This window comes from Ixodes scapularis, unplaced genomic scaffold, assembly GCF_016920785.2.
Source record: "Ixodes scapularis isolate PalLabHiFi unplaced genomic scaffold, ASM1692078v2 PGA_scaffold4__175_contigs__length_147842914, whole genome shotgun sequence".
NCBI lineage: Eukaryota > Metazoa > Arthropoda > Arachnida > Ixodida > Ixodidae > Ixodes > Ixodes scapularis.
Window position 1 is genome coordinate 113561837 of NW_024609879.1, and position 119205 is coordinate 113681041.

The window sequence follows — 119205 nt, forward strand, 5'->3', positions numbered from 1 at the left end:
GTCAATCGTTATCATGCGCGTTAGGAGCGCCATGCTGACGATAATTGCTTTCTAAAATCAGTTGACTCACAAAGTTGTTTTTTGTGCGCAGCCCTTAGGCGCCCGCTTCCGGGTTTCGCAACGTCGGTGTCGGAGTCGGCGTAGCCGCCCCGCTAAATTTAGCGGGAAATTGAATTGGTGTTGAGGTCACGTGGCGTCGGTTTTTTCCGCAAAATTTAGGGAGGTGATAACGTCAGACGGCTTTGCGTCACGTCCCCCATGAAGAAATTCAGTTTCTCCACTAGATTTAGCGGGGGAATTAACGCCACATGACCTCAACACCAATCTGAATTGTATGGAGGAGGAGGGGCGTACCCTCCCCTCCGCCCCCCTCCCCTCCTCCTCCTCAAGAGCTGCCCTCTAATTTCGCGTTAGTGAGATTTGCAAACCCCTTTCATTTCTTTTTTACTCGGGCTTTATAAAACAACTGGGTAGCTCGGCAATAGCTCAAGAAATGCGTATAAGAACACCTTAGCTTCGCCAGCATTTTAGTGCGCAGCTCTTAGGCGCCCGTTTCCGGAGTGAGCGGCGTCAGCGTCGCCCTTCGCCGTCGCCGTCGACGTAACCGCGCTAAATTTAGCGGAAAAACTGACGTCACGTGACATCAAGAGCAATCCAATTACCCGCTGAATTTAGCGGGGAAAAAGACATCTCATGTCATGGTATCACGTCCCCTATGAACAAATTCAGTTTCTGCGCTAGATTTAGCGAGAAACTTGACGTCACGTGACCACAACACCAAATCAGTTTCCCCGCTAAACTTAGCGGGGAAAATAATGTCACATGATTGGGTGTCACGTCACCTATGAAAAAATTCAACTTCTCCGCTGGATGTAGCTTGAATATTGGCGTCACGTGAACTCAACAGCAATTCGATTCCCCACTAAATTTAGCTGGGAATTGAATTGATGTTTAAGCGACGTGACGTTAATTTTTCAGATAAATTTAGTGGGAGGAGGGGAGCGTATGCAGGAGGAGGATGGAAAGGTACGAAGGAGGAAAGGAGCCTGGAAGTAGGAGGATGAGGAATAGGGGAAAGAAGGAAAGGAGGGGAGACAAGGATGGAAAGAGGAGGGGGGAGGAGGAGGTGCATACCCTCGCCTCCTCCTCCTCAAGAGCTGCGGTCTAATTTCGTATTGTAGATATTTGTAAACGTAGTTTACGCTGTAAAAGTGTTTCCACCCAAGAATATTCTTTTTTATTTTCGCCGTAATCTAAATATCTGCATATAATGCTTATCAAGCAATTGTTTTATTTTCTTTTGTTTAAATGAAAGAGCATTTCTATTTGACTCGTCCTTTTAGCCCGAACGTTTGGAAAAGCTGGGTCTAGAATGCAACATCTTTCCTTTTGTGCTTTAAAAACTAATTTAGTTTCTAATGTCTCATAACTGATCTAACTTAATATTAAATCGCCAACATATGTGCGGACGAAATTAGCGTCCGCTCCGACCACTAGCCAGGTCGTCGAGCCTATACTGCAGGCTTGGTCGTGGTGGGTCTCTCTTTCCTCCCCCGTCGCATTTGATACCTTTGGCCAGGGTCCGTGCTAGCTGGTGCCAAAAGCCAATGGCATGTGCTTTCCACGTGAACCGTGGTTGTTGACGAGGAACCCCCCGTCAGCGTGATGTAGCCGAATTCATCACAAAACTACTACTTTCACGCGAGCGCATCAAAAGACAGATCGAAGCAGTGAGAACTCTTTACAACTTTATTTTGTCAAAAGTTTTGCTGCAAGAAAAAAAAACAATTGTGGTACCTCTAAAAAAATTAGACCACCACTAGACATTTAAAGGCCTTCACAATACCCTTCATATCGACAATTTTCCTTGCACAACACTGCACAGTGTAGTTTCTTGCGGTCGGCGATCATTGACTGGATCCCAACGAATCCGGATTACGAAGTTTTTTAACGAGGGCGGTGAGGGGCCGTTCCAGGTTCTCGATTCTTTCTTGCAGCCCCTTCAAACGAATTGGCAAATGTGAATCATCAGTACCTCGCACTTATACTCTCAGAACAGAACGTAAGAGCGCAGGTGAGCTGGTGTATACTGAATATTTTGAGGCAACCCGAGACTGAGAAAAGGCGAAAGTTGACACCGAGAGAAGTAGAAATGCTATATAAAAGCTATTTCTCGAAAAGCGGGACAAATCGTTACTGCTGCGAAAAGTACGCACCGCACAGAACGATAAGTTTGTCTTATTGGTGTCTACCAAATGGCCTTTTCGGGAAAATGAATAGCGTTTCGTATAGCAAGGTTGTCATTACATTGAAGTAATAAACCTTTTATGGGCAAATTTGAAAGTATTTATTGAATTAGAAACTTTGTAGGCACCATCAGAAACAACTAACGGCTAACTCTATAGAGCGAACCAAGACACGAATTTCGCCCGGCCGCGTTCGCTCGCATATGGTTCGAAATAGTGTCCGTCGCGTCGCGCGCTGAGCTAACGCTCCGCCAGGTGAAGTTCGCCGGTTCTTCGCCGCATATTCGATGCAGGACCATATGGCATGGAAAGCATTTTACAGCATTCGAAAAAACACTCAGTTTGTAAGCGTTTAAATGTTAATTTTTTTCAAATGATATTTATTAAGACATTTCCGGAACAGCGGTCCTGGTCCACTACGGCCAAAGCCAACTTAAGGATCAAAGCGTATTCTTCTCTTGTCATTCGAACAGCACAGCGTTTTAGTTCGCCGACTCGCACCACACTTCTCTCTCTACAAGAGAAATAGACGATAAGATAGTTGCGCGATTGTGTCACGGGTAGCAGAACCTCAGGCGTGAACATGCACTCCGACAGAAAACCGAAACCCAGAAATGCGTTCAAAATGAGTAAAGCATGCTGATTTCGTGGTTTTCGATGATGCAAGGAAAGATTATAAATGGAACCATTACGTGAAATTTAGTATTTAAATAGTTTATTACTGGAATTTTATGAAGAATTTAATTATACCAGACGTTCTTAGGTTCTTTCTAGATATGCCTCTCGGCAAACACCAACGTGAAAAAAGGCTTTCAGTGCAATGCGTACTTTTCGCGGATGCAATTTGGCCAACGGCTCGCGGAACGCCTTGTATACGAGTGCACTAGATACACCGCTAACCGCCTATACAAGGAGCACAACAGAAAAAAAATCATGAGCTATTCCACTCTGTAAAGGTGGATGACCACTGACCAGCGATGCTGTTTAGCACACGACACAGACGTGGCACAGTATCTTGAACAAAGGTACGAACACATTTACTCCCTTGATCGGTGGTCGTCGTGACGAAATGTACGCACACACATGTTGAGGACTATCGCCGCCCCGAGAAGCCGGAGGAAAATAGACACGTGCGACGGGACCGCCACCAGGCGGAAGGAAAGGAAACTAGGCACGCAAGAGTTTGGAACGACAACAAACAGAGGCCGGTACGAGCCCTGAGTTTTAGAGCGCAGCTCTTAGGGGCCCGTTCCCGGCTTGAGCGGCGTCGGCGTCACCGTCGGCGTCGCCGTTGGCGTCGCCGTTGGCGTCGCCGTCGGCGTCGGCGTCGCCGTAACCAAGGTCATCCCAAGGTCACGTGGCCCCCAAGGTCATCCCAAGGTCACGTGACCCCCAAGGTCACCCCAAGGTCACGTGACCCAGTCACGTGACCCCCTGAAGTCACGTGACCCCCCCCCCGAAGTCACGTGACACCCCCAGGTCACGTGACCACCCCCAAGGTCACGTGACCCCCGCCGAGGTCACGTGACCTCACCGATGACGTCATCGGCATCCGCATCCTCATCGTTATCATCACTGATGACGATGACGATGCGGATGCCGGTGACGTCACTGATGACGTCATCAGTGATGATGACGATGACGATGCGGATGCCGGTGAGGTCATCAGTGACGTCACTGATGACGTCATCAGTGATGATGACGATGACGATGCGGATGCCGGTGATGTCATCAGTGACGATGACGTCATCGTCATCGCCGGTGATGACGATGACGATGACGAGACCCCCGCCGAGGTCACGTGGCCGGGGGTGTCACGTGACTTCGGGGGGGCATCCGCATCGTCATCGTCATCATCACAGATGACGTCATCAGTGACATCACTGATGACGTCATCAGTGATGATGACGATGACGATGCGGATACCGGCGAGGTCATCAGTGACGTCACATGACGTCATCAGTGATGATGACGATGACGATGCGGATGCCGGTGACGTCATCAGTGACGATGACGTCATCGGGGAGGTCACGTGACCTCGGCGGGGGTCACGTGGCCTGGGGGTGTCACGTGACTTCGGGGGGCATCCGCATCGTCATCATCACAGATGACGTCATCAGTGACGTCACTGATGACGTCACCGACATCTGCATCGTCATCGTCATCATCGCTGATGACGTCGTCGGAGTCCGCATCGTCATCGTCACTGATGACGTCATCAGTGACGTCACTGATGACATCATCGGCATGGTCACGTGACTCCCCAAGGTCATGTGACCCCCCCAGGTCACTTCACCCCCCAGTACCCTTCCCTCCTCCTCCTCAAGAGCTGCGCTCTAATTCGTTGTTACAGGGAGTTGTAAACGGCTTTCATTTTTTTCTTTCTTCCGACACTCATGCATTTCGAATGGGAAATAAAATTTTTGTAGCATATAATATATTGTTAAGTATTAAATATGATGGATGAATAAATATTTGTTGACGCACACGAAAGATTCACGGAAGCCTAACCATAAAGAGCTTCGCTGTAAAAAAAAAAAAAAAACGTATACTCACAAGGATCACTTGATTAAGAAGTGCATTGTGTGGGTCCTTCTCGTGTTCCTGCATATCTTTCCTTGGAGCCTTAAAACGGTTGTTGAAAAAAGCTTGTTATAGGAGCAATATCTAGTGGTTACGGATTAGCAATATAAAAATCGCAAAGGATATGAAAATGAAATTTGTCGTTGAAAAAATTTCCGGAGAACCACCATCCCATTTTTTTATACACACACAGCTTAACAAAGTCGCTTGGTTTCCCTAGACAGAGTATTTAAAACTTGCGTGAGTTTAGAAGGAACTCCGTCAAGCGACAACAGACTGCTTTTTTCTCTCCCTCCCCCTCTCCCCTGGAAAATAAAGTTCAAGTTGAAGTTCAATTTATTTGCAAGCCATAAGATGTTTCTCCTTTATTATAGATAGGCGCGTTGCCCCATTTGGGCCCGACAACTGACATATGCTTCGTTAACAACGAGCATTTTTGAGGTGCCGACAACCAAAAAACACTATATTTAGCCATATGCTTTCTCGCTAGCAAGGTATATTAGTCTAAATATTTTTCACATATTTGTCGGGGTTTAAGGAAAGTACGAGCGCTTATCTTCAAACGTATAAACTGAAGGCAAAATGAATGACTAAAAAGAAATAGAGTTGTTGGAAATGAATGACAAGAAATCTTTTATATATGCATATACGTGTCTTAATCCAGCTAAAGTATTGGCACTATAACATACGTTTATGTTGTGAAACACAATATACTCACTTTCTCGTTGCATCCAAACGCTTTAAAAGCACATCCAATCAAAGCCTGTTCACAGGTTTCAAGGTGCTCGTTTTTCTGCGAGATCATAATTAACGAAGTTTAGCTATTAGCAGGCTTAACAGCGACATCTACAGCGCGCCACATAACAAAGTGCCGGAGATTTTTTCACCGCAAAAATCAATCGTCGAATGCCCAGTGTCCGCCCAAATGAAATGTAGCGCTAGCGGTCCGTACCAGGCTCCGGTTTCAGAACTAACCATTATCTTATCCAAAAGTAAAGTGATTTTCTGAACCTTTCAATGGGAAAATGGTGCTTATTCTCCATAGTTTGCGCCATTCAGGTCCATGCATTCGCGAAATCGCAAATATATGGTTGTGCTACTCGAAAAAATACGTGGACAGGAAGATATACACGACCTTTCGGGCGGACGCCTTTCTTGAAGAAGGGCGTCCGCCCGAAAAGTCGTTTATACCTTCCTGTCCACGTATTTTTTCGAGTAGCACAACCATATATTTGCGATTTTGTGTTTAAGCTCGTTGTGCTCGGCAGCGCCCCCATTCTCTTGGATACTTCCATGTATTCATAGGCGTTTTCGGCCACCATTTTACCGTTGTAAAGTTCCGATACATTAAACTTTTTTTTTAACTTTGGCGTCTGGTTTCGGCCGCTCGCGCTACATTTGGTCGAGAACTACGCGTTTGACGATGCGTAGTTCATTTTTTTTACTAAAAAACATGACATTTTTATCCGAAGTATTTTGTATATTTGCAATCATTTCCAAACAGGCCATAATGTACATTTTTTCTATCGCGCATTTCGCGAACACGGGCGCAAAGAAGTATGTCAGCTCTTCAAGATATGGTATATATTTATAGTATGAAGGATATTAACATTCTCGGGGGACACACTTTATAATATTGCAATTCTTCGCAAGACGCGAGGGGCTGCCACTCTCGTTTTTAAATGCTTTGGAATTTAGAAACGCGAGTGCCGGCCTCGCCTCTTCCTGAGTAGATGCCCGGTTACTCCCGTGGAGTCACAACAGATAATCGAGCAGACGCCAACGACGCGCTCTTCTCCTATAGAAGAAGTGTGGATAGCTTGATCGTCTAGCACTTTCTATAGCACGTGCTAAACGAGCAAGCTATTCAGGCTCTGAGCGTTTCCGCCAAACAATCCAATATTTCACTTCATTCCTTTTTTTTTTTCTTTTACTTCGAAGCGTTTTTTTTTTTTTTTTTTTTTTTTTAATTTGATAGGGCTGTTTACGAGGAATTCGCGGCACGGCGTGAGTTTCATCTTCGTTCTGTTATGTCTCGCTCCCGAAGTTGTGATACTGGAGTTGCCGCGGCACCCAAAACGGCGGCGAGCGATCGAATCTAGCTCGACGCTGCATCACATCCCGTCTTAATATTCATTATTATAATTGTTACTGTTATTGCTGTTATTGTTATTGTTATTGCTACTGTTAAACCAAGGTTATCAAACACGTGCTTCTTCGTATGCTTAATGCTTTTATTATGGGTTGCGGTATTCCACAAGAACTAAAAACCGCCATTGTAAGGCCCTTGTTCAAAGGTGGAGCAGCAAATCAGATTAAAGACTACCACCCGATTTCTGTGTTACCGATTCTTGCTTAAATTCTCGAAAAACGTAAGTTTCATGTTAGGTCGTCATCATCGTGGACCGAACCACGGAGTGTCTTTGGCAGCTGTCGTTACAGCGACTTTGCAGCAGCGTACCCAAGAGGCGTCCTGCGGCTACTGGAGACGTCAAGACCGTGAGTGAAGTGGACCTCCCTGATGACGCTAGACGTGTGCTCTCTTTAAGACTAAAGTTTGCCGTTGAGCCAAGGATGACTGCACCGGAATTACTTGGCCTTGTCCGGGCGGTATCTAGGTGTGCTCCGGTGGACGAGGTTGAGAGATGCATTTCCGAGGGTGTTGATGTGCTCCCTCATAACAGTCAGACAATGTCTCACGTGCCGGTTAAGCGCGTGGCCTCTATTCTGAAAGAACGGCGGTTGTCAGTCCTCGCCGCTGACAAAGATGGAGGTTTTGTTGTGTTAACGGTGGGCGAGTTTGGTAGCAAAGCCCTCGAAGCCATTTCCTCCGTGTTCACTCAGCGGCAGGATGTGTCACTGAAGAAGCTTAAAGGGGCACTGACACCCCAAAGGTCGTATTTATTTTTATTGTATAAAACGATGCAAGTTGCAGTCATAGACACGCAAAAAAAACCGCATCGCGAAAAAAAATTTTCCCGCGCGCGCCTTTTTATTTTTGGCGTTTGATTTTCCCGCCTCTCGCCTCCTGGCTTCTTTTGATCGGTGACGTCAAGAATCATAAAATTTAGAAGCTTTGTAGGCGACATCTCTATAACATTTAATTACGGCAATCCTAAAACATGTTTTTTAACGCAATTGCGAACGCACTACGGCCCTTCTTTTTGAAATACCAAAAATCGGGAGTTCGTTGTGGTGCCGTCTCCTGGATTTGTATCCTCCAACGGAAAACAGGCGACACCGCTCAAAACCGGTCCGCCGGAACGCCGCCGCTCGCTCCTTTCCCCCTCGCTTTGGGTCACCATGGCAACAGCAGGGAGTGGTGAAAGAAAGGGGACTCTCAGGTCTCCGCAATTTTTGACGTCAAGGCACCGGCGCCGATCGCGCGGGAACTTCGAATTCGGCATTTGGAAATTGTTTTTTTATTTCACGAATACTGAATTCCCAAATTTCAAATTTTGAGGGTAATGTCCCGGCATCGTTTTCAATCGTTTCGGTTAATAAAAAAAAATATGATTTTGATGTGTCAGTGCCCCTTTAAAGTAGAAGGAGATCTGTGCAATCGGTAAGAACTTGACCGTTTGGTAAACAGCATTGATAATAGCAAGAGCGGGTGCCTGCAAATTTTGTTCAGTGCTAAAACCCACACAGTAAACTGCCCGTTGAGGGTGATAGTTTCAAAGCAAGGCACATGGCAGAAGTCGATTGCTACCCTTTCTACTAGAAAAACAAAATCCTAAGCATTGACGACCCTTTTTTGATCAGGAGCTCTAACGAGGTCGTTGAATTTTTGAAGACGAACACTAACAAAGTTTTTTTAGCCTGTTCTTTTGACATCAAAGATCTGTATTATTCCTTAACCCATGACAAACTGTTAGGTTGCGTGGAAGAATGTATTAAGAGTTACGGGCTAGTTGCTTTCCATAATGAAGCTGGCATGACTGTGGAAAACGTGTTGGATTTGCTTTCATTTTATCTGAATTCGACCTTTGCGGAAAGGAATAACGATGTTTATCTCCAAAAACGAGGCATATGTATCGGTTCGTGTTTAGCGCCTATTCTGAGTTATATATTTTTAGCCCATCATGACAACGTCCTTTCGGACCGCCTGAGTGGTTTTAATCGAAGGAAAATTTTTAGGTATGTAGATGACTTTTTAGTCTTTCTTGACCACGATACGTCCCGGTTTCACTCGGTCGACTGTCTCTTGTCCACTTTTGGAGACGCCCTGCCCCCCCTCCACCTCACGCATGAGCTTCCAATAGATAACGTCATACAGTTTCTAGACCTCAAGCTAACCCTGTCGGATCATCATGTTTGTTGGACCTACCAGCCCAGGGCCAATAAGCCCCTGTTGCCGTATAAGTCATCCCATTCTAAACTCGTCCAAAGAGGGTTTGTGAAGTTGCGTTTTGTGAACGCCCTTCGCAGATCGTGTAACCATGTGACAGATTCGAGTCTGGGGAAGCAGTCAGAGCGCCTGTTATCAGCCGGTTATCCCAAGAGTGTGCTGGTGTCTGTTGTGGAAGGCATTCTCAGGGGGCTAAGTGTTCAAGATAACCCTTGTCCAGGTTTAGTCAAAGAGAAACAAGTTAAACAAAACATAGCGGTTGTCTTCTATATGCACAAAACTGCGCATAACCTAAAGAAAATAGCTAACCGAGTGAATACAAAGGTTGTTTTCTCGGCTCCGAAGAAGCTAGCCAGGTTGTGCAGATTAACGAACCCCTTTCGCGGAGGCCCCCTGTGCTGTGGCAAGAAGCATAGAAACGTGTTCGTCAGTTGCGCAGAGGGAGCCGTGTACGTGATTCAGTTGTCATGCGGTAAAAAGTACATCGGGCAAACAGGCAGATGCCTAAATGATAGGTTACGAGAGCACAATTTGAACGTTAATAACCGCCGTGACGGTCATCTTTCAGTTCATTGTCACGATTGTGGATGCAGGCCCTTGTTCAACACATGCGCGATTCTAGCCAAACACAAAGATAAGACGGTCAGGGAAATAATAGAAGCAGACTTGATAAAACAGTCTGGATAACAATGTGTCAGCGTCGCCTCCATTGACCTGTTAGACAAGGAGATAGTGTTTTCGCGAGTGACGGTGAGGCCTGGGATTGGCTGAGGTGAAGCGGTTTGAGTGTATATATGTCCCCCCCCCCTTTTTTTTTTCTTCAAAATAAACAGTTGAAGTAGCGCTCCGTGTGGTCTAGTCTGCCTTTTGTCCTCGTCTTAAGCGCCATCACGACGTCAAATTCCCAGCACCAACAAACCCAACAATCTGCATTGTTTTTTTTTTTGTTTTTTTTTTTGTTCAGGGATGTTTAGATGTATCGAAACCATATTAGCCATTCCCTCCTACTAAAGCAGATATATTGTTTTGAGCTTTGTGGTCTGTTTTTTTTTTTTTTTATTTCTTTCAAGCTACCTTACAAAATTGCTCACAACATGCAATAGCAGCAGAGTCGCAAAATTTACGAACAATCCTGAGAGCAATTCTACCTCCACAGCAGGTTAATTTGTTGATTCATGATATTCATACATATATTTTTGAAGCCAAACACTATTAATATGCAGACGATACTCTCATGGTCATGCGTCATATTAATTCCGAAGATGCTGCCCGATCAATGCAATGCGCTGCGACTACAGTCATGAAATGGTTTCAACAGAATCTTATCGCCATTAATGTAAATAAGATAAAAAAAATTTTTTTTTCATAATCCCCTTAAATACGTACGAGTGAATTTATTTATTATTTTAGATCACTCAAAATACGTATCTTGAAAATGTCTTCCTTTTGTATATGTTGAAAAAGTAAAATACTTTGGCATTGTTATTGACTGTAGTTTAACCTGGGGTATTCAACTGATATCCCTTTGTGCAAAACTGAGGAGTGCCTGTAGCCTATTATAACAGCCTTTTTCAGAACGTAATTTAATCATTCATGCGCTTGCATATAGTGTATTAACATATAGAGTTGCGGTGTTTGGACACTTTTCCGGCTACTGTAATAACGAAATGGATTGTATTTTGAAAAAAAAAAAAAAGAGTGAAAACTGATTATTATGGCTTGCAAATTCCTGGCGGTACTGTCTTGTCCTACTATTTAATATTGCCACGTCTCCGAACACTATTTATTAGAACTGTTGTCCTACGCCACTTTCGGTCAGATCATTTAAAAACCAAAAACCCTTCACTTCGTTCGCTTCGTTTTCAATATACTGACAAAATTTCCTTTGTCCGGACTCAAAACGGCAGGTCTGCACGCGAATATTATGTACCACACGTCGTTAATAATATGCGTTCTGAAATTCTGCAGGCTAACTGCCTGAGACAGCTGAAGGCAAGGATAAGATTTTATCTTCTCTAACCGTTATCCTTCCTAACGATTTTTATACCTAGGACGTGTAAACTACATATTATACTTGTCACCGTGCTTTTTTGTTTTGTCTTCCAAACTGCTTTCAACCTAGCTTTCGCACATTTCTTTGTACCGCAGCTACTGCTTTTGTTGTCGTACATCCTAGTATACAATTGTGTTCGTAACGTTTAATTGGGCGGCGTCACACATGCCTTTAATGGCCTTATTGCCCCCGCACTCTTGTATACCTTCATGATTGTTCTTGAATACAAATGAGTGACTATGGTTATGACTATTAATATTAATAATATTATTAATACCAAAAACTTATAACCTTTATTTTCCGTCAAAACAATTAATTACCGCTGCCTTGGCCACGATTCTGGTGGAATGGAAAGATTATTTTCCGAATGGAAGCTGCACCTAATGAATCGTTTCATCCGCCGAAGATGAAGTTTCAAAGTTGCACAGATAAATGTTTCTGGTACCAGCAGTAGATAAACAATTAATCCTGTCGTGCGCGAAAAAAAAAAAAGACAGTACTCTGCGCCGCTTAAACAATCTAAACATGGCCATGTCTATTCTCCCGGCGGACGGCAGAATCCGCGAAATTCTCCCGGCAGTCACACCTCCCATTGGCTGTCAGAAACTATGCGACGACTGCCGTTAAAATACCAAGTTTCTTATTGTCCCTTCATTTCGTGGAAACATGTTTCGTGGACAACGTTTTGCGGGTACAGGTTTCATGGACACGTTTCAATGACACGCGTTACTGAATACCACGCTGCAGGGACATTTCGTCGAGCGTCACTGGAGCGCGTGATAACCTACTCGGGTACACCCGTTACCGCCGCTTCGCCGTGACATTCTGCGACGGCTCATTACAGAATAAAGCTGATCTGAGCTGTCAGTGAAACGATCTGTCGATGAAACGATCTGTCGACGAAACGTCGATTTATGAACTGATGGCCACCGCCAACAGGACGCGACTGCCGGTAGAATTTTGGGGAAATTACTCTCTTTGCTGCCGGGAGAATATATACTTTCTTTTAACACCGTACTCTAAGAATCAGGCAAAACGTCCGCTTTGAGATTTATAACGCATACTTACTTCATCATCGCCTTTCAGTTCCAATTTGCAGTACTCGCAAGCAAGTTTCTTTTTTTCACACTGTTCCCTGTGCTCCTGTAATTAAATATATTGGTCAGGCTATCTAGAATAATAATATAAAGCATCAACTACAATCATCAATGTAACATTGTCTATAAAACAAAAAAAAACGAAACTAAAACATGAAATAAATGTGATTTATCCCTTGTCCGGAGTTTATTCTTTCTGTTGCCAGTCATTGTTACCAACACGCTCTTCAGTTAATGTTAACTCTAGCAGTTTATCTTAATTTATTGCGTACAAACTTAACTTTAATAAAAATTATAAATATTTCCTGCAAGTAGTTATTATTTTCATATCTTTTTACTTATTTAAAAAGTGTATAATTTATTAGTAAGCCTTATCATTCGATTCTAATAGCATAAAATATATTACAACCGAATGACGCCTCTACATTAAAAGCTTCTTTTGCCAACAGAATTTGTTTTTCGGAGAGCAATCACCCACTTAAATTGATGCGAGTCTACAATGTGTTAACATTGCATTGCGTCATCATTGACTTGGCTGTAAGAAAATATTGGGTCCTCCGCTTTACTACAAAAATGAAAGGAAAACTAAAATATTTTTTCCGGTGTAAGAAGCATTTGTGGTTAATATTTTAGACCCAAGCGCGAATGTAACATGTCAGAGACTACAATAAAATATTCCGCCGTCCTTCACGCTCCAGTTAAATTTTTTTTTACTACATATATATTTTAGCTCTCAAATGAAAAGAGTAGTCTTTTGTATCGCTTACGCCACAACATATAAACATTTAAAGAAAGTCCAAAATTACAATAAAAACCACTTCCTGAACTCAAATAAAGCCACCTATAACCATGTTGTGTTATGACAGCTTTTTGTCTGTATTTCATAGCGTGATCTAACAACCGTGTACTTTTTGACGCAGCGTAGATTGGCGCTGGGAGCACATGGAGAAACACCAAATGAGGGAGTACGGGGGAACGTGAGATGGTCGTCTTTTGAGAGCAGGGAGGCAATTAGTAAGTTGAAATTTGAACAAAGGTTGACTGAAATGAATGATACGCGGTGGGCACGAAAGATATTCTAGTATTTATACATGAAACGTTTAAACACAAAACGGACAAACCGAACCCGAAAGTTTACATTTAAAAACCTACACACAGGTGATGGGGCTGAACAGACTACGTCAGTGAAAAAGGGGGTGCGAGACAGACAGGAAAATGTGGGAGGGAAGAATGGAGAAGAAATCAGCTTTAAGAGTGTACAAGTTACGAAAGCAGGACATAAGAGAGGAAAAACTTTCACAATTCACTGGGAAGTGCTTTGCTGTTCGAGGCAAGAACGGGAGTTTTGAGGACGAGAACGTATAGGGCTAAATCTCAGGGGATATACAGATTAGGTATCGCCTGCCATAATGATAGCGAGACACTAGAGCACTTGGTTTTGAAGTACACGGTGCTTCGCCCTGTCCTACCTGAAGGGGTAACGGATTTGCCCAGGGCCCTGGGTTTTACTGGCGACGATGGAAGGGCGGAAGAGAAAAGTATTGCATTGACAAAGAGACGATTAGATGATTGGTGGAAATTATCTAGGGAAAATTGAATGACGGACAACTAACTAGCACAGCTGGGTACAGGCGGGACAGAGGAGAACTGGAACTCCCTCCTGCGTGGCTCCGGCCCAAAGTCTTAACCCTGTCTCCCAGTGAATGAGTCCGGTGCTGGGGTAAGGCCGACAAAATTTGACCAGTCGAAAATTGGTGACTCCCTCGACAAAAAAAAAAAAAGCAAGATGTTTTTTTTTTTTTTTTTGGCCCGATTTCTTGAAGGTCATCCTGGTGATATCCCACACTGCCTGGTGATAGTTAGGGGGAGAAAATTGGTTTTAAAAGGGCGGGTGGAATCACTTTTTTGTTTTGTTTTTTAGACTTCGGCTAGGTAGCGCATGCTACCGCCGGTACAGAGGCTATAGCCATTAACATCCATTCATCCGCAGAAATTGTGGTGTCTAGTATAAGTGACCAACATAATTAATAAACATTACTTATATCGCCCTCCCTTTAAAATAAGTAGAAGTTTAAACAGAGGTGTACCTTAATAAATAACATCAAGAAATATATAGACACACATTAAGATCTATTTCAACTATAGACCTTTGCAAAAGTCGACTTCTGGGCGCTGCCATCTTTGTCTGCTGGGCTGTGGAACGCCTTCTGAGCATGCGCCGTTGGTCTGGTCGATGGTATATGGGACGTTGCGGATACGTCCACAGCTCAGTGACTCAGCGTTTTTCGTCCGGGTGATAAGCGATGGAAAGCTCTATAGATGATTATTATCTGGTTATTATTAGCCCTTTTTTGGATATTGCATTAGCACGTTTTCGGTACAAACCACGAGACTATGAGAATGTTTACGGAAACCTACTACGCACAACTATTCGGTACATGGAACGCGTCTCTGACTGGACTGTTTCCCGCATAGAGTTATCATAATGTGCTCTACAGGTTCAAGTGGCGCTAGTGCGCTGACGAAAATTGAAGCAGACAGCAACCAGTTGAAATAGGACTTCCGGTAATGCATTTCTAGGGAAAAAGTGCGTTTATTTTCTCCCTGCGCTCGATCATAAGAGCAAATATCCCGAATGATTCGTACGTAGTAGGTAGCTTGGAACATTTCTCAGTAAGGCCGGCAAAATAATTGGCGAGTTTTGGCGTTTTTCGTTCAAAATCATTGCATTAAAAATGGTGCGAAAACGGCATCGCACGTGTATTTATGTGCACTCTCGGACACTGTTAGTGCGCGCGTCGGCGCTTTTCAGCATGGGGGATATACGTGTCAAATGAAAGGACATCTGGAAAAATAAGAAAGACGGCAAGAATTGCGCAGTAGCACTGGATCAGTAACTCCCTGTGCATGTACGATCAAAATAAATTGAAGGCCACGCAATAAAGTTCGATTTTCAATAAGTAAGTACCGCTTTATTCTTTCTGCTCTGTGCGAATATGCTTGTTCTACGTTCAAATCGTCACCGCCACGCTCGAAATTTTTATAACAAGTGCGTGATAAATGCTACCTGGCAGAGAAAAAATAATAAAACGAGACACCTTTCATAGCCAACGCCGTTTATTCTTTACGTTTTCAATGTTTTTAGCCGCTCGTAAAGATACTAGACGAGTTTATTTTTATATAGTGGCAAGACTGGCATTTTAGCAGTATGTAAGCGTCCCCGGAATGCTGGCGAGCCTCGAACACACTCTGTATTCCTTTCGATTGTTATTTTGCTTTGAATCGTCGCTTGTTTTTACACACCTGCTGCGGAACCCATGATTTGAACTGCAATGTAGCGAAGTGGAACATCTTTCACTGATGAGGAAAAATGCGCTAACTAAAGCAATTACAGATTTACAATGTTAATCAAGGTACATACTATTTGGTCCCACCCAAATAACCAAAGTGTTGCGGGTTATTTTCCGGTGAAGAGACAAAATGCACGCGTTTTCCCATAGGAATGCACAGGAGCGCCGCAAAAGTAGACCGGTTGCTGTCTGCTTCAATTTGCATTACGGAAGTCGCATAGACACTAGCTCCGGTTGAAACTTTAGCGTACATTATAATAACTCAATGGTTTCTCGCGTCCTAAAAAGCAGGCCGTCCAGTTCCGTCTGATGACGTCACGAAAGTGTTATGTTGCCGCCGGGCGCGATCCTGGCGGTGCCACAGCAGCGGTTGTGAATCTGGCAAACGCCTTTTCTACTGAAGGTCGCTTTTTACCTTGACAGTGGCACGGAAGCTTTAGCAGTCCCTGGTTGGTTCTCCACGACGGAAGCGACACTCGCCTTCGCCCGTACTTTTTGCCGTGACTTGTAGCACCAAACGCTAGGGTTGCAGCATTTATTAACATGACAATTCGTTTTTTTGTGACGTCATGAGCAACCCCCCTTCGGGGACACTTTTTATGTCAGGGCGAGATAGGACCCCAAACACACCAGTCGAACACGCTTTCCAGGTACCGTAGTAGAATCAACCGTCAGTTTATTCCTCACCTTTTCTGTAGAGTAGGCGTAGAATCCTTTGCAGCTCTCGCAGCCCACAACACGCATTGGACACTCGGAGGCGTGCTTGAACTTCTCCTTCCGTAGTACCTCGCCTTCACAGTCATCGCAGACCACTGGCTTCTCGGGGCATTCTTGATCATGTTCCTTCAAATTACGATAAAAATTATAACACAAGCTAAGTACTACCTGCCCTATTTTTCCATGCATGCCGGACTATGGTTAGAAACTATACATATAAAATCGATTTATTAATGAGAAGGCCGTCTAGACTATATTTGTCTTTACTAGCGTAATTCATAATCACGCACTTTGTATTCGTCTTTGGAACTTACGTCCGATAACTGTTGTTTAATTATTTTTACAATATCGCTTTTCTTCGTTTACTCGTATGGAACGAGGTATTTTATTTTGGTAATGTACTGTAATGTATTCGGTAGAAATAGAATCGATAACAAGATGTCTTGACACGAAACCAAGTTCGATTCAGTTTTTAATGTCTTTTTCCTTGGTTGTATTCTTCAAACATAGGTATTTTCGCTTGTGGGCTGGTATACATTTCTTATGCGCACTAAAAACAGGGAACAAAATAAAAGACAGAAATAGTGTCAGCGAATATCTTTTGATCTTATCGGTTTATTCGGGATAAGATATCAAACTAAACCCATCAACAGTGCTCTCAAAAATGCAAACGTCCTTAAGACTAGGTAGTGCGTATACATATATGGGTATCTAAAAGATCGCTTCCGATTAAAAATGCCGTCAGCAACTTCCACTGACCGCAAATGTTTATTGAAGCAAAATATTCATGTTGAACAAGATAGCATCACGAACTAAGAACTGTAGGTATACTCCAAATGAAATGAATGTATGTCCAACACCTGGACAATATGCAGGGTGCTTAATTTTATTTCAAACTATTTTCTGTAAAAAGGGGATGAGAATCGCATGGTGTCCGTATCAGCACATATGTCTCGCGCTTGACGAACATTATTTGACTGAATACAAGTCACTGTAAGTCGGCTACTTAATTAATATCTGCTGATTATATTTTTCAATGTTGTTTCTATAGAGCACGCTGCAATTGCGCTATTTTTGGCAATTACTATTAGGAGCTACACCAATTGAAAAAGTTTGCTAACAGGCAATGGCGTCTGGAGTCAATACTCTGATTAGTTGTCGCGACCTCTCACCCGATTTTAAAATCGCGCCTAAAAAGAGCGCCCGAAGCTCTCCTCACACTGACGCTTAGAAGAGTCACGTAGTCATCTCAATTACGTTGTCAGTGGGGTTATTCTTTTTTTACTTGCACCAGCCTGCACCGCTGCAGAAATGTGCGAGTTATTGTACTTGTATAGTACAGCTGGCGCAGGTAAATTGAACGAGGCCACTATCTCGGTGGCGTGTCTTTGAAGAAGGGGCAGCCAACACACTGTTCAAATACTAAGAACCTGACTCATGACTACGACACTCGTCTGAGCGCCATTGTAAGCTAAGCATCGGGCGCTTTTTCTTTTTGTTTGTGCGAGTTTAAAATTAGATTTTGTTTTTTGTCTTTTCTTCTTAGTATTATCGGGATTTTTTCTTCGTCAAAACATAAATGAAAGAGAAATAAAAAATTTAAAAAAAACTCGGGTATAAGAGATACTCTGGGTATTATTTTAAGAAACAGCAGCGCAAGAGAGACAGCAAGTTCTGCACCTCTTCCCGCGTCTTAAAAACAACTTACGCTAAATTCATCATAGGACATTGCACTTTTGCAGGCCTCACAAAGAACTACTCGCTTCTGGCACTCCTCTTCTTGATGATTTTGTATTTTTTCATTGAGAACGTTGGCACCGCAGTCGGAACACTTCCTTTCGATCTTCGGACACTCAGACTTGTGTTTCTGAGAAAAGGCATACACTTGTGCATACGATGGTGATGATCATTAAAAATAAGAAATAAAAACCAGCGTAGGTCGTAAACTGAAAACAGACAAAAATATAATCATAGCGCTTTTGTTTACCATAAAAAAAATACCTTCTGCTTCTACTAATACTTTCAAAACTCCCTATAAATAGGTGGTAAAAAAAAACGCGTCGGAAAGGAACTGACAGGCGGACATCGAGGTTGCAAGAGGCACACAAATTAGCCAAATAATTACGTAATATTTACCTATTACTGTTCTTATTAATAAAAATAAAGAAAGCTTAAATTATGAACTTGCTGAGCGTCGTCGAAACCCCCTAAATAAGTTAATGGTAGCAAGACTTGAAGCACGTGAGAAGCGCGGGAAAATGCTAAAGGTAAAATTGTTGTAGCAAACGGAAGGCTGGAAAAGCGAAAACCTGGATTATTATCTCATCTACTGCGTTTTCGCATCCCCAGCCTTCCGCCTGGTGCCCTAGTGGAAACTTCAGTGCATTCTCCCGCTTGCCACCGGTTTCAAAAATTCCTAAATTAGTGAACTGACTTGAACCATGTGTATATTTGACTAATTTGAATGCTAATTAAATTTTATGTAACTATTTTGGTAAATAAGAAGTGGGTTTTTGCAATAATCCTGACGTCCACCGTGGGTGACAGTTTGTTCCCTAAGATAGTTTCTTTCTTTTCCATACCGCCCTATTTCAATGAAAATTTCAAAATATTCGCACAAACTCCCGTGATGAAAATTGAATGAACCCGCAAGGATATTAACAGATTTTTAAACATGCCGTTTATCGTACAAAGGAAAACTTGGATTCTTGTGAGGTGTTAGGCAATGCAGAGGGTAAGTTCGTCTAGTTCTTGCACAGGAGGGGTCGCGGTGATGTCAGAATGTCGAGTCCTTATTGGCAAGTTCAAAATAAGAGTGCGAAGACCTCGAGGCATCTGGCACTGAGGTCTACCCACTATCCTTTCAATCAAGGCCAATCAGAACTGGGCGTCGTGCTGACGTCACCGCAACCCCTGCGCAAGATGCAGACGACTTGCTCTCCGTATAGTCATGAGTCAGAGGGCGGCCGGTAACTGGTGAATGCCACTGATGTATCCTAAGTTTAGGTAACTTCTCTTTTGTAAAGACATTTACACGATGACTTCTCAATACTCGAAACCCCAAACAACGGGTTCACAACATTTTGTTATGTGTTATTGGCTTGTACAATATTTGGGCTTGAGCAAGAACATTTAAATAACATAAAATAATTCATTTTTCCAGTACATTTGTTGTGGCTTACACTATTGTATTATATCCCGTGAGGGGTTTCAAGTAATTCTAGATGGAAACAATCAGGTAAACGTATAGTACAAAAAGAAGTACAGTGGTGAATTTCTCTTTACGTAAACTGGTGGAGGAACATTTCATTACTACATGCTTATTTCATTACTACATGCTTATTTCATTACTACATGCTTATATCAGTCTCATTTCGCAAAACGCTATGCAATGTAGAATTTGTAAGTATATTCAGCAATAATTTATTATTTATGGAAGTAGTAAATTGTTTATATGCGTACAAGCTATTAGCAAGCATTTTCATTAGAAGCTTATAGGTTATAAAAATATGTTGCAACGAATGATGCCCATGCCTTGAAAGCTTCCTGTACCAACAGGGCGTGCTTTTGCAGAACGACCACTTGCCTAACTTTATTAGACTATAATTTATCAATATTGCATTAATTCTCCGTGAGAAAATATTGGTGCTCGTCTTTACTAGAAGTAGGTACGAGAATTAAAAGTAACCATATCGAGACACATGACAGTTTTACTCGAGCGCGAATCTAAAATGTTACAGATGAAAATCCTCACAATTCCGTCAGATTTTCTGCTCCTTGAGCAATTCACTTTAAAACTAAATATGACTCAAGATTCAGATATTAAGCCTTGTTTTTATTTTAGTACATGCCGAAACACAAAACCAATCGTAAAGATAAACAAACAATTTTAAATGTACTCCACTGTCTGACCTCGAATGAAACCACCCAGCCATTTTGTGCTCTAATAGCTTGGTTTTCTGTATTTCAGTGAGTAAAACCATAGAGTTATTATAATGTACGCCAGAGTTATAAATGGCGCTCGTGTGTTGTGGCAAATGGCACGCATAACCTTTCGGTCACGAGCGCACTTGCTCGGAGACGCGCGTGGTAATGTCGCCCTCCTTTTGAATCAGTAGGAGTTTAAAAAGAGGTGTAGCTTATTAAATAAATCCAAGAAATATATCAACTTACATTAATTTTACTTTCAACTATATTGATATTATCTGGCCTTGGGTAGCCCTTCATTTTATCTTACATTAGCGCGTTCCTGAAACAAGCGGCATGACTATGACTGTGTTTGAAGCAGTACAATAGGTACAACTACAGTTCACATGGAACGCGTCTTCGACTGGTCTGCTCAAAACGTCCTAAAAAGTGGTTTGCCTCAGAAGTCTCATGTTGTCGCCGTACGCGATTCTGGCCGAGTAACAGCAGAGGTGATGAATGTGGCAGACGCCTGTTCTACTGCAGGTCCCTCTCGAGCTTGACAAGCAACAGAAGTTTTAGCAGCCAGGAGTGGGAACTCCGCGACGGCAGCGGCACTTCAGTTCGCTCGTATGTTTTGCCGTGCCTTCTAGAACCAACCGCAACGGTCGCGAAATCCGATAACATAAAAATTTGACGTTTGTGACGTCATTTGTTGCCCTTCGGGACCACTATAATAAGTTTACATCACGCACTCTGTAGTCGTCTACAGAACTAATACCCGCACATTGTTACTTATTTTGATGCAAGTGCACTTTGTTTTTACTCATAAAGAACACAGTGTTTTGTTTCAGCGATATGTAATGATCAGATATGGAGTTTATCCCAAATATATTTAGAAAAGAAGAACCAATCGTTCCAACATGCTAATAACTTGCATTTTCTGTTTGTTTTATTCATTCAGCATCAGTAGTTTTCCTGGTGACTGGCACAAATTCGCTAGGAAAGTTTAAAAAAAAAAGTGAACTATAGGACAATTTAGCAATATTATCCAGCAGTTTCTCTTGATCTTCTCGGTAACCAAAGAGAAGGCATCATTGTACCCACCAGCAGTACTCTTCGAAGTGTAAACTACTTTAAAATTTGGCAGTATCTTAAAATATTGAACAGCGTTTTGCATTAAGGATTATTGGTGTGCGAATATTCGTCATTTTAGACTAACGAATCCAATATTACCCTATTCGGTTTGTTAATCGAATCGAGTAATAATTTTCAAAAGTTTCGAATATTTTTCGAATAATTTCCGATTAGTCGTTACAGTCGCGCCGCGAGATTCCCTTCACAAGCGTCCCACAGCGCTTCGGTACGCCTGCCATACGTGCCCGCATGATGGCAATACGTAGCCTCTTCTCCTAGACAATGATTAATATCCTCGGCAGCAGCAGTTTCTCTCTATACGTACGTTGCTGTTGCCTCGATCAGGGACCACTGTTAAGTATAACCCGCATGAAAGCGATTCGACAAGAGACGAGACAGGCGACGTCGACCCGCTTCGCTGTCGCTCGTTCAGTCGCGCGATGAGGCAAGCCGCAGCGAAGTAGTGTGAGCAAGCGACCAAGGTCATGAAGACGTTTTCTAGAAATCCAAACACCGAGCGACTCGACGAGCGACAGTGAGAAATCTCCATCACTCGCTGCTGACTCTCGTCGCTGTCGCTCGTCTTGTCTCTCGCTAAATCGCTTACATGCGGTTCAGCCTTTAGGGACCACTTTCGCACGAAAATTCTTGGGAACGCTTTCGGAAATCGTGTTGTCGAAACGTTTCAAAATTGCTTGCAACTGTACCGCCACTCTGTATCAGCGAAGTAGAAGTGGCAGAAGCAGGAAGTTGTTCGAAAAGAAAGCGCAGTAGAATATGGAAGTTTTTCGGCCGCTCCCATGCAACCGATTCAAGAAGCCACAACAACTGCTTGTCTCCAGTCTTTCCCAACACTTTCCATGGTCGTTCCACTTGTTCAGTGCTTGAAAATGTTGCTTTTTGAGGGCGCAAGTGAAACAATGTATACGTTTTCTCACGATCTTCTTAGATCAGTGAAAACAAGGTTCCTGGACGTAAGTACACTGGCACACCACGCCCTTGCCACCTTCCTTGATCCTCGATTCAAGGACATCTGCTACAACAAGGAATGAAAAGAGGATGTAGAGTTCCTAGTCAGTACATTGCTTCAGGATGTACCAGGCTCAAGCGAACTCTGATTTTATGTTCAACATCCGGGTGAATTGTGATATTATGTTTAGAATTCTAATATTTTAGTAGCTTTTAACCCTATTTAATTATATCTCGTTGAACTCTACTCATTATCGTCTAGTAGCGTCTTTACAATAATTTCAAGAAACATTTTGGAACAATAAATAAATTTTATAATCTCTTTGCTTTTCTTTAGTAGCTGTCTACTTACTATTCAGAAAGTATTCGAAAATTATTTGATTCGTAATTCGTATTCGATTTGGTGCCACAATTATTCGATTCGAATTCGATTCGGTTTCAGAAATCACTATAGCACACTCCTATTAACGATGTCGCCCACAACTTACCCTGAGCGCGTAGATTGACTGGACCAGGTTTTCAGTGTTGATCAAGTCAGCATTAAGAATAAACGATATAAATATTCGCTTCTTTGTTGTTTAGAAAGACCGCTCGGCATGCTATAATAGTGCCTTCAATAAGTTGTTGATATTCTCCAAATAAAATATAGGTACCAAACCATTAGAGCGTACTGAGTGCATCATTTGATTTTGAACGCACTTAAAACGATGCGTTACTGGGGGGTAGGTCTTAACGAAATAATCACCAGACTTGGTGCTCATTAAGCAATGAAATAACCGTCACCGTAAGTTGGTTAATTAACTAAACTATGTTGACTAATTTTGAATGGGTTCTATGGCTTACGTTGCAATTGCAGTATTCAGGACATTAATATTAGATGCCAGACAACTTAAAATAATTGAAGAATAATCGATGATTTTTTAGACATTATTTATTAGACTTTCACGACTTCTCTCCCCTTTTAAATATTGCAGACGGAAAGAGCGCCTGAAGTTTTTTTCTATGATGACGCGTAGAAGAGTAATGTAGTCATCTCAGTCGGGTTGTCACTATCTCGGAGGCCAGTACTTGGTGGATTCGCTGAGAGCACAGAGTGGATATAGTGACGCTGTGACTAAACTGTACGTTACTCGCCTAAGCGTCATTGTGGGCGCGGCTTCGGGCGTTCTTTTCGCGCGCAACCTTGAACCAGTACTTGTTTTTTTTTTCTTGGTGTTATTGGCCATCCTGCGTACGGCATAACAAAGGAATAAAAGTGAACCAGAAAAGTCTAAATACTTGGGGTCTAAAACATGTTCTGAGCAATATTTTAAGAAACAAAGCGCGCGAGAGAAAGCAAGCACTTACGCCAAGTTGAGTGCAAATCACCAGACTGTGGCACGCTTCGCAAAAAACTACTCGCTTCTGGCACTCCTTGTCCAGGCGATCTTCTAGGTTTTCGTTGAGAACTTTGACACCGCAGTCGAAACTCTCCCTTTCGATCTTCGGACACTCATACTTGTGTTCCTGGAACGAAACATACATTTATGCATAACATGGTGATGATTTATTAACTTAAAGTAAAAACAAGCTTAGGTTGCATACAAATGAAATTCAGCACTTTTGTTTACTGTCAGAAAATAATGTATAAAACTATAATGAACCATCTAGAAAATCCACACATTCACAAACATGTCGTTAATCTCTCAAAAAGGTTTAAATTATTTTATACTTTTGCGTCAAAGTCATAGGTCAGAGGGAAGGTATGTAAAAATGACCCAGATCAGTCCTATGGTAAGGTGAAATGCCTTTTATAAAGACATTTACATGGTTACTTCCCATTACTCAGAGATCCAATTATAGTGTTCGCAACGTTTTGTCCTAATCCATATAAATATCTGTATATTTGTAGCCTGTATGCCGAATCCTTTTATTAGCATATCATAATAAAATTGACCCCCATTCTTTCTGGTGTACATTATTGTGGTACTATCGGGGAAAAATGAAACGCGAACAGAGGAGCGCGTGGCTCGCGGTACAGGCTGCGCCGCCTGGAAGCGAGCCTAGGGGCGAGGGTGCGTGGCCTACTTCGATGTGTTCACGCCCCTCGATTGGCGCTCCCCCAGCTTCGGCAGTACGCCTCTCGGTGCGCTGAAAGCCGCCACCGCTATCTTTGCCTTCTCGGCGAGTGCGGCGAGCTTCTTTGCACCGCACGCGCTGAGCCAGCAAAGATAGCGGTGATAGCTTTTAGCGCACTGAGAGGCTCACTGCCGAAGCTGGGGGAGCGCCAATCGAGGGGCATGAACATATCGAAGTAGGCCACGCACCCTCGCCCCTAGGCTCGCTTCCAGGCGGCGCAGCCTGTACCGCGAGCCACGCGCTCCACTGTTCGCATTTCATTTTTCCCCGATAGTACATCCCATTCCGAATTTCAAGACATGCTAGAATGGCAACACTTCGGTAAGTGGATACCACCATTAAGACTGCAGGTTAATCTACCATACAAAGAGTGAGCGTGACTTTGTAGAGTGGATGGGCGTGTAAGAGGCTACTTTTCTTAGCATGTAGCGAACTATCATTATTAAGAACGGCGAATATTTTGCAATGCCCAGAGTTAATACCCTTCTTTATTGCCAGAAGTTAAAATTGATTTCAGTATTTGCGCATAAGATACGAGCACTAATTCTAAGGCCAAATACAAGTTTTACTTTGTATTCATAGCCACAATAAAACAAATTGCACGGGTTTATCTTTTCTATTATCCTAACATGTATTCTTAGAATATTTTCTTTCCCTAACGACGGCTGAAAGTTATATAATAAATTTTAAAATTACATAGAGACAAACATATTATCAGGTTCACGTAGATTGATAGTGGAGGTTTTACACACCCCGTTTAAGATACAACATAGACCCTCACTCTGCAGTGATATATCAGCAATAAAAATAATTTCTGTGACCTTAATTAAAAATACCTAAATTTTTATTATAAATTCGTTTCTAAATTCACTCTTACCATATAATTTGAACTTCTTAAACTTTGCATTATTTATTTTATACCTAACCATTTCCAGTGCAGGCAACGCAGTGTTTATTATGTTATTTCAACGAATGAAACTTTTGACGTTTGACGGCCGGTTTTTGGTGGTACCGTGCACCTACCTTTAGCTTGCTTTCCAGTACGTTGTTTTTACACAGGGCGAAATTGGATATTTCCGCAATAGGTTTACTTAATCGTCTGGTTGAACTGCTTTCAGCAGCGGCCTCAAAAACCGGTGAGTCTTTCCACGACGATCGAGTCTGCTGTAAAAAACGGAAAACTTCCAAACAATATTTTAAAAGTATCGTTTTGCTTTAGAATACCAATATCTAAACGTTTTTTTTAATAAAATAAAATAAACAATTTGCCTGACGCTAACTGAGTTAGTATAATTTGTTCAAAGTTTATGTTGTGCATCGAAGTTCCATTACAACATTGATGCATACACGTATCAGCGACGCATCCCTTTTCATCAATACTTTTCCTGACCTACGCAATCTTGCGACGTCATATACTACATAAAATAACTTCCATATATTACGAACAGCAACGAGTGAGGATAGAAGATTGCACAATTTAAACTCGGTCTTTCAGTTCTGGACCTAAGAATATACCATTTCGCACACACCCGCCTTCACACTATATGGTTTATAAAAAAATATATTCCTGTTGTAATAAAATCTGCGACAGCAGTGATCGTTAGTTTGATTGTGCGCGTAACCTCTAATGTAAAATGGGATAGTAATGTTTTCACTCAAATACTTGTTTATTTTATTTGTATATGCATGTGTCATTTTTTATTATAGTTATAGCTCAAAAATGTTGAGTGGAATTCAACCCCGTCAATAATAAAATTTATGTTTTCTCACACTAAACCTTCTAGGACACCTTGTGGTGGATGGTAATGCGAGGGCAAGTAAAAAATTATCCGCACTTTACATTTTATACTAAATTATAGAAATGTAGGAGTTGAACAAGTACATAATTTTTCTACATTGTCTTCTCCCTTTTTAATGCACTTTGTCTAGTGCCACTTGCTTGCGTACTTCCTCCAGGACAAATGTTTCGGTTTGTCGCCCAACCCTTTACGCGCTCCCCGCACCGATGGACGTCATGCTCCCCCTTCGTACATGCAGATTGTACGGACACTTCAAACGTCTAGATACACTCATAAAGACTATTATGTTGCAGAGCACTGTCCCCGTATTGTGTGATCAGCCACCGATAAATTTCAGCCCCTGGCACACAAAAAATTTAACCATTGCTCTTTGTTTCTCTTTAGTGCACGCTGCTAGCAGAGCGGCCATGCTTACAGTGAAACAGAAGCAAGACAAATTACGCTATCAAGGTTAAACAACAATAACGTGACCACAGTAGTATCAACTCATGCGCAGAATGCAAAATGGAAAGCCTAAATATGTGTTATGGTAAGCATAGAGTTACTATGATGTACGCCAGAGCTCAGCTGACACGTGTGTGCTGTTGCGAATTGAAGCAGGCAGCAACCAGTCAAAAACTGACTTCCGGTGATATGCTACCGGTAATGCATTTCTACGGATAAAAAGCGGGAGCGTTTTTTTTTTAGCTTTATTTTAGGAGCAAATTTTACGAATTTTTGTAAGGTAGCAAATAGAAACATTTCTAAATCATGACATTAAAGTATTGGTCAACTAATGTTTTTCTTTAGAATTCATGGCATATAATAAAGCGCTAATACAGCTTCATGCATACATGTATGTGCACTATCGGACATTGTTGTGCGAACACGGCGTCGGCGCTTTTGAACTTAAGAAATTCGCGTGCCAAACGAACAAAGGACATTTGAAAAACCTAGCGAGATGGCGATAACTACGCAGTAAATTGAAGCAGTAGCTTCCTGTGCATGAACACGATCAAAATGAAGTAAAGGCCACGTTACCGTAGTTCGATTTGCAAGAAATAAGTATGACTTTGGTATCTCTGCTTGTGCAGGAAGAATCGTTCTGTTTTCAAACCAGCACCGTGCGCCTGAAATCTAACAATAGGGAGGGCCAGAAAGCAGGAGCACGATAAAGTCTGTCATAGCGTAGAAAATAATATTTAAGAACACTTTTCATAGCCCACGTAATTTATACTTTACGTAAAAATATTTTAACCGGTAATAAAGTTGCAGGATGGTGTAGTTTTCATATAGTGGCAAGACTGCTGGCAAACCTTGAACACTTTACATTCTTTTCAACTGTTATTTTGCTTGGAATCGTCGCTCGTATTTACGCACCTGCTATGGAACACAGGTCTGAACCTTAAATATAGCGAAGTTTAACGTCATTTATTGACGAAAAAAAATACTGTAGCTAAAGCAGTTAAGCCTTTACAATGATAAAAAATGTGCATGCATTTCGGTTCGATCAAAGCAACAGAAGTGATCTATGTTATTTCCCAGCAAAGAGAAAAAACGCACGCGCGTTTTCCCATAGGAACGCACAGGAGCACCGCAAAAGTACACTGGGGTCTCTCTGGTTCAATTTGCATTCCGAATGTCTCAGACACCAGCGCCAGTGTCACCTCTTGAGTACATTATCATATCTTTATGATATTAAATGCGCGGATAATTTTGACACCCCTTCTCATTATAGTATTGACTCTGTGCTTCATAAAAGTTTCATGTATGATCAAACAGCGTGCTGATGAAGCAACTAGCAGTGCGGTTTTCCTTTTCCTGAGTGTTTATAAATTATTGAGAAATATCCTTTAAAGCTTCAAACCTAACTTTTAAAGCGTTTTACCAGTCGACTTGTTTCAATTGTTACAATTTCAAAAACACATTACTTACCTCCTCAGAAAACTGTTCAAAATCATGGTCCCAGGTCTTGCCGTCGCCAGTTTCATCAACATCCATAGTCGTGTCCTAGAAATTGCCAGTATTCCAGGTGTCATCCTTCAAGCACTACGTTGAATCAGTAAAGAAACTTCGCCTTGATACAACAAGAGGTTTGTTTCGACACGTAAGCTTTATCTGCTATGAAAATGAGCCTGCTTGTTGGGTTTGGGATGCAATCGCTGCTATTGCGATTTCTTAAAGAATGGGGTCGGTTACTTGTCAAGCCGTATCTGTGCTGCTTTTTGTGGTATTGTATCATCTACATTATGATAAATAAACACTATTTATAATATTTGGTAAGAATGTAAAGTGAAATTTGTACCGTTTTAAAAATGGTAGTCTATTTTTCATTAGGGTGCAATAAAGTAATCAGTTTTTTTTTCATACTCACAAGCACTGACGCATGTCTCATACTAAATGTTTAACTACACCTGGTGGATCAGCGAATACTTTCAAAACTTCCTAACTTTAGGGTGGGTGATATAAAAAAAACTTTGCGGGAGTGAACGATCAGCCACGGTCGACATCAGAAATATGAAAAACATACTAAGTAGCCAACTAATTACATAACATTTACTAATCGACCTTTAAATAGTGAAAATAAATATTTTGTTCTAATTGCTAAGCGTCATCGAGAACTCTAAATCAGTCAACTATTGCATGACTTCTATCACGCGGAAATCATGGGGGTCCGCCAAAGTTAGCACTTCTGCGGGAGACGCAAGGCCAGCGATCCAAAAGCGCGGATAAGAATATCATCTGCATTTTCTTATGGCCGGTGTTGCGCCTGCTGCACGAGCGGTAACTTTAAAGCACCCCCGCGCTCCCACACGTGCATACAGTCGTACTAAAACTGACTAATTTAGTGGTTTTCTACGACACTTATCAAGTATGTACTTGGAACCATGTATTTATTTTAACTAAATAAAAAGTAAATGAGTAAGTTTTAGGTAATTGGTTGGCTAATTTGTAATTTTTTCTGTAATTACTGACGGTTTCTCGTAGCTGGCATTTTGTACCCAGAGAGAGTTTATTTTTCTTGAACCACCCTATTTTTATTATTATTAGATTTTTTTTATAGTCCTGAACACCCCTTAAATCTAGAAGAAAAATCGCACCCTCAGTCTGTAGGTCCATGTTTTGTAACCATTTTTTGGTTGTAAAAAAAGGTTCACATAGTGTATATCCAATCCACTTTGAACTAGATATCCTTCTTGTGATATCTCCTCCTTTCTTCCCCCCCCCTCCCCCCCGGGTGAGGAAGCCGCCAGTTTTCTTCTGGTCAAAAGTAGTAGCCGTTATCCTGGCACTGGGCCCCCTGGGAGACAGGGTGGAGAGTTTGAACCGGAGCCATGAGGGAGGGAGTCCCAACTTTTCTTTGTCCCGGCTGTCCCCACTTGTGTTAGTTAACTGTACGTCATTCCATTCTCCGTAGATAGTTTTCACCAGTCTTAATCCCCTCTTTGTTATTAAAGTACACTTATCATCCATTCTTCCATTCCCCTCTGCAAGCATAGCGCTCCGGCTAAATTCGCCACCCCCTATGGGAGGGCGGGAGCAAGGCTTTAGCGACTCAACACCACTGGTTTCATTGTCTCGCCTTCCCCTTTGCATACGGCACTCCGCGTATTAATTTCCTCATACTTTGTCCTATATGTCCTCGTCCTCAATGCTCCTATTCTAGCGTCAAATAACAACGAGTTCCCCCGTGAATTATCACACCAATGTTTCTTCTTTGTTCGTGTTTTCGTCTCGTATACGTAGTTGAAGCTGATTTTTCTTGCATTGTTTCCTCCCACATCTCTCTCGGCTTTTTTTACATCCTTTTTTACTGTGACAATCTGTTCTGCCCCCCACTTGACTGATGGTATTTAAATTTTAGATTTCGGGTTCGGTTTATTGACATAGTGTTAAAACTTTTCATGTTCAGTTCCTTAAGTACATTTCTCGCGCATCGTGTATCCTCAATTGTGTACAGTGTTTATTCAAATTTCAACCTTCCGATCGCCCGTCTAGCCTCGAAAGATTCCCAACCCATGTTTCCCTGAACTCCTTCATTTGGTGTAGTCCCATACGCCCCCAGTGCCGGTCTGCCCAAGCTCATCTGCCTGGGGCCCTAATCTGGACCCTTGGCGGAAAAGTCAGCGAGAAATTCGGCAGCTATGATTGGCCAGCGCCAAGGTCAAGTGTGGCGTTGGCCAATCGCGGCCGCCAGATTTCTCGCTGTCGTTTTCGCCTAGCGTCCAGCTTAGGGCCCGTAGTCTCTAAGCTAGACTGTACCTCAGATTTCGTGCAAAACACCGCATTGCCAAAAAACTACCCCGGTACCGTGACTCCTCTTCATCTTCCCCTAACAACCTCATATCTTTTGTAACTACATAGTGCCCTATGATTCATAATTCCTGCATTCCTTTCCCTTTCTTTTAGCATATTTTCCTCCTGTTCTTCTAAGTATTGTTTTCACTCATTGAGCCATACTCCTAAGTATTTGTACTTCTCCAAGTGTTCAATTAAAGCGTCCTAAATTTTCAAAAGGTCCCCCTCTCCTCATTATAAACCATTATTCCCGACTTGTCGCTACTTAATTTCAGGCCTAAAGAGTGTCCTTCCTCTCCACAAATATTGATCAGCTCCTGTAGCGTATCCCTGCTACCTGCTAACAGTACAACGTGTGCGTTGAACATTCCTGGTATAACTTGGTTTACTTTTTTCCCTTTCTACATATAGGACATATTAAAACCTAAAGTGCACTTTTCTAATACCTTTTCTATTATACTCAGGTATATTACAAAAGTAGAGGTGATAGGGGACAACCCTGCCTGATTCCTCTTTTTATTTCTGCCGGTTCTGTTATTTCCGGTTCCCATGTTATAACAATCTCATTATTTGCGTATACCTGTTGTAAAAGCCTAATCAAGTCTGCATCTAAATCATACTCTCTCAGCTGTACCCAGAGCTTTTCCCGACTCACATTGTCGCACGCCCATTTAATGTCTAGAAAAAATCTCAATGATGATTTCCTTCTCATTCGTGCGACTTCTATATATTCAGTAATAATGAATAAGTTTTCATCTACTCTTCTATCTCTTCGGAACCCGTTCTGCAGCTCACCTAAAATCTTTTCGGCCCATTTTTTTTTTAGAGCAAACCTCTTAGGGGCTTGTTTCCGGCTTAAGCGGCGACACCCCCCGAGGTCACGTGACCCCCTCCCTTGAGGTCACGTGACCCCCCCCCCCCCCCCGAAGTCACGTGACACCACCCTCCCCCGAGGTCACGTGACACCTTCCCCCCGAGGTCAGGTGACCCCCCGGAGCATATTCAAGAATGAGGGGAGAAGGATGAGAACGAGGAGGGGTCTACCCTCCCCTCAATACCCTTCCCTCCTCCCCCTCAGTACCCTTCCATACTCATTCCTCCTCAAGAACGGCGCTCTAATTCGGCGTTACAGGGAGTTGTAAATGGTTTTGACTTTTTTTTACTACCTCCATCGCTGCTCGGTACAGGACCGAAGTTACTGTTATTGGGCGGTATGATGTTACGCTGTCCTTATTTCCCTTGCCTTTATAGAGCATTCACATTCTGCTTAGTCTGCGGTCATTGAGTACCTCTCCCCCACTTATTGTTTAATCAGTTGCCTATCTTAACTTTAATTTGCTTTTTGTTCCTAATGTCTTGACTAGTCTCATTCCTATGCTATCTGGGCCTGTTGCCATTTCAGCAGGTACCTTAGTTCTGCTCTATCACAATCGCTCGTGGTCGTCTCAGTTGTCTCGCTAGCGTTCTCGTCATGTGCCGTGTTGCTGTTTGTGCTCTTTCCAATTTTGTTCTGTTCAAGTTCTGCGGATGTTGCCTCGATTATTCATCTAATAAATTCCCTTGCCTCCTCGTCCTCTAGATTTATTTTTTTGTGTGTGGTCAATGAGCACTTAAACCCTTGTTTTTCTTCCCTGTGCATTACTGTACTCTCAGAACCTTTTTGCTGCATTCATATAACTTTGATTTACCTCCACCATACACTGCACTCCACCTCTATTAATCTTGGCCTGGATTAGAGCAGATGTCTCTCCTTTTCTTTCTTGAAAAGTATTCCACTTCGATGCTACCTCAGCGGGTGAGTCCCTCCTTTCCTTCGTCCATCTGTGTTCCCTTGAGGCCCCTTGTGGCCCTGCTATGGCCGCCATAAATTCACTGCCCTACCAGCTATTTGGTGTGTGCTCCCTTCTCCTTCTTCCTTTTTGTTTGATATTGAACTTATCTAACTCTTTTTTTAAAAGTGTTTACTAAATCGTCATTTGTCCATTCTCGCTCCAGTTGTCTGGATACTATAGTCTTAATTCGTTCTGATACTTCTTGTATTTGTGAATTGTTTAGGGTCAATATATACTTTTTCGTTCAAGAATTTTTTCTCTGGTTGTGCAGTTCCAAACTTTAGTTTAAGTCACTTGCTATCACTTCCTATTATTTCACAAAGATGGTAGTGCACAGAGTGTTGCCAGACGTTCGAACAATTTCTCATATGGTCTCTTTCCGTACCGGCTACTAGATGGCACAGACATTTGAAAAGTATCCATTAAAGTTCAAATGTTGTCAGTTCTTCGTTTTGACAGCGTCTTGGCATAAGGGCTCCTGTGGCCAGCCTTATGGAGTGCTATACTTAATTGCCTAGTACAAATACTTAAATTACAAGGTCACCTTAAAACAGCGAAATTTTGCGCGATGCTGAGTATGAAGTGTTTCAACCCGCAACATATCATTCTGTTTTATAGCCTACATCTCACAGGTTTTAAGCTTTAATTGCGTCCGTTTAAACTTCACTCTATACAATATAATTATATTTTGTTATAAACCACAACTAAACCTTGACGCTAATAAAAAATAAAACAAATACAAAATGCGTTTTTGCTATAAACATTTTCGAATTCGTTAGATCTTCGCAGACTTATGCCCGTTACTTGAAAAATCTTATCGATTACAATTACAGATCACCGAGCCTCAAATGTAAGGGATTACCGTCACAAATTCCCGCCATCTATTATTAGGAGTGGCGTTTGGGAAGGACGTGTGTAGCAGCTGGTCCGCGGGATTTCACTACACAAAGAAACATATTGTTCGCTGTATGTGTTCGACTCGCTTTCACTGCAAGTGTGTCAACATCGTCAGTAATGACTAGGACCTACTCATGCAAGATGGGGTGAGCCAGTAAAAGTGTGCAAAATGCATCAAGCGAATAAATGACAACGTCGAAATTCCTACGCCTAGAACTTCAACCGTAGATTTTAGAATGGATGCGGAAACGTACACGGACGACATTCCGTGTTCTACAGGTTCATTGATATCCAAGAAAGGCACTCAAACGGTGCTGGAAGCTCTTGTCGACAACTTCGCACGTCTGAAAGCGGAAAACGTATTGCTACGTGAACAAGTTCGTCGTGTCAACGATACCGTTTCTTTGTTCATGAGCCAACGCTCCACGAAAACTTTGAGTTGGTGGTTTTCATCCGTCGTCCTATGCCACTGCTGCTACAGATTTTCCCGCCTCGTGTATCACACAGCCAAGCCTACCGGGGACTCGGAAAATGGTGCCAGTTGACTCTTCGACGAAAATCATCGGTCCATCATCGTGCCTTCCCTCTGCAGCGTCTACAGCGCAACGACACTCCGTTCCGCAAAGCACCGTGGATAGTGACGGCTTCACCACCCGCCGCAAGCCCGTAAAACCATCTGTCTGAACTTCGAAAGCATCAAAAATAGCTGTGATTCAACATGATCCCTCTAGCTTACGGTGATCGGCAATTAAGGTGCCTGGAGCGCGTCTCAGACTTCTGTATTTAGCGTTCTATGCCGCCCATACGTTCAAAGTTGTTCCTAAATGGCAACAAGTGACGTCACAAAAGCCGGAGTGTCATGCTGTCGGAGGTGATGATCCTGGCGATTGGTCATAGAAATGTTGGCGAAAAGCACGAGCGAACGCGAATGTCGCTGTCGTCGCGGCGTCCCAACTTCTGGCTGCCGAAGCTTCCGTGGACTGTCAAGCTTCAGAGCGACCTTCAGCAGAACAGGCGTCTGCCGCACGCACCGCCGCTGCTGGGACACCGCCAGGATCGCGACCGGCGACAGCATGACACTTTTATGACGTCATCAGGTGAAAATCGAGGGACCAGTTTTTTGGGGCGCTGTACACACACCAGTCGGAGACGGGTTGTAGGCACCATACTTGTATCGAAAACGAGTACTGCGTCAGCATTGGGCGACGAGTCGGATCAAACCACACGCATACTGCCCGAAAAATGACGACCACCAATGTTGCTCGTGGATCTTTGAAAAAAAGAGTCTGTGTGGTCCTACGATCAAAATACAATATTGTTTGTTTCTATTTGTTGATACAAAATAATCATAAATTGCTACAATAAAATTCCAAGCAAATAAGAGCTGTTTCACACACAAAAAAGAAAAAATCGGTCCCGATTTTACAGAATTTTTGAAAAATTCATTCATTCACATGTAGGTAACATATTTTATTTTGAAAATATGTTAAATTTGCATTTAATAGAACGAACTAAGTTCTAGCTTTACGGTAAGTTCAAGGTCACTAACACACCCCAAATGGGCCAAACTTTAAAAGTTTTTCGAACTGTTCTAAATATCATCAAAAAGAGTGACTTTTTTTTAATACTTGAACAATAGCAATCTTTTTTGATTCATTATGCGTAATAAATTGATTTTAAGAGTGTCACAGAAGATTCTTAGTGCAGTATTTTCAGAAGTGTACGTCAAAATAGCGAGTGGTCAAACATATGATTCAATACAGGCAGCAGAAAACACGCGTGCAATTTGATAATTGTTCGCGAACTTTGGCACCTTTTAATTGTGACCTTTTTAAAATATTTCAATGATCAAAGTGTAAACTGATGTTTCGTGAGGTTTCTCCTCTGACAGTGGTATATGTCTTGAAAATCAAATACCTACGAAGCTTGCTGTTTTCGCGGTCTTTTATTTTAAGAATGCTGCCAAAACATATAAATATATTTAGTCAAAATTTAAAAAAATGTACTCCAAAACACTGTCTCAACTGACATGAAAACAGATATATAGCATATATAAATGGTCACCTGAGCTTTTCTGGTCCATGTAGGTACTATATCAGTTCAAATTCCAATGCACGCACAAACAAGAAAACACTTACCTCATTCTTTCTCTGTTGAACCTTTGGTTGTACAATGCTGACGTCGTACGAGTGACTCGTCAAAAGGTGGTACTGAAAAGTAATAAATTGTAACTATAACACGATCCACTTACGCAGCTGTCGCGCTGTCTACCTTGATTGAGTGTGTAAATAATAAACAAAAACAGTCCAGGCAATGTTTTTTAATATTGAGCATATGATGTCACCTTGATGCTGAAAATATATCAACGTCATATGGTGTAGTAATAGCTGAATTCGCAAGAGAGAAGCGAAGATACAAGCACACTTTCCCGACGTGCAGTGAAGTGGTTTAATTTTTGCGCTTCGTTTTTTTCAGTTGGCCTTTTGTAGGTGGCGGTACCTGCACAGGTCTTTGGCGAATGCGGCGACGGCACACGGCCGAGATAGTAACAATGCCACTGAAATTACTCCGCTACTCTTTTAAGCCTCATTGTGGGTCAAGCTTGAGCGCACTCTTTGAATCGGGAGAAAAATGCGAACACTAGTTGTATGTCTCAAAAAATAATTAACGTTTCACAAATTCTTTCGTTCGGTTTGGCCTCTTATACTAATTGCCATCATCACTGCAATTACAAAATGGCCCATAAAAGCAACACTCAAAAATGTTGATCAACGTATTATAGTTAATTTGCGTTCCGATCATGATCCTTTCCTTCGCCCATAATGTCCGCAATGAAGGCGGCGTCTACATACATGTAACCCTTTTTTTTTTTTTGTAAAATGAATTGTTTTCATTATAAACCAAAAGCACCCTGCATATCTGCCGGGTGCGTTAATCTAAAGACCTTTCGTTTTGCATGTCTATCGGATCCGTCAACACCGCGAATATGTTTCTAGTCGTATGGCCCCATTCCAGACGGCTTAAAAATAATAAAAATGGATCATAAAGAAATATGCATCTCCTCATTTTCCAAAAAGAAAAAAAAAAGCTTTGCCAAAAAGCGTTTTGATTTTTTTAATAAATACATAAATTAAAAAAAAAATTTTGGAATACTTTTTCGGGATGCTATTTATCCCTAAATCTGAATTGGCTGCCGTGAAAACGGCCAATAAACATAACGCCAAAAGCAACATTCAAATTTTCCCTCTCTCTCTATTGGGATGACGTCACATGTTATAGAACTTGCAAGTCGGCCAGACAAACAAAAAAAAAAGATATTTCTGCATGTATTTTTTGTTCCTTGCGTGGTTTTAATTACCATTCATTTCATACCATCAATATTTTCGCGAACAAGCTGTAACACCCCCGTATACCCGCAAATTACATAATGATTTCAGTGTTGCCAGTAAATCGTCTAAGCTCCTCAGATCAAATATGGTACCTTAATAACTTCGCGGAAGAAAACAATATTGTGACTTGTAATTTTGATTACTAGTTCAGATGTGTCTATTATTGTGTTAAAACTGTTAAAGCAAATCATTGAATATCAAAATTTTAGCTTTTATAAATACAAAATCTTCAGCCGAGCACCGGCTCTATACTATCTGTTTTAATAATTTGGTGTAGTCGTTTTGCAGAAGTTTCTAAGTCTCTTACGCCAAATATTAAATACATGTAGGTTTTGGTGTTTCGTACCCTCATCCAGTCCAGCATCACTTTCTCTTCACAGAAGGGGCAAAGAGCTAGCAGGTAGTTTGCCACATAGTTGATACGGGGACGAGCAGCCTCAAGCTGAAAATATTTTTTTTTTAGCTTCAGTTGGGTAGATGTTCATGTTGGGTAGATAACAAATAAAAATTAGACATGCTTTAATCCCTATAACAAAAAACGTGTGGAAGGTGTTGCAAAAACGGCACAGACAATAAAAGCTACTTGCAACGCATATTACGCTTAGAAAATACAATCAGTATGATATACCTATGTATAAAAAGGAAGAGGGCTCAAAGCAGGTAACATGGCAACTTATTACCCATTGGGGAAATTATAACAAGCGACAATGATTATTTTAAAACATTGTGCAAGCCTGTTTGTCAGACCGTTTTATTTGATAAAGCGTGCACTCCCTATTATTTTGGGGAAAAAATTAAAGTTTGAAATAATACCCTTGAGATGCAGACTGTGTTGTGAGCTATTGCATTTATTTAGTTGTATATTCATGTGTTATAAACTTTAGTAGTTAAAAAATGATTGTACAAAGCTATCATTTTACGTCCAGCTATCGATTCCTGCAGCCGCAGGAAATTTCACATCTCATAGTTGTGTCCTCCAATTACAATGTACGGCGCTCGCCTCAATCATGAAACAGTAAATGTGCTCCTAGCAAGCCCAATTAACATATTTTACAGCTGATATATTTAAAACAGAGTTAAACGCAGTGTTTCAGATGCAGGATGTGAGTTTCTAACATACGACTATATTTACCAACATATATACCAACTTATTTATAATACTTTTATTTATTTGGTTATTCGGGTTATTCTGCTGCTCCAAAAGGACATTATTGCGGGAGAGTGGTAAATGAACATGCTCGCAGGAGAAGAGTAGGAGTTTTATTTGTACTAGCTGGGTTTTTCAAAACGATGCAGTCGCATTTTTACTAAGCAAGTGTTATTCTTTAAGATATAAGATATAAAATGCGATAATTATTTATACTCCCCGAGGCCTGGCCGTCCCCCTTCATCAATTCCTATTAAAAACGCGTGTAAAACATTCTAAAATACATTATATGGGTAAATGTAGAGAGTCATCGTGCGTGGTCGCGGGAGGAGTCTAGCACTCAGCTCCGCCGGATCAGCCAAGACAGATTTTTTAGACCGCAGCTCTAAGGCGCCCCTTTCCTGGTTGAGCGGCGTCGCCGTCGCCGTAACCGCGCGTTGAATTATGGGAGGTTCCCATAATGACGTCACACATGATGTCATGGGTGACGTCACGAGGATAAAAATTTTTCCGTTAAATTTGACGGGAAAATATTTCGCTATATTTAGCGGGGAAATTTTCTGCTAAATTTAGCGGGGGAAGTTTTCCGCCAAATGTAGTGAGGAAGCTTTACCCTCGTGACGTCAACCGTGACGCCACTCAACCCGGGAAAGGTTTTCCGTTAAATTTAGCGGGAAATTTAGCGAAAATTTCCCACTGAATCGGAGGGGAGCAGGAGAGGAGGAGGGGAGGGTACAAAGGGGGGGAGCGGCACACCTTCCCCTCCTTACCCTCCCATCCTCTTCCTCAAGACCTGCACTCTAATTCGGCATTACAGAGAATTGTAACCGTCCAATTTTTTTTAAACAAATATCGGATCTTGGGGTTCATTTGTATGCTTACATTTCTTTAAAAAAATACATGTTTACTTTTGCTAGAGTGGAAAGGGGACAAATGCATTCAAGACACACACCTTCAAAATTTGCGCATTTATGAACAATATGGCGCGATAGATTATATACAGTATACAAAAACTTTATCCTCGGCACAGGACACTTTTTCTTCTGCTAAATATCAAAGAAAAGTGCTCACTTGCGCAGGGCTTGTGTTAACGCCACATTTAAGGCAGTCATAACCTTTGCAATATTGTTTGCACTCCAGGCAGAGTCGATGGTTGAGGCAATGAAGATTATATATTTCCTTTGGAATGCATTTGCAATGATCACATTCAGCCTTGTCTCGTACGTCCTGTGGAAACCTCAGGTAACATTTTTCAAACAACCAGAATCCTTTCACTTGACGATATTCTTCATGAAGACTGAAAAAGAAATTGAAGCTATTTAATATTTTTGAAGACAAACACAAAACACGTTTAAAAAAAAGTAATATCTTGATTATGTGGTCTAAAAATACATTTGAGTAACGATAGATTTTAATACACAGACGTTTCTGGAACTGTAATATTTCCATCACCGATATACTCACTCCATGGAGTGTCATAAAAATAGAGCGACAAAACGGCGCGAGTAAGAGTATTGATTTAATTTTACTTTCGTCGGTGAATTTTCGTTAGAGGAGGTGTGCGTGCGATAAAATAATCGAACAATTTCTTGAGCACCGAGTTTTGTGCAGAACAAAGTTTTCCCGCTTTCCAAAAAATGTAGACCTTACATTTAGTTCTTACGAGCCTGTGCAACCTTAGAACGTTGTAGTGTGTGCCACATAAAGGGTATATAGTTGTTTTATAAACAGACACAGACTACGTCACGCACGAGCGCGCGCTTCCTGGGGCAAGGGAATTACCACCGGCGCACCGCCACGCCAACCACGATTACACGCATCACGCCGCCGCGTCTCCTGCAAGAGCGACGGTGGTTGTCCGCAATACTTGGAGGGTCAAAATAAAATGCTGAGCGTACTTCTGAGCGTTGATTGGACCACATTGACTCGTAACGTTGATACTGCTCCGACATAAAAATGAATCAGATTATCGTGCGACTATAGACCTTTGCGAAAATCGCCTTCTGAGCGCTGCCATCTTCGTCTGCTGGGCTGTGGAACGCCTTCTGAGCATGCACTGTTCATCTGCTGTGCGGTATATTGGACGCTGCGTATGCGTCCACCTCTGTGACAGAATTGAGAGTTCTAGTATTGCATATAGAAGCAAACCGAAGTGCTGAGCGTTTGCGTTAGCGTTGTCTGCTCTAGCCTGCGCATGCGCGTCGTCGTCATTCGCCAATCCAAGACGCAGTTCGAAGCTCCGCACACGCTAAGTGTGGAACACGCAACGCTAACGCAAACGCCCAGTGCTTGCGTTTGCACGTATGCAAACGCCCAGTGCTTGCGTTTGCACGTATGCAAACGCCCAGTGCTTGCGTTTGCACGAAAAAAACGTTTCTGGACATTTTCAATTGACTCTTGGTGCGTACGCCCAATAGAATTCCACACAACTGAGGAAAACTCTAGCTTAGACCAAATTAATGAAAAGTATAACTGCATAATTCAGGCCGACATGGAAAACTCACGTGTAATTCTGGATATGACACCTAACGTACGAAAAAACGCGTTGACAATGTTATTGACATGTGTATTAAATGACAGAGAAGACTCTATATAAACTCCAAGATCACGAGTGCAATCCACCCTTTGCAATGGGGCATTGCCGAGTTGGTAACAGAAATGAAAGGGCATTAGCTTCTTAGCAAGTGACATAACAGTCTTAGCAGGATTAAGTGTCAGCCTGTTGAGACTACACCAATTACTCACTGATTTTACATAATTCATTAGTTTCACACAGTCCTCTACAGATACTATCTGCCTAAATAACTTGACGTCATCGGCGTATTGCAGGATTTCTGAATGTAGGACACATGAGCGAAGGTCGTTTATGAAAAAATTAAAAAGAATCGGCCCAAGAATGGACCCCTGGGGAACACCAGACAGGGTGACAAAAGGCCGGAAGAGATGACCAAGGATGCGTACAAAGTTCTGTCTATCGGACAAATAATTGTGAAGCAATGTACATAGTATAGTACTCATACCGTACGATTTCAGCTTTTGTGAAAGTAGCGAGTGGTCAACCAAATCAAACGCCTTAGTCATTTTGAAATATACCGTGTCAACCTGACCCCGCTGAAATACAATAGGCGAAACGAAGTTAGGAAAAGACACCAAGTTTGATTCCACTGATCTTCCGCGCACAAAACCATGTTGTGAGGGCAGGATCTTATGTTTAAAAAAGCTCGAAATATGTTCCGTAAGTACTATTTCGTAAAGCTTTGCAAATGGACATAATAATGAAATGGGTCTACAGTTTTTTGGATCGTCTGTTCTTCCTTTCTTATGTATCGGCACGGTTATCGCGTTTTTCCAAATCGAAGGAGAAGTCTAAGTCGACAATGAAAGGTTAAAAATATGCGTTAGAATGGGTGTGAAAATGGAAATACATATAAGAACAGGAACGGCCTCAGATGCCATCCTGAGCTATACCTCAAGTTGGAAAGCAAAGCAAACGAGAAGCAAACTATAGCTTACGGTTTTGGCGCGGAGAGTTCTGCGGTGTTCTGAATTATAATTTGTGGTTTCTTTTTTTTTATGGTCACACCTCACTTGGCCGTCAATTCTTAATCTTAGGACTTGAGCTAGGATCAGTGCGCAGTCTAGGGCAGATAAGACTGGCTGACGCCTCACACCGACTCACTGTACAGGCAAAATACAGTGGTGAATCATTATTTTCAAATAAATTTTTTAATACTTTAATGTATATTTGAAAGTTAAACAAGGTTCGAAACTGTGATAAAAAAATTACAAAGTTTGTTAGACTACCTTGCTTGGTTTTTATTAGTAATATTTATTTCTGTTTATTCTTGTGTTGGCAATATATTTTTTTACAAAATTGACAAAATAAAAATACATTCGTCACGTGTTCATTTAAGTTTAATTGAAACTTTGTCAACGCTCAAACCCTTTGCGTTAACTCTATTATTTGGAGTTTTGTTTGGTAGGTTTGTTCCAATTTAATAAGAAAGTCCCAAACCCACAATTATTGTTTTAAGGGTTTTATTATTGTACCGGCAGTTGGCTATACTACGCCACCAAACGCCGTTCACTTCAAGGTTGGACTCTAATAACTAAACCATTTCGTCGTTTACCCTGAGACTGGGGGGGGGGGGGGGGGTTGAAGAGCAGAAGTAACAGAAACAGACAGGTCTCAAACTCAGCTACACGTTTATTTCAACAACTTCCTTTTATATAGTTCGTTCTCGTCGTCAACAACCAATCACATACGACTTGTCCTTTGCACCGACTTGTCCTTTGTCTTCTGCTAGAACCTTTTCACTTAGAAACGTTGGGAGTGTCCGCTTCTTTTGTGATAGTGGAACCTGTAAAGTCACGGTGCAAAGGACAAGTCGTATGTGATTGGTTGTTGACGACGAGAACGAACTATATAAGAGGAAGTTGTTGAAATAAACGTGTAGCTGAGTTTGAGACCTGTCTGTTTCTGTTACTTCTGCTCTTCGAAAACCCCCCCAGTCTCAGGGTAAACGACGAAATGGTTGACTTCCACCAGCTAGCCTGTACTTTGACTCTTTTCTAATAACTACTTCGAAAACCACTGGCCGCCACGAACATATTCTTACGAGAACGATATAATAATCAGTAGTTGAACTTTATACAAGGTGTTTTTACGTCGGTCCATAATTCAAAAACGAAAAAAAACTTGCACTAGCTTTCCTTTTTTTCTTTTTTTGTAATCTTTTTGCCAAGCTGGTGGCTACGTCGACTACCGGAAAATACCCTAAAATATCTAATTAGACTTAATAACTAAACCTTTTCCATTATTTCTTTTAAATATTGATAAAAAAGTGTGTAGTAGGCGCTTAGAGGCGGGAAGTGTCATCACTGTACGGGTTTTCAAACCGAAAATGTTCAGGCAAACATCACCAGTGACATCGATCCTTTCGCCGTCCGCCGGATTCACGAGCAAAGCCAGGTGCGATAACGCCACTTTATCCCGCTTAGTTTTGTTTTGAAGATATGCAGTACAAGGATGAAACCTCTCGCCTCGAATCGCCTCCTACAAACTTGCTTCATTAGAATTAAAAAAAACCGTATACACCCTACTGATGTTGACCATCAGTTCTATAAATAATTATAGCTCCGAAAAAATAAATTCTCGATGTGAATGAAAGCATTCTAGTTAATAAGCTAATAACTCTTTTCGCCTTCTTTCTTGTGGCGCTCATGGCAACCAATGGCTACGCAGAGCTCAAGCAACAATACCCCAAGTTTATTTTCTAAATTTTTGACTTACTAATAAAATGCCGGTTATGCTACCAAAAGTATGCATATACAATCGTTACCCACCCTCATAGATCAATTCATACATCTGCCAAACAATCTCTTTACGCTGCCTCTGATTTTAACTTTCGGTTATAATCAATTTCATACCTGGTATACATAAAATTCCTGACTCGCACTAAGCACTAATTCGCGTTTATGCTACCTGAGCTCGAAAACTTGGTGCTCGAGATCGCTTTAACCTGGCAGGTCCTTTACGCTTAAAGCAGTAAAAAAATAATCACACCGTAGGTATATTCTTCAAATAATACATTAAAACACCACCGTTAAACAAATTCAAGTTGCGATGTTTTACTTGAAAAACAAACAAAGCGTGTCTGGCACACCCTCCACGAGCAACTACCGCCATAATATTCGCCGCCAGCCGGTAGCGTACAGCGAATTCCAACGCATTTACAGAAAAAGGACCACAAGTTTGGCTCAAAATACAGCTGACTTCGCCAAGATATCGAACAACCGCCCCAGTGTGTGCCTTGGGAATCACCTAAAGGCTGGGGATTTCACGTTTGAGATACAAAAGAGACAGCAGCTTACTCGGCCTGTGGCTTCCCGTCCGCCATCTTGATGTTTGCGATCCGCGAAAAAAATCCGACGGGCTCCATCGGTTCGCAGACGTATCCCGGTTCCTCGTTCAGATAACAGCCGTATTCTCGCAGCAGACCACAGTTACCCGTGGCAACGTGATAACCGTATCCGTTGGAGCTGGCGTCGCCCGGTGGTGGAAAGATTAAGGCAGAATCAAATCAGAAAGAGAGCATTTGAGAAGGAGCGTCATTCACAATGCTTCTTTTTTTGTGTTTCAAAGGGTTGTGACCACGCGCAGACTTAAAGGACGGGAGGCGGCGAGCGCTTCCCCCTAAGCTCGTCATACACCAGCATTTTTGTTTTATGTTGAAATTATTCGTTTTCGGCCACATGGCAGATATTAGGTCAACGAAACAAACTTGTGCAACGGTTCCCCCGTGACGTGATCTCTATACAACCCTCCACCACCCCGCACCCGTGCACTCTTACATGCACCTATCTGCCCGCTGTTTCGCCGATCGGACGCCTTTTGTTAGCAGACGAAGGCCTTAGGTCGCCTAAATCAAGTTCGTAATTTCGTACTCCGGACTCGGGTAAGTTCGCTCTAAAAAATGTACAATCATCGGCCACCCGCATACAAAACACTGACACGATAGGTTAAAGAACCGATTTATGCAATGCCCTCAAAGGGCTGAAGATTCCTACGACTCACCGTGTGTAACAAACCTCCAGGTTATTGGCATCTCGCAGCCTGCAAAAATGTTCCAAAAGCCGGGTGAATTCATGAATGAAAGAACACAAAGGGACGTTGCCAAGGCCACTTATGCCACGCGGTCCAAGACGGAACTTGTCGCACACTGCTGGACGACAGGACAGAGTTTCGACCTGGACAATGCGACGACGCTGGCCTGAGAACAAAGGGGGGGGCAAAGAAAATTCGTCGAGTCCTGGTTCATTCGCCGTGACCCATCGGTGTGCAACACTAACCTTGGCCCCCTGCCAGACGTTTACGGGGACGTGTGTGATAAGTAGACTGGTCGACCTCACCTCATTTGTGTCAGTGTATACTGAAGATGCCACCTGCATAGGTGGCGAAACGTCTGTACCTTTTGTTATTAATTTGTTATGTTAAGCCGGAGTAAACCTTTTCAATCATCTCGCAGCCTGACACGCCGGCTCCTTTGACGCATTTTGTTGACAGTTCGGCGATACCTCCGCTGCACGTTATACTCCGTCTCATCCTACGATGGACTAATGGCCAAAGCCACGGGCCGCCAGGTCGAATCACGTTCCACGCTATACTATGACACGCTTAACATTGATTAGGGGTGGACGAATAATGGTCCAAATCCAAAAGCGCCGCATCGTTACTACAGCTTCGACGCTGCAAATAGCCTATATGTCGTGGCTTTCTTTGCGATGTAAAATTGTTGAGTCATTCACTGCTCTTCGATTCGAACCACTGGCCACCAGTCCCCTCTTCAGTGATCCGAGACGCGGGCACCGATACGTGCATCGAAGCGAAATACCGCACAATTTTTAAGTGGCTTATGATAGACCCCTTTCGGAGTAGAGCGCCACCTGTTGCACGCAACTGCAACTAGGTCCGCCGCCATCACGCAGGGGTCCCGCCAGAACCGCCTGCATCTTACCGCCTACAACTGTACTGCTTACACTTTGAGTCCCAGTCTGCGCGCGCCGCATCAATATGCCATCGCATTGCTGCGTACCTTTGTGTACGCAGGATGGATACGTTTACGGAGACGGAAAAAAAGGTACATGTCAGGCAAGTTCTAAAGTGGTCAAAAAGAAAAACCGTGTCCTCGTGTTGTTTACAAAACTTTCGCGGGTTGGACAAGAAAACGCTTTTATCATCCGTAAGTGGAAGCATCGCATTTAGCTAGAAAGGCACGGCCGCGGTTCAGTGCGCGGCTCGCATGCGCGAGCGGCTCCCTCCTTCAGTGCCTCTTCACTGCAACCGAGGCCATTTTAGGTAATTTTTCGGCGTGTTGATGCATGATTACTTCTTCCGCAAGTTCATTTCCTTTACTCACGCCGGTAAAGAGTTTTCCAGAAAACAGACGTCGGGGTGTACAGACTAAATGCAGTGTACACCGAACCTGAAGATCACTCGAACCCGCCTTGCGATTGTGGGAACTTTTGGTGTGGTGGCCTAAACAGAGTGCCAAGGCCGTACCGCTAGACGTTTAGGGACGTTACGCTACTAATCAGTTTGGAAATTTGTGAGAATGCCGCCAAAGAGTTGGTGTTTAGAGAATGTTCAACAATTGTTTTTTTGTTCAACGGTTTTTATTCCTGAACACATTGTATGTTGTTCTTGGGTCTCCCTCTTGCTCCGGTAGCAGGAACCCTTGATGAAGAAACTTCCTGCACTGAATGGGATAAAAAAAAAAATTATACACCGGTTTTACACTCAAACAGCTGTGCATATTTCCTGCGCAAATAAAGATCAGTTCCAGCACACTTTCTTTTTTTTTTTTCTTTTTCCAATGTCGCATTTCGAGTGGGTTCAAACAAACGTGGTACGTTTACAAACGCCGTGAAATAAACCCAATACATCAGTGGTTCTGAAAAGTCTACTGTAGCTTTGTGAGCAATGCCCATAAACCGGTTAACGTCTTAGTCTTTAAAAGGTTACCCAGGAAGGAATTTAAAATGCTGCCTGCCACCAACCCGTACAACCTTTTCTGCTGCTCTGTACGATTTGCGATTGCGATTGCTTCAACACTCAAGGTTGTGACTCGTGAGGCGCGTTTTGCAGTTACTGGTATGCGGTCGTTTATTGGAGGGGTACGAAAAACGAAACGAGCGAGTTCTCGGCTTTCACCGAACGACAAGCTCACGACGGGGGCAGCGTACCGGGTCGTTCGGAGTGGCCACGCTAAAAGCTCGATTACTATGATTAGCTGTATTAAAATTATGGAATGTTACTAAAAAAAATAACCACAAAACAAGAAAGAACTTGCCTCTTCCGTGAGTAGTTAGCCTTTATCGATGCGGGGACCGCGTATGCTTCGACGAAGAAGTTGTAGCTTCTTTCCATGCACCGGTTTGTGCCTGACCGGCTCCTGTAGAACTGCTCCACCTCTCTGTCACTTATATGTGGCAGTATCGATAGATCATTAGACCAACAGGGGATCGGGAAAACACCCGCACAAGCCATAGCTCAAAACGCTACGGCGGCTACGCTGCACGCCGACCGGTCGAACAAGTCGAACCCTGCGTAATGGCAGCGATCACCCAATGTTGCTAGATGTTTTACTATTCCGGCTAAATGTTTTTCAGTGTTGCCAAAATTCCGAAAGGGGTCTATTGGATCTGGCGGTTCATAGCTTTTGCCTTTAGTCCATCGTAGGATGAGACGAAGTATAGTAAGCTAAAGAAACACCGCTTGAGCTCTCTTTCACATGAAGTCCGACCGTAGCCAAGGCTATGATCCGATGCACCCAATCAGGCTGCCCCAAAAGTGCACCTTCACGGCGTCCGTCGTGACTGTTCGTCTGCAATCCCCGGCTCAGCGAATCACGCACATAGAAAAGCGCATGATCAGACCACATTCACTATTCCTGATTGGTAGAGCCGGTGATAGAAAGCGCACAATGGCGGCGAGCGTCGTGACGTTGCACTAAATGTACCACTTGATTCGATGGATGGATGAATGGATGTTTATGGCTATACCGTTTGTAACGGGCGGTATCTTGCGCCACCTATAGCCTAAGTCGAAAAAGACAAACTGTTAACGTTAATGGCTTAGTCGAATTGTAACGTTGGCAGCAGTCGGAGTTAATGTGAAACAAAGTATGGGTTAGAAAGCCCCCTGAACTTAGAGTGTGACGTCATCGCATCACGGCCGAGTGCCGGCGCTGATCGGACGCGAGTAATGCGTTAGCGATCGGCTGACACTCGTGTCGTTGGCGTGTTACTAAAAAAGAGCAACTTAAAAAATGGTTGCCGTTTTTCTAGATAAAAACAACTCGGTACCGATTTACGTTACCTTCAAAGAAAAGGAAACGCGCTACCTACACATAGAACGTGACGCACGCAGCCTTCGTGTTACTTCGTAGGTATGAATTGAAACATTTTACTGTTTTAACGTTACGGGGATGCGTAAGCTTTATATTTCAAAACATATTATGTCCATCACGATTATAGTATAATTACCTTATCCTGTTCATGGTTCCACTTGAATACTGGTAAGAAATAGCCGGAAATAGACAAGGGGAAAACGCAAAAATTCTAATTACTTGGCGCCTAGAAACACGAAGAAATTTCGATGCCACATTTTTATCAAGTTTGGAGAAGATGCAATTAGTAACGTAACGAAGTTACCCGTTATTGAAATTAGTAACGCAAGTACGTTATCTGTTACTGTTTGTAAAACCTAACGAGTAAGTTGCTACGTCACAGGAAAAAATCAAAGTGTTACCGTTATCGCCGTTAATCGTAATGCGCTATTGCCAACATTTACTGGCACAGGTTTTTGACCAATTTGTCCACGGCCTCTTGGCGTCAGGCAGGGGCCTCATCGCCGAGTTTCCAGGGTCGTAGTGCATTGATATGTTTCTAAGTGAAGAAGGACATGTACTGTTAGCTGTAGACGGGATGTGCGGGCCACTTCCGGCAGCCATGACAGGGAGACAGAAACACTTCCTGTTCTTTTATGTTTAACTTGTGTATGGGTTGGTGTGCGACGACTCTTGTTTGACTTGCGAGCAATTCCGTAAGAAATACGCCCTTGAAATGCCCCAGTGTCATGCTTTTTAAGCTGCCGATGTCTGCCGGCAACAACACAATGCCACGAGTGAAGCTCTTTCGATTCTCTCGAGAAGAGGGACGCCGCCGACTTGCCGAGCGTGGGTGATCGCAGGACGACGGCGGCATTGGTAGAATGTGCTAGCCCGCTTCGAAGCGCTGTCGACAGATTGCAGAACGCGACAAGCGCGACAATGCGGCCGCCTCGACCGACCCTTCTCTTTACAACGATGGGCCATTACGGTTACGGCGGTTACGGCACGTACAGTGTACTCAACTCTTAAATATGACGCGGAAGCGGTGGCCGGAGAGACTGCATGCGTCATCTACCGGCTCTCTCTTGCAGCTTATGCCGCTGTTGTTTTCTAGAGTTACACTCCCAGCTCCGAAGGAATCGCCAATGCGCGACTGGGCGATTAAAAAAAAAAATGTCGTCCTTCGATTTTGTTTTTTGTTGTTTAAAAAAACGTTGCCTTTATCAGAGAAACTGCAAGATCACCGAGATATGGAGCCCCATATGGTCAATGCGTAGGTGTGACTAAGAAACAAAACGGGTGGCAAAAACAACAAATCAAACAAGTACAAATTTAAAGCGTGGGGGATAAAGAAAGTAACCAGGAGATCATGCGATAATTATAGCGGGGAGTGGCGACAATTGCAAGAATAAGAGCCGCCTTATTCTCCGTCGCATCAGTGATTTAATCGCTGGACAGCTCTGATGTAAGTTTCGGCAACCGCTCCCGGGCTTTATTTATTAGTTGAGCTCACTGTACTTATAATGCAATGTGCATGATTATCTGAAAAAGAAACCTTGGATTCCATAGCGAGGATGTCAAAACACTATAAAATTGTATATATAGAGTCTAGCGTCGTGTCAAAGGAGGCGTAATAAAAAAATTAAAAAAAAAAGCTTTCGGACGATTGTTTGCTAAAACAACGACCCAGCTTGGCGACCTCTGCTGGTGCCCGAGGGGAAACTCGGCGCATATCTTCGGTGACTCGGGTAGGTAGGTACCCAAAGCCGATGCCTTGCCGTTCACGAAGTAGTTGAAACGCTTAGAAATATGTACGTTTAAAATCGTGCTGAGGTGTATGGATCAAGCTAGTCAAATAGCTAGCGCTGAAGATGCGCCCATAATAGCTTCGGCAGATTTGTCATTTGTTCGAGAAACAAGTGAACTTTCTTTTCACCCACGGGATCATGAAGGCATGTCGATCCCGTATAAGTAAATCTTAGGAGGTACGGCAGTTAGCGCTCAACGTTGAGACCATTAAAGTACTCACCACTCAATGCGGGCCATCAAAAACAACGCAAAAAATAATAGCCAACCGGAAGAAACACACTGCCCTTGGAAGTTCCTTCATTTTTATGTTTTTGCTTACCCCCGCACACCCTGTATACTGTTGGCCAAAATGTCCGTCCAAGACTCGTTGCTGGTGCCATATACGATGACAGTTAAATGTAAGTTCAAAAAACCTATAAATTGTAAGCACTATATCACTTTGAAGCAATATCAGAGGCTGCATGCCCACCCTCGGATATTCCGGGAAAACAAAAAGCTACGACACATGCTCAGCATCGATTCCACAGCCAAGCAGACAAACATGATGGCTAGAAGATGGCGATTATTGGAATGATCTATAGTTTTGTTGAAAATTATCTAATGTAGTTAGCGAGTTTTCGACCCGCTCAAGACTAATTGAGAAGTTGCATTTTACTGTCACGTAAGACGAGGTAATTATAGCGAACACTATTTCTTCAGTGGAACTTCTTATCAAACGCTACACCAAGTGGCGAAAACTCCAACTACGGCTTGTGTGTGGAATGGGAGCTGCGATACCTTTCCCGACTTCTCTGCGGCTGACCCGAGTCGCCAAAGAGGCAGGAGAGGTAGTGCAAGTATTCTTCTGAACGCCAAGCGAAGTTCGAGCGTTCGCCGCTGCAAGAAGGCCTGCATATGTGAAGAACCCTTCTTGAAAAAAAGAAAAGTCCACTGGGCGGGTTATAAATTGCATCACGGATGCTTACCGCGCAAACGAGAAGCAAACGAATTCACACTTATGAGGTTGTCTTTACATAAGGTACTCAGTGTTTCTGAACGAAACAAGAAAAGCGCAAGCAACGTCGTGAAACCCCCAAAAATGTATAGATCTGGAAACTACTCATTTTATTTAACGCCTAAACACGTGTACTTTTGAAGACTCCTGGTTTAATCGATGCGTTCTGCCACTCACATGCAGTCAACAGAAATATGGGTGTTGGAACGCTCGGAACACAGCAGCTCGATACAGACAGAATCGGAGACAGGTACAAGTGGGGGAGTGCCTTTCATTGTTCGTCTACATCACGCAGGCCGTTCAGCAGCCGTTCCAAAGGACCAAGGTACGTCTCGACTCTTTCGTTGAGCATGTCCACTCTCCTTCGGGTGGCTGCTTCCTTTGAGATGCGACCGACTTTATCCTCTAGGCTCTGGTGAAAAAGAAGAAAAAAGAAGCTACGTAATCATATGTCATTCTTTATCCCCGCGCCATTACCATAACTTGCAATATTTAATTGAAATAAATAAATGCGCTATTTAAGCTAAAAAAAAAAGAAAGCACGGAAAGGACGACGCCTGAAGACTCCGTGGCAGGCAAGATTCTTTTCTTTTTCGTGATTATATAGGTTACTGATTTATATCGCCAGATACCCTTTGAGCGTTGAGGATTTGTTTCCCGCATACCGACCGCAAATTTTATTCTCAGTAACTTTGGAGCACGCTCCGTGAAAAAATATTTTGTATAATGGACAAACTATTTTATAGGCAAAATACTCATTCATGTCTGCATCCTTCCATCCTAAGACATATCTTTTGTCTTGTACTTTTCGAGACGCGGTACTATGCAGCAACACCTCCTCGATATCCCACCTTGAAGTTGCTCGTTTTAGTAACCATACTCGGCCTTTGTTTACTCGGATTTGTAATTTCCTCGTTTTCACTGTCGTCGCATACCGAGTTCAATAGCAATTCCTAGATCTAATGCTCGCCATGAAGCGCGAGGTTGAACTACATAAATTCGTAATTGCGTAACGAAGTAGCACACCGAAATAGAGGTCACCTAAAGAAAATAATTACTTGATAAAAAAGTGACACCCTTAGATAAAACATTGTTATTGCATGCTCGTACATGCTTCTACGTGTAAAAACAAAAACAAAAAACCGACAATCCGGTGTGTTCGTGTGCGTGTGTGTGTGAGAAAGAGAGAGGCAGAGAGAGGGGAGGGGAAATCTGGGAGCGATCCGGAGCTGACCACAAAAACGCACCCGAGTATATTCGGGGGGCGTTTTCGCAGTCCGTCATATATCGCATACCTTCATACCACCATTAGTGTTGTTTGTGCATACATAGCTTTTATCGTAAAATAAAACAAAAAGCTGAACGGGCGAAGGATGGAAGGCAAATGTTATGTCACCAATGAAGGGGAATAGTTGTCTAGATGTAATAGGGAAATAAATGGCTAATAATTAACGGGCCTTGAAGGTCACGCTGCATGATTGTAGAACAACCCTCGAGGTTCAGGTGCATATATGCCGTATCCTCCCCGCCAATCCAATCAGGACCGAGCGCGCTCCATGGAACCTTCCCGAGTTCGTCCAGCCGAGGCCCCATCGGGGCTCCAGCTCACCTGGCCCGACCAGAGCAACGCAAGGGCACCACCACGGCCTCCACTTATGTCCCCTATACTACGTTGCAGCATAAGTCCTATGCACGACCTATGCAAGGCGTGTGCGTACCGTGATCGTTTGTGGATTCCTGGCCCGCCCCAAGCGGATCACGCCGAAGCTCCTCGAGAGTCGCTGCACCTTCCGACGCGCCCGTCTTGGCGTCGCCGTACGACTGCTTTGTGCTTGTTCTGGAACGCTGCTGGACACGTTGGCTGCGATGCTGACGCGAGCTACAGACGATTGCAAGCGGGGCACCTGGCTACCGGCGTCTCTCTACTCGAGCGAGAAAGCATTCGCAATCGCGGACCTGGAAAACGTTTCTTCACGCGCATGCCGCACGTGCTTGCACGCAGGGGGCACCGGCCGGAAAGCCATGCTTGCAATGGCCTCTACTCCGTTCAACCTTGTGCTGAGGATCCAGCTAAAGCTAGAAGCGCGAACTAGCCCCGGCTACTGGCTTTGAGACGTGCCTTTCTAGTGCTAGAGCTCGTTCTGCAGAAGTGTTCAAAACCCCGATCTCGGGGTATAGCTATACGCCCTTCACCCTTAAGCTGTGTTTAGAAGTTCCGACTTTAGCGCGAGCTTTCTGGTCTTGATAACACAAGTATTAACGCGCGCGCACGCGCAACCCAAGCACTGCCGAAGCCAGCGAGCTCACGCTGAAGGCGGAGCTCCTGGTCAGCTTAACGATGAACGGAGTATGGTGCTTGTAGCTTTGAAGGGTGAACGGCCCTTTATTCAGGCATTAATGGGCAATCATGTAAAGAAGTGCCCCTCACCAGAGCTGAGGGGTCAAGGAATGTTTCGAGATGTTTTGCTTTGGAAGGTTGCATCTTACCTACTTACGTGTTTTAGTTTTGCTTTTGGCGTACAGTGTTTGACTAACATCTTTTGTACGGGTTTCTTGAAATGTTTTTATTGGTGTATTATAATGATTTGTGTGAACTAGTTGGGCCATCGGGATTCAAGTTTGAAGCGTGTCTTCCTTTATGCTATGTTAACATTTCGCGGCGACTGGCGCCTACTTTGCTTCACCGCAGTGTTCATCATGCTGAAGCCTCAAAGAGGTTGCATTACCGAGTAAATAAATTATGCTTGGGTGGCCGTGGAGGGGGTGGGTGAGGGCCCCGGCATTGTTTACTAGGTGGCATCGCCTGCACCCGCCATAACTGCGTGCGCATGAGTCTTCTTCCTAACGAATACCTGAATGTAAACGTAATTTACAGCGGCGATTTTCGGCACAGCGTGACGAACAAAACAAACATTCCTACAGGGTCTCAGGCTGTCTATTACCTTTGTAGTTTTTTCAGGCAAACTTAATGTAGTGTTCGAAGTTACGAGGTAAAATTTTTAACCTACCTGCAGCACAGTTCTGGAGACCTTAACGTCGTCTTCAAGGTCAATTCGATATTGATCCGCCTCAAGCTGAAATGAGTTTCGTAAGCACCATTACACCACATCCAATGCAAGTTGTTTTTCCGAATTGAAGGTAGCTTACAAAAAGCAGAAACTATTCAATATTATTCTAGTTAGATGCATTTCACTGTACCTGACTGTTCTCCAGTTCTTGTATTCTTTTTTCCAGCTTCGCTTTTTCATTCCTCGCTTCCTCTCGTTGAGACATCTGCAAAAAATAATAAACACTCGTATATATGCTCACTCAAGAATGTATTTCCGTCTTCCTTCAAACCTAAATAAATGTAGTAATCATAAGTTGGCTTTATCTTTATGCTATTGCGATTTCCGAATATTACCATCAGGAAAACTATGCGGAATCCCATATTCCTATATTTTCAACGCGATTTTACATCGCAATATTTCTTTATATTTACATAGCGAAGACACGGACCATCGAAGATTGCGTTCTTCGGAAATTTGGCTTAGACTTGCAAAAATGAACTGAAGAAGGTGGGATATAATCATCACAGACAGCACGTGAGATGAAAAAGAAGGAGCAGGGCTTGAGACAATTCTAGAGTATACTAGAATACAGGGTAGGGTAGTGTTGGGACCGGCGTGGCTCAGCAATGGAAGCTCGTGAGGCTGTGTGTGTAGACAACAATTCGCTGAAGCCCGTCAAGTTTGCCGAATACTGCTTCAGGCGTTCGCAAACGTTCGCAAAGTGCCTATTGCGGCGCACGCCACACGACCCTACCACCCTACCGAAAATGCACCGGTGTCGACATCTGCCGCGATCTACACCACGCTCCTAATGCGAGCCGCTCAAGTTCCGAGACTACCCCGTATTCACACTTCTGCAGTACCCACTACAAATAATCAAATTACTTGTAATCGAATATTTTTTGTGGTAATTCTGTAATAATTTGAACACACTTATTACCAAGCAATCGCAACATTAAATTTATTTATTTTGGAAATATCGAAATTACATTTAACAGTTCCCATGTTTCCCTCCCCTTTCTAAAGGCGATCTTCTTTTTAAGTTTTTATATCAATAAATGATCAAACAGAGTCTCCGATAGAAGCGTGATTTACAAAAAGATTGCTGGCTTAAGGTTAGAATATAAATTCTGTACCGTAATCCAATAATAAACAGTTTGAAAACCACGTCGACAAACCGGCAAAAACAAATATTTCGCTTTCAAAATCAAGGAATCCGAAAAGGAACGGTTACTTTTTGTAGTAACGGTGAATTACTTTATTCTTGAGCATTCAAGTAATTTATTTGATTACATTCGTAAACAAAAATATTTGTAATTTATTCATCTATACTCTTTTTTTAAACGTGTACAAGGCCGTGGGCCGTATTCTAAAACGCCGACATTTCGACCCATGGTACCCGATGGAGCCTCACAAGGCCTGAAGAGCCTCATAACCAAAATCATATCTGATATGATCGTATGTTCAAGCCTCACAGCCTCACACGAGCCTCACACGAGGCATAGAATTTGTGAATCCTTAAAGTTTATGACATGCATAAATTAATATTGCTCGCAGGTGGCACGAGCCAAACCTGCACATGAAGAATTAATTCCCACGTGCTTCAAGAAATTTCTTCTGCGTGGAAGTTTTTTTTTTATCAGGCGAAGCTAATGCGAATCACATCGAGAACGCTGCAGTGTTCAATCTCATTACACTTGCAATCGTTATTAACAACGATTCGATTGCACTGCTTTAGTATATCCAAGTTGCACATGGATTTCTAATAAAAAAATTTAACTTCATTCATGTTTACTGAAAATGTATATACATACGTTGCACCGCTCCATTTCTTTTACTTTCTGTTGAAGCTCTGAAATCGTGTCCATCGCCTTCTGTGATTGGAAACACACACAAAAAAAAAAAAAAAAAAAACTCGTTATAATCTCAGTTTAGTGGTCGTTTTATAGATTTTGCAGTAATAAAAAAAAAGTAGTGGCCTAAAGTTAAGATGGCGGGCGATCTTTTCAACCGCTAGACAGTACGATTTCGTGAGCCTTGCGGTTGAAAAAGAATTGAAAGTTTACTCGGAGATCAGGGCCACGGCGGTCAGTCCTTCGTCCACACTAGGTGATCGAAAGTTGTAAAACCACGAAGCTGCTACATCACAAAAACTTGCACGGCGTCACTGCCCTCCATATGCTATGAAAACAAAACTCAAGAAACTTGACTCAGCCAAGATGGCGGCGAACACGGTGCTACCAGAGCACCAAGCAGTTTCGCATGTCGTCTATAGGGAATATCACTGCATGTCCCGTTAATTAAATGCTATATACTTTGCCTAGTGCTTCTTCATTTAACTTCTTGTTTTCGGAGCTTCAAATTTTTCTCGAGGAAAGTTATTACATCGGAAAACGAGGATAAATAAAAACTATTATCAACGTATCTGGTAAAATATTATGTTTATTATGTTTAGCAGTAGTACAGAATCAAAATGCCCCGTCGTAGTTTACCAGAAGCGTGCTTTGATTCAATGACAGAAGAATAAAAAATGTGTTTTATATTGCACGTATTCGTTCGAGTAATTAACGTTTCATTGGTAAAATTTTTTTTGTTGTTTTTAATAGACCGTGGCCATCACCGAAACAACTAAACTAGCGCACTCTACGAAATTATGTGGCACGGGAGCATTTTTGCAGCTTTCCGAGAATAAATTTAACTGAAAAGCGTTTTGAAATAGTCTTTTTTTTATCAAAACATCTCCGCACCAGCAGCCTTTGTCCGCGATGGCCAACGCGCGAAATCAACGTGCGCCGAAACGCATTTTTCGCATGACGCAGTTAACCCGAACAATCAAAGCCAATTCTTGTATTCTCATTCGAAGAGCAGAAACGTATAGGTTGGAACTGACACCACACTTGCTTCTCTCATATACGGAAGAGGCCAGGCGGTAACTGCGAGGTCGGCTCACGGGTAGCAGAGCCCCCGGAGCAAAAGAAAGCTCCGAGAAAAAATCATAACCTATAGAATCGCGTCCAAATTGAGTGTTTTTTTAACGTCGTAAAATGCCGCCCATATAAATTATTTCCCCAAAGCGCGCTAATTTGATGGTTTTCGACGATGGCCAGAATGTTTATAATCGAGACCATACCTATCAATTTACCAGTTAAAAAGTTAATAACGAAGAAATAATTTAGTATCTACCATACTGAACGGCTTAACATAATAGACCGTTTGGCAGGCAGTAACGTGACAAATTCTTCCAGTGCGATTCGTACTTTTCGCAGATACAATTCGACCAAAGTGTAATGCCCCGCACACGAGTGCACTATATATAGTCAGTTACAGGTTAAGAAGGTAGCGGCAAATGCCCCTCAAAGGGAATTAGATATCCCTCCGCCACCTCCGCATCCAATAGCGTCCCACCGTTTCCGTGACGTCGCGGCCAACGCGTGAGGAGGGTCTTGCCTTTCAGTACATATTTGCTTTATCTTTCGACTTTGACTTAGCATTGTGGAAGCCACGAGAGGGAGATTAGAGTCCTCCCCCGCCGACGGAAACAAATACGACTTTCGGGGATTAGCTTCCCCCCGGATGGATACAAAGGCTGCTTTCAGGGGCTCGGTTCCCTCTCCGATGAATACAAAGGTCGCTTTCTTAAAGAGTGGGATCGGAGACAAGTGGGAATCCATTGAAGCGGAACAAGGAGCGTTTCCAGTGAACTCTTCTTTCGACTGCGGAGAGATTTGAAACGGGCGCATCACAGTTGTGGGAGGAGCTTCTCCATATACCTTCTTGACTTGTAACCGACTATAGAGACTCCACTAATCACCTATCCAAGGAACCCAACAGAAAAATAGCGTATACTCACAACGATCACTTGTTTAAGCAGTGCATTGTGTGGGTCGTTCTCATGTTCCTGCATTTTTTTTCTTGGGGCCTAAAAACGGTTGTTCAAAATAGCATGTAATTTGAGCAATATCTAGTTGTTACGCGTTAAGTTTATTAAAATAGCAAAGAACAGCAAAATAAAATTGGTCCCTGGAAAATTTTCCGGAGAACAGCTTCCATCCCATTTTTTATACATACCCAGCTCAACAAAGGACCTCGGTTTTCCTTTGGCATAATGTCGATATATTTTAAACAAGGCATTCAGAATTTGCGGAAGTTTAGTCTCATGAGATTATTTGCATACTATCAGGTGATTGTCCTTCTTTAAAAGGTAGACGCTTTGCCTCATACGCCCTGATAATTGATCTATACTACGTGTTTTGTTGGATAAAGCATTTTTAGTTTGCCGACAACGGAAAACCACCATATTTAGCCACATCCTTTTTTTTATAGCAAGGTATTAGTCTAAATATTTTTCGCATATTTGTCGGGGTTTATAGAAAGTCCGCGCGACCGTTTTTGGAGGTATAAACTGGAGGAAAATTGAGTGACTAAAAAAAAAGCTTGTTAAAAATGAATAAAAAAAATTATATATATATATACGTGTCTTAATCCAGCTTGATCATAGGCACTATGACACCCGTTTATGTAACTAAACACAACATACTCACTTTCTCGCTGCATCCAAACTCTTTAAAAGGACATTCAATCAAAGCGTCTTCACAGGTTTCAAGGTGCGCGTTTTTCTGCGAGATCAAAATTAACAAGGTTTAGCTATTAGCAGGCTTAACAGGCGACATTTTATCTACAGTGTGCCACAAAACAAAGTGGCAGGGATATTTTCACCACCATAAATCAAACGCCGAAAGCTCTTGTCCGGCCAAATGTAGCTCTAGCGCTCCGTACGAGGCTCCACTGCCAGAACTAAAAGTTATCTTATTCAAAAGTTACGTGATTTTCAGAACCTTTCAATGGAAAAACGGGGCTTATTCTCCTTAGCTTGCGCCATTCAGGCCCATGTATTTGTAGACGTTTTCAGCCACCATTTAACCATTGAAAATTTTCTAAAACAATTAACTTTTAACGAGAAAACGGCTCCTTCCGAAACTTTGGCTTCTGGTTCCGACCGCTAGCGGTACATTTGGACGGGAACTGAGTGGTTGACGGTGCGTAGTTTGTTTTCGTAGTAAAAAAAAACATGACTTTATTTTTTTTTTTTCTGAACCCCCTTTTCCGAATTCTAAGAAGGTTACCGTATCAACTTACAGGACTGACAGGTTTGCTAATTCATTCTTTGTCAAAACCGCGAGAAAATAGAGCGGCCTCCCGGAAGATATTGTGTCCATTGATGATAATGACGCTGTCGTTTTTCACTTGTAATAGTGTTTTCAAGAAAAAAAAAACTACAATAATGCCCACAGGGCGATATAGTTACAATGTCAACAAATAAAAATAAATATTTGCAATTATTCCAAACAGAACATATTGTGCGCTTTTTGTATCGTACATTAGGCGGACACGGTCGCAAAGAAGTCTGACAGCTCTTCACTATGTGGCAGATGTCTATAAAATGAAGGATATGAAACATCTTCGGAGACACCCTTTATAATATTGCAATTTTTTACAAAGACGCGAGAAGCTGGCACTCGCGTTTTTAAATGCTATAGCGTTCAAATACGCGACTGCCAGCCTCGTGTGTTCCTAAGTAGATGTAAGTTACTCGAGTGCCAGCCGCGTGTCTTGCTGAGGAGATGCCGAGCTGCTCCCGCGGAGTCACAACACATAATCAAGCCGACGCCAACGATCCGCTCTTCTCCTTAACACTTGTTAATGAAACGAGCAAGCTATTCAGGCTTTTAGTGTTCCCGCCAAGCACTCCAACCTTTTTCTTTTCATTTTAGTTTTCACTTGGGTGCGCCTCCTGGTAAGGGCCCTTCACGAGGAATTCGTGGCACGGCGTAAATTTTCATCTTCTCGGTTATGTTATGTCTCCCTCCCGAAGTTCTGATACTGGAGTTGCCGTGCCGTTCCAGACGGCGGCGAGGGGATCGAATCTAGCTTTAGGCAGCCTTACATCCTGCATTATTATTACTTAATATTATTATAATAATAATAATGATTATTATTATTATTTGATTTTATTTTTAGCATACAGTGCATTACGCTACGGGATTACCATTTTTGGTCACAGCCCAGGACTATAGGGCAAAAAAATTTACTCAGCCATGAAAGGAATATTTAAAAGTATTGTGCACGGTGCAGTGTCACAAACTGAAGAAGAAATGCTAACATGCTTGGAGTTGCCTTTTTTAATCCTTTACCTGTAAACACGGTTGTTCTAAAATACTTCTGGAGCAATACTTTTAAAATGCCTCGATCGCATCCAATGTAGACCCTTTCGGCATGCTGAATGGTTTGAAGTGTCTTTCGCAGAAACGAAGTACGAAAACAAAGTGCGAAATTTTTACGTTCCATTTATTTTCAACAATTTACCAGATAATATCTATACTGTAGGCTCTAAAAAATTTAAAGAATCACTCCAAGGTGTTAGGGAGAAGTTGTAACTATATTTTAGTGTGCATATGTGGAAATAACCGTCATTACCTACATTGTTCTGTGTCTGTAGCTGTGTTTGAGTTTTGAACTTCTTGTTTGTGGGGACTCTTTCAAGCATGAACTGTAGGGTGCTGTCCCACAAGCCTCTTCTGGCTTTGACAGACCCAAGTATCTGCCTTGTGAAATGTTTGTACAAATAAAAATTTATTATTATTATTATTATTATTATTATTATTATTATTACATGGTTATAAAACACATACTTCTTCATATGCTTAATGTTTTTTTTTTTATTAGTCGCGACATTTTGGAAGAATTAAAAGCCGCCATTGTGAGGCCCTTTTTCAGACGTGGAGCAGCAAATTGGATTGAAAACTGCCGCCCGATTTTTCTGTTCCCGATTATTGCACAAGTTCTAGGAAAATACATGTTCATGTTATGTCGTCATTTCTGGATGTTTATATTGACATTTCATCCAGGTCAGTTTAGTTTTCTTCAGGGGAGGGGAACACAGAAGGTGCTCGAGGACTTTGCATATTAGCTAATTTCTGTTTTAAAAAACACCATGTTAGCTGAGATTTTTTTTAATCAAAAGCAATTGATATTGTTAGCCATTCACATCTACTGAAGAAGGTTAACAGTTTTGGGTTTTTTGCCAGTTTTTTTTTTCTCTCTCCCTTCTGTCAGCCTACCTTACAAAAATAGCTTACAACTTTTAATTTCACGCGGTTAAGCTGAGCCAGTTCGGTTATTCTTACGATGGGCAAGCTGAACAAAGATATCAGGCAGAAATTGCAGCAGAGTCGCCAAGTCCACGAACAATACCGAGAGTAGTTGTACCTCATGTCGCCATTCTATATCCATTTCTGCTTAATGTTTTTGCTAATGACATTCATACATTTGTTTCTGGGGCCAAACTATCATTATGCAGACGACACGGTCATTGTCACGCGTCATATTAATTACGAACATGTTGCCCGTTCAATGCAATGCGCTGCGGGTACGGGCATGGATTGGTTTGAGCAAAGTCTTATGGACATCAATGTAAAGAACACAAAAACAATTTGTGCCTATAATCCCTTTAAATACGTGCGACTGGATTTCCCTATTCTTCTAGATCACTCAAAATGAGTATTTTGCAAATAACTTCCTTTAGTATATGTCGAAAGTGTAGAAGAACTTGTAGTTGGGCTAGTTGGTAAACGTTGGTATTCATGTTACAAGGCCCAAAAACACGGACACAAGAGAGAAAGAGACAAACAGGCGCCACTCACAACTATATTTGAAAAGTGCAGAAAGAAAGGAATACAATCCTCGTCATCTTCACCTCGTCCACGCACGCGCTTAGCCATGTGACATACGCTTATCGCCCAATTTACAAAAACTTATCAAATAATCTAACCTCGGCATTATAGAGTGCAACAGATGTGTCACTTACGCATTGTGCACCCCTTTTTCTAATGAAATACGCCTCTAATAACTCGCGCGCTTTTTGGCACTTGCCTCTGCCCAGAATCGCTGTCTCAGAAAGACGTGGCTCACACCGGCATTTGCTGCAGTGTTCAGGCAAATGTGCCCCATCATTCTTCTTTAAATTTTGCGCGTGCTCTCTTAGTCGGTCGTTCGTACACCTGCCCGTCTGTCCTACGTAGGACTTCCCACACGTAAGGGGGATTTCATAAACCACCCCCGTGGCACAATCAACATATGGCCTGGCATGTTTTGTGGTGCAGCCTGTTTCTTACCGCTGCCACCGGTGATACGAAAGCATAGTTGGCCGAGTTTGCACGGTGCTGAGAACACGAGCGGCACTCCAAAGCGGTTCGCCACCTTCTTGAGGTTGTGCGACATTCTGTGCACATACGGTACCACCTCAGGTCTCATTCGACACCGCGCCGTTTTCGCCTTTGCCGTCGTGGTATGGCCTTTTACCTTTTGAAGAATGCCTTCTACGACACTCGTCACAACCTTTTCAGGGTAGCCCGCTGACAATAGCCTTGTCACCTGGTTCTTAAAACTTGTCTTCATCCGGTGTGAGCACGACCTTTTAAGAGCCGACTCTAGGCATAGCATAGCGATACCTCTTTTTATCACCTTAGAGTGCGCAGAATCATACGGCAAGAGTTCCTTTTGGGACCGCGGGGCGTACATCCAACACGTGTGTCGTACTAAAACCTTAAAACTTAAATCTAAAAACTGTAAACTACCCTGCTTAGGCAGTTCATGGGTGAATGTTAATCCTTTCCCATTGTGTCTAAAAGCTTCTAAAACAGAGTTTATATCGTCAAGGTACGTCAAGGACGAACGTTCATTAAAAAGAATCAAAAAATCATCTACGTATCTAAACACTTTAAAAACGTTAAAATCACTGAGAGTTTTTTCAAGCGTGCAATCGATCGTTGCTAAAAAAATGTTACACAGAATGGGAGCCACGCACGACCCAATGCATATGCCTCTTTTTTGTAAAAACAGCTGGTTATCAAACGATACAAAGGTGCTATTAAGGTACGCTTCTAGTACAGTTAAAAAATTGTCAACAGTCACTCCTGCCTCGTTCTGGAAAGGAATGATGCCACTTTCATCTATATATGCCCTTATGGCCTCAAACAATTCACAGTGAGGAACCGAATAAAACAGATCCTCAATATCTATGGAAAAGGCATACCCTATGCATTGGTTATCTTTGAAGAAATCAGCCACCTCGTCAGACTTTTTCGTGACGAATGGGTCTGTCACCTGCAGGCTGTTCAACGCTTTCAAAAGATACCGACTTACATGCTGTTGCCAAGCACCTTTTTCACTCACAATGGTACGGAGTGGCACATCCGGCTTATGAGTTTTAGCGGAAAAAAAAACAAAGCTATATTACACGAAAGTGTAATATAGCTTTGTATTGTTTTCGACTGTGGTTTAACCTGAACTTTACTTACATCCCTCTTTGCAAAACGGAAAAAAGTGTTGCCTGTTATATAATAGAAAATCACTTATGCCTTTTTCAGTACGTAAAATAATCATTCATGCGCTTGCATAAAGTGTATTAAGATATGGGGTTACGGTGTTTGGACACTCTTCCGGCTACTGCTATGACAAAATTGATTCTATTAAGAAATATATCGAAAAGTACTTCCTATGGCATCAAAATCTCCGAGCGTACTGACATGTTTTCCTATTTGAAATTGCCACCTCCTCCGAGCACTATTTATTCAAACTGTTGTCCTAAGGTACTTTTGGTCAGACGATTTTAAAACCCAACACCCTTCACTTTGTTCGCTTCGACTCCAAGAGACTCAAAATTCCCATTGTGCGGACTCCACACGGCAGGTCTGCACACGAATATTATGTGCCTGATGTCTTAAACGATTTGCGTTCCTAATGATTTTTTTCTATCTAGTACGTGCCAACTATGTATTATAATTGTCATCTTGCTTTTTGTTGTTTTCCAAGCTGTTTTGAACTTTGCTTTTGTAGATTTTTTTTTTTTTGAGCGACAGTTGCTGCCTCTGTTTTCGGACATTATTTTGCAATTCACTTCCTAACTTTTAGTTCGGCGGCGTCACACAAGCCATTGTTGGCTTTGTTTGCCCTCGCAGTCTTGTACACTTTCATAGATGTTATTGAATTCAAATGACTAATATTCTTATGATTATGAATACTATTATTATTACTATTATTAATCATAATATACAAATAATATTAATAATGTTTAATATCCGTCGAGAGAGTAAATTCAAGCTGCCTTTGCCATGATTGTTGGATGAAAGGGACCATAATTTTGCGAATGGAAGGTGGTACCTAATGAATCATTTGATACACCGAAAATTAAGTTTCAAGGTTGCTTAAATAAATCATTGTCGTGCCAGTACTAGATGAACAATTAACCCTGTCGTTCGCGAACAGCAAAGTGCTTCGCGCAGCCCAAACAATCTAAACATATGGCCGGCTCTATCCTCTCGGCAGCCGGCAGAATCCCCGAAAGTCTACCGAGAATCATCTCCCATTGACTGTCTGAAATCATGTGACGGCTGCCGTTAGGATACTAACTTTCTTATCATCCCGGCATTTCGTACAAACACGTTCCGTGGACAACGTTTCATAGTTACACGTTTCATTGACACTCGCTTTTTTATTTTTATTTAAGAATACTGTCAGCCTTCACTTGAAGGCTATTACAGGAGAGGTAACAACAATATATATACAGTCATATCAAAAATTTGAACTCTATACATATGTACGTAATAGAAGAAGACTGTTATACAATTTTTAATTGAAGACAACGTGAACCATATCGCCACACTTTGTAAAAAGAAGTGAAATAGAAAAAAAGGAAAAACGCCCCTCTTATTTATTGCTGGGTAAATATCTTTTCTAAAGAAGACTCGAATTGGGACATATTTGCAGAATTAATGACATAATCTGGAAGTTGGTTCCAGTCTTCAATTGTTTGCACAAAGAATGAATATTTAAAAACGTCTATCCTACTATTATAGGGTTGGATTGTTTTGTTGTGATTTAATCTGCGCGATCGTTTATGTGTTTCATTTAAATACAGTTCAGGTTCAATGTTTAAGTGATTGTTATACAACGCAAATAAGAACTTTAGCCGCGCTATTCTCCGTCTAGTTTCTAATGATTGAAGTCCACACTGGCTAAGCATTTCAGTCACAGAGTCTGTTCGTTTGTATTTATTAAGAATGAAACGTGCAGCCTGCCTTTGAATTTTTTCTAGTCTATTGATGTCTACTTTTTGTTTGGACTCCATACAATGCTGGCGTACTCTAAAATAGGACGGATCATTGTCTTATAAGCTGTGATTTTGGCATTACTAGTTGCATGTTTTAACTTTCGTTTAAGAAAGCACAAACTTCGATAGGCAGAGGAGTAGACATTATCTATATGGGTGCGCCATTGCAAATCGTGTTAGATCACCCCACCAAGGTACTTAAAACTGTTTACAACACTCAAATTAACATTGCCTATATTATAACAAAATTTCAAAACGCTTTTTTTGTTCGTTATATGGATATATGTCCACTTACGAAAATTTATTTGCATTTGCCAGTCCTCACACCATTGCCTTAGATTTTCCAGGTTCCTATTAAGAGCTAATTGATCATTAGTATTGTTTATGACAGAGTAAAGAAGGCAATCATCTGCAAAAAGTTTTAGTTTTACTGGTTCTGCAATATGCGTAGCTATATCATTTATATATATCAAAAACAATAATGGTCCTAAGACTGAGCCCTGCGGGACTCCTGAGGTTACAGATAGAGGTGGAGATATGTTTCCATTTATCTCAACTTTTTGACTCCGATTTGACAGGTATGCTTCTATCCAGTTAACGATTTTATCACACAACCCTATCTTTTTTAATTTTAATAATAATTTTTTGTGAGGTATGCAGTCGAATGCTTTTGAAAAGTCTATACTAATTACATCGATCTGTTCCCTATTATTTACAGATAAAGAAAAATCATGAAACGTTTCAACAAGCTGCGTTACGGTTGACAAACCATTTCGAAAGCCATGCTGATGAGAGTATAACGTCTTTCGCTCCTCTAAAAAAGTAAATATATATTTTGAAATGACGTGCTCCATCACTTTACAGCAAACGCTGGTCAATGAAATAGGCCGGTAGTTTTCTATCGTAAAGCGGCTTCCTCCTTTAAACACAGGGACGACACGTGCGGATAACCAATCTTGCGGGAGTGACTCCGTTTGTAATGATTTGTCGAAGATAATTTTTAAATAAAAAGATAGCCACTCTGCATATCGCTTTAAGAATTCATTCGGTATTTTATCCGGGCCTGTTGATTTTTTTGTATCTAGTAACAATAGCTTAGCAAATATTCCGGACTGGCTTATCTCTATTTCTGGCGTACTCGTTTCAATATCAGAATGAAAGGCCTCATCGAGATTTTGTACCACGTGAGCTGAAACGACTGATTGGAAAAACACGTTAAACCGATCTGCCATTTCTGCACTGTCAGTAATGACCACATCGTTTTCAACAATCTGCTCTATCATTTCCCTCTTTCCTCTTAAGAAACGCCAGAATTTCTGAGGGGCACTTTTTATAAAGTTGTGAAGAGTCACTGAAAAGAATCTCTCTTTGGCTTGTTTCAGTGATGTTTTTAATTTAATTTTTAGAGCATTTATATGTTCTTTAAAACCTTTTCTGTGCCTTTTGATTTGACGTTTTAGATGAATAACTTCACGCGTTATCCAGGGATTTGTGCGATATGTCTTTTTAGTTTTATTGGGAACAAAGGAATTAATGCAAAAGGAAGTAGTAGTTTTAAAAAAATTCCACAGATCATCTACTGTACTTGTAATGCTTAGTTGGTCTAATGTTTCTAAGGATGTCTCTAAGTAATCTATAATACTTGTATCGTCTGCGCGAGTAAAGTCTTTAACAATTAGGGGCCTAGCAACCCTGCAATGACCCTGTCGTGGTAGTGGAATCGTAAACAAAATCATTTTATGGTCTGAAATTCCTTTTACAATTGAAATCTCGTAATCCGATATGTTTTCTGTAATAAAGACAAGGTCTAATGTTGACTGAGACTGGTCGGTGATTCTAGTGTATTCCTTGACTATTTGGGTAAGGTTGTGATTAAGCGTTATGTCAATTATTTTTTCTCCGTTAAGGATATCAATGCCACCAGCTGTCAAAAGAGCCCAATTTACATGGGGCAAATTAAAATCTCCAGTCATGATTACCTTGGTTGTATCATTTACATATTTGCACAAAAACTCATTCAAGCCCTCCAAAAATTCTACTGGTGCGTTTGGCGTTCTATAAACCACTCCGAAAAGGAACGTTCGACTGTAATAAGAAATTCGGCGCCAAACAGATTCATCACAGTCGCATTCAAGCACCACACAATCAATGTCATTTCTCAAACAAATAGCCACACCCCCGCCTCTGGTAGTTCTATCACACCTAACTAATTTATAATTGGGGGGAACAATGCAATCGCTTTCTATATTGGAGTTTAGCCATGTTTCTGTAATAGCTACCACATGGGAACTGTGGGCAAGAAACAAAATTTCTAGAGCTTCAATTTTATTAACCACACTTCGGGCGTTTAGGCTAATAACTCTCAATACAGGTGGATCGTTTTCAGCCGCCCTTGCATCGCGTCAGTTGTAGGCTGCCCCACTGGGTTGAACACGACGTCGCTGGTTTAGATTAAGATCCCACACAAATGTTTCACCATTAATCTTCAGCTTGTCATGTACAAGTGATACCTTATCGCCCTTTGCTCTGTTCGATGCCGCGCTTCCCCATAACAGTTTTCTTACTTGCACTGTTTCTTTTGCGTAGTCACTACTGATACTGAGCTTAGTTCCTTTTAGTTTTCTACAGTTTTTAAATATTTCCTCTATCTCGTTCTAGTCGAAGAACTTTATGATGACCGGTCTATTCGTTTCCTCGCGCTTACGTCCAAGTCTGTGAATTCGCTCAATCGAAGTTACTGTGATGCCGAGAGTCTCCAGGAAGACATCTTTCGTTACGGTTCGCTTCAGTTCCTCAGTGCTTTCGTTGTGTTTTTCGGATAAGCCAAATATAAGTAGATTATTTCGCCTTCCTCTATTTTCTAGGTCAATTAGCGTTCGTTACGCGTTACGCGAATTACAGGCTGGAGCGATATCTCGTCGCGCGTCACTGGAGCGCGTGATAACCTACTTGGCCCACCCGTTAACGCCGCTTCGCGATGACAGTCTGGGACGGCTCATTACAGGAAAAGCTAATCTCAGCTGTCGATGAAACGATCTGTCGAAACATTGGTTGTCGATGAAACGATTTGTCGACGAAATGTCGTTCTATGAACTGATTGCCGCCGCCAATAGAAGGTGACTGCCGATGGATTTTCAAAGAAGTTATTCTACTTGCAGCCGGGAGAATAGACACCGACTTTTAACATCATACTCTAAGAGTTCGGCAAAATGCCCGCTTTGACATTTATAACCAATACTCACTTCATCATCGCCTTTCAGTTCCAATGTGCAGTACTCGCAAGCAAGTTTCTTTATTTCACACTGCTCTTTGTGCTCCTGTAATTAGATATATAGATCAAGGCTCAGTCTATCTAGAAAAATCAACAAACACAACAACTACAATCATAAATGACACCTGGTATATGTAACAAAACCAAGAGCTTTTAACACTAGCAGTTTATCTTAATTTCTTGTGTACCAGCGTAACTTTGAAGTATTGCAGTCAAGAAACCACGTTGATGTGGAACTATTTTTTTTTACTTCTTGCTGCTTTGAAGCAGAGTTACTTGGGTACAACTTTTATTATATTAATACAAACAGATTAACATTGCATTCTCAATTACACATTTCTATCACTTTGAAACCTGCTATACATAATAGAAATCATTATTTCCAGCAAAAATTTATTCTTTATCATTTTTAATTATTTGAAGTGTATATTTATGATCAAGCATTATCATTCCTGGGTAATAACATCAAATATATTACAGCAAATGACACCTCTACATTTAAATCTTCGTTCGCCAACACGTTTTTTTTAAAGAAAAATCTATAGCTTAAGTTGATTAAAGACAATAATGTGTCAATATTGCATTTCGTCATCATTGACTAGGCTGTAAGAAAAGGTTGGTTGCTCGGCTTCACTACAAAAATAAATTAGATTTTTCTTTCTTTTTCAGATGCATGAAGTATTTGTGGTGAATATATAGGACTCAAGCGCGAATATAACAAGTCAGTGACGACAATAAAATATTCTGTCGTCCTTCACGCTCATGATGAGTTTTATTCTTTAAAAACTAAACATATCTGAGCTTTCAGATGTAGTGCGTTGTATTTTATGTGGTTCACACCACAACATTTGAAAGTTTACAGGAAGTCAAAAATTACAAATTTACTCCACTTCCTGAACTCAAAAGGAACCGCCCAACTATTTCGTGCTATTAAAGCTTTGAAGTCTATTGTATAGCGTGAAACAAAACATCTCACAAGCCTGTACTTCACGAAGCATCGTAGAAATTGTGGTGCAAAGCATCAGCGACCCCAACTGCTAACTATCCGCAGAAGTCTTTAATAAACCCGACCTATATCGCCCTCCCGTACGAATCAGTAGGAGAATGAACAAAAGTGTACCTAATTAAATAAAATAAAGAAGTATACAAACATACATTAATATATATTTTAAGTATAGATATTAATGTATGTTTGTATACCTATTTATAGCTATACAAACATAGTATCTATTTTAAGTATTACTTGGTCTTGAGTAGCCCTTTACACAATCTAACATTGTAACGTTTTCGGAACAAACGACGTGAATATAACAAAGTGTACGGCAACACTACGTACAACTATACGTGGGACACGTCTCGGACTGGAGTGTTTCTCGCTTCCTAAAAAGTAGTCCGTCCAGCTGCGCCTCATGACGTCAGAGAAGTGTCATGACGCCGGGCGCGATCCTGGCGGCGTCACAGCCTTTTCACACATTGTTCTTCTGCAGGTCGTTTTCCACCTTGACAGGGGCACTGAAGCTTCAGCAGCCAGGAGTTCGGTCTCTACGACGACATTGACGCCAGCGTTCAACTATACTTTTCGCCATGACTTGTAGCACCAAACTCCAAGATCGCCACATCCAATAATATGACACTTTTGCTTTTGTGACGTCATTTGTTATCCCTTTGGGACCACTTTTGATGTCATGGAGCGATAGAGGCCTAAACAAACCAACCGAAGACACGTTCCCGGTACCCTAGTACAATTAATCGCGAGCTTATCCCTCACCTTTTCTGAAGAGTAGGCGTAAAACCCTTCACAGTTCCCGCAGTACACAACACGCATTGGACACTCGGAGGCATGCTTGAACTTCTCCTTCCGTAGAACCTTGTCCGAACAGTCGTCGCAGTACACTAACTTCTCGGGGCATTCTTGGTCATGGTCCTTCAAATTGCGATAAAATATATTAAACATGCTAAAGACTACCTGCACTATTTTTCCATACATGCCGGACTATGGTTAGAAACTATACATATAAAATCGCCATTTTAATGACAAGGCCGTCTAGACTATATTTGTATTGAATCTTCTCAGCGACAACTTTTGTTGGCATTTCCGGTGGAAAGAGAAGGGCCCGCGCACAGCTTTAATCAGCGCTCAAAATGGGAGAGGGAACCCTTGCCTGTACCTTCCACTGCATTGCCAAGAAAAGTTGTCCCCGAATATCGCTTACTTTTTCATCACGCGCCTCCTATTCGTCCCTAGAACTTACACATGATAGCTGTTGTCTAATTATTTCTACAATGTAGCTTTTTTTTTCATTTACTCCTATGCAACGAGGTGTTTTGTTTTGGTAATGTAATGTAATGCATTCGGTAGAAATAGAATTAATCACAAGATGGTTTGACACGAAAGCACGTTCGATTGAGCTTTTAACGCATTTTCCTTTGGTTCTATTCTTCAAACATGGGTATTTTCACTGGTGAGCTGGTATACTATACATTTTTGAATCTACTAAAAACAGGGAACAAACTAAAAAATTAGAAATAGTATCAACTAATAGATTTTGTGCTTATTAGTTTATTCGATATAAGATATGATAGTATACCAATCATATCGCTGCCCGAAATGCAAATGCCTTTAAAACATAGGGGAGCATGTAATTATTAAACAGTGCTTTTTTATTAAGAATGCTGTCAACGACCTCCACTGACCGCGAACGTTGATTGTAGCATGTTTTTAATATTGAACCGGTAAGCATCACGAACAAAGATAAATATTAGTTTCGGTGACGTTTGGAAAGACTGCTTGTCATGCTATAATGATGTCTCCTAGTTAGTGTAGGTATACTTCAAATAAAATAGATATGGGCCCTGCACTATGAAAAAAGGCGGGCTGTCTATTTTTATCTCGAACTAATTAAAAAAAAAAGAATGAGTAGCGCCTGTCTGTATACTTCTTGTCCTTGTCTTTTTGTTGTGCTATTTCATATGTTTTACTAAGATGAACCAACTAGCCCAACAACGTACCCTACTAAATGAGAGTTACATGGCTGCATATCCAGCACTTATTTATGAGGCTCAAAGGACATTAATTAAGGGAATAACCGTCACTGTAAGTTGGGTAATTAACACGTGGTGAGTAACTTTCTAAATATTGGTTTTAAGGGTAACGTTGCAATTGCGTTATTGACCGAAATAACTATTAGGGGCCACGCCAATTTAAAGAGTTTGCTTACAGGCAATGGTTTTTTGAGCCGTCGATAGGTTTTTGCGATTTTTCGCCAGATTTGAAAATTGCTCCCAAAAAGAGCGCCCGAAGCTCTGCTCACAATTTATGTTTAGAAGAGTGACGTTCTCGTCTCAGGCACGTTGTCACTGGACTCGTTCGAGTTGAGTGACAACGTGGGCTCGGCGAACGTCACAGGAGCATGACGATCGCTAAGCCAATGTGGTTCTTTGTCTAGGTTGGTAGCAAAATATCTTTATGCAAAAGTGACTATCTTACAATAATAGTTGTGCCGGGCCCACAAACCTTTTTTGACATTGCTAGTGATTGTTTTAATGTATGCAAATTGAATCTTTGTGGTGATATTCAGACCAATCCGGGTCCCACGACTGAAGAAATGTTCGCGCAAATCATGGAGGGACAAAATGCTATAAAAACCGAAGTTGTAACTGTCAGAAAACAACAGAGTTCAACAGACGCTAAGGTCGATGAATTGCGTATAAAATTGTCCGATGTTGAGAAGTTACTGAAGGAACTTAGGGTGAAAACAGAGAAAATCGAGGTGCTTGAACGAACCATTTTAACCCTTAAGGATTCCCTTAGTTCCCAAAACCGTAAAATTGCCGCTCTTGAAGATCGGAGCAGTCATTCCATCTTCTTATGTATGGAATTCCGGAAACAGACAGAAACCGAGTCGCAATCAAGGAGCAAAGTGATATTTGAAGTCTTTGAGCAAAGGCTTGGGGGGAAATGTGCTTCGATTGACAAAATACATGGGCTCGGAAAAAGTAGTGGCCGAAGACCGGTTGTTCTGTTTTTTAAGTATTATATTGAAAAACAAGCTGTACTACACAATACAAAGAAATTAAACGGATCGACTATCTACATAAGGAATGACTATTCGCGATACACTTTGTCTAAACGAAGATTTCTCCGGGAAAGTGCAAAAGCCGATAACGGCAGGGAAAAGGGTATCTCTAACGACAAACTGCGAGCCGATGATGACTAGTATGTTTGGAACGATAGAAAGAACGCGCGTGTCAAACTTCCCGCTCTGTCATTGCCAAATCCACCAAATTGACAACCAGAAAACCCATCGGTTAAAAAACTTTGTGTGTTAAACTTAAATGCTCGAAGCATTGTGAACAGTGTTGAACATCTTGACTCAGTGTTGTTAACCCATGATCCCCCAATTACAGTGATTTCTGAGACATGACTGTGACCACATTGGTTATGATAGCATCTCATAAAATATTTAGGAAAGACCGCCAATCACCTGGAGGGGTTACCTCTCGCGTTAAAACAAAATGTCGATTTCGCTGTTTTTGGACCAAATAGATGAACATTATAGCTTGTGTTTGAAAGTTAGCACATAAAAGATAGCACGCTTTTATATTGTACGCTGTATACAGACCTCCTAATTCTCCTCCTGAATTTCTGCATAAATTGTGCAACCATTTATCTCACCGAAACAATAAAAAATAATTGTTTGTGACCTTAACCTACCCAATGTTGATTGGGTGAAACTGTCACCTGGCACTTGTGAAAACACTGACATTTTTGACACCATGTTTGCTTTCGACCTCTTGCAAGTTGTCAATGAGGTAACACACGAACACAGATGTAGTGGTTCTATTCTGGACCTTGTTTTTATTAGTTGAAGTGTTACAGAATATACAGTTTCGGTTGAGAAGAATATTTTTGACCACAAACTTGTTCACTTTCGTTGCTCATTAAACATCCAGTCAACCAACAAAAAAGCTAACATTAAGATTGTCAAAGATTTTTCTCGTTCTGAACATAATTCTATTATAATTCCTTTAGAAGACACTAGACAACTTTAATGACTCTGATGTTAATATTACCTGGAATAAGTTCAAACGAGCATGTAATTACTGCTTTGATACATTTGTTCCTAGTGTACGTAAACGTGTTAAGCGTTGAAACCCATGGTTTAATCTAACAATAATCCGCCTTAAACGTAGAATCAAGCGGCCCAGAAAAAAGGGGAACCGCAATAAAGCTCAAATTCCTGAACTTCAAAGTGAATTACGGACGCACGTACAACTGGCGAGACGACGTTACTTTTCATTCCCGCTCCCTGACTTCATAAAAAACGATCCAGATAAATTTTGGAGGAACCTTGGCAACAAACAAAACTCAATAAGATTAAAGTAAACGACGTTTTCATTTCCGATCAATTGTGAAATTGCTGGGCAGTTCAATAGGTACTTTCAGTCAGTCTTTTCTGCCCCTGACGTGCCTGAGTATGACGACGGCTCTTCTTTTACTGCTGACTTTATATCTTATCAAGGCATATATTCAATGGGTTTCAACCCAAATGTAAAAAAAGTCGTGCGGCTCAGATGGCATGCTGAATTCATTTTTGAACCGGTACGTAGTAATCATGGCAAAGTTTTTGACTATAATCTTTCGTGCTTCTTTTTCTTCGGGTGTGTTGCCAAATGACTGGCTTACTGCAAGTGTAATACCAGTTTTCAAAAAAGGTGACCCGTTATAACCAAGTAATTACCGACCTATTTCTCCAACGTGCAGATGTTTTAGATTCTTTGAGAACATCATTAGTAATGTTATTAGAGAACATCTATGTGAAAATAATTTACTGACCCAGTTTCAAAACGGATTTAGAAAAGGCCTTTCAACCACAACACAATTCCTAACTACCATTTACGAGTTTGCACAAATACTGGATAAGGCAGGCCAGGTAGATGTTATCTTTTTAGACTTCGGTAAAGCTTTCGACAGGGTTCCCCACGGCAAACTAATATCAAAACTGCATAATAAAGGTCTTCCTTCGCCAATCGTCAACTGGGTTCGCTCATGCTTATTAAATCGCAAACAATTCGTCGACGTAGGGGGTTGTTGTTCGGAAACGCTGGATGTAACGTCAGGAGTGCCACAGGGCAGCGTATTGGGGCCATTACTGTTTTTAATCTATGCAAATGATATTGTTGACGCAGTTGCTCCTTCGTTAAGTATAAGGTTTTTAGCGGATGACTGTGTGTTATTTAAAAGTAAAGCGTCATCATCTGATCAATGCTTGCTTAACTCGGCTCTTGGTGCGATACAAGACTGGTGCGACCTGTGGGTTATAAGGTTAAATGAGGACAAAGCCGTTTTTTTACGTATTACAAATAAATAATTCCTATTCAATTAAGGACTTCCTCATAATTGAATAGGAATTACAAATTCCTATTCGATTAAGGATTTCCTCATTTCTGAAGTTGATCAATTTAAATACCTTGGTTTTACCATCAATAAACCCCGAGTTGGTCCGATCACGTGAAAAATGTTTCCTCGGGAGCCTTCCCTAAGTTTGATCTTGTACGGTATGAACTTCAGAACGCACCCCAAACGGTAAATTGTTAGCCCACACTTCTCTCATTCGACCCAAACTCGAATATTGTTTCATAGAATGGGATTCATCAACAAAAAAATATTCCGACACTCTAGAAAAAGTTCAAAGACGCGCTGCTCGCTTTGTTTATGGTAAATTCAAACGCACCGATTCCCCATCATTATTAATCCAGACAAACAATATACCTACCCTCCAACACCGACGTAAGATTGCCCTTTAAAATTTTTACACCAACTTGCCAATTCTAAGGTTTCTCTAAATTCCTGTTCTGAATTTAGTCCACTTTCAACCAGGCAAACAAGGCACAATCACCGCTACTCTTTAACGACCTATTTCGCACGTACAAATACATTTAAGTTTTCATATTTCCCAAGAAATTGCCCCTGGAACTGTTTTAATCACCTGATTTTGCATCATCTTTGGAATCTATCCCAGTGACCCTTACCGCTTTATAGTTTCATTGTAATCTTTTGCCAATGTGTATTTTGGTAGACTTTTCAGCTTTCAGCTTTGTAGTTTCACTGTTATCTTTGTCATTGTATATTTTGATGGGTCATTGTTGTAACTTTGTGATTTACTAGATTTTGACATATGTATATTTTGTATTTCTTCTATTTCTGTGGCGCAGTTGTTCAACTATTGTTTTCTTGTTCTATGTGTAACCATTGTTTTGTGTAGTGTCATTTATCTTTACCGCCCACCCTGCTTGGACCTCGAAAGGTTTAGTGTATGCACTAAATAAACAAATAAATAAATAAATAATAAATAAATTTACCAGCATCAGCCTGCACCGGTGCAGAAAAGTGCAGATCAAAATACTTCCGGTTGTTTTCAGATGGGCTTCACTCATGGCAGTCTGCACCTAGTGCAGCTGGTGCAGATGCAGGTAAATAAAACGAACCCACTATCTCGGTGGCGCGTCCTTAGTGGAGGTGCCGAAAACGCTCTGTTGAGATTAGGAAGACATGATTGAAATGAGCACGTTACTCTTCTAGGAGACATTACTGTCAGGAATTCGGGCGCTTTTTTTTTTCCTGTGCGAATTTGAACGTTTTTTGTTTTTTTTTCTCATTGTGTCTATGTTCAGTGTTAATTGGATCTTCGCTGCATCGTACAACAGGATTAAACAAAAAGTATAGAAACACTGGGTTTAAAATATACTGTCGGTTTAAAACAGCAGCCCTAGAGAGACAGCAAGTACGGCATCTTTTTCCGCACCTTAAAAGCAACTTAGGTCACGTTCATCGTAACACATTATACTGTCGCAGGCGCCGCAAAGAACAACTCGCTTTTGGCACTCCGTGTCTAGATGACTCTGTAGGTTTTCGTAGAGAACGTTGAGACCGCAGCCGGAACACTCCCTTACCATCTTCGGAAACTGAGACTCGTGTGTCTGGTAAAAAGCCTACACTTGTGCGTAGACTGGAGTATTAAAAAATAAAATTAAAGCCGGCGTGGGTTACAAATGCGGAGCAGACAATAAAAATCACAACACTTTTGATGACTATCAGAAAAAATGAAAGCCGTTTAGAACTCCCTGTAACACCGGATTAGAGCGCAGCTCTTGAGGAGGAGGAGGAGGGGAGGGTACTGAGGGGAAGGTATATCCCTCCTCCCTCCTCCTCACCTCCTCATCCTGTGTGCTACTCTTTCCTTCAAGCGGCGTCGCTGTCGCCTCATGAGAGTCACGTGACATCACGGGGGTCACGCGACATCACCGGGGTCATGTGACCTCACGGGGGACACGACTCCTGTGAGGTCACGTGTCATTGTCGATGCCGTCATCGTCACTGATGACGTTACCAGTGAAGTCACTGCAACGTTAGATTACCTCAGTTGCGGAACTCCCGCGGAGGGGAGTACCCCCCTCACTCACTTCAACCCGCCAAGCGCCGTTCGAAGCGCCATTTATATTTTCGTTTCATAACTATGCGTTTCAAAGAGCCCAGCTGAAGCGCCAAATGGCGATCACAACGCCGCCATTTACCCTGCGACGGTCACTCGAGGAACTGCACCTAACATCTATTTTGGCTTCAATAGGCCATTTCGGAGCCGAAACAAATACAGTGGAAAGGGTTGCAGGGATGCCACCCCCGTCTCCCCAGCGGACGCGCCGCGAATTCACCCCGAAGTTAAGATGAGCCTAGGTGGGGACGCGCTACCTGAAATCACCGCTGAGGCATGGTTGCATGAAAAATATATTATTGTGCAGCAAAACCTAGCACACTAAAGATTTTAGAAAACATCACGCGCCCCCTATTTTGTACTAAACTCCAATAAAAGTTACTACAAAAAGAGTTATTTTTTTCTGTTGGTTTTTACGTTTCTCGTAACGTTGAAACGTACGTATCCTGATTCAGTTACCAAAGCAGCCGTCTGGCGGCGCGGTGAGCGACGCTTGGCGGGTCGGGGTGATTGAGGGGGGGGGGGGGGGGGGGGGGGGGGGGGGTTACTGTTCGTGCATGCGGTGTCTATGAGCAGTTCCGTAACTGATTTAATCTAATAACGTTGAGTCACTGATAATGTCATTATCACTGATGACGTCAGCAGTGATGCAGGCGTCTTATAATGCCAGACATGTACAAATTACTCAAAAAAGGTAGTTAAGTTAAGTTACTGAGTATCGACGCCAAAAGTAATTGGAGTAGAGTAGAAATTACACATTACTAATAGTAATTGAGTAAACTACAAACTACTCTAAAAAGTGGCGAGTTACTTTCAAGTTACTTTCGAAGTTACTTTTTTATATTTTTGTGGTAGCAAAATGAACAGCAGTTTTGATCAATGAAAAACCCTGAGAGCCTAAAATAAACGCAGTCTATTTATAGATTGCGTTTTTGCCAAAATAGTTTATTCGCTCGCAGAAGCAATTGACTTTCAAAGTTCTTGATAGGACAGTTTTCCCCTTTTCCTTTTAAAGACGTCCCCAGCCAAGCTAAATAGACGTTCCACCGTGGCACTGAATGGAACGGCAGCGTTGAATTTGAGAAACAGACTGTGCAAGGTCGAGTAAGCGAGTGTCGGCATCTTAGGTGTCCATGACGAAACATGTGAGGTTTGCCTTGGGTAGAGGTTTTTTTATAACAAACTTTCCTCCTTTTTTTTTTTCTTCGTCAAGTTGAGATTTTTATGACTGGCCCCTCTTTATTCCGACGTCGTTCTGAGAGTACGCTGAGCGAGTGCACCAGACCGTCAAGGGTTCAAGTCTCGCGCCACGACGATGAGATCATCCGGACGACTGCGCGTCCCGTTGTAGTGCTAGTGCTACGCTACTGTCAAAATAAATGTTTTGGTCTAGCAGAAGATGAACCGAAGTATACTTCGCCGCTGACGCCGGGTCCAACAAAAGGATCTCCCAAGGGTAACTCGCAATCCTCGCCGGCGACTACAATATTCTGACGCGCCTGACATGCCTGGCAAGTAAATCGTTTTTAACGAAGAGGAGGTCTCCCTGGCGTGAATGGTCGGAAGGACACGAAGGATTACGTGAACAAGCATCGTCGCTCGTATACAGTTGCAGCTGGAAGCGGGAACGTGCTTCCATGAACGGATTATCGCCAGGGTTTGTGCGCGGAGAAGTCCGGCTTTGCAAAGGTGTATGCGCTGACGACAAGGCGACCATGGGAACAGGCGCCCAGCTGCAAGTTCATTCCAGTGGCGCCTCCCGTGGAACCTACCGCTTGAGTCAGAACTCTCTAAAGACAGACAACAACTCTCGGAGTCTCCCTGTCTTTCACGGATGCAGCTGGAAACGCGGCGCCTGCGTGCATACGGAATTAGGTCAATACCCGACCAAGGCTTGTTAAGCATCTCTTCCTGCATTCGTGCGTGCCGTTGTTATGTTTTGGCTGGTCGTCGCCACCTTGACCCAAGGACGCCTTCCCGAACAAGGGGGCCCCTTGTCAGGGAATGCCACTTCATCTGCCGGCGTCTTATTCATTTCTGCGCTCAAACTTTCGTGATGGGCAAAATTAGCACTATATAATTTCGAAAGTAGTTAGTAATTTGAGTAGAAGTTACCTGAAAAAAGTAGTTAAATTAAACTACTAATTACCCAAATCAAATTGTAATTGAAGGTTACCAAGTTACTCAAAAAAGTAGTTAAACTACAGTAGTTTGAGTAGAGTAGTTGAACTACGTCCAAGTCTGCATAATGCACCTTGCGGTTACGCCGACGGCGTCACTGATGACGTTATCAGTGACGCTGACGATGCCGATGCCGGCATCGTCACTGAGGACGTCATTGGCATCGTCATCGTCACTGATGACGTCACCAGTGGCGTCACGCGTCCCATAATTCACCGCGCGATTACGCCGACGCCGACGCCGCTCAAGCCTGAAACGGGCGCCTAAGAGCGGCGCACCAAGAAAAATACACTGTGTTTTCGTGAATACATTCAAAAATATTTCCGAATAAAGTGGTTGAGAAGAAAAAAAATTGCAGTGGCTTAGCTTGGCTAGGCCAGGATATACGTAGCGTGAGCTTAGGTTGAGCTGGTTATTCTTAGCTTTCCTGGTTGTCTAGGATTAGATTATCATGCTTACTGCTGCTTCAATGACACACACACGGTATACGCATTACGCGACTACTTCGCGATCCGATGAGTTAAGCTTCTCCGCTCATCTGCGCCGCTGAGCAGCAATTTCGCTCTCCTTCTCCATGGCTATACCATACTGGCAAACACCCCGCTATATGTATACCCCCTGATACCTCTGCACATGCGCACAAGATGAGAGGCGCTATCGAGCGGCTCTGGTGCAGCGTCAGACTTGGCTACTGCGCAACGGAGGCGCACAGCTGGGCAAGCGGCGGCGCCAGTGCATCTGCCGCGGCTATGACGTCACTCCTCTGGAATGCGCAGACCGCCGAGGCACGCGGCGGCGGCGGCTCCGGCGCGCCAGCTGTGCAGCCGCCTCGGTGGCTCCGATGCGAGAGCACTGGCCTACGGATCCCCATGTGGCGGGTTCGAATACCGGCCGAGGTGCCCGCAATCTGACGGAGCCTTTTTGCGGAGGAGGCGCCGTGTAACCGAGCTTTCGGTTGCACGTCAAAAGATCCCCAGGTGGTCCAGATTAATCCTCAGTCATCCGCTCTGGCGTGCCAGATGCCCGTCGTTGGTTTTGCACGTAAAACCCCCGAATTCGACTTTTACGACAGCTATGCGCCGTGTGACGTCACTGCTCCTCGCGCATGCGCAGCAGGGCTCTCCAAGAGCCACGCGAAACTGCTCAACCTCGGCCAGTGTAGCTCACGCTACAAAGATCAAGTCGTAAGCAGACAGTTGCGGCGGACGCCCGGGATTGCATGCAACACACTTATTAGCAATTTAATTACCTTAAATTTACTTATTACCATAGAATTAGCAAAAATAAACATGGTTTCAATTACAAACTTGCTGCGTGTCATCGAAAGCCCCCAAATCAGTTAATTTTAGTAATACTTGAAGCACGTGGTCAGTACGGGCGTGCGCTAGAGTTACCACTCGTGTAGCAAACGGAAGGCTGGCGATGCGAAAACTTGGATGATCGTCTTATCCACCGTGCTTTTCCATCGACAGCCTTACGACTGTTGCACGAGCGGGAAATGGAGGGGAGCCCGCGAACAGCTTTAATCAGCGCTCAAAATGGGAGAGGGAACCCTTGCCTGTACCTTCCACTGCATTGCCGAGAAAAGTTGTCCCCGAATATCACTTAGTTTTTCATCACGTGCCTTGCATACGTCTTTAGAACTTACATATGAAAACTGTTTTCTAATTATTTTTACAATCTCGCTTTTCTTTTCGTTTACTCCTATGAAACGAGGTTTCTTTTTTTGTGTTGGTAATGCAATGTAATGTATTCGGTAGAAATAGAGTTTATCACAAGATGTTTTGACATGAAACCACGCTCAATTGAGTTTTTAATGTCTCTTCCTTTGGTTCTATTCTTCAAACATAGGTATTTTTGCTGGCGAGCTGGTATACATTTATGAATGCACTAAAAGCAAGGAACGAAATATAAATGATAGAGAAATAGTATCAACTAACTGATCTTGACCTTATTAGTTTATTCGAGATAAGATACCGTAGTATACCGATCATAATGCTGCCCGAAATGCAAACGTTTTTAAAGTTTAGGGGAGTATATATTTACTAAACAGTGATTTTTTTATTAAGAATGCCGTCAACAACTTTCACTGACCACAAAGGTTGATTCTAGCATGTTTCTAATATTGAACCGGTAAGCATCACCAACAAAGAAAGTAAATAGTAGTTTTGTGAACGTTTGGAAAGACTGCTCGCGACGCTATAATGACGTCTCCTAGTAAGTGTAGGTATGCGGAGGGCAAGTTCGTCTGGTTCTTGCGCAGAGGGTAGTGGTGACGTCAGAACGCCGAGCCCTGATTGGCTGATCGCGAACCCCTATCTGAGCGTCGTCTGCTCCTTTGCAACGTCGTCTGCTCGCAACGTCGTCTGCGTCTGTCTTACCTTTCCTACGACTTTCGGAAGTGCAGGTCTTTACGAGTGAGCTCGATTTCGCCTTTCAGAGAGGGCAGACCAAATAACTCGAGCGGTACGTTGTTTTTGTCTACCTTTCTTCCGTCTGTCGGAGATTCACCGCTTTTTCACCGGCGAGAACGCGGCCTTCGAAAAAGATTTGTGTGTGTCCTTAGTTCCTCTTCTTCCCCTCGCCAGGGATTATTTACGTCATTTTTGTCCGACTCGCTTGCACCTTTGCATTTTATTGAATTATAACAATAATTTCTTCTTGGTGTCAACGAGTCTACGACATAACTTCCGCGATACGTTCGACGCCGCTCGGGTAGCTCGATCGAGCTTGCTCGGATTCTCTTCCACAGATTAGCACAGGTTTTCAAACTTTTGCCACTTGGTTTTACGCCACACATACATACCATAATACGCTAACTGAAAGCAGCCTTTTAGTCGAGCGAGAAAGTTGTGACAACAAGCAGCAATCGAGCACGTTTGGGCTATGATGTGCTCTAGGCACGTAGCCAGAGGGGTGGCCCATGGGGCCCGGGCCCCCTCCGAAATCTTCCATTTTGCTGGGGACTCCTCTCCCCCCTCCCCCTCATACAACATTTTATCACGGGCGGGCCCCCTCCGAAAGAAAATCCTGGCTACGTGCCTGATGTGCTCACAGTATCGATCGCATAGCCGTATTTGTTTATTTACAGTCACTACATCGGCTGTCATTTGTCTTTAGCTGATTATTTTTGAACAACTCATTAAACGCGAGGTACCATTCACGAAACTCGTTCAACTAAACGTTTTAACATAGTGATGATAATGGTGTTTACTTCTTACCTGAGCGAGCAACCTGCCGCGGCATGCTGCTCTTGGGGCGTTGCAGCCACTGCTGTGGAAGGTCCGTCTTGCAGTCCATTTAGAGCCGCGTACAGTGCGGTAGCCACCATGTGGCTGCACTTTGCGGCCCCGCGAGGGCACTCACAGTGACTCTCGAAAATGTCACCTTTATCGGAGAGCGTCATCTTTACCGCGTAGCTACAATTCTTAAACGACTCCTGGACATTCGCAACTAGAGTGAAATCCTTCACCTCAAAAGAAAGGACGTATCCTTCAAGGTATGTCCTTTCGCCTTTTTCGAAGGCCGCGTTCTCACCGGTGAAAAAGCGGTGAATCTCTGACAGGCGCAGGAAAGGTAAAGCAGCCATCGCTTTGAATAGCCGACGTAAAGCGGACCCGCCGACGCCGTTAAAGAGTGAGAAGTCTCGCCGCACACGAAAGGAGGGAAAACGTATTTGGGAGGGAACTTGCGGACATTAACCACCCTCTCCCTCTCGGTTCTTAGCAAACAAACCTCGGCGCCCCGAGACACCTCGCCCGCGAGTCCTTCGACTTCTCTCCTTGATGCGCGTCAGCTATTGTTAGACAAAACCAACGCACCGCTCGAGTTATTTCGTGTGCCCTCTCTGAAAGCCGAAGTCGAGCTCGCTTGTAAAGACCTGCACTTCCGAAAGTCGCAGGAAAGGTAAGACAGACGCAGACGACGTTGCGAGCAGACGACGTTGCAAAGGAGCAGACGACGGGGGGGGGGGGGGGGGCGCGATCAGCCAATCAGGGCTCGGCGTTCTGACGTCACCGCTACCCCTGCGCAAGGAGCAGACGAACTTGCCCTCCGCATACTTCAAATAAAATAGATATGGGCCCAGCACTATGAACAAATGGAGGCTGTCTATTTTTATTTCGAACTGATTTCTTAAAAAAAAAAAGGATGAGAGTTACATGGCTGCATATCCAGCCAGTGGCGTTACGAGGGTCAGCAGCACAATGGGCGGTGGCCCACCGCAACAACCCCCCCCCCCCCCCCCCCCCCCCCGCTCTCGCGTGGCCCGCCGCGACTCCCCCACCCTCCGCTCTATGGCCGCCCCCCCCCCCCCCCCCCCTTGTGACGCCACTGTATCCAACACTTATTTATCAGGCACATCGGACATTAAGGCAATAGCCGTCGCTGTAAGTAGCTTTCGAAATATTAGTTTTACGGGTCACGTTGCAACTGCGTTATTGACGGAAATAACTATTAGGGGCCACGCCAATTTAAAGAGTTTGCTTACAGGCAAAGGCTTTTTGAGCCATCGATAGGTTGTAGCAATTTTTCTCCAGATCTTTAAAATTGCGCCCAAAAAGAGCGCCCGAAGCCCTGCTCACTATGACGTTTAGAAGAGTGACATTGTCCTCTCAGGCACGTTGTCACATGACTCATTCGATTCACCTGCATCAGCCTGCAGAAAAGTGCAGATCTGTGTACTTCCGGTTGTTTTCAGATGGGCTTCACCCGTGGCAGTCTGCACCGAGTGCCTCTGGTGCAGGTAAATGGAACGAACCCAGTCTCTCGGTGGCGCGTCCTTAGTGGACGTGCCGACAACACTGTTGAAATAAGGACGACATGACTGAAACGAGTACTTTACCCTTCTAGGCAACATTACGAGCAAGAACTCGGGCACTTTTTTTTTTTTTCACGCGAATAATTTTTTTTTATTCTGCTTTGCTTAGTGTTAATTGGATCTTGTGTGCATCGTACAAGAGGAATAAACAAAAAGTATAGAGACTGTGGGTTTAAAATATACTGTCGGTTTAAAACAGCAGCGCTAGAGAAACAACAAGTACTGCATCTATTTCCATACCTTAAAAGCAACTTACCATCCATTCATAGGGACACATTGTACTGTCGCAGGCGAAGCAACTAACCAATCGCTTCCGGCACATGAAGTCTAGATGAATTTGACGGTTTCTGTTCAGAACCTTGACGCCGCAGTCGGAACACTCCCTTTCCATCATCGGACACTGATACTTGTGCATCTGGGAAAAAGCATACGTTTCTGCATACATCCGTGAAGAGTATTACAAAAAAAATAAAGCCAGCGTGGGTTACAAACTGGGAACAGACAATTAAAATCTCAGCACTTTTGTCCACCATCAGGAAAAAAGAATACCAGGTATTTTTGTTAATCCTTTCAGAAATTTCTACTAATAGAGTGGTTGAGAAAGAAAAAAACTTGTAGTAAACACAGTTGCGGCGGACGTCTGGGATTGCATACAACACACATATTAGCAATATAATGATCTAATATGTACTTATTAACATTTGCATTAGTAAAAATAAACATGGTTTCCATTACAAACTTGCTGCGCGTCATCGAAAGCCCCTAAATCAGTTAATTTTAAGAACACTTGAAGCACGTGGTCAGCACGGGCGTGCGCTAGAGTTATCACTCGTGTGGCATACAGAAGGCTGGCGATGCAAAAACTTGGATGATTGTCTTATCCACTGTGTTTTCGCATCGACAGCCTTACGGCTGTTGCACGAGCGGGAATGGAGGGGAGCCCGCGCACAGCTATAATCAGCGCTCAAAATGGGAGGGGGTACCCTTGCCTGTACCTTCCACTGCATTGCCAAGAAAAGTTGCCCCCGAATATCGTTTAATTGTTCATGGCGTGCCTTGCATACGTCTTTAGAACTTACATATGATAACCATTTTCTAGTTATTTTTACAATGTCGCTTTTTTTTTTTCGTTTACTCCTATGCAACGAGGTTTTTTTTTTGTTTTTTTTTTTTTTTTGTGATGTAATGTAATGTATTCAGTAGAAATAGAATGTATCACCAGATGCTCTGACATGAAACCACGCTCGATTGAGTTTTAATGTATTTTCCACTGGTTCTATTCTTCATTATGTGGTGAAGTAATATTTATATTAGGACATTTTACCAAAGCTTGAAACCGTAGCTCGCTTAGTCGTGCTAACAAACACTTTTGGCGCTGAGGTATCGAAGCGCTCGGATGGTGGAGTGCTGTTCTCTAGACCCGACTCCAGTACAAAAAGCTGGACGATGGAAATAGAGTGTCCAGTGCTTCACCCCACTACAACGTCTACCACGGCGAGTAGGGTGTATTTTTTTTATGATTAGGAGCAAATAGGAAAACGAAATTCGAAAGCCTTTTGTGTGCGTATCGTAAACACTTCAGTGAAAGTGACTCCGTGTATGCTGTTGGTTCCAGCGTGTTCTGCGAGTGCTGGTCTCTTATTACTTCCGACTTTATTCCTTTCTTAATTTTATAAACCAGTAATCAAACATTTCCTCGGAATAACTGGCAGGAGGATGCCGTGGCTGGCTTCCGGAGTCGTTTCAATTAAATCCTTGCCTATTCACCCTATTGATGCAAAACGTGCGGGACCCCCTCGAGATTGAAGTCGGTGACATTTCAATAAGTCGGTGACACTTCAGCGTCCCAAAACGATGAGGTGTACGCCTTCTATGAATTGCTACCGTATGTCTGTTTCATTTTGCGAGCCCAAATGCCCATAATCCGTGCTGTGCTTTTCACCGAGCGATTTTAACTTTGCAAACAATTCTTAGTAAAAAGTGGATAGGACTAATGAATCAATCACCTGAATTTGCAGGGCCAACACCGGCAATTTAAAAATTTCTGAAAATTTCTGCTTTTCTTTCGAATAGGAGTCTCGATGGGACAAACTTCTTTGCCTCGTATTGGATGCGGGAGGGCAGTTGCAAACGAGCATTTGGTCGTCAGCAACTGTAGAGTCACACTTGGATAGAAGCGTCGGTATCGGCAAGCTCAATGTAACTAAAACAAGTGGGCGGCGCTTTGCAACGCAACTATGCGCGCCTCCACAGCTAAGAAGACAGCACGTCATTTACCCTGAGGATTGCAAAACCTTTTTCTACACCATCCTCCACAGAACTGAAAAAAAAACTAGAATCAGGGAGGCTGTGAATTGCCCTGACGCATGCAGTGCAAGCTGTAATGAGAAGCTCCCCTACCGAAAAATCCGGTATAACTTTTCGCTATCCCGATTATGGAAACGGAAATCTATCTGGGTTCTATCCGGATTCTATCTGGAATTTAGTTTTTCAGAGATTATTCCTTTGTCCGCAATCTGTATTTCGGGTTTCCAGAAACAAATTTCCGGTTCCATAATCCGGATAGTGAAAAGTTATACCGGATTTTTCGGTAGGGTCCAGGCTTGTTTTTGAACATTTTGAAGTTTTTTACTATAAAAAGCAACTTCAAAGCGCTGGTATTCATTAGGAGTGTCGCTCACAAAAAACGCCTTACACTTATTTAAAAAATTTATATATAAACTATTCTTAATCTGCATAGATGCGAACTAACATAGCCACTCCGTGCTCTGACTTAGCGCGTCGTCTGCACGCATTCTACCACCTCCGTCACAGGAGGGCGGCCGCGAGGTGGCGCCACTTAAACACCTCGTCACCGATATACCAATTGAAAAAGTTCGCGAAGAGGCAACGGCTTTTGCAGTCATCGATCAGTTGTCGCGATTTTTCACTCAATTTTAGAACTGCTAAAAAAAAGCGCCGGAAGCCCTACTCACACTGACACTTAGAAGAGTGACGTAATAATCTCAATTACGTTGTCACTGGGGTTATTCTTTTTTGCCCTTCACCAGCCTGCGCCGGTGCAGAAAAGTGAGAGATAATGTACTTCCTTTGTTTTCAGATAGGCTGCACCCGTAAATCGAATACGGCGGTCTGCACCGAGTGCAGGAGGTGAAGGTTATTCGAACCAGACCACTACCTCGGTGGCGCGTCCTTGTTAGAGGGGCCGACAACACACTGTTGAGATAGTGACGACATGACTGACGACTACGTCACTCGTCTGAGCATCATTGTGGGCCGTGTTTCAGGCGCTTTTTGCGTGCAATTTTGAACCAGTTTTTGTTTTTATCTCTTCTTTTTAGTATTATCTGGATCTTGTCTGCATCACAACAAGAAAAAGAGAAATAAAGAATCTTATAAACTCGGCGCTAAAGAAATACATTGGGTATTCATTAAAACAAAAAAAAGCAGCGGGGGGAGAGACATCAAATACTGCACTCTCCGAGCCTTAAAAAGCACTTACGCCGAGGTCCTCATAAATCATTATACTGTTGCAGGTGGCACAAAAAACCAATTGCTCCTGGCACTCCATGTCTTGATTATTTTGTAGGCTTTCGTTGAGAACGTTGACATCGCCGTCGGAACCCTTCCTTTCGGTCTTCGGACACTCAGACTTGTGTTTCTGGGAAGAGGAACACACTTGGGCATACACTGGTGATGATCGTAAAAAAATAACTAAAAACTAGCGTAAATTGCTAACTGGCAACAGAAAAAAAAAATCGCAGTACTTTTGCTGACCATCAAGAAAAAAATAATACCCGGTGTTCCTACTAATACTTTCGAAACTCTATAAATAGGGTGATTCAGAAAAAAAAAATTTTTGGGAACAAAATGACAGTTACAGCGGACGCCGGGTTGTAAGAGAAACACTAATTAGCGAAATAATTACGTAACATTTATTTGCTTGGGAGAAGATCGTGTTGGTTTAAGTCATGGATGAAGAAAGAATAAAACAATTAAAACAGGGACAACACAACCACATCTTTCAACTAGCAACAGACGAGTAAACTTTCAAAAGCGAGCAGCCGACTATACCCAGTAGGAGTAGGGGAGAGAAGGGGAGAGAAGGAAAGATAAGAAACGCGAAGTACAAGTCAGGGTGGTAGGGTTATCTCTGATTATAAAAATTCAACCTCAGTTTTCGTCAGCAGGAGGGAAGGGTTTGACACATTGTTTTTTGCTGTGGTAATGGCGAATGATTCTATGATTCCCCTGCCGAATCTGCTGTCATGCCCCCCCCCCCCCCCCCCCCCAGGATTTTTGTGTAATGAAAGAGGGCATGACAATGCAAACACGAACGGGCATGTATGACTATGGGATGATAAAGAATCTAGAGAGACATTAGAAACTTCGTTGTGATGTTCGCGGAGTCTGTGATTGGTGCATCTGCCGGTCTGTCCTATGTATTGATGGCCGCAGCCATCAATACCGATCCTATCTGTAATGGAAAGGATGATTTGCGGGCCTGATCGCCAGTCACCAGCCACAAAAAAGAAAGCCCGATTCGCCGTCATTCCTTACGTACACAATTCGGCCCACCGGATAAGATCCATCGCCTCAAAGTTCGGCACGAAGTTTGTCTTCTCGTGCCGCATGCGTCTTAAACAACTCTGTCAACAAGTGAACAACAACCGGTTTCCGATTGGCTGCACTGTTAAACACGAAAAGAAATCCGTTCCATGCAAAGAGAAGAAAGTTTACTCCATCCCCTTGAGCTGCGGCCTTCAATACATAGGACAGACCGGCAGATGCACCATTCACAGACTCCGCGAACATCACAACGAAGTTTCTAAGGCCTCTCTAGATTCTTAATCATCCCATAGTCATACATGCCCGTTCGTGTTTGCATTGTCATCCCCTCTTTCATGACACGAAAATCCTGGGGGGGGGGGGGGGGGCATGACAGCAGATTCGGCAGGGAAATCATAGAATCATTCGCCATGACCACAGCAAAAAAACAACGTGTCTAACCCTTCCCTCCTGCTGACGAAAACTTAGGTTGAATTTTTAAAATCCGAGATAACCCTACCACCCCGACTTGCACTTCGCGTTTCTTTTCTTTCCTTCTCTCCCCCTTCTCTCCCCTACTCCTACTGGGTAGAGTCGGCTGCTCGCTTATGAAAGTTTACTCGTCTGTTACTAGTTGAAAGATGTGGTTGTGTTGTCCCTGTTTTAATTGTTTTATTCTTTCTTCATCCATAACATTTACTTATTACCTTCTAATTAATAAAGATTAACATGGTTTCTAATATGAACTTGCTGAGTCCTACCAGAAAACCTAAATCAGTTTATTTTAAAACGACTTGAAACACGTGAGAAGAGCGGGCAAGTTCTGAAGTTTCCGTTTTTTTAGCAAACGGAAAGCTGGCGAAGCGCAAAACTAACTGTTATCTTATGTATCGAGTCTTCCCATCACCAGGCTTCCGCCTGCTGCAGGAGTTGAAACTTGAGCAATCCCCCCCCCCCCCCCCTCTTCCCGCTGCTTCCCACGTGCTTCAAGATCTCTTAAATTGACGAACTTTGGAGTTTTGTATGACGCGTAGAAAGTTTCTAATTGCAGTCATATGTTTGTTCTGACTAATTAAAAGGTTATTCAAATTTTAGTTTAATAGTTTGCTAATTAGTGTGTATTTCCAATATCCCTGATCTCTGCCTTGGGTGACAGTTTGTTCCCTAAGATAGTTTTCTTTTTCCCCAACCACCCCTTTTTTATGTAATTTTTTTTTTAATATTTGCAAAACTCCCGGTATGAACATAGAATGAAGCCGGAAAGATATCAGCACACTCTCAAACTCGCCGTTCATCGCACAAAAAAAAAACTTCGATTTTTGTGAGGAGTGGTGTAATACGGAGCGCAGGTCACGACGTCGACGCTATGATGTCAGAACTCCCAGCTCTTATTGGCTGATTGAAAATAGTGGGTATACCTCAAGGCATCTAGCATTGAGGTCATTCTAATCTAATCCAATGAGAACTCAGCGTCGTGCTGACGTCAGCACAACCCCTGCTCAGAAAGCAGATGACTTGCTCTCCGCAAAGTCATGAGTCAAAGGGCGGACAGTGCCTGAACAATGGCATCAATGAGTCCTAAAGTTAGGTGACGTCTTTTTTATAAAGGCATTTACATGACTTCTCATTACTCGAAACTTCAACCAATAGGTTCACAACATTTTGTTTTGTGCTTTTTGTTTGTACATACGTGTTTATGCGAAAAACTTTGAATAACATATCATAACAATTATTTTTGTTCTTTGTGGTATGCATTATTGTTGGTACATCCCGTGTAAAGTTTGAAGTTATTCTAGTATCAAAACAATGAGGTAGAAGTAGTGCAATTAGAAGTACGGTGGTGCAACTTTTCTTTAACACAGATGAGGGAGCATCGCATTATTGAATACTCATCAGTCTCATTTTGCGAAACGCTATACAAAATAGAATTTTTAATTATAGCCACCGGGCATTCATAATTTAATAAAGTAATAAATTATGTAGAAATGTAAAGCTATTAGCAATTAAGTATTTTCATTTTAGGCTAATAATTAATGAAAATATTACAGCGAATGATGCCTTTCGTCTAAATCTTCGTGTACCAACAGGGTGTTCTTTTTTTGAAAACGAATACTTGCTTAACTTTATTAGAATACAATGTATCAATGCTGCCTTATAGTGATACTTCAACGAAATGCGAAATACTATTCCCGCCGTGTCCAGAAATAGGCTGAATATGACCCACAATATCCGTAAATGAGAATCGCAGGTTTGTAGTTTGAGCCTCCGTGGCTGTATTTTTCGTTATAAACGGCCCCCACTATGGCAAGCGCTCGGAAAGCAGCGAGCGGAGAGCACGTGACATCCTGCGCAATCGTGATGTAGACTGTATCGGGACCAGCGAAGCTGAGGCGAGGCTGACGTCGACAGGATGTCGTAGCCGTTCCAGCCACCGATCGAAGCGGCCGAAGCACCCCATCAATCGGGCCACCGCAACTAACCGCAAACAACGTTACCCGCAAACCTGCTCTTGTACGAATTTCGAGTGACAAGTTAATCCGAGACTTGTACGGAATCCGTTACAAGGAACGAAATTTCTTGTAATCCATTCAATAATATCAGTAATTTAGTCACTGGATTATATAGTTGCTAGAGTAATTGTAAAATAATTCCCTTACATATTTACGTAACCGATTCGTTGTAATCTCTTAGATTTTTTTCACAACTCCCACCCCTTACCACGTCCTAAAAAGTGGTCCCTTTGGGCGCGATCCTGGCGGTGCCACAGCAGCAATGGTGAATCTGGCAGACGCCTGTTCTATTGCAGGTCCCTCTCGACCTTGGCCGTCAACGGAAGTTTAGCAGCCAAGAGTTGGGTCTCCACGACGACAGGGAGTCTTGCCTTCACCCGTACTTTTGTTCATGACTCGTAGGTCCAAACGCCAGGACCGCGACATCCATTAACAAGACAATTTGGCTTTTGTGACGTCATTTGTTACCCCTTCGGGAGCACTTTTGATGTATGGACGCGATAGGACGCTAAACACACATGTCGAAGATACGCTTGAGGCACCTTAGTACAACAAATCGCGAGCATTTTCCTCACCTTTTCTAAAGAGTAGGCGTAAAACGTTTCACAGTTCTCGCAGCGCACAAGACGCCATGGACATTGGAGGTTATGCTTGGTGCTCTCCTTGTTCAGCATCTCGCTCTTACAGCAGATGCAGTCAATTGGCCTCTCGAGGCATTCTTGATAATGATCCTTCATATTGTGATAAGCAATATAAAACATGTTAAAGACTACTTGCACAATGATTTTCATACACGCCGAACTGTTGTTAGAAACTGTACATATAAAATCTCCTTATTAATGGGAAGGAAGTCAAATTTATGAATATTTTATTCGATTAATAAAGGCACTTTATTCTTTCACTAATAAAGAACCCGGATTTTTGTTTCTGCGATATGTAACGACTAAAATAGAAGTTTATCAGAAATATATAGGTAAGCGAAGAAACAGTCGTTCCAGCAAGGAAACGGATTTTTTTTTTTTTTTTATCTTTCCCAAGTAGCAGAAGAGGGTGGGGCCCATGTGGGCCCTTCATAGGCCCAAGTTGCAATGGAGGCTCGGGCAGCCACTACGAAACCTACGTTTCTCCCACGTAAGCGCAGCGTGGGCATGCCCAATATGGGCTTCCCTTACAGTTCCGTGGTGGGTCCGACCTCGGATATGCGAGGGCAAAGTTGGGCACACCGTGGCCACTCCCAACCTTGGCTTCTCATGCAATACCTCCGTGGGTCCACTTCGGCTATGCGGGGTCAAAGTTAGCAAAAACGTGGGCTCCACGGGGGCACCGCGCGGGCATACCAAACTTGGGCAGACCATGCAATGCCCCTGTGGGTCCTCCTTCGGCTATTCGCGTGTCCAGCTCGTTGCTCGCCCTCCCGCGGCGGAAACGGGAAGCGCTCTAGTGAGGGTCCCCCGATTCTCCTGCTCAGCGGGCACGGCGGAGCTGCTCGCGATCATGGCTCGCGAAATGTCATTTCCGAATGCAAACAACACTCTTCACTGTCCCAACGTAGTGCTGCAGTCAGTACGGGATTTTACCTTATTAGAAAGTCTTAGCATTGCGTTTGCGTTAAAGTTGCGTGCCCCACGTTGTGCGTGCGCCTCATTGCCAGGCGCCAATCCAAGACCGCAATTTCGGGCTCCGCGCGCGCGCTAACGCAAACACACAGCGCTTGCGTTCGCTCGTATACGCAATACTAAACCTCAGAACTGTTTCACCGGCTTCCAAAGCCAACGCAACGTGCTGCAGTGAGCAGACGTGCAGGCAGGTAGGCGTTCATTCGAGTTGGAAAGTCTGAGATTGGCAAAACGACGGCGCGTAAAAATGAAAGGGACAAAATGTTATAAAAATATTGGTATATATATATATATATTAAAAATACCTTTTTTCTTTTGGGGCATTTGGCCTGGAAGGAGTTTTGGCGGCGAATTTGTAACTCTTGCCGATTGTCAAAAGTAGCGACTTTGATAGCAAAATATGTTTTACCCACAATGAATGTAATGTTACATGGATTTATCACATTAGCGAGAATGTTTCGATTGATTTTAGACTATCTTCATATTATGACTTGGCAATTAAAAATGCTGCATTTGACACCAATGATGATAATTAGCACACTTTTGATTGTCATAATTGATCGCGCGTTTACAGTTAGATCATAACAAACAAATGTTTGAAAATTGCGTATTAAAATATCTGAATTTTAATAATATTATTAATACAAATCACGGCAATGTATGCCCCAAATTAACGCCACAATCACAAAAATACGCTATTTAAACATGATAGTCTTTCCAGAGAAAGGTAGAATTGTTTTCTTTTTTCTTTTTAGCATATGAAGAACTCTGACATAGTTATCAAGAGAGGCAAACAGTCAAACACTGGATGCAATATAAAGTCCTATGCGTCACTCGTTCCTATAAAAAACACAATCACGCACACTTCAGCTGTCTGACTCGGATTCCGTCTTTGGGATGTTGTAGTGAGAACTGCGTTTATTAATTCATACTGCGGGCATATTGTAAAAATTTGATTTATTCTGTTATTCTTCTGCTAGGAATACTGTTAAAGCAATTAATCACCTAAATATCCAAAACCCATTAAAAGGCCCGCAGTTCATTATTTCACATCACAATTATCTGAGCGAGAAAAGGCAGCGAGAACGCACAAATATCAGTACAGATTTTTTTCAAAACTACAAGATTCTATGTCACCTCTAAGGTGTATGAAAGACCGTCTTTAAAGGGACACTGAAATCTCTAAAATATTTGGAAGTGCCTGAATCGAACATGTATGTCACAAAATAACGTTTTAGGAAACAACTTCTTTAACTAAATAAGTACGATTGGAGACTCATCTTGAGTTATGAACGAATTTGAAATAAGACCTATATCGAGAAATTAAATTCAAAATAGCGGTTAGTTTCGGTTTCGCTCCAGAATTAAAACCTGCCTCCTGGAGTAAGTGTTATGCCAAACATCGTTTTTGTTTTCAGGATAATTAGGTGACCTGCGCTGAAAACACCCTAGCCTCCTCGTATTACCAGAAATAATTTGTGTCACTTAGTAAAGCCAGCACACTAGACACGCTCAGCAGCGGCATTCATCTCCGACCCTCACTATAACCGACATTTTGGAAAACGAGTGGCGCCACCTATAGTTCGTTGGAGTCGCGAATACGAGGTCAAAGGTAGCATAGATGTGGGCTCCAAGGGGGCAAAGCGTGGGCACGTCAAATTGGACCTCCTCTGCAACTCCCAAAACGGCAATTTCCGCTAATATTGAAAATATTTACTGCACATTCTAGAAATTCAACATAACAGATCGGCTTAAGTTAATACCAAATCACAGAGGATCGTAATTTTAGGCGTGAGAAATATTTAGCTTACTGAAGTTTACTACTAACTTACTATTCAGTGTATGTTGACATTGTTTTACGGGGATAGAATGTTTTAAGCAGAGTACTGATTGAGAGAGTGAATCCGAAACCCGCTTGTCATATCAGCGGCCGATGAGTTAAGTTTTCACGTGCGTTCCCGTGAACCAGTTTCTTGAACGGTCCCCCGAGTTTCTTTTTGGAAGTCATGGCGGCGCCTTCCGCGCCGACGAAGGCACAATGTTTTTTCTTCAACTTTCCAAGCAATACTGCAGTCGACGCGATAATGGACACGTTCCAAGTTGCCGCCAGCCCCAAAGGCTTAAAGTACCTTTAGCACCAGGGTAGGGCGAGGATTATGGCAGCCGTCGGCAGCATGGCTGTTGCCGACCGTTTAGTAGCTCAAGGAGACTTGGTGCTTGGCAACGTGGTGGTTCCTCTGGAGCTAGTTGGCGCCCAACTCCTCCACGTGTCCGTCTACCTTTTGTTCCCTTACGTGACTCAGGAACCCGTCGTCCAAGCCCTCAGCACGTTTGGAAAAGTGAAGGGCATTTCCTATGTGACCTTCCGTGACCGCCCAGACATCGTGACCGGCACCAGGGTGATGAAGGTGGAGATGACCAAACCTATCCTCAACCTCATCAACATCCGGGGCCACCGCGTCATGGTGGACTACAGAGGACTGCGGCGAGTGTGCAGCAAGTGTGGGCAGGAGGGTCACATCGGGCCTGCCTGCAAGACCCCACGGTGTAACCAGTCTGCGGTTTTTGGCCACGCAACAGCCGGCTGCACCAACCCATGCCAGCGGTGTGGGCATGCCCACGCGACGGTGGACTGCACACAACACTAGACCTATGCCGCCGTCACGCAGTCGACAACCGCCCTGCCATTTCGCGAGGCGCCCCAGAAGGCTGCAACTATCCCCGTTGTCTCCCCGGCGTCAGAACAACCTAAGGATGACCAGAATCTGTCCATCCACCCACAAGACTCGCCCCCCCACCCCTCCCTTCTCCCTCATGGTGACCCGGTCGCTGCCCACGACTCCCAGTCGAGATAAGCGGATAGCCCAAGTCCCTATGCTGACCGCCTTTGTCGTGGTCGAGGACGACGAAGGGACTCCCGGCCAAGGGCATCCCCAACACCCCCTCGCCCGCCTCCCATCGTGTTTCGGCGACTTCTGGCATGCTGGCGTCTCTGGCCGCCGACGCCTAGGGAGGCTCAAGTGAGGGTGGGTGCAACTGCTAGATCGGCGATCACGGGACATGGACGCCATTTAATTGCTAAATTTTGCTGGGAGTCTATGGGGCAAAGGGTCGTTTTCTTTCCTAACTCAGGTCATAAAAGCCCATTAAGGTGCTTGAATAATTTACACAAGGTATAAATGATTACTTTTCCATAGCCACCAGTTTTGTTGCGATAGGTTAAGTATTTTTTTAACGCGAAAAATGGTAAATTCCGCCATCTTGGACGTTGCTGCTTGTCTGGCAACCTTGCTTTCTCCGCTCGGCGTTTGCAATTCTCGGAGCGAGAAGGAAGCGAGAGAGGCTGCGCCAAGGCGTTCGTTGCTTGCAATGGGAGGCGAGAGGAGGAAAGGCGCATGGAGCAACAGAGTTGCAACAGAGCGGGCGCCTGCTCTCGTGCAGGCAACACTGGCGCATATCCTTTCTCGAATCCTCTCCCTCATGCGCCGCCATTAAATTGCAAACGCTCTCCATGTTTTGAGTTGCGCCCACCCTCACTAGAGCCTCCCTACCGACGCCACGTCTACTGATGCGCCTGCATAGACCCGTCGAAAAGGGTTTAGGCGGTCAGACAAACAAACTTCGATATTGCCTGTTTTGTGTTTTCTGATAAAAAAAAAAAAAAATCACACACTGCTAGAATAAAACTTGAAGCAAATAAAAATGTTGTATGTGAAAAAATCGGTCCCAAATTTGCTGGATTTCGGAAACGTTTGTTTATTCAAATCTAGGTAACATTATTTTGAACATATCATATTGAATTTGGATTCAATAAAACAAACTAAGCTCTAGCTTTCCGGTGGGGTCAAGGTCATTATCATGCGTTAATTGGGTCACACCTTTGAATTTTTTCAAACTATTCTAAATTTTGTCAAAAAAATAGGTTCACTTTGTTTTAAATACTTCAAAAATATAAATCATTTTTAAGTCATTAAGCGTAATAAATTAATCTTGAGAATGTCAGAAAAGTGTCTCAGTGCAGTATATTGAGAAGTGAGAAAATGGTGAATGGTCATACATCTGGTTGCCGTCAGGTTGCAGAGGACAGGTGTGTCCCTTCGATGATTTTTGGCGAAGCATGGCACTTTTTCGGCGCAACCTATTTAAAAAAACATTACTGACGGCAACGAAAGCTGACGTTTTGTCAGTTTTCGCTTAGGTCAATGGTCAATACCTTGAAGATAAAAAAGATTCCGCCAAGCTTGCTGTTTCCGCTGTCTTTAATTTCAAGAATGCTCCCACAAAATACAGGGTGTTTTTTTTTTCTAAGCTTAACATTTGTTTAAATAAAGCCGTGAAATTTACTTATGCGGTTTGTGAAGGTGAGTTATACAGCCAGAGGGGTATTGTATAGCGGGCTAATCATAACGATCAGTCGGCTAATTAATTAAAATAGGTTAATTAACTTTTTTAAATATTGAACATAGACATATGGTTCCAATGAGAAACTTGCTGAGCGTTATCAAACACCACTAAATCAATCATCTCGAGAAAGACTGAGTGCGTTAGAAGAGTAGTAGTTCACTAAAATTACCACTCGTGAAGCAGGTACAAGGCTAGCGGTTGCGGTAAGGCGCCCGCGCGATTTTTCCGTCTCTTATCTAGTCCCAGTCTTGTACCTGCTCCACGAGTGGTAACCCCAGTGAACTGCTACACTTCTTACGCGCTCAAAACATTTCTAAAAATTACGGATTCAGTGGTTTTCGATAACGCTAAACAAGCTCCTAATTTGAACTATGTATCTCCTTTCATAATTAAAAATTTAATGAACAAATTTTAATTAATTGACCGACCTCTCGTTACGATTAGCCCGCTATACTATAGCCCCCTGGCCGTATAACTCACCTGCACAAACCTCAGAAGTATTTTTCACGTGCCCTTTTAAGCAAATCTGTTAAGCCTAAAAAAAGCACCCTGTACATTTTTAGTCAAAATTAAGATATTTACCCCAAAACTCCGTTTGAATTGAGATGAAAACAACTACAGGGTGAAACAAGGAGACGCCAGGCTCTTTAAATCGACCGGAAAATTCGGTTTCCTAACCTATCGCGCTACGACTTTGTGCAGCGTTGCCCACAGATGGTGCTTTTTTTTTTGTGTGTGTGTGAAATTTGCGAAGAGCGAACTTACCTGAGGAAAAAGTAAGGAAACAAAAAGGCTTAGCTCCTGTGGAAACGCAGTGACGCCACCGGACTGCAAACAACACGGCGCCGTTTCGCACGGGAGACAAGAGATGGCGCAACAAACGCCGCCAACGAACGAGCATACGGCGCCGAGAGCATGCCTTTTTAGCAGACGATCTTTTCGACTCAAAAGCGGCGCGCGTAGCACAGCCGGGGATAGTCGCAGAAACAAAAAAGACAGACGCGGTAACAGCAAGGAACTGCAGTTCCTTGTCTGCAAAAGGGCCGGCTCTCGGCGTCGTCTGCTCGTTCGTTGGCGGCAGTTGGCGTCGCGACCGCTTGCGCCATCTCTTGTCTCCAGTGCGAAACGGCGCCGTGTTGTTTGCAGACCAGTGGCGTCGCTGCGTTTCCATAGAAGCTGAGCCTTTTTCTTTCTTTACTTTTTCCTCAGGGTAGTTCGCAAATTTTACAAAAAAAATTCACCATTTGTGGGCAACGCTGCACAAAGTCGTAGCGCGATAGGTTAAGAAACCGAATTTTCCGATCGATTTAAAGAGCCTGGCGTCTCCTTATTTCACCCTGTATATACAGTATATATAAAAGGGCACCAGGTCCATTTGCGTACTTTATCATTTAAAATTCAAATGCGCGCACAATCAACCAAACACTCACATCATCCTTCGTCTGATGAACCTAGGGATCTAATATACTGAATTCGTCCGTGTGCATAAGGAAACGCTGCAGGTTCTAAAAAATGAGAAGTTTTAACTTAACGCGATCCACTATAACGCCTTGCTTACGGCGCTCTTTTTGGACACACTTTTTTATATCGGGCGAAAAATGCGAACAGCGATCGTATAATATCTCAAAAGTAATTCACGTGTCACAGATTCTTTTATTTGGTTTGGCCTCTAATCATAATTGCCATCAATACTGCAATTGCAAAAGGACCCGTAAAACCAATACTCACAAAGGTTAATCAGCGTGTTTTAGTTAGCGTTCCGATCATGCTTGCCTTCGCCCTTTATGCCCGCAAAGCCCCATATTCGCGTCTCCAACTAACTATAAGTGGCGCCACTCGTTCTCAAAAATGGCGGTTATAGCGAGGGTCGGAGATGCGTGCCGCCGTTGAGCCTGTCTAGTGTGCTGGCTTCACTGAGGTACACAAATTATTTCTGGTAATACTTATTATGTTATGAGCGCAGGTCACCATTTTATCCCGAAAACAAAAACTCTGTTTAGCGTAATATTTACGCAAGGATGCAAGTTTTAATTCTGGTGCGAAACCGAAACCAACCTCTATTTTGGATTTAATTCCTCGATACAGGTCTTAATTTCGGATTCTTTCATATCCCAAGAAGTGTCTCACATCGTAATTATTTAGTTAGAGAAGTTGTTCGCGGACACTTTATTTTGTGACATACATGTTCGATCCAGGCACTTCAAAATATTTTGAAGATTTCAATGTCCCTTTAAAAACCGGGTCTTTCATACAACTTAGAAATGGCATAGAACATTGTAGTTGTTGAAAAAATCGGTGATTATATTTGTGCGTTCTCGCTGCCTTTTCTCGCTCAGATAATTGTTGATGGCAAATAATAAATTGCGGGCCTTTAAATGAATTTCAAGTATTTAGATAATTAAGGCTGCGGTCCCACGGCAGCCATCTTGAACAAGGCATTAGTTCAACCAATAGATGGCGACACGCACTTGTGGGGTGGCCGAAACATTGGTTCACAGTGGGATGGCTCGAGCACCATCACGTTCCCCTCGTGGCCTTGCTCGCGCCGCTGCCAGCTGTGCTCAGCTAGCTCAAGTAGCGTGGCCCATCAAACGGATGTATGCGAGAAAGTCAGGCTGGGTATAAATTGTTCTCTGATATAGGGACATGCGGTTCGGCAGTTGTAACGGGCTTTTGCAATAAATCTTACCAAGAAGGAATCAAATGTTGATTGACGTGTCAATATTCTATCAATGAAAATTTCCTCTGCAGGAATGCACGCTCAGTAGACTCAACCTTCCTAGACACCAGTGGAAGCGGACGTCAAGTAAACTGCTTCACGATTTACGGTACTTACCTCACCATTTTAATGACGACTAAAATAACGTCACGAAATATTGTGTTTCACGGGGTCCGGAAGATGTTGTAAAGGTTGTTACATAATAGTTCCCGGAAAACAAACGCCGTTGCAATATTTTCGGAAGTACCGACACACATAATGTTGTAAGTACAGCTTAGGAAAACCATCAGAAGAAATAGGAAGACGTTTATTTGCAATGAAGACGCTAGTTATGAGCGTTCGGGAATTTATAAGTTGAAGTGATTGCTAACTATGGACATGCGAACAATGAAGACCAGTTTTGTCGGGAGATGGTGTTGCGGTGATGACCTGATATCGGACGACTCATGGCAGACGAACAAGTAAGTTTCTTCTCAGCGAATGGTAAGTGTCCAGTGTCAAGCACAACACGTGGCTACCGACGTTGTCGACGTTTCGAACACTTACCGCTTTCGACAAAAGTTCTGGTACCTGGGCTAACTTTGTGGAAAGACTCAAAGTCTTCCTTGAGTCCAACGCCATCATGAACAGTAACTGAAAACGATCCACTATTCAGTCGGTGGGTGGCGAAACTTATCCGCATCTACAGAGTCATGGTCGATGCGTGCTCTAAGTGGCTGGAAGTTTACACGATGCCTGCCACGACGTCCAAACACGTCATTGACCTTCTCTGGTCTCTTTTACCTACTTTTGCCCTACCAAAAATACTGTTCTCAAATAACGCGCAAAATTTTGCTTCAAATAAAATAAACAAGTTTTTGAAGAAACAAAAACCGGCATGGGGCATCACATTAGCGCACCATACCATCCTGCAACTAACGGGCAAGCAGAACAGATGATATGCGAAACGAAAAAAAGCCCTTTTGAAGCTTACGGAAGAAGCAGTTCAGTGAAGAATTGCCAGGTTCTTGTTCCCGCAGCACGCGACGGTCTCATCTTACGCGAAAAAAACCAGCCGAAGCAATATTCGGTGGACGAAGAGCCACACCCTTTGATCTCATAATACTGTGGCCTACGAACAAAGATCGAGAGATTCCCAGATAGAGAGTAATGCAGTATAGAGGTTTTTTGCGCGACACAGGGGAGAATTACAAGCGAGTAGACACGGACAAGTGCAAAAAACCTCTATACTGCATCATGAACCAACTAGGCCGACAACAAGCCCTAATAGAGAGTAATGGCAGTTTAATTGGTCGGACAACTCGTCTACGTGAGGAATTTCAGCGGAAGTGGGGCCTTCCAAGTAAAACTTGAGTAGAAAAGGCTGTATGTTGGTTGACCAGGAGGTGTCATCTCTCTGAATACGTTGGATAGCAATGCCCTTCAGTGTAAATATAACTAAATTACAAAACTCTCTTTGTGTATTGTGTAACTGCCCTTGTATTTGATAGTAGAAGCTATGGTGGTGGTTTGGACCTTTCACACCAGGCTCCTTTTTCTTATTTTTCGCCTCATACTCCTTTGTGGTTTAAGTATGCTTCAAGAATCTTTTGGAACGGGGACACTTTACGTCAACGAGGCCATTTGTTCCAAGTAGTCAATCAGGGAATGCTGCTAGAAATCCGTCCCTCATATTAACGAATAAGCCCCACTTCTGCACAGTGCAGTTTTCCTGTTCAACGTACAATTGTAAAGCAGCATCCTCATTGATTCTACCTTATACTGTTGCGGGTGAAGAAAGTATTTGGGTATACGATACTTGAAACAAGTCTGGCACTGTACATTGTGGTTCGACACCCACTAATGTCGTTGTCCCTATAGAGCCTCATCAATTAATAATTACCTCGTCACCTCATATTGCTCTTCATCAACAGTAAGTACAATAGGCTACCGCAATATTACAATCCAAGAATTGAAAAATTTAGTCGTTCAGTCCTTCAACAAATTTGTTATTTATACATTGTTATTACGTTACATTACCTCGAGACGATGGTTACATTACCTCGAGACATTACCTCGAGACCTGTATATAAATTAGACGCACAAGGGGGGGGGGGGGGGGGGGGGGGTCGGTGGCCGAGTGCATGGTCTAGCGCACACCAGCTCGGAGCACTTGGAGCGAAAGCTCGCGCTGCAGAACCCACCCCGCCCCTGCCCGTTTCGATCTGGAAGAGCATCGTACCGGCGCGCGGTCGTGTATCACTACTGCGTGGTGCGCGTTAAAGACCCCAGGTTTGCGGCTGTACCGCACTGGCTAAATTGTTCATCTACAGCTGAGACACCAGACGCCCACTAAGGCAGACTAACTTCCGGCTGTATAAACATACACACAACAATTTGCAATTAGACGCATGATAACAAATAACACAGCGTGCCGCCTCTTTTTTTTTTATGCCTTTTTTGTTTTAAACCAGCGCAAGCTCGTGCGTTCTTTCTTTTGAGACGGTTAGAACGGTCGCGCATAAAACCCGCGTTTCTCCCACCCGCCCGCTTCCTCCTCTCATTACGTGTATTTTGTTATAACTAAATAAGCTATAATAATGGTGTATTATTCATATTTACTTTCAGTTTCAGTCAGAGAAAAGATGTTTCGCGGGAACTAGAGCCAATAAATGAGCTGCGCTTAGAGTATTGGCACTCTCTTCCCCGACAGTGTTGTGAATGCCGCCATTTTGTTGCTTGTGCAGAGCAGGCGCAACTGCCGATCGTCATGATTCAAAAGTGCGACATCCTCAGTATTAGATTCGGTGTTAGGAGCTCATGTAATGTTGCTTTGCTTTGTCGAAAACTGTTTAAAGTGGAGGACGGAAAAGCCTTTCTTGTGATTTCAGATAAAGCTTTAAATAACTGGCAACCATGATTTTAAGCCACAATAAGGCCAGGTGTCGCTACTCTGAAGCGTAGCTTAATTAATGACACTATTCATGCTCTTGTTCAAGAGGCTTGTAATACCTGGAGGGGCCATGACGTAAGCCCCGTGGATTCCACAAGCCACTACCTTCTGACGCCTGCCTCTTCTTCATTGTTCCCGCTTGTGCCAGTAAATTAGCTGCGGTTCCGAGTAACGACACTCGGCTTAAAATTGTGGCTTAAAATCATGGTTGCCAGTTATATGGAGCTTTATCTAAAATTACAGGAAACGCTTTTCCGTCCCTCACAAATGTTTAAACAACCCGCGAAAGAGCATTTCAATATTGCATCAGCTTCCTAGCACCGCATCTAATGCTGAGGAAGTCGTACTTTTGGATCATGATGATCGGCAGTTGCGTTTGCTCTGAGCAAGACCCAAAATGGCGGCGCCCAAACCAATTTTCGGGGACTGAGTGCCGATACTTTAAAGCTAATGTAGTGACTCTAGGCATAAAGTGAACTCGGGTGTATTATTTTCCTCTTCGTCTTTATTGTTTATTGATTTCGATCATATCGAATAATGAACGCATTATTTGTCTTAGATTTATTAGCCTGACCCAGTACTTAAACCATTCATTTATCGATAGTAAATCTTCCAATCTATTTTTTTAAATGTGAAGGTAAAAAGACACGGAGATTGAAGATGATACAGACGCCAACGCCGCCCTCGGAAATGTTTTGAACACTAGAAATCAGCAGTTTGTCTGCCATCCGCCAGGTAGCGCAACAAAACAGCAAACAGTTTTGAATTGTTTTTAAAATTAGCTAAGCTCTACACCTACTAAGAAACCAAAGCAAGATCATTGTGAAAATTTAATACATCGCAATATATATCTATTCCAAACAATAAATGTTATTCAATGCCAATAAATCTGTTTGATGTCCAAAGCAGATATGCGTCAAAAACAGGCAAGTTTGAAGGGCTCCTAGAGCGTTATGACTTTGAAAATGAAAAAAAGCCATCGTCCACCTCTTGGACAACCATTGTAGCTCTAAATCTTATAAAAGATTTTATCATAGTTTAATTATTTCTTCAGCGGCATTTGAACTACCATGACTCGAAGCACAAAAAAGTGCTACGTTTGATATAACATATGTAAACAAAAAAAATTTACACAACATTAAATTTTTTTCTGCATATTACCAATTATAAGCACTACTTCTGTAGCTAATTTCATTGCCCTAGTGCTTGTTATTAAAAACATATTTGTGGTGAAAAATGTCAATTTTAGGGCAATATTTGGAGGGACGAAAAAAACAAAGTAGTGCAAATGACAAAAAAGTGAATCGTTAGATTCTGCTCCGACATCATCTTAACAAAACTGCCATATTGGAACCGTGCTATCTTTGATTGGTCGTTCATAAAACATGAACTAGCGGAGCAAGTCAGGGTCCGCGCCATCATATTCGCAAAGCTACAAATGCGCATGAACAGTAAAAACCAACACATACATAATATCAAAAGAAAGAGGATTGCATTGCCTTTCGAATGACATCAATCCCACAAAACAGTATTTAAAAGGAGATGAGTAATGGTCTGCCAAAAAGTACCTAAACGGCCACATTCAGTGGGACCATGGCCTTAATTGGTTTAATATTATTTCCAGCACAAGAAAAAGATAAATCCAATTTTAACAATATGTCCTCAAAACGTATAAATTAATAAACGCTGTTCTCACTAAAACAACCCAAATACGGAACCGGAATCAGATAGCTAAAGTTCGTGTGTTTTTTATAGCAACGCGTGACGCATAGGACTTTATATTGCATCCAGTGTTTGAATGTCTGTATCTTGATAACGATGTCAGAGCTTATTATATTCTAAGAAGAAAACAAAATTATACCTTTCTGGAAAGACTATTATAAATAAATGGCGTATTTTCGTGATCTTGGCGTTAATTTCCATGATTTGTATTAATAATAATATTAAAATTGATATATTTTAATACGTAATGTTTCAAGCTCTAATATAATTTGGTGCTTATGATCTAATTTCAAAAGCGTGAACAAACATGACAATCAAAAATGTGCTAATTATCTCACTGGTGCCAATTGCAGAATTTTAATTACCAAGTAATAAAATAAAAATAGTCTAAAGTCAATCAAGACATTTCATCTAACGAGAGGAATTCATGTAAAAAAGAATTAATTGTGGGTAAAGTATATTTTGCTATCAAAATCGCGACTTTTCACTATCGCTAAAACGTCCAAAGTCGCCGCCAATATCCTTCCAGACGAAATGCCCAAAAGCAAACAAATAAAAAATAAATAAACAAAAAACCTTTTTTTAATTAACAATTTTTACAACATTTAGTTACTTTCATTTTTACGCTCCGTCGTTTTGCCAATCTCAGCCTTTCCAGTTTGAGGGAACGCATACCTGCTTGCGAGTCTTCTCACTGCAGCACGTTTCGTTGGCGTTGGAAGCTGGTGAAACAGTAGGGACTTTTAGTATTCTGTTTACGTGCGAACCCAAAGACCGTGTGTTTGCGTTAGCTTTGCGTGTTCCACACTGCGCGTAACCCAAAATTGCGGTCTTGGATTGGCGCATGGCGATGAGGCGCACGCACAACGTGGGGCCCACAACTCTAACGCAAACGCACACCGCTTGCGTTTGCTTCTATACGCAATACTGAACTCTCTAGTATAGGTACAATCCCGTTGGGACAGTGAAGAGTGTTGTTTGCATTCGGAAATGACATTTTGTCAAGCCATGATCGTGAGCAGTTCCGCCGTGCCCGCTGAGCAGGAGAATCGGGGGACCCTCACTAGAGAGCTTCCCGTTTCCGCCGCGGGAGGGCGAGCAACGAGCTGGAGACGCGAATGCACAAGATTAAGACGGCATCCACATACCTATCTACCCCCCCCCCCCCCCGTTTTTTTTTTTTTTTTTTTTTTTTTTTTTTAAATTGGTTTTATAAGAAAAAAAAAAAGAAAGTCGCTTTGTATTGTTGGAGAAAACTTGAATCCGCGCTACTTCCGTTTTAAATAACACTTCTGCCCATCAACACCGCGTATATGTTTCGATACATATGCCCTTTCCGAACGACTTAGAAATATAATAAAAATTCCACACAAAAAGAAGAGGTACATACATATGTAATTTGTAAAAAAAAAATTCTTCGAAAAATAAAAGAACTTCGTTGGTTTTTTTTGTTATATATGTTTCGAATAAACACATTTTCGCATTACTTTTCAGGGATGCAATTTAATATCTCTAAATTCAAAATAACTGTGAGAAAACTGACAATGAAGGTAATGACAAAACAAATATACACATTATCCCGCGATCTTTATTTTTGTGATGTCACATACTGCATAACTTGCAAGTCGACAAGACAGACCAAAAGCAATATACGGCGCATACATTTCTTTTTGCTTGCGTGAGTTTAACTATAGTAGGTTACAGGTTAAAAAGGTAGCGGCAAATGCACCTCAAAGGGAATCATGTATCCCTCCGCCCCCTCCGCATCCAATAGCGTCCCAAAGTTTCCGTGACGTCGCGGCCAACGCGCGAGGACGGTCTTGCCTTTCCGTACCATATTTGCTTTATCTGTCGACTTTGACTTAGCATTGAGGAAGCCTCGAGAGGGAGATTAGAGCTTTCCCCCTCCGATGGAAAGCAATACGACTTTCGGGGATTTGCTTCCCCCTCCGATGGATACAAAGGCTGCTTTCAGGGGCTCGGTTCCCCCTCCAATAAATACAAAGGTCGCTTTCTTAAAAAGTGGGGATCGAAGACAAGTTGGCACCGCTCTGTGGTCATTACCTATCCACTGAGGCGGAACCAGGAGCGTTTCCAGTGAACTCTTCTTTCGACTGCGGAGGGTTTTGAAACGGGCGCATCACGCTTGTGGGAGAAGCTTCTCCTACCTTCTTGACTTGTAACCGACTATAGCATTCAGTTCACACCTACAAAATTGTTGTAACTCGCCGGGAACAAGCTGTAATGCACCCGTATCACACCACATGACACCTGGATGGATGGATGGTAATGGCTATACCCTTTGTAACGGGCGGCAGCTTGCGCCACCGAGCCTAACATTTCGTCATCGCTTCTATTCTTTTATTTGTATGAATTTTGTTATAACCGACCCCCCTCTCTTTTAAATTGAATTTATTGCCTATTTTTATATGTTTTTTTTTAGAGCGCAGCTCTTAGGCGCCCGTTTCCGGCTTGAGCGGCGTCGCCGTCGCCGTCGCCGTCGCCGTTGGCGTCGCCGTCGGCGTCGCTGTCGGCGTAACCGCGCGGTGCATTATGGGTAAATTTCCCCGCTAAATCTAGCGGAAAAAATTTCCCCGCTAAATCTAGCGGAAAAAATTTCCCCGCTAAATCTAGCGGAAGAAATTTCCCCGCTAAATCTAGCGGAAAAAATTTCCCCGCTAAATCTAGTGGAAAAATTTCCCCGTCAAAGCTAGCGGAAAAAATTTCCCCGCTAAATCTAGCGGGAAACTTTCCCCGCTAATTCTAGCGGAAAAAATTTCCCCGCTAAATCTAGCGGAAAAATTTCCCCGCTAAATCTAGCGGAAAAAATTTCCCCGCTAAATCTAGCGGAAAAAATTTCCCCGCTAAATCTAGCGGAAAAAATTTCCCCGCTAAATCTAGCGGAAAAATTTCCCCGTCAAATCTAGCGGAAAAAATTTCCCCGCTAAATCTAGCGGAAAAATTTCCCCGCTAAATCTAGCGGAAAAAATTTCCCCGCTAAATCTAGCGGAAAATATTTCCCCGCTAAATCGAGCGGAAAACTTTGCCCGCTAAATCTAGCGGAAAAAATTTCCCCGCTAAATGTAGCGGAAAAAATTTCCCCGCTAAATCTAGCGGAAAAATTTCCCCGCTAAACCCGGCGGAAAAAATTTCCCCGCTAAATCTAGCGGAAAAAGTTTCCCCGCTAAATCTAGCGGAAAACTTCCCCCTCTAAATCGCGGAAAAAATTTCCCCGCGAAATCTAGCGGAAAAAGTTTGGTCACGTGACCCGGGGGTCACGTGACCTGTGGAGTCACGTGACCCCCTCCCGAGGTCACGTGACCTCTGAGGGGGCACGTGTTTGCCCCCACGTGACCCCACCAAGGTCACGTGCCCTCGGGGGGGGTCACGTGACCCCCCCCCCCCCCGAGAACACGTGGCCCTCAGTACCCTCCCCTCCTCCTCCTCAAGAGCTGCGCTCCAATTCGGCGTTACAGGGAGTGGTAAACGACTTCCACTTTTTTTATTTTATCCTTCCCTAGATCTCTTCCACCAATCTTCCAATCTCGTCTTAGTTACCGCAATTCTTTCCCTATCCATTCGTCCATCCATGTCCGGAAAACCCAGTGCCCCCTCCAAATCCGTAGTCATCCCCCCCAAGAGGGTGGGACGAAGCCCTGTGCACCTTAAAATTACATGTTCTATAGTTTCTCTTTCGCGGTTGCATACGTCGCACAGAGTGTCTACTTCCTGAAATTTAGCCCTATACGTTTTCGTTCGCAGCACCCCCGTTCTAGCCTCAAACAACAAAGAGCTCCCCACTGAATTATCATACAGCTGTTCCTTCTTTATTTCCAGTTTTTGTGCCCTGTATATTGTTAAAGCTGATTTCCCCTACATTCTTTCTTCCCGCAATTTCCTCTCTGTTTCCTTTACTCCCTTTTCTATTCATATGCTCTGATCGGCTCCATCTCGTTGAATGTATTTAAATCTCAGCTTGCGGGTTCGGTTTGTCCACTTAGTGTTTAGACTTTTCATATATAGATACTTGTACACCCTCGCTGCCCACCGTGTGTCCTTGATTTCAGCTAGCCTTTGTTCAAATTTTACTTTACTGATCGCTTCTCTACTCTCGAAAGATGCCCAACCCATATCCCCCTGCACTTCCTCATTTGGTGTATTCCCATGTGCCCCAAATGCCAACCTACCCACACTCCTTTGCTGTATCTGCCTGAATTTCTGACCTCATACACAATACCGCATTCCCAAATGACAGCCCTGGCACCATGACTCCCTTCCATACACCCCTAACAACTTCATGTCTATTATAGTTCCATAGTGCCCTGTGTTTCACGATAGCCGAATCTCGTTTCCCTTCTTTATTACAATATCTTCATGGTCTTTTAGATGCCCTCTTCCTTCACTTAACCATACTCCCAGATATTTATTTGTACCTTTCTACGTGTCCTATGTTACCTCTACGTTACGCTTTCAGGATTGCCAGTAATGCCCCCGTGGCCTCAGACCAAATTTTTTATATCAATAACTTCGCCAAGAAACCTGTTACAGTTACTTGTAAGTCAGGTGAGTAGTTCAGACGTGTCTGTTAACGTGCTTAACCCATTTTTAAGCCAATCAGTGAATATGAATATTCTGCCGGAGCTCCCTTTAAACTTTGATAAATACAAAAAAAAACTTCAACCGAACACCGGTTTTGACGTATGTGTTGCTGCTGTTTAGTGTAGTCATTTTGCTGAAGCTTTTTATGTATATATTAAAAATATTTCAAACATATAGGTTTCAGAGTACGTACCTCCATCAATTCCAGCCGCATTTCCTCCTCACAAAATGGGCAAAGCACCCGCAGGTGTTTTGCCTCATCGTTGATATATCTCACAGCATCACTAAGCTGAAAATATATTTTTAATGCTGTTTATATTTAGCCAGGAATTTGCTTACTTTGGGTAAATTTGAAAAAAAAAAGAATATACTTTTTAATTTTTATAGCACATAATGAGTAGAAAAACTAGCAAAAAAGGGGCACATACAATACAAGATATATGCAATGCATATTATGCTTAGAAAATACAAGCCATATATAAAATACGTGTGTATAAGGCACATCACTCAAAGCAGGTAACACGGTAACTTATCACGCATGGGCGGAATAATAACAGATGCACTTATTATTTTAAAACATGCCATATTCGTCAGGCCAGTTTACGTGACAGAGCGTGCACTTCCTAGTATTTTGCACAATAAAATTAAAATGAGAAAAAATATTCTTGAGATGCATGCTATGTTGCGACTTGTTGAATTCACCTAGTCGTATAGCAATGTGTTAAAACAATATTTTTTTTCCAATTAAAGAATTATTCTATTAAGTACTCAGTTCACATACAAATATCGATTCCTGCACCCGCAGGAATATTTATATCTCTTGGTTGTTTCCTCCAAACACAATGGATGGCGCTCGCCTCAACCATCAAACAGTACATGTGATCCTAGAATGTGCAACTCACAAATTCCACAGCTGACATATTCAGAAGGAACGGAGTTAAACTCATTATTTGAGATGCGTGATGTGGGTTCTAACATACGTCTAAATCTATCCACATATATACAAACTGATTTGTCTGTCTCCGTCACAATATGATTACTTATATCTATTTGTCTATTCAGGTAATCCTGCTGCTCAAAAAGGGCATTATAGTGCGAGAGATGTACAAGCTGGCACGGAAAAAAACGATGACGTTTATTTTTACCATCTCGCTTTTCTAAACGATGCAGTCGCATTTGTACTAAAAGGTGTTTATTTTTAAAATTCCAGATTTAAATGGATATAATTTTTTATGCACCCTGACGTCTGCATTCCCCTATCCCCCTCCCTCAAGTCCTAGTAAAGAACGCGTGCAAAAGGTCATAAAAAATTATATTGGCAAATGCAGAGAATCACCCTGCGTGGTCGCAGAAAGGGGGACTCGCACTCAGCTCAGCAGCATCAGCTAAGATGTAGCTTTTTAACAAACACCAAAATTTGGGGTTCATTTCTATAATTACACTCATTTTAGAAAATATTTGTTTACAATTCCTAGACAGGGAAAGTGACAAATTCATTCTAGAGAGAAAATATCTTCCCAATGTACGCATTTAGAAACAATATTCCGCCATATAATTTATATAGAAAAATGAAATCCTCAGCAATGCATATTATGCTTAGAAAATACAAGCCATATATAAAATACGTGTGTATAAGGCACATCACTCAAAGCAGGTAACACGGTAACTTATCACGCATGGGCGGAATAATAACAGATGCACTTATTATTTTAAAACATGCCATATTCGTCAGGCCAGTTTACGTGACAGAGCGTGCACTTCCTAGTATTTTGCACAATAAAATTAAAATGAGAAAAAATATTCTTGAGATGCATGCTATGTTGCGACTTGTTGAATTCACCTAGTCGTATAGCAATGTGTTAAAACAATATTTTTTTTCCAATTAAAGAATTATTCTATTAAGTACTCAGTTCACATACAAATATCGATTCCTGCACCCGCAGGAATATTTATATCTCTTGGTTGTTTCCTCCAAACACAATGGATGGCGCTCGCCTCAACCATCAAACAGTACATGTGATCCTAGAATGTGCAACTCACAAATTCCACAGCTGACATATTCAGAAGGAACGGAGTTAAACTCATTATTTGAGATGCGTGATGTGGGTTCTAACATACGTCTAAATCTATCCACATATATACAAACTGATTTGTCTGTCTCCGTCACAATATGATTACTTATATCTATTTGTCTATTCAGGTAATCCTGCTGCTCAAAAAGGGCATTATAGTGCGAGAGATGTACAAGCTGGCACGGAAAAAAACGATGACGTTTATTTTTACCATCTCGCTTTTCTAAACGATGCAGTCGCATTTGTACTAAAAGGTGTTTATTTTTAAAATTCCAGATTTAAATGGATATAATTTTTTATGCACCCTGACGTCTGCATTCCCCTATCCCCCTCCCTCAAGTCCTAGTAAAGAACGCGTGCAAAAGGTCATAAAAAATTATATTGGCAAATGCAGAGAATCACCCTGCGTGGTCGCAGAAAGGGGGACTCGCACTCAGCTCAGCAGCATCAGCTAAGATGTAGCTTTTTAACAAACACCAAAATTTGGGGTTCATTTCTATAATTACACTCATTTTAGAAAATATTTGTTTACAATTCCTAGACAGGGAAAGTGACAAATTCATTCTAGAGAGAAAATATCTTCCCAATGTACGCATTTAGAAACAATATTCCGCCATATAATTTATATAGAAAAATGAAATCCTCAGCATTGGACGGTACCTCTTCCGCTAAATATGAAATAAAAATGCTCACCTCTTTGGTGCTTGTTTGAACTCCACATTTGTTGCAGTAATAAGCGTTGTAATAATGCTTGCATTCCGGACAGAGTTTATGCTTGAAGCAACGAAGATAATATACTTCCTTTGGAATGTACTGGCAATGATCACATTCCGCCTTGTCTAGTACGTCATGTGGAAACCTCAAGTAACGTACTTTTATCCCCTCGAATCCTTTCACTGGACGAAATTCTCTGTTGATACTGGAAAAATATTAAGTGATTTAGCATTGCTAAAAACGAGCACAAAACACGATTTAGAAGGACGTGTGATATCTTGGTTGTGTGGCCTTAAGAGAAATTTGAGTAACAATAGAGACTTTAATACCCATAAGTTTCGGAAAGAGTAATATTACAGTCACCGATATATTCACTCCTTTGAGTGTCATGACAATTGCAGCAACAAAACGACTGGAGACAGAATCGAATGGATTTTACTTTCGTCGCCGACTACTCGTTAGGGGAGGGGTGACACGCGCAAAAATAATCCAACACGGTGGAGGACCGTGTAAATATAACAATATAGACTGATTTTGAGGGTTTCGATAACGCTGAGCAAGTTTCTAATCGAAAGCACATTGGTATTTTCACTAATTAAAAATTAAGTTAGCAAATTTTAGGTACACTAAGTAATAATGTTTTTTTTTTTTTTTTTTTTTTTTGCAATTCTTGACCTCTACTGTGGCTGCCACTTTTGTTTCCGAAAAGGGATTATTTTTTCCACAATCACCCTACCCTACTCGTAGAAATTTTTTAAAGTCTTCGCTTAAACACCCGGTATATTTGGAGAACCTATTATCATGCCGCCCTCCCATAATCACTCCCCATTTTCGTTTTGAAAACACGGGGAACATTCCGAGACGGCATTCTTCTTTAGTTTTTTTTAATTAATTTGAGTCTATTTTAATTTAAGTATGCGTGTACGACTTTTATAGAAGATAGAGCAATACCCGAAACAGGTTTCTTAAAAAATGGGGTTGATTTTGGTTTAGGTTTTTAGAACAATAGATACGAAGAGGAAGATAGAGGCATTGGGTTAAGGATGTCTAAGCCTTGAAAAAGTGTAGCAGGGGCATCAATAAATCCAAACAAATTTTTCAGCAATAAAAAAATTTTTCTAAAAAAAGTTTTATTATAAATTAATAAATAAGCGGTTAAATTTCGAAACGCTAGGTATGACTAAATTGAGTTTTTCAGAGTGGTTCGTATACGCGAAAAATTGTGATGTGCAGACTATCTCTTTGGTAAGTAGCAGAGGTGTAGTAGGCGTTACCGAAAAATAGTAACGAGATTTGTTACCCATTACTTTGCGAAAAAAAGGAACGCGTTACTTTAACCGCTACGGATGAAAAGTAACGCACGTCACTTTTTGCATTACTTTTTAAATTATGAATTAGAACGTTTTACCGTTTTGACGGTAGAGGTATTCATAAGCGCCATATTTCATGAAACATTATGTTCATGCAAAAAGTGAACATAATTACTTCGTCTTTTTTATGGTTTCACCTAAATACTCACAAGAACAAATGCGAAGAACGCAAAAAAACGTGAAAATTCACATGGCTTGGCGCCAAAACACGAAACAAATATTGAAGCGTAATTTTTTTAAGTTTTAGGAATAAGTAACACGTAAGGGTAACTGTGACCAGTTACTCGATATAAGTAACATGAGTACATTACCCGTTACTGTTTCGAAAATGTAACGAGTACGTTACTGTGCTACCGAATAAAGTAACAAGTTGCCGGTGACGCCGCTACTTGTAACGTGTTACGGCCAACACTCGTAAGGTGTAGTGGTTATATTTGTCTCGACTCTGTTTTCTCTTGTACCCGTGCAGGCCAAAACACTAGTCGCGACTCGCAACACAAGCGCACACGAGCAGACTTCAAAGGCAATGTCACGACGGATTCTTCGTGTCGCTTGATTGAATCAGTTGGTAATAACGCCCGCATAGAAACTGAAAACCTCTCGTGCTGTAGCACTTTCTGAGAGGGTTGATTAGACCCTATTGGCTCGTAAGGTTAGTAGTGTTCGAACATAAAGATGAAACGGGGTATAGTGTGAATTTTGACCTCGTCTTTTTAATTCCGATAGCAGCCGACCTTACGGAGTAGTCTATAAATCAGCGGCAGAAGTGCATTCTCACGGTCCTCGTCTTCGCGTGTTAAGTATCTCCGACCAAACCGATCTGGCACAAGGAAGGTGCCGCCCTCCTCCTCGTCTTTTGTGCGGGACTGGTTCAGTCGGTGATCCGAACTGGAAGGCGGACAGCTGAAACACCTGCATGCCGTTCTAGTCCTGTCAGTGACAAAAGTGTACATCCGTGATCCACGAGTGCTTCACGAAGCTACTTTTTGCATCGCTTGTCAAGTGGCGTGCGGTGAGAAGGTTGTCCCGGTGAATTCGTTGCTTCCGGAGCTTCAGTCGTTCTTGACGAAACAAACGCAAGTTTCTGTATTATTTTTCAGCAAAATTTTCGCACTTCGTCAGAACGTTTGCCCTATATTGGCTCACCACTAAAATGGTTTCGAAACATTTCCTTAAATATGTGTAACCAAATTTTGCAAAGTAGAAACAGTCGTCTGCAATTTAAGTTGTCAATTAAAACATGTTATTTTTTTTAAGCAAAAACCGCCGCCCATTTTTATGCGCAATTCAGTGTCACTAATACATTTAAGAGCAGGTGACGGCCGCAGATATCCTGAGCTACACGCGAAGTTGGAAAGAAAACAAAAGCCCACGGTTTCGACATAAAGTGTTCTGCGGTGTTCCCCATTATTCCTCGAAGTTCCTATTTTGTAAGCTCACATCTCACTTGGCCGTCAATTCCTAAATTTTAGAATCTGTGTTGATAGCAGTGCGTAATCTAGTAAAGATAAGACTGACTAACGCATCACACTGATTCACAGTGCCGGCCAGAAGACAGTGGTGAATTTTATTTTCTAACAAAGTGTTTAATACGTGATTAATATTTTGGGGTACTTCTGAACCGTGACGTAAAAATTACAAAATTTATCTTACTTCGCAGGTTGACTTATTTGTAATATTTAATTCTGTTTACTTTTGTGTTGGTGATAGATTCATCGACCTAATAAACAAAATAGAAATACCTTCGTCACCTGTTCATTTTACAGATTAATTAAAACTTTGTCAACACTCAAACCCTTTAAGTTCACTTCAATATCTGGAGTTTTGTTCGTTAGATTTGTTTCACTTTGATAAAGTCCGAAGCCTACAATTATTGTTTTAAGCGTTTCAATCTTGAAGCGACTACGACCTATACCACTCCACCTGACGTCGTTCACTTCAAAGATGAACTCTTATAAACGAGTTCGATAACCACTGACCTCGACAAACATATTGTCACGGGTGGTGACCAAAAAAAAACAGGAAATAAACAGGAAGAAATAAACGTTTAATGTGGTGAACTTATGCCATAAATAAAAGGGTACAAAAGATAATAACGGAGCGTCGCGGGCGTCGAAGTCGGCGTAGCAGCAGAGTCGAACGCTAGGCGAAATCTGACTCCGGCTTGCCCGCGGAGCCGCTTTTGTACACACGTTAGCTTCTGGAACATTCGACGTAGAAGGTTCGACGCGTAGAACATTCTGACCTCGAATCAGCTAGACGGTTCTCGATTTCACCAGAACATCACATTACAGTGTCAACAAAAATGCATAGCCGCGGCCAGGAATCGAACCCTGGCCCATCGCGTGGGAGGCAAGCGCGATAACCGTTAGGCTACGGCCGCGCTGCCTACTTGGCGCGCGGCAATATTCTTACCAGAACGATATATTAAATCGTGGGTGAATTTCATACAAGCCGTTTCTTAGTCAAACAATAGTTCTTTAAGCAAAAAAATTGCTTTAGTTTTTTCCTTTTCTTTTTTGTGATTCTTTGGTTAAGTTAGTGACCGCGACGGCTACCAGAAAAGACTCGAAATTATTTCATTAGCTTTCAATTGCCTAAAACGTTTCCAATACATATTTTAAGATATTGCTAAAAAATGTTTGTAGCAGGCGTTCCGAGATGAGAAATATCATCCTTGTACATGTCTTAAACCGAAACTATTTGGGTAAACAGCACCAGTGACGTCGATCCTCTAGCCCTCCGCCCGTTCTGCAAGCAATGCCCAAAAGTGATAGCGCCACTACATGGACGCTTAGTTTCGGTTTGAAGGTATGCAGCACAAGGGTGACCCTTCTCGCCTCGAACCACCTGCTACGAACTTGTTTCAATAAAATTTAACTAAACGCTTATACTCTAATGAGGTCGAACGTGAGTTCTACGAATACATTATACCTCCAAAAACAAAACTTTTAGTTGTGAATGAAAGCATTTTAGTTACTTATCTAACTGATTAACCATTTTGCCTCCTCTAATTGTTGCGCTCATGGCTGCCAATGGCTATCCAGACCTAAAGCAACAATACACAAAGTTTATTTTCTTAATTTTTGATCCAATAAAAAAAAAAACGCCAAAGTATATACAATCGTTCCCACCCTCATCGGTCAATTAATGCATCTGCCAAAGAAAAGGAGTTTACGCTGCCACTGATTTTAACTTTCGCCTATATTCGATGTCCCATCTGATTAACATAAAATCACTCACTTGCACAAAGCACTAATTCACGTTTATACTATGTGAACTCAAAAACCAAGTGATCTAGATCGCTTAACATGCAATTCCTTTAAGCGTGACGCAGTGCAAAAATGAACACACCGTAGGTATAATCTCCAATTATTAAATTAAAACCACCACCATTTACCAAATTCAAGTTTGAATGTTTTACTTGACAAACAAATAAAGATTTTCTGGCACACCTTCCACCAACAACTACAGCCATGAACTTCCCCGCCCAACCGGTAGCGTAAACGACGTTCCAACGAATATGCAGAAGAAAGACTACAAGTTTCGCTCAAAATTCAGCTGACTTCGCCAATACATTTAACAATCGCCGCAGTGGGTGCCTTGGGAATCGTCTAAGGGCTGGGGAATAAATGCTCAAGGTATTAAAGAGACAGCAACTTACTCGGCCTGCTGCCTCTCGTACGTCATCTTAATGCCTGCGATCCGCGAAGAAAGCAAGGAAAGTCCGACGGGCTGTTTGGTTCGCAGACGTATCCCAGTTCCTCGTTAGATCACCGCGGCATTCTGGCAGCAGAGCACAGTCGCCCATGGCAACGCGATAACCGTGTCCGTTGGAGCTGACGCCGCCCGACGCATAGAGTAATATAGTAAACGTAAAGAGGGGGAGAACACAGGAGCCGATTCGCGGCCCAGATAGTGCGTTTAATACCCTCCGCTACGTGGCGCTTTTCTGTGATTTGGTTAAAATTAATTAAAACTCTTTCTGTGAAAGGTATTTATTTTTTAAATGGCAATGCTTTAAAAATGTTTAAAGTACTTAAATCGACTAAATAGTTTAAATCAAATACGTCACAGAAACCACGTGATGAATGGCGCCTGCCATGGCCTGCCTGTCTGCACGCCGTCGCCTCTGCATCATTCTGCAATGCCACTGCTCGTCCCTGCGTCATTCGTCTGTGCCGTGCGTGCCGTCTATCTGTGATTTCTGCTGCATCATGTTCGGTCGGCTTTGCATCAATCAAGGTGACGCATGACCGCCCGCGTGCTCGCATGCTCGGCGTGAATTCGTGGAGCCAATCGGTTCGAGCTTCTCGCGCTGTTGTTTCTGCCGGGCTGTCTGGCTGCACTTGAACGTGTGTGCATGTTGATTTTCGATGAGATTGTTTCAAAAAAGAATTTTAAGTTACGACCCTGCACACGACATTGTCCATGGGCTTACAGATGACGGTGTTGAACGAACCTTTAACATTGCAGATAGAGCCTTGGTTGTTATGCTGTCTGAAATTTCCAGGAGGTGCGTTTAGCCCCTTGCATACACTGTTGTGCACACTCCAGCAACGTTTTCTGTTAACGCAGTCTCCTCATTTCTCTCATTCGGGAGCTTAAAGGGGCGGTGCAACGATATTCAACTCGAATGCTTTTCACTTTACACGAGCTTACTGGCTCTAGTGGGACTCAATGATACTTGCACGCAACGCCACTGAACAAGAAACTGCTTTGTTGCGCTGTAATTTCGAAGACAAAAACGAGTGTTTTCATTCAATCTTTCCTTCGAAAAACCTGATGACATAGGTGGGCGGTAGCAGTACCGCCCAGTGACGATATTTGAATACGGCTCGTAGATTGGACCCGAGCATGGCATGGACACTCAATTTGGGCTCGTGATAATCGATAGCTCGAGAAGCATTCGGGTAGTGTCCTGTGTCCAATCGCTGCAATGACGACAAAAGCCGAACCATAACAATGTCTGGAACGCAGCGCGTGTCCTGTGCCTTGCCAACCCCAGCGCATGGCTATGATCAACATTGGCGGCATATAATCGGCTCCAGATCACGGGGCCGCTTGTTCTGGCTGCGAGTTGAGGGGGTGAACTCTGCTCGTTTTTCTTTATTTTTTTCTGCGACTTCGATTGCGTGTGGTGAAAACGAACGGGTATTTCACAGATCATTAACGTCAGGGATTCGTTCTAAGCGGTATTTGCGCAAAATACAAATATCAGTGCGTCGCCCCTTTAAGACTGTTAGCTTCGCAGTAAAGGCTGTGGTTTGTGGTTAGGGGGCTTCAAACGTAAGCTTGCTGTGTGTGGTGATAAGCCACTTGTTGAAGTTGACAACGAACACGTTTACTTTGTCTTTCATGTTCCGCACCTTCCCAAAACAACCAAGAGCAATCTCCAAGCCCACAAACTTTGCATTAGAAATGAGGTTATTGAGTGGTGGTCTTCTATTGTTGAACTTTATTGTTCTATCCATGAGATAAGCTTCCAATTGGCTCCGAAGCTTACTGAGAGACACATGTTTTCAAGAACCTTTCTGTAAAATGGAAGAAAATTGTGCCCATCAGGTACTGAGTGCCTCACTCTTTCTTGCAATCATATCCCTTGTTTATGTCAAGGAACTTCCTGAGGCAGCCATGGCTACAGCCTATTTCTGTGATAGGATGTGCATACTTTTTGACTGTCTAAATAGCTAAAAAATTCAAGAAGACAGGGCAGAAGTTGCGTCATGCCATTCTGAAGGGGGAATCTGAAATACTTGATTTTCTCCACCAGTAACTCGGATGGATTTCAGCATGGCAGTTCCAAAGTAGAAGGCAACCATAAGCCATCATTGAGTGGCAAGTTACTATAAAAAGTGTCCTCATGCTCTGGGATGAGCTTTCAAGCAGCCATGACTTTAAGTTCTTACTTACACGACGCCTGCAGCAAGACACACTTGAGAACGTTTTTGGAGCTATATACAACAAATGATGGGCTGCAACACAAACCCAAATGTGCATCAGTTCACCTCAGGACTAAAACACCTCTGGATAAAGAAACTGTTCAAACTGTCGGACAATGAAAACGCAGAGGATGACAAGGCTGATCTCCTAAAGGAGTTGCGAATATCTTCGCACCATGAAAGTTTAATTTCAGACATTGTGGAATGTCTTCCAATTGATAACTTCCCGCCACTAGAGGATATTTCTGAGCTGGCATCAGACATCAGGTCTAACATAATTGATGACTCGTCCACTTTTTTATTACGTTTGGGGCTATTTGATCAAGCTTTTGCTTGAACAGACAACTTACAGCTGTGGCTGTTCTCAGCTGCTATCGGATGAGTGTAATAAGTTGACCAGGCCTCACCAGTACTCTCTTGTTCCTAAAGCATACCACGTGCCTGGAAAATTCTTCGGGAACTTAGTAGTACCATCACAGGCTGCCTTTCATTTCATTCAGCAACTAGAAAAT

At 42.5% G+C, this 119205-nt stretch overlaps 2 protein-coding genes and 1 long non-coding RNA gene across 4 annotated transcripts; 1 reads left to right on the forward strand and 2 right to left on the reverse strand.

The window, feature by feature from the left end:
- Positions 1–1731: 1731 nt before the first annotated feature.
- On the reverse strand, positions 1732–43840 carry LOC120848884. The gene is made up of 13 exons (XM_040220954.1): positions 43744–43840; positions 38941–39166; positions 37069–37164; positions 35472–35543; positions 28241–28315; positions 25551–25691; positions 23757–23915; positions 18106–18264; positions 16368–16523; positions 12302–12376; positions 5548–5622; positions 4803–4871; positions 1732–2000 (listed from the first exon to the last, which is right to left on the reverse strand). The coding sequence occupies exons 1-13, from the start codon at positions 43809–43811 to the stop codon at positions 1908–1910; spliced, it is 1464 nt and encodes a 487-aa protein (XP_040076888.1). The 5' UTR covers positions 43812–43840; the 3' UTR covers positions 1732–1907.
- Positions 24745–36326, forward strand: LOC120848889. The gene is made up of 3 exons (XR_005717790.3): positions 24745–24848; positions 33841–33999; positions 35809–36326. It is a non-coding gene; the product is annotated as an uncharacterized LOC120848889 (long non-coding RNA).
- Positions 43841–50697: 6857 nt separating the features above from the next.
- Positions 50698–116572, reverse strand: LOC8037136 (TNF receptor-associated factor 6). 2 transcript variants are annotated; one of them, XM_040220955.1, is made up of 14 exons: positions 116416–116572; positions 111361–111586; positions 108789–108884; positions 91179–91334; positions 87048–87206; positions 83802–83960; positions 69822–69977; positions 68025–68099; positions 58157–58231; positions 57466–57534; positions 55430–55489; positions 53764–53838; positions 53574–53639; positions 50698–50977 (listed from the first exon to the last, which is right to left on the reverse strand). In XM_040220955.1, exons 1-14 carry the CDS (start codon positions 116439–116441, stop codon positions 50837–50839), a joined length of 1539 nt encoding a protein of 512 aa, XP_040076889.1. In that variant the 5' UTR covers positions 116442–116572; the 3' UTR covers positions 50698–50836. The 2 variants fall into 2 exon arrangements, with proteins under 2 accessions (XP_040076889.1, XP_040076890.1); XM_040220956.3 differs by lacking the exons at positions 108789–108884; positions 111361–111586; positions 116416–116572 and adding an exon at positions 92181–92228.
- Between the last annotated feature and the right edge of the window lie 2633 nt (positions 116573–119205).

Excerpts from the sequence above, each read along its gene's own strand:
- LOC120848884 (XM_040220954.1), bottom strand. The coding sequence starts at position 43,811 with ATGGAGCCCGTCGGATTTTTTTCGCGGATCGCAAACATCAAGATGGCG. Across the intron at positions 23,916-25,550 it reads TACTGGAAAGCAAGCTAAAG|GAACACAAGTATGAGTGTCC; the intron begins GTAGGTGCACGG and ends GTTTCGTTCCAG. Across the intron at positions 5,623-12,301 it reads AACTGAAAGGCGATGATGAA|AAAAACGAGCACCTTGAAAC; the intron begins GTAAGTATGCGT and ends ATGATCTCGCAG.
- LOC8037136 (XM_040220955.1), bottom strand. The coding sequence starts at position 116,441 with ATGACGTACGAGAGGCAGCAGGCCGA. Across the intron at positions 57,535-58,156 it reads AGTTTGGATGCAGCGAGAAA|GCCCCAAGAAAAAAAATGCA; the intron begins GTGAGTATGTTG and ends AACCGTTTTTAG. Across the intron at positions 55,490-57,465 it reads TGCTTAAACAAGTGATCGTT|AAGGCGATGGACACGATTTC; the intron begins GTGAGTATACGC and ends TTCCAATCACAG.